The sequence below is a fragment of the Caretta caretta genome, chromosome 8 (assembly GCF_965140235.1).
Source record: "Caretta caretta isolate rCarCar2 chromosome 8, rCarCar1.hap1, whole genome shotgun sequence".
NCBI classification, from domain to species: Eukaryota; Metazoa; Chordata; order Testudines; family Cheloniidae; genus Caretta; species Caretta caretta.
In genome coordinates, this window is record NC_134213.1 from 76409870 (window position 1) to 76552500 (window position 142631).

At 41.5% G+C, this 142631-nt stretch overlaps 1 protein-coding gene and 1 long non-coding RNA gene across 12 annotated transcripts in view; both read left to right on the top strand.

The window, feature by feature from the left end:
* Positions 1-18590: 18590 nt before the first annotated feature.
* ZNF644 (zinc finger protein 644) lies at positions 18591-97513 on the top strand. 11 transcript variants are annotated; one of them, XM_075131650.1, is made up of 8 exons: positions 18591-18652; positions 48598-48647; positions 78425-80468; positions 80910-81465; positions 81671-82276; positions 84752-84874; positions 95102-95204; positions 95791-97513. In XM_075131650.1, the coding sequence occupies exons 3-8, from the start codon at positions 78456-78458 to the stop codon at positions 95981-95983; spliced, it is 3594 nt and encodes a 1197-aa protein (XP_074987751.1). In that variant the 5' UTR covers positions 18591-18652; positions 48598-48647; positions 78425-78455; the 3' UTR covers positions 95984-97513. The 11 variants fall into 11 exon arrangements, with proteins under 11 accessions (XP_074987751.1, XP_048716228.1, XP_074987749.1 ...); XM_075131646.1 differs by adding an exon at positions 59611-59835 and having other exon boundaries at positions 18598-18652; positions 78425-81465; XM_075131645.1 differs by lacking the exon at positions 18591-18652 and adding exons at positions 18762-18900; positions 59611-59835 and having other exon boundaries at positions 78425-81465.
* A 33203-nt stretch (positions 97514-130716) lies between these two features.
* The window catches only part of LOC125641310 (uncharacterized), a 15872-nt gene continuing 3957 nt past the window's right edge, over positions 130717-142631 (top strand). Inside the window, exons 1-3 of the long non-coding RNA XR_007358021.2 lie at positions 130717-131217; positions 136068-136118; positions 138704-138881. This is a non-coding gene — a long non-coding RNA (uncharacterized LOC125641310). The remainder of the gene's footprint in view (positions 131218-136067; positions 136119-138703; positions 138882-142631) is intronic.

Genomic DNA, 142631 nt, shown 5'->3' on the forward strand with positions numbered 1-142631 from the left:
TAAAGCAGCTACCTAATCATCACCCCATACTTTCACTAAACGCTATGCCCTACAACAGCAGTCAGCTGCAGATGCTCACTTTGGACTCTCGGTGCTCTCCACTGTACATAAATCAACTCCGAAGCCCCTCCCCTCCACTAAGGGGCACTGCTCTACAATCACCTAAAGTGGAGCACCCACAGGGACACTCCTCGAAGAAGAAGAGAAAATTACACACCTTGTGCAGTAACTGAGGTTCTTTGAGATGGTTGTCCCTGTGGGTGCTCCACTACCCCCCCCCCACTTCGGAGTTTCACATCAATCCTCTGGGCATAGGGAAGGAAGTGGGAAGGAGGGCGGTTGGCTGCGCGCACCGAGTAACCACTTGGAGTGGTGCAAGATGGCTGCCTCACATGCGTGGCCAACTGGGGCACTGCTACTACAAATCTCTGATTAGACGCGCAGAGGGCTAAGACACCTAAAGTGGAGCACCCACAGGGACAAGCGTCTCGAAGAACCTCAGTTACTGCACAAGGTGAGTAACCTTCTCTTTGCTATACTGGTTTTTTTTCTTCAAGATTATACAACTATGTCAATGGGACAACTCGCATGCTTGAAGTTAGGCAGGTGCTAAGAACCTTGCTGAATCAGACCTAAGATATTTAAAAGATCTTGGATGTGACCATGCATGTTACTTGTTTCAGGGTCAATAAGAGCCCTAAGAAACTGCCTTGAATTTAAGCAAGTAGTCCCATTTCTGTTAATCATTACTACTGCAAACTGTTTTTCTTTCATTCCCTTCTCACTCAAGCCTAAATGAGAAATGTTTCCATTTTTCCCATTGTTCAGTTATGCGACCCGATGAGTCGAAAGAATAGTAAATATGGCAGGCGACCAGCTTGGCTTAATGGTGAAATCCTAGCGGATCTTAAACATAAAAAAGAAGCTTACAAGAAGTGGAAGGTTGGACATATGACCAGGGAAGAGTATAAAAATATTGCTCGGGCATGTAGGAATGATATCAGGAGGGCCAAATCGCACCTGGAGCTGCAGCTAGCCAGAGATGTCAAGAGTAACAAGAAGGGTTTCTTCAGGTATGTTGGCAACAAGAAGAAAGCCAAGGAAAGTGTGGGCCCCTTACTGAATGAGGGAGGCAACCTAGTGACAGAGGATGTGGAAAAAGCTAATGTACTCAATGCTTTTTTTGCCTCTGTTTTCACTAACAAGGTCAGCTCCCAGACTGCTGCGCTGGGCATCGCAAAATGGGGAAGAGATGGTCAGCCCTCTGTGGAGATAGAGGTGGTTAGGGACTATTTAGAAAAGCTGGACGTGCACAAGTCCATGGGGCCGGACGACTTGCATCCGAGAGTGCTGAAGGAATTGGCGGCTGTGATTGCAGAGCCTTTGGCCATTATCTTTGAAAACTCGTGGCGAACCGGGGAAGTCCCGGATGACTGGAAAAAGGCTAATGTAGTGCCAATCTTTAAAAAAGGGAAGAAGGAGGATCCTGGGAACTACAGGCCAGTCAGCCTCACCTCAGTCCCTGGAAAAATCATGGAGCAGGTCCTCAAAGAATCAAACCTGAAGCACTTGCATGAGAGGAAAGTGATCAGGAACAGCCAGCATGGATTCACCAAGGGAAGGTCATGCCTGACTAATCTAATCGCCTTTTATGATGAGATTACTGGTTCCGTGGATGAAGGGAAAGCAGTGGATGTATTGTTTCTTGACTTTAGCAAAGCTTTTGACACGGTCTCCCACAGTATTCTTGTCAGCAAGTTAAGGAAGTATGGGCTGGATGAATGCACTATAAGGTGGGTAGAAAGCTGGCTAGATTGTCGGGCTCAACGGGTAGTGATCAATGGCTCCATGTCTAGTTGGCAGCCGGTATCAAGTGGAGTGCCCCAAAGGTCGGTCCTGGGGCCGGTTTTGTTCAATATCTTCATAAATGATCTGGAGGATGGTGTGGATTGCACTCTCAGCAAATTTGCGGATGATACTAAACTGGGAGGAGTGGTAGATACGCTGGAGGGGAGGGATAGGATACAGAAGGACCTAGACAAATTGGAGGATTGGGCCAAAAGAAATCTGATGAGGTTCAATAAGGATAAGTGCAGGGTCCTGCACTTAGGACGGAAGAACCCAATGCACAGCTACAGACTAGGGACCGAATGGCTAGGCAGCAGTTCTGCAGAAAAGGACCTAGGGGTGACAGTGGACGAGAAGCTGGATATGAGTCAGCAGTGTGCCCTTGTTGCCAAGAAGGCCAATGGCATTTTGGGATGTATAAGTAGGGGCATAGTGAGCAGATCGAGGGACGTGATCGTTCCCCTCTATTCGACATTGGTGAGGCCTCATCTGGAGTACTGTGTCCAGTTTTGGGCCCCACACTTCAAGAAGGATGTGGATAAATTGGAGAGAGTCCAGCGAAGGGCAACAAAAATGATTAGGGGTCTGGAACACATGAGTTATGAGGAGAGGCTGAGGGAGCTGGGATTGTTTAGCCTGCAGAAGAGAAGAATGAGGGGGGATTTGATAGCTGCTTTCAACTACCTGAAAGGGGGTTCCAAAGAGGATGGCTCTAGACTGTTCTCAATTGTAGCAGATGACAGAACGAGGAGTAATGGTCTCAAGTTGCAGTGGGGGAGGTTTAGATTGCATATTAGGAAAAACTTTTTCACTAAGAGGGTGGTGAAACACTGGAATGCGTTACCTAGGGAGGTGGTAGAATCTCCTTCCTTAGAGGTTTTTAAGGTCAGGCTTGACAAAGCCCTGGCTGGGATGATTTAACTGGGAATTGGTCCTGCTTCGAGCAGGGGGTTGGACTAGATGACCTTCTGGGGTCCCTTCCAACCCTGATATTCTATGATTCTATGATTCTATGACTACAAACATCAAAGATGTCTGCCGCACTATGAAAGAATGAATGAATGTTAATTTTTGTGAAATGCTTTAAACACAATAAATTAAAATATCCGTTTGCGATGCAAGTCATTAACAGACTATATTTGTAGACAAAAATTCCCAGTACTTCAGCCTTACAGGACTGCCAGGAAAATTTGGCAGCCCAAGCACAACACTTACTCACCTCTCCTTTACCATGATGATTGAAAATGTCGTTGTCAAGGCTGCATCCCCACTCTGTCACTCTGAGTGCAGAAGGTGGGGGCCCGCAATGATTCTAAAAATTAATACTAGCCACTCCAGGCTTGTATTAAACTCCCAAGTTTACAGCTTTTCTCTGACCTTGGCTTGGTAAGTGCTGCCACGACCAAATGCAAAAAACCCCCTTGGACCTTCCAAGGAAGGAGCACTTGGAAATTCCGCCCTATGGGGTACCCACAAGCCCTTTCAGCCCCCACAGGGAACAGCTGAGAAAGAAAACAAAGGAAATTAGCTGTTGCCACCAGCTAGTCAAACAGCATATGCACAAATCTCTTAGGACACCAAAAATCCAATCTTGTTCTTAAAAAAGGTAAATTTTATTAAAAACAAAAAGAAAGAAAATACATCTGGAATTTAGGCTTTTGCTAGATTTTAAAAGAGCAATTCCAAAAATCAAGCACGCAAAATAGCTTTCTTGGGGGTTCAGTTTAAAGATTACAAGCAAACAAAAGCATCTGGGGTTAGCACAGAGGAGTCCACAAGCCAATAAGAAATAAAAGAAATACCCCTAATCACGTCTTTTTAGACATTCCCTAATTTTATTTACATATCTGAGGCTTCAGATAAGTAGGTTTGAGGTATGAATTGATAGTCTATAATCATACCTGGCTTAAGCTGCTTATAGCATTGCTGCTCCATCCCTGCAGCCCAGAGAACAACAGACAAAAGGAAAGTTTCTTTCTCAATTTTAAAAAGTTCTACCTTCCCATTGGCTCTTGTGGTCAGGTGCCCACTCCTGTTCTTTTACCTGTGGGCTTGTTAACCCTTTTACAGGTAAAGCAAGCAGAGAACAGACCAAGAGAGATTTTACAGATAACTGGCTGGCTGGGTGTCCCTCCCTCCATGTATCACAGGGGTGTATATGTTGGAAATCTTGCCTTTGGCCAATGAGTGATTTAGAATTTTTCAAGGGTGCAATATACAATACGGTGCAATGACAAGTAGTGTGCTAATGACGGATCTGATCCTGAGACACACTGAACTCACTAGGTTCCCATTAACCTCAAGGAAGAATGAGGTAACACAAGATCTTTCAGAAAGGACTACGCACCATGCAGGATAGTCCATATAGTTTCCTGTATCTGTTTTATTTCATTAAAGTTGATCTGAAATACTTTTTAATAAACTGTTTAAGATTTGTGACTAATTCCCAGAGCACATTTCTAGATGAAAGAATTACAACTAAATACATTTTAAAAGATGAGCTGAAAGGTTTTTTACTTGCTATGACCCAAATGTAGACCTAGTGACCTCCTTTTGTAAAGAGCTTTGAGAGTTACTGAAGAAAAGAGCTGTGTAGTATTTTATTATGTATTTATTAATACTGAAAGCACTCAGCTGAAATCTGTTGGAAATATAGGACCTTTCAGTCAGGTTTTGGCAGATAGATATGAACTTGATCCAAGAAGGTGCTCAGGCTACCCTGACAGTTGAAACTGATCAGCACCTTGCAAGAACAGGCCCCTCAGCTGGAAACAATAGTCATACAATTTTTTTAAAAAATTGATGCTTAAAAAAATCTGCTAAAGCCCAGTCCTGCAAGGTGCTCAGCATCCTGAAATCCCCTTGAAGCCCCTGGGAGTTAACTGCTCAGCACCATTCTGGAGGCACTCAGCACCTCGTAAGAGCATGAACATAATGGTTCAGGATCTTAACTAGCCTTGTATATTTATTTTAAAAAGCATTTCAGCTCACCTTTAATGTAGTTTGGGAACGATTATATATTACTCCACTGAATCAGTTCACCTGTTTCCTTCCTCTCTCCTCACCTTGAGCTTTTCAGATTTTAAAGATCCCCTTGCATACACTAGCACTTTCATGATTTGGAATATTTCCTGTAACAAACTAAACCAGAAAAGAGAATATGGCCACTCAACAGCTAGATGGGAAAGATGCCTTGTGTAACATTCATTTAAATATTATGAATGTTGAGACATAACCAAAAGCAGAGTACAATCCTTAATCTTTAGCATCAGTGCTTCTGCTTGCTCTCTCCCTCATCAACATCTAATAGCCATTGACTCCCTCCACTCGTGTGTCCATTGTTTTCAAGAAAATGCCTGTGGCAGAATGTACAAACAGCCTGGCAAGTGTCCTTAGGGGCAGTTTTTTTTAAAAAATCCTCATGATTCTCCTGAGCATTTCCCCACTACTATGCCTGTGGTATCATTAGGTGTTTAATGAGAGTGACGCTGTCTGAATTTTTTTATTATTATTGCTTGTTCTGTTTTGACAAGTCTTGGATTCATGGTAATATGTAGAGTTTGCAGACTTTTCCAGCCTATTTCTGATTTTAGAACTTGTAGAAATATTTATCACAAGAATATTGTCATAAAAACTGAAATAATAAATAACTTTAACTACAGTATATGTTAAACAGCAGCAGTTTACTGGCACCAATTTATTTATTTTTTTATTTATTGCAATAATCCCCATAATTTCCAGGTGTCATTCTCAGTATGGATTATTTTATTCTTTTATCTTCTGATCAACAGCTCAGTGAAATCAGCTGGAAGACACCCATTGCCTTCAATAGACTTTAAATCACTCTTGACACTTAGGCCTTCTCTACACACAAATTATAACATTGACTAAATCAGTGTAGAAATTGATGTAATTAAATCAAGTACACTCTTAAATTGGTATGAGTGTCTTGTATCAATTCAGCTTGATTTATAGTAGATTGAGCTAAAGTATTCTTGCACTGATTTTGAGTGTCCACACATTGGGTTGCACTGATTTACCCACATGGGTCTCTGTTCTGATTTAGTTAAAAACATTGTTGGAAACCCTGCACAGTACTTTTGATTTTACTGCTTCTTCTCCAGGGCCAAATCATCATCATCTACATGGGCTATTCCCAACCAGGTAACAGGAAACTCACAAGATTTCTTATGGTTTCAGAGTAGCATCCGTATTAGTCTATATCCGCAAAAAGAAAAGGGGGACTTGTGGCACCTTAGAGACTAACAAATTTATTTGAGCATAAGCTTTTGTGAGCTACAGCTCACTTCATCGGATGCATTCAGTGGAAAATACAGTGGGGAGATTTATATACACAGAGAACATGAAACAATGGGTGTTATCATACACACTGTAACGAGAGTGATCAGGTAAGGTGAGCTATTACCAGCAGGAGAGCGGGGCATTGCTGGCACATGATGGCATATATCACATTGGTAGATGTGCAGGTGAATGAGCCTCTGATAGTGTGCCCCTCTGCCATGTACATTGGCCAAACTGGACAGTCTCTACGTAAAAGAATAAATGAACACAAATCAGACATCAAGAATTATAACATTCAAAAACCAGTCGGAGAACACTTCAATCTCTTTGGTCACTCGATTACAGACCTAAAAGTAGCAATTCTTCAACAAAAAAACTTCAGAAACAGACTCCAACGAGAGAGTGCTAAATTGGGATTAATTTGCAAACTGGATACAATTAATTTAGGCTTGAATAAAGACTGGGAGTGGATAGGTCATTACACAAAGTAAAACTATTTCCCCATGTTTATTTCTCCGCCCCACCCCCGGTCTCCTCTTGGTAATAGCTCACCTTACCTGATCAGTCTCGTTACAGTGTGTATGGTAACACCCATTGTTTCATGTTCTCTGTGTATATAAATCTCCCCACTGTATTTTCCACTGAATGCATCCGATGAAGTGAGCTGTGGCTCACGAAAGCTTATGCTCAAATAAATTTGTTAGTCTCTAACGTGTCACAAGATTTCTTATGGAGATTCATTCCCATGCTTCCACTGAAGTGAGGCTTGTTCCTTGGGCCCAATGGAAGCAGCAGGCCATTCAGCCACCCAATCTGAGGATTGCTTGAGAGCTGGAAAGGCCAGGGCTATCTGCTTGGAGGCTCGGTGCGTCGGCATTGGCTCCCAGCTACCCTCAGCTCAAGGGTTCTATCACTGGCTGCTGCCCCCAGAACTTTGCTTCAGGGGAGTCCCACAGCTTGTAGATGCGTCAGCAGTAACTTACCTGCTAAAATCCCATGGAGTTAGAGACAGAGGTCTAATCATGGCATTGAAGGGTCACCATCTCTCCCAGCCCTGCCCCATCTACAACAGCAGATCCCAGTCTCACAGACCACCACGGAGAGGCTTCTGTGGGCTCAATAAAGGAGATAATTGTGCAGCAATGACAATGTGTCTTCTCAGCTGGAGCCGCAGGGCTTTTATCTCCTCTGTTCATAGTGGAGGCGGGCATGATATAGCCTTGACTGATCAATACACACTTTATTAATAGTATTTTCTATAATTTATCACCTTGAAACTTCTGCAAAGTAATTACAGTTGTTTTGTCGGCTACTGGCACGTCTAACATAGAAGTTAATACGGATGATTTTCCTTATGTAGGCTTTCTCATGCTATAAAGTGGACTAAATCTAGTTCATTGTCTAATTTAATATTAACAATAAGTGAATGTTATATAGATTTCATATTGGTTGTAACAACACTTTTCTCCTTTGATTTTGTTCACGCATCAGACAGGTACTGATAAATCTTGAGTGAACCACACTGGCTCATCTCTTAGCCACACCCTGTCTTTGCCCAGAACTGCTCATTTTGCTGCACTGGCTGGCTCTGGAACTCTCTATGGCACAAGAGTTGCTAATGCTGTGTGCTGCTTCAACATATTTCCAGACTGGCTTTCTACCACCAAGAACCTGTAGCCTTTGTTCCAGCATCTCCTGGAACTGGATCAACTGAACCCTAAGTATGTACTGACTTTGGTGCTTGGTATGAGACCTACTCTAGATCAGAAGTTAATTATGAAAGTGAGTAAATAAACTTTATATTCAGTAAGTCATTGTTTTAAAGAAGCAACCAGAACTCCAGTAATAGAATAATTAATAGATGTTATTATGTAAAGCCTTGGTTAAGAGTTGGAAATTTATTTCTTCAGGAATTCATCATCACCAAACTGTGCTATTTTCTTCAACCCATAGTATTGTAACAATCTTGGTCAGAGGTAGTGTGACCTGATCATGATGGACAGGGTACGGGCCTGAGTTTTGAGGGACCTGGGTTCTAGTCTCTGACACTGGATTTCTGGGTGACCTTTGGGGCAGAAGGCAGTGAAATAACTTGCCAGTTTCACCATCTATCTTTATCCCAACTTGCCTCTTTTATAAAGATATATAGATATGTACTATATAAGACGCAATTTGTATTTGATTGAGTTATAAATACAATAATATAACAAAATGCATGAAACAGGACATATTCAAGGTACCCCCAATCTTACATCGATTGGGTTTAATGTCTCGCTACTTAAGTGAAATATTAGACAATTAACTCATTGACTTCCATATTGTTTCAAAAGCAGGAGCCCTTTCTGAATGTGATAAATAAAAAATAGTTGTTTTTAAAGAAGAAATACAGACGTGACTCAGAGCCCAGAGTATTTTTGAATGACAAGCCAAACACAAGTTCTTATAAAGGAATTTTAATGTGTTTTTTGGGGTGGAGTTACAGATTTTGCATCGTAATAGCCTTGAGAACTGGCTGAAGTTCAAACATAGCTATTATTTTTTTTTGCTAGAGTTATGAAAGTGGAGCTAGCTTTGCTCTTTATCCATCTATATGAACTATCTATATTTTGTAAATAAAAATAGACTTTGAAAGATTATCCTGTGTCCATGTCTTCTCACTTCTCTCCCACCAATTATATGGTGTACTTGTGGAAACCAGTCCCTTCCTGACTGCTCAGATGGGACAAAATTAAGAAGAAAGTAAAGTAACATAAGAGCTCTGTCAGATCTTTCAGACTTTATTTTGTCTAATGGAAGTTCAATAGACATATATCACATGCATTTCAGTATATTGACAACATTATTTTAAAGCTATTTTAAGTATGTAGATTTCAATTACCAGAAAAAAAAAAAGAAAAAGAAAAAATGTCCTCTTTGAGCTTGATCAAAAGCTCATTAAAGTCAATGGGAGTCTTTACAATGATTTCAATAAGCTTTTAATCAAGCCTTTTATGCTCCCATACATGATATGCTGAAAAGTGTAGCAATGTAGCACAAAACTTGCCTTTACATCCTAAACACAAGACACACTTTCTGTGTGGGATGATAGCAACCCATTGATAACACCAAAACCCTACAATCCTCAGAAAGCATAGTTAGGCTGTTCGCCTGGGATCTGGGATGAGCCAGAGTGAAGCCAAGTATGATACCATTATAACTTACTGAAAAAAGAACTTCTCATTTTGGAATGGCATAATATGAATATAGAGGATTTCTCATCATAGATGGGGAGGGGTCATCAACAAATGTTCGAGTGGGGAGGGGGAAAGGTGGGTTTCATCTTCAGCAGGAAAGGGCTCAGAAAAACATGCTGCATATTTATGAATGTTGTGGCCACTTGTTAGTGATGTTATTGTTGGTATCTCACTTTTTTTTTTCTTTTCTTCAGTGGGTGTTTCACCCCTGCTGCTGGTTACTGAAAAGGTTTATTCTGGATACTGATACCTGCTTCTATGGACTATTTAGACTACACGTCCCTCTGTAGTTCAGTCTTAACCCTAGGGCTCTGGGACTTGACCCCAAGCTCCTGCGACTCTCCTACCAGAACTGGTGGTGCAGACAGCATTCCTATCTTTACTTCACAGCTTTTAAATGTCAAATTATGTGGTAAAATGAGTTACCTTTTTCCTCCATGGCCCCACCATGCTTTCCAACTTTCTCTACTCCTGTGGGAATTTTCTGATGGATTGTGTTCCCTGATCAGTACCATTTACAGAACTCCTATGAGGCTTCTACGTGGTATTTCATCCATATCTTTATCAAATATCACAGACTCAACCTGCAGCCCTTTGCTGAAAATTCCTTCAGCATGAACGTGCTCAAGCATGTGTCCCTAAAATTATATATTGCTTACAATCTCTACAGAAAGGGAAACATTTCTTCTCTTGTACCTGTCTTATTTCTCCATCTCTACTGCTCTTTCTTGCTGTTGCTGCTGCTTGCTACCTTCCAAATAGATAGAACTTTAGATAGCTCTACTGATAAAGGAAATGTTTTAATTCAGCTTTGGTTACAGCATTGGAGAGACTCTTCCAGCAGGTGGGTGTAGGTATGGCCAAGCCCAGGAGTCCTGTATTTGCGTAGAAAGGAACAAACCAAATATTGTGGGCTGGAACAGAGGAAGAAAATCCTTAGGTAATACCATTTCCATTTAATGACTATGTGTTTTGATTTCTCAATCTCTTTTTGATGTTTTTGAGGATCTCTGCTCTGTCAGTGCTTTCATTCCACAAAACGAGACATTACATTCCCAATGTCTTTGAGCTGTTTCTTTTAATAGATTTTTATAATAATTTCAATACATTGAAATCATGTATACTAACGCACTATATTTTATGCTGATTATTGCACATGCATATGATATATGCTATACTCAAATCTTTTTAAAATTGTGATTTTTCTTTTAGGTAACTTTTTTTTTCAAGTTTCCATTACAAAGGTGTCACTTTTCATACATTGTAGATATATACACAATACTGTATATTCTAAAAGCTTTTGTAGCTTTTCTAAGCTTTATCTGTTAAAATTCAGCTGTATTCATAATTAATTGTCTTGATCAAAAACAAACTCCTTACAATTAAGAAACAAAACAGAAGATAGTGGCATATCAAACAGATTTTCTGTTGCTGTGATCTTACCTGAAGACAAAACAAGCACCTCAGTACTTTACTATTAATACTAATAAAATATATCTTGTTTTCATTACTTGGTATTTAGATATAATTGTAGTTTGCATGCTGCAAAGAATAAACATCAGAATAATAGAACACATGTCCGGCTGATTTAATAACAGCTATCTCAAAATACAAGTATATGAATGAGAGGGCAGAACAGCAGGAGCTTTAGTGGGGAGAAAAGGGAAGTTTGAATTATTTCTTGCTTATGTACTACATGGAAACTAATAAACTGGAAATAAAGATGCCATCTAAGAGGTTCAGTTCATTTTGAAAGATGCTGGTAAAACACATGGTACATCCCTTTGAAGATAAGTCTACGAAGGAAATGTCATTAAGAAGACTTTAAGCCAACTATCTGGTCTGCTACAGCTACTTTGAAAAAGCCAGTTGAGATTTCTCCCTGTAAAGGAACATTTTTACTTGTGTATATAACTTACAGAAGTGGCTCTTCGCTTCCCATGTCAGCTGCCACCACCCCAGGCATAAAAAAAGGAGGGAGATGTTGGGGCCAATATGGCAGTGGGATGTGGCAGAGCTGAGCTTCTCTATGCCCTGCCCTCTACTGCTGTGCAGGCCTAACTGGGCAGCCCTGAATCAAGGAGGTGCAACTTCTTTCTTACAGCAACTAACTAGTGAAGGCCGATCAGAAGTGGCCTGCGTCCAGCATCATAACCACTCAGTAGTTCTGGTGAGCACCAACTTCTTTCCTATAGTAGCCACTCTTCATGTTTGAGTGCAGTAATATACGATGCATCAGTTCTTCAACTTGATTTCACTGGAGCTAACCAATTTATGTCTGCTGAGGATCTGACCCAAAGTTGTCTTTCTTTTCAGTGTTTTGTTCTCAATCATTTGTACCTGGAACAGAAATATTTGATTCCTTTCTCTCATCTACTGTGGTCCTTTTTCTTTTCACTTTATTACCACCGCTTTTCTCCTTTTCCACTAAATTATCATTCATCAACAGACTAGTTTTGTTGCTCATAGCATATTTTCCCATTAATACTTCCTGTTTGATGCAAGTATGGCATTTATCCAAGGCAACATATTGTTTTAAAGAAAGTCAATTAAGTAAGCATCTCTTTTTTCCTATGCTCCTTGAACGCTTATAGGAAAAGAGATAAGTATAACAGCCTGCTGTTGAGGGTCAGTAAGTTGTTGAGTCACCAATTCGTCTCTATATCTTAACCTCCTTGCTCCTTCTGAAAGATCAGCCATCCCTTCCCCATGCTTGAGCTTAAGTGTCTCAGGGCTTGTCTAGTTGGGGATACTCACGAAAGCAAATTAAGCTAAACTGAATTAAGGCCACTTTAATTCTGAAAAAGTGTTTACACAGAAGTTTAATACAGTTTAACTAATCCACACCTTTAATTATTTAGGATTAATTTTCCTAAATATCTGCCTGTAGCTCAAGGTATGGCTGACCTTTCGTAAGGAGGTGAAGAGATAAAGAGATGATGGCTTAACCTGTGGAGGATCAGCAAATGTCTAAAGTTGTTCCTAGCCTTAGAAACTAATAGTTGTGAAGAAAATAATAAATGTTGTGGTAAAATAAATATATTACTTGACTGACTTAAACTAGTAAGATACCACTGTGGTGTGTGAAGTAGAAAAAAAAGGGCTAGAAGAAAGTGATCTTCCAGGAAGTCCAGAAGCCATTCCTCTGCACTCAGTTGCAGATAATGATAGTCCCCACTGAAGAGGTCAAAAACATCACAGAATTATAGGAGCTCCAGTTGCACATTTAATGTTTGCTACAAAATAGTGTTTTGTCAACGTGCTAGTGTAGTGTCATGGTGGGAAAGGATTCAGCATGGAGGAGATATATTGTCAGCCTGTCCTAGCACTCAAGGACAAAATCTTAGAAGCAGCAAATTAAAATGGCAATTATCTTTATTGTGTAATATGAGGGATCTTTTATTTTTCAACATACCTTTGTCAGACTATCCATTTTAAAGGCAACTTGCAATGGCAAGCAAATAATATTTAGAAATCTTGCTACTGGGAAATGCTTTATTTTACAACTAACCTGAGAATCCCTGGGATTCAAAGTATTGGAAGTCATAGATTTGAATTTGATCTGATCTTCTCTATAATTTTCTACTGTACCTTATACCTGCACCATTACATCTCTGAGTGCAAAAGTGTAATTGATACAGACAAAAGATGCCTATCACAGGCAACTAAATGTAAGTGACCAATTGTGAAAATGGAGACTAAACTAAAGTTAAAATAGAACTTTTGTTTGCTTCACAAAAAAGAGAATAGAATTGTCTTTGCTTGAAATGTTTGACACTTTTCTTAAAAAGGTACTTATCAGGGAGGCAGGGCAATAGCAGAGGGACCTATGGCTCAAAAAAATTCTCAGAAAAGGACACTTTTTTTTCCTTTAAATTTTAAGTTTCTTAAGTGAAATAGAAATCTCCCAGTTAACTAAAATTACAGTTCTTCCATAATGTCTGTCTGTAGAAACCTCTTATTTGCTACTGGGGGGGAATGGCCATTGCATTAAGTTGTTGAATACATTGGAACTGATAAAATGAGTAATTTATCTACATAGAAACAGATAAGAACATGGAAATGCATCTGACCCTCCTGCATTGAAATTTGCAAATAAAATTTCTATTGCAAACCCCAACCAATGACACTAGCATCTTTCACACTACAGTTGCGGTGCCTCTTAGCTGCCTTGGATGAATGTCCTCTTATGCTTTAGAGAGACAAGGTGGATGAGGCAATATCTTTTATTGGGCCAACTGCTCTTGGTGAGAGACAAGTTTTCAAGCTTACACAGAGCTCAAAAGCTTGTCTCTCTCACCAGCAGAAGTTGGCCCAATAAAAGATCTTACCTTACCCCTCCCCACTTGTGTCTCTACTATCCTGGGAGCATCACGCTACAACACCACTACATATATTTTTATGCTTTTGTCATCAAGGTATTAATCCAAAATGGGGTACGATCAGTTTTGAAAATTGCATGGCAGGAGAAGTTAGTTAATGTACCAAGTTTGTGATAAGGATAACCTGTAAGGAAGGAATGGGGAGGGGAAGTAGAAGAGATTTGTACAAGTTCTCCATTTTATAAGAATGCATCACTATTTTGAAAGTCACATTCACCTGAATTGTTTTAATCTGCCTTTTTCTCTATGTGCATGGATACAGAAGCAGTGGAATATTTTGTTATTGAAAGAAATGTATTAACTACAAACTAGACTTTCAAAGAATGATGCAGTGAGCGGCTGCATTACAGTGGGGAAGCTGTTCGCATTTAGTTAATGAAGTGTTTCAGATCCTATGGGAATGAAAGGTGCTATATAAATGTAAAAAAAAATCATTATAAAGTTTCTCTCTCTAGTCACAGGGGATTTTGCTGTGTGTGTGTGTGTGTGTTAGAGCGATACAGTTGCAATCTTCTTTCATTCAAAATGTTTCAGCTTAAACCTGTTCCAACTTTCCCTCAGTGGCTTCATCTACAAAAATGAATCTATTAAAAATTAAAATTAATTTGTTAATCACACATTTCTGCCACTATGAATGAGTCTAATATGTTTTAGACTCATAGACTTTAAGATTAGAAGGGACCATCACGATCATCTACTCTGACTAGGGTGACCAGATGTCCTGATTTTATAGGGACAGTCCTGATATTTGGGGCTTTGTCTTACATAGGTACCTATTACCCCCCACCCCCGTCCCGATTTTTCACACTTGCTGTCTGGTCACCCTAACTGACCCGCCTGCACATTGCAGGCCACAGTATCTCACCCACACACTCCTGTAATAGACCCTTAATCTCTGACTAAGTTACTGAAGTCCTCAAATCATGGTTTAAAGACTTCAAGTTACAGAGAATCCACCATTTACGCTAGTTTAAAGCTGCAAGTGACCCATACCCCATATTGCAGAGGAAGGTGAAAAACCCCCAGAGTCTCTGCCGATCCGATCCGGGGGGAAATTCCTTCCTAACAACGAATATGGCAATCAGTTAGACCTTGAGCATGTGGGCAAGACCCACCAGACAAACACTTGGGAAAAAATGTTCTGTAGTAACTGGGAGCCCTCCTCATCTAGTGTCCCATCACCAGTTATTGGTGATATTTTCTGCTAGCAGACGCAGATAGCCTACATGCTGTTGTAGGCAGTCTCATCATACCATCCCCTCCATAAACTTACAAGCTCAGTCTTGAAGCCAGTTAGGTTCCCCCGCCCCTTCTCTTGGAAGGCTGTTATAGAACTTCGCTCCTCTGATAGTTAGAAACCTTCATCTAATTTCAAGCCTAAATTTATTGCTGGCTAGTTTATATCCATTTGTCCTTGTGTCCACATTGGCACTTAATTAAATAACTCTTCTCCCTCCCTGGTATTAATCTCTCTGATGTATCTCCTCTTAGACTTCTTTTGGTTAGGCTAAACAAGCCAAACTCTTTGAGTCTCCTCTCATAAGGTAGGTTTTCCATTCCTCAGCTCATCCTAATAGCCTTTCTCTACACCTGTTTTAAGATTTTGGAAAACCATTCTGCATGGCTTAAAACTTTTTTCCAGGAGTCATGCTTTATGATCCTTTACTTCCAAACACACTTTTCTTATCTGACATAACTGTGTGGTAGAGCCTTTTGGGATAGAATTTGATGCCAAAGAAGAGAGTAGCCTGATGTGTGTGTGGAAAGGGTCATCCTAAACTGCTAATTGAATCTGTTTGGAAAAACAGTTTCCTCATGGACTGTTTTGTTTTAGAAAAGGCCATTAACCTGAGGATAAGAGAGGAACTCTCCAGCCACAGTGCTAAGTGTCTCCCTCATTGTTTGTGCGGGCAGCAATCCCCAAACCTGCCCATAGCTCTCCACCAGTGAAGGCCAAAAATGTTGGATGAAATCTGCAACAACTACCAGACCTCTCCAAGTGTCACATATTGCATGCATTTTTGATGAGAAACTCCCTCATACAACACCTTGTAGCCTACAGGAAGGTGTATTGACCTACATGAGAAGAATCCATGCACTACTACTTGCTCTTTTATTAACAGTTCTTAATATTTCTGTGTATTTATCAACCCTTCTTAAACAAGGCCTACCTCCACCCCCAACCTTCATGAAGACTATCATTTGCTCATTCTGCTGCGATACAGGACTGTCACTGTAAGCACCTCTAGGCATGAGAACCCAGATTTTTAACATGACAAGCCTACATCTCAATCATTTACTACATTGCCTTTTGATGAACTAGCTCTGACTTTATGCTTGTCTAACTCATGCTAACACAGTGGATCTTTCTAGCGGGTAGGCCACAGAGAGAGCTTTCTGGGTCTGCTATTGTACTGAGCTTGGTCCTTTAGCTCAAGTGGTTGTAGCTTATTCTTTGATATTCCAAGTTCAGTCTCTGCACATGACTTAAAAATAGGCATTTCTATTGATATAATCCTTTCTCTCTTCCCGGAGCGAGGAGTACAGTATTGCCAAACTGAAACATTTAAAAATTCTGACTCAGGGCTTGTTAAAATTAAGAGATCTAAAATCATGAGATTTACCAAATCAACCAAACAAAAAAAAAAACCAAACAAGGTTCTGCATTCTTTTTATTTGCTTCCTTTTTTTTCCCTGGTGGTCTGGAAGGTATACTCAGACTACATTTTCAAGGTTTTTCTTTTACAAACATGAAGGCTAGTAACTTATTTAAAAAAGAATGAGATTCTCATGTAATAACTAGTGGCCATGAGCTGAGGCTTTAAGAAAAACACCAAATATCATTATACTTGTGATAAATTTGTGAGAGTTTGCAATACTGAGAACCCAGAAATATTAATACCAAACATTCTAGTTTACAAATAACTGTGTAGCAGTGACAAAGTGTGTTGTGTTTTCCCTCAATAGGCTGATTTTCCTGAAGTATAACTATCTTTTCCCCAGGTGTTGCTTCTGTATCTAGAGCTATAGGGGTTTGTGCTATACAGCTGAAAGTTATGGGATCATACCTGGCAACTGATCCTGGGGGTAATATGTGTGAACAAATGTGATGACCTTCAAATAGTTGTTGACATGATTTTATATTGCAAAATAATATATTTAGAGATGAATGTGGCTGTTGTGTTAATATTTGTGTTGTATTTTTAGTGGCTATATTTTGGTTAGTTGGAGCTGTCCCTCTAAGAATAGGATGGAACACACATTATAGGAAATATTTGAAGAAGATGGAGGGTAGTGTGTGTGAGATGTTTGTTACTTGTGTGTGCAGCTGGTGGAAGAGCTGTTTTGTGTAAGTACACAAAACTGCCAGAATTTAGCAGAGGGCTGGGTGCCTCAGGCAACTGCAGGCCTCCAGTTTGAATTCAGCCTAGCTCAGTAGAGATTAAAAGTTGTCCCCATATGAAATGAGTTTGTGTCTTAGTTCCTATTTCACAAATCCCCTTTCCCTAGCAGGTCAGGAGCTTGGTGGGCTATGGAGACTGAACTGTCTGTCCCCCTTTAAGAGGAAGTTCTGTGCAGAGCTGGGCTGAGGCAGACTGGCAGAGCTATGCTTCCCTGCTGCCACCCTGTAAATGAACACAGAGCTTAATCCACTGGGGCTACGCAAGCATGAAGTAAACACAGTATTTGTTGAAGCTGGAGTTTACTTATATGCAATTTAGTTCATTCACTAATTTGCTTAAATTGTCATCCATGGACAGGCATGCTGGGGGTGCAGCAATACCCCCTGGCTTAAGTGGTTATCATCATATACAGGGTTTACAGTTTTGCTCAATGGCTTTCAGCAACCCTACTATACAAATTGTTCCAATGCCACTGCCCAGGGAGCTGTACAAAACTTGGCAGCTCTCACAAAGAGCTAGGGTGACCATACTTTCCAAAGGGAAAATGGGACACAGTGTGGGGCTTTGTGCCCTCTTTTTCTCCTGCCTCCCTCCCCCCTCCCCCAAGGGATTGGCCTCAGGCACTTGCTGGACCCCTCCCATGAGCCTGTTGCTAGTCTTGGACCCTGTCGGCCCCCTGCGTGCTGAAACTCTCCCCCCTATGTATGGTTGGCATCTCTGCTTGCTCCCCACACTGTCTTCTGCACCCCACTTTTTTGACAAAAGTTTGTTCTTGCCAACTGAAGTTGGCAAGAGCAAATAGGACAAATACCCACTTTTGCCAATAAAAGTCAGGATGGCCGGGACAGGACTTACTAAACAGCCTACCTTGGCCAAAATGGGACATATGATCATCCAAGAAAGAGCCAAAATGAAGGACACAAAAAAATCACTCAAGCAGGAAACAAACTGCTGAGGGCCTGAGCCCTGTGGGTAACTCTTGTTCCAACCTTGCTGTCTCAACTTATATGGCTGAAGGAACTCTTTCACCTCTATAAGTGAGAGAACGCCATGGGATGATGAAGTGCAGGTAACTCCAGCTCCCAAGGGACGCTAGCCCTGTATAAGAAGTACTCTTGAAAGGGCTAGTCAGCCTGTGGGGGAGGGTTGCCAACCCTCCAGGATTAATTAAAGATAATGTCATGTGATGAAACTTCCAGGAATTTGTCCAACCAAAATTGGTAACCCCCACCCCAACCGCAAGCCTGGGGAGTGTGGAATTGTGTGCGTCCCACTGACACCTCAGCCAAACAAGGGTGCCTTTCGCCCGATGCCTCTGGGACGCTGGGGCTCTACGACGTGCTGAAGCGGGAAAGTTAAACGCATGCGTGTTTCTTCACCAGAGGGCCGTGTGTGTTACTGGGGGGGGCGGGGAGTTGCGCGATGACGTCACGACGCTGAGCGTGGGACGTAACCGCGGTGTGACGCACACCCTGGCGAGCCCGTGAGTTTCTCGATATGGAATTTTTTTCCCGGCGCTGACAGTGGGGGAGGGTGGTTCTCTGCAGGAGGGGGCGCGCGGGGAAAGGGTGGACCGCGCGTGCGGGGGGGGGACGACGACCCGAGTGGGGGCGAACCGACTGCCCTAGCGGCTCGGGGGCGTCCCCTCCATCCTGCCGCATCAGGGAACATGGCCGCCGCCGTCGCCGAGCTGGTGCGGCAAAGGGACTCGGCCCCGGCTGCCCTCGCAGGGTAGGTGGGCAGGCGGGGAGGCGAAGCGGGGGAGGCGGCGCTGCGGCCGGGCTGAGCGGGCTCCCCCGGAGCCCCGCGCGGGCAGGCGGGTGGCTTCCGCGCTGACCCGGCCCGGCCGGACACAAAGGGCTGCGCTGAGGAGGGTTTTGTTCGGTCACATGAAGCAGCGCAGCCAGTGAGCGAGGAGCTGGGAGGGGGAGCGGGGCCGCCGCCATTGCCAGGCGCTGAGGAGCTGGGGGAGCCCGGCGTCGCCTCAGGGGCGCGGGATTGCCGGCCGGCAGAGCTGGAGGCTGGGGCGCGGGGAGGAGAGGTAAAGCCCCGATACAGCGGTGCCCGGGCCCCCGCCGGCTGGCGGCTTGCTGCTGCTGCCCGCTGGGGCGTCCACACGGAGACTGGGATAGGAGGATGCAGAAGTTGCAGGGCAGCCGGGGTCACTCTGGGGATGACTGGCAGGCCCGATGTCCCTGGGTGTGGAAATCAGCGTGGTGGGCTCTGCCGGGTACGGTGCCCACCTCTCGGCACAGTAGTGGAGTGGGGCTTGCCACACACGGTGCCCAGCTGGGTGCGTGGTCATGGTGGCAGACAATGGCGTCCCCACTTGGGTGTGGTGTTACTCTGTTCCGACATTTGTCCCGTTCGCATGAAGCTGGGAGGTCAGCAAAACGTATGTCATTGTTACTGAAGCTGGCAAGTCTGTGGCCCATTGTGGAGTCTGAGAAGTCTGTGCTATGAATATGGTGGTGTCATCACTGTCTTCTGGGCACATGCTTCACAATATGCAGATGACTTACCAAAAGTTAGTAGTTCAGGTGTTAAAATTGTATCTGTGGGCTCAGATTCCATTTGAAGTTGAAGCCCTTTTGTCATTGTGCCCCTTGTTCAAAATCCCAAAATAAGCTTTCTTTCTTTGAATGCCTTATAGGTATTTTACCTCTTTTGAAAAGGCATGCATTGTGGCTCTGGACTGACAAGACATGCCATTAATAAAATCGTGCCCAAATAGGTTCCCATTGGCATTGCACAAAAATAACACTTTAAGCAAAATCTCACTTGCAATATTGAAAAGTGATACTCTGATTTTCTAGCAGTTAATTTAATTATGAAGGCTGCATCATGGAATTTAGTAGTTAGAAGCATATTAGAAACCGTATGCACCCAACCAAGGCAACCATTTTATCTTGGGTAGCTTAATGAGGACCTGAGCTACGAGAGCAACACTTGAATAGTTGTGTTTCTCAAACTCCATGATGGGATTATAACTGTATGTAGCTTTATATCAGGAATTCTACATAATATTTTTTCCATTAAAAGTAGGTTCTAAATTACTTGTTTGGTTCAAGATGTGAAATAATTTTAAACAGAAGAATCTTACTACACTAAGATGAGTAAGATGCTTCAAGACTTCCACAATTTAATTTAACCCTTCTGCATAAAATTCTTCACTACCAGGATTACATGATGCAGCTGATTTTGAAGACTGCAGGAGTGGAGTGATTAGACAGAGAAAATAAATCTTGAAAAGCTGCTAACGGATCACTTAGATGCAGAGAGAATGCAGCAATTCCCTTACTGGAGAAGAGTTTAAGCAGAGTGCATGGAAGAGCAGTGCAGTGTGACAATCCTATTACACTGATTTATAATCAGAGCTGTTGTTGCAGACCTGTCAATAAGATAGCCAAGTGATGTGGTGTAGAAATATTCATGAATTATAACCAGAATTTGCAATCGGCTTCAGAATATTAATTTATGTATTATTTCCACAGCCATCCAAGTAAAGCTTTTAAAACTGGATGTTTGTCTTGTGTCAAAAAGTGACATTCTGTTTTTCAAATAAACATGTATGAGAGAAGGGATGGAAAAATAAATTGGTCACTAATTTCACAAATTTTTTTTCTTGTAATGGCAATAACTAAAGGAAAGCCAGAATACTGTGTCTGTATACTCCTTTCATACATTTTAATATAAAAACTCTGCGTTTCAGTGCTTTTCCTCTGATTTCAGTGCAACATCTTCCCCTCTCCTCCTCCTTTCCAAATTCTCCCCAGAGTATGCAAGATCTATAAATCGTTAGATTCTGTAGTGCTAAATGCTATCTACAAAACAATACAAAGTACTTGTACGGTTTTTGAGTTAGCAATGTTTTCTTGCAGTGTTATCTTGAAACCTGTCTCTGCTGTTTCCATTTAGCTGACCTGGGTAGTCAGAAGAGAAGATGATGATAACTTTGAGCATCCTACATGTCTTCTCCAGCGACGTAACAGTTGACTGGAACTTGTGTTAGAGTGGTAGCGTCAGCAGTTGAATAAACAGGATATTGAACAATGGTAGTAATATTTTCCATTTTGAAATAACTGCATTCTGAATTTATTTATGGATATTTCGAGAATTTAAGGGATGACTGCATTTTATCATCAAGAAGATTTGTGTATATGGCTGTATGTATAAACTGAATGTACTAATGCACATGCATTTTTGCTTCAAGTTCCTCAAAATCGCCTCTGGAAAACACACACTCTGAAAAAATACTAAAGTGATGGACAGTATTAATTATACAGTTATTGACCTGTAGGTTTTTAATTTTGAGCACTGATAGGCTTACTTATAGACTTGCAAAAGCTGTTTAAGTTTAAAATTGGGGGGGGGGGGGAAGGAAGAGTATGGGGTGGTTACATAATTCCCATTGCAGTTTCATGAAGAAATCATTTTCACAATTTGTTGGACTCGGTGAAACTACTTGGACCTCTGATTCAATAGCCAGATGGGAGTTGCTGTTGATTATGGCACAACTAGAGTATATGGATTCTGTGGAACTCAAACCTTTCCCCCTCCCCATTGTTAGTTTTTAAAGAAGAAAACTGGTCTTCAACAATAAGCACAATGAGTAGTGCTCTTAGGAGAGGGCATCTTTCTAAGATTTTTGCTGCCTGGTATCTCAAGGTAGTGTATCCATTATTAACTTTGTGTTTTTAAAGAGCTAAATGAAATAGAATATAAGGCAGTTTGCTTTGTAGTCTACGGTAAAAATACAGTACTATTGGTTCTTTTTCAAAGGCATGAAACTTTGAAAAAGTGTAGGCTTTGTCTAAATAAGGAAGTTTTGACTGGTTTAGCTTAAATTGATTTTTTTTAAAAACTGATTTAAATTGACTCAAACCTCTGTGTGGTCATTTACTTCAGTTTAAGAGCTGCTTATTTTGATTTAGCATAAATAGATTTATCAATTTAAAATCATAATAAGCTAGTTTTATACCAGAATAAGTGTTCCCATCATTTTCCACCACTTTAACTATAAATTGGTTTTAAATCACATTTTTCATTAAGCCCGTACAGTTTTCTCTTGTAGGCATGTCCTAGTTATAGAAAAGTACTTCAGGTTATTGGCCAAGTATGCAAAACTTTGGGTGGATAATTAAAATTGTACAGAAATATGATGTTTTGCATATAAGCTGTTTCTCAGATGGATGCTACTAAACTAGGTAGTCCCAAAAATAAACTTGAAAGGATGTCAAATCACATGAAGTATCCTTGGAGGAATGCCTTTTCCCCATTTTAAAAAAAAAAAAAAAAAAAGCAGGGTGGGGAGAGAGAAAGCATCCTTTTTCATGCGCTTTTTTGCTTGAACAGGCTGTTCCCCTTAAAATTCAAAACTTCTGAATGTTTTCTGTTCCATTTGTGTGTGTACTACTTGTATTATTCATAGGTCATAGAAATATGCCTCCTGTCTTTGCTGTGCAAGGGCAATGACATAGTTAATATAGTTTCCTTCACCTCTTTAAAATTCCATGAATTAGACCATAGCTACAGTAATACTTTCTGTGCAAGATTTGATTAGTTTCTGAGATGACAGCTGCCTGCCAGTGGTGGACTTGGAGTTAGTGAGGCCCTATGCACAGTTTCATTTTCAGAGGGCCCCCCCTTGTGACCCAGCCAAGAAAACATTCTCTCATCTCCCCTGCCCCATTTTTCATTCTTTTTCTCTTCATCCTCCTCCTATATTATAAGTAATGGGAAGTAAATGAAAATAAAGTGAGGTACCTTGATTGGGACGGGGTTGGGGTGCAGGAGGGGCTGCAGGGGATGTGCTCTGGGAAGAAGTTTGGGTGCTGGGTGTGGGCTCTGGGCTGGGGCAGGGGAGGTTGGAGTGTAGGGGGAGGGGTGCAACTCTGGGAGGAAGTTTGGGTGTGGGGTGCAGGCTCTGGGCTGGGGGTTAGGTTGCAGGAGGGGGGCAGCGCTTACCTCAGGTGGCCTGGCTCCCAAAGTGACTGGCACACACACCCCTCTGGCAGCGGCTCCTAGGTGGGGGAGGCAACGGGATCTCTGCGTGCTGCTGCCTGCAGGCACCGCCCCCACAGTTCCCATTGGCCGCAGTTCCCAGACAAAGGGAGCTGTGGAGTCGGCACTCGGGGCAGGGGCAGCACACAGACACCTACACCCCCAAGGGGCCGCAGGGATATGCCAGCCGCTTCCGGGAGCAAAGCAGTGTGGAGGGAGGGAGGCAGGGAGCCGCCTTAGCCCTGCTGCTGGCATGTCTCTGTGCCCCTTGTGGGGAGGGGGTAGCGGTACAGTGCAGAGCCGCCTCCCTCCTCCCTGCCAGGGGCATGCAGAGATGTGCCAACCGCCAGCTGCTTCCAGGAGGGCCATGGGGCCACCGGCCACAGCATGCAAGCAGCCTGCCTGCCTGAGCCCTGCTGCACCACCGGCCGTGACTCAGGGGCAGGTTGTTAGATATTTGTCCTGCATTTTGGGGGCCCTCCTGTCGTTGAGGGCCCCGTGCCTCTGCATGGTTTGTTTCATGGTAAATCCGCTCCTGCTGCATGCCAAGAAAAGGCACTGATCAGTGACTTTGGATAGACTTTAATATAAGATTTCCAGATTGTTGACAGGAGTGTGTATTCTTTAGGAAGAGTAATGTTACTTGTTCAGTTTATAGTAGTCATCCTAGATCTTGGTATTAGTAGTGTTTTTCTCAGAATTGGACAATACTCAAATGTAAATAGTCGTTCTTTGAATATTTTGATTTATATTATTATTGATTATATTTTGATTCCTTGATTTGTATTATTTGAAGTGTAAGACAAATGATTAGTTGTGTGCACTTTGGCTGGTTAACAGTATACAGCAGCTGTTGTGATGAATAAGCACAGTTTATTATTGCCACTTAGGCTCTAGGGGGAAGAAACTGGCTTAACAGTGAGTATGCATTTTTGTTTTCTTCTACACCCAATGTTAACTAGCTTATTTAATGTTTCTTAGTGAACTTGATAATATTTAAAACTCCCTTTTAAACGAACATAAGCATGATGCTAATATTTATGGAATGGGGGTTAGTACTTCAGAAATGACTAAATTCACCAGCTCCATCTGAAAATTTTAGCTCTAAGGATTATTTATACTTTTTGATTTTGAGCAGTTTTAGCAGTTACTCATATGTAATTGACCAAATGAATGATGATAGGATGTTTAGTCTTTCAGCGTTTCTTGAAATTCGTACACAGTCAAGGCAATGTTAATATTAGGTTTAAATCAGTATGAGGTTCAGATTGGTTGGAAAACTGTTCCCAGAGAAAGAAAAGGAGTACTTGTGGCACCTTAGAGACTAACAAATTTATTTGAGCGTAAGCTTTTGTGAGCTACAGCTCACTTCATCGGATGCATGCAGTGGAAAATACAGTGGAAAAAATTACCCAATGGTTTCATGTTCTCTGTCTATATAAATCTCCCCACTGTATTTTCCACTGCATGCATCCGATGAAGTGAGCTGTAGCTCACGAAAGCTTATGCTCAAATACATTTGTTAGTCTCTAAGGTGCCACAAGTACTCCTTTTCTTTTTGCGGATACAGACTAACATGGCTGCTGCTCTGAAACCTGTTCCCAGAGAGTAGTTATTAGTGGTTCACAGTCATGCTGGAAGGGAATAACGAGTGGGGTCCCGCAGGGATCAGTTCTGGGTCCAGTTCTGTTCAATATCTTCATCAGTGATTTAGATAATGGCATAGAGAGTACACTTAAAAGTTTGTGGATGATACCAAGCTGGGAGGGGTTGTCAGTGCTTTGAAGGACAGGATTATAATTCAAAATGATCTGGGCAAACTGGAGAAATGGTCTGCAGTAAATAGGATGAATTCAATAAGGACAAATGCAAAGTATCCTACTTAGGAAGGAACAAGCAGTCGCATGCATACAAAATGGGAAATGACTCCCTTGGAAGGAGTACTGTGGAAAGGGATCTGGGGGTCGTAGTGAAACACAAGCTAAATGTGAGTCAACAGTGTAACACTGTTGCAAAAAAAGAAAGCATTATTCTGGGATGTATTAGAGGAGTGTTATAAGCAAGACATGAGAAGTAATTCTTCCGCTCTACTCCGCGCTGATTAGGTTCAACTGGAGTATTGTGTCCGGTTCTGGGCTCCACATTTCAGGAAAGATGTGGACAAATTGGAGAAAGTCCAAAGAAGAGCAACAAAAATTATTAAAGGTTGAGAAAATATGACCCATGAAGGAAGATTGAAAAAATTGGGTTTGTTTAGTCTGGAAAAGAGAAGACTAAGAAGGGCCATAACAGTTTTCAAGTATATAAAAGGTTGTCACAAGGAGGAGGAAGAAAAATTGTTCTTTATAACCTCTGAGGAGAGCACAAGAAGCAATGGGCTTAAAATGCAGCAAGGGAGGTTTAGATTGGACATTAGGAAAAACTTCCTAACTGTCAGGGTGGTTAAGCACTGAATTGCTTGCGGAGGTTCTGGAATCTCCATCATTGGAAATTTTTAAGAGCAGCTTAGGCAAACACCTGTCAGGTATGGTCTGATAATACTTAGTTCAGTCCCCTGCACTCATGGCAGGACTATATCCTTTCCAGTCCTATGATTGCTAGAACTTCTAGTATAGTGTCAGTGTATGGATGACTACTTCCAAGGTGCCTAAAATAACTAACTAGCGACATGTCTACGACTTTGTAAAAGTTTAAATTTTCTAAAAGTGGAATTGCAATTCTTTAAATGTAGTCTTGCCGTTCAAATTTGCATCCTTACTCTGTTTTAATAAGGAAAGTAAAATGATGTAAACTGACTTTATAAACTAATACTGCTGTCAAATTATTTTGAGGAACACTTATTTTTATAACTCATTTCAACTACCACTATTTAGTTCATTTATATGAAGCCACTACTGGATAATGTTACAGGACTTCCAAATGCAAAAGAAATCAAGCAAATAGGATATTAATCAGAAAGCCTTGTGGGAGGACGAGTTAGAATTGCTGCTTTTCAGCTGTCGTACAGTCACTGATGACAGAAGTCAGGATTATCCCAGCTTTTCTGTAGGAGCACCCATTTTGTGGATCAGTAATTGGCAGTTCTACATGGTAATACCTCACTTTACAGTTCTATGGTTCTCTGAACACAAAGGGCAAAACGAGGTGTAAATTCTGTAGCTTTCATTGGCTATGTAGGTGTTTCTTAAGTAATGTCCTCTGCTGTACATTTGGATTATTAAACTTTTGTACGTTAAAAATGGAAGAAAAATTAGGTATTCCTTAACAAAGCCAATCTGTATAAAATTAAAATAATTAATTTTTTGTGCTAAACTGAAGAGACCATCCTTATGTTGTCTGGTGAAAAGTTTAGCTACTTTGTGTTGTCCAGCTCCTGGGAAGGGAGGATGCTGGAATTTCTACCTAGGAACTGTCCAAAGCACACTGCGCTCCTACCCAACAACTTGAGGTGCCAGGAAGGCTGGGCTGACCCTTTTGGGGGCTCCATCTTTTGTGTTAGCTTCTGAATAGAGAGTGTCTGTTAAAATTTAAGTTCTGTCTGCTGTAGCTGTTGGAAGGGAATGGTAACAGACCAATCTTGTTAATTGTACTTTGTGGCATTTCAGAATGTATAGACACAGTTGTATAGACCCTTGTGTAGACACAGTTCCTACAGCTGGACCTCTTTATACCACCATATCAATGAAACTTTGTCCTAATGTTACTAAGACCAGTTCTGGGCATAGTGGGAAATTTTTAGAAAATTTTCCTAATGTAGATCAGGTTTGTGTCCTCACACGAAAATGCTTCAGGTATTGTATAAACATTGCCAGTACTGGTCTGAGTGCAAAAGCACAACAACAACAACAAAAGAGATATCATCTCCCCCTCTGTGCTTATGCCCTGCACCTTGGTGCATTGAATCTGTGGATGGCAGTAATGGTTACTGCAGTTTATTTCTTCCCGGTTCTATCCCACATTTGTGTGTGTACTTTGTCCTCCTGATCTTTTCTGTACTTGATTAGAGCTCTGAAAAATTGCGGAACCCAATAAGACAGATTTAGTATACTTTATAAGAACATTGCACTGAAGCTGACAAATTCTAAACTTGTTTTGAAAACTTTGTCCTGTCTTTTGTGCAATGAAAAACAAGTCACCAGATAGATGGCATTTTTAGAAAGAGCAGTTGGCAAGAGATTGATATTGTACTCTCACCACTTTCCTGAAGTAGAAGAAGGAAAGAAGGCATTGGTGAATTAGCCCAGGTTAGTTATAAAGAATGGGTGGGTTGGAGATGGAGAATCATAGAAATATAGGACCTGAAGGGACCTGATGAGGTCATCGCTAGTCAATCCTGCCTCAGTGTAGGGGAGTGAAGTATACTTAGACAATCCCTGAAAGGTGTTCATCTAACCTGTTCTTAGAAACCTCAAATGACAGGGATTCCACAACCTCCCTAGGTAACCTGTTGTAGTGCTTAACTATCCTTATAGTTAGGAAAAACTTTTTGATATCTAATTTGAATCTTCTTGCTGCAAACTAAGCCAATTACTTCTTGTCCTACCCTTGGTGGACCTAGAGAACAGTTTATAGCAATTATTTATCTATTTGAAAGACTGTTATCGTGTCCTCTCTTGAGTGTTCTCTAAAAATGCCCAGTTTTTTCAGCCTTTCCTCATGTCATATTTTCTAAACCTCTTACCATTTTTGTTGCTTTCCTCTGGATCTCCAAGTTGTTCACATCCTTCCTAAAGTGTGGTGCCCAAAAATAGGACACAGTACTGCAGCTGAGGCATCACCAGTGCTGAACAGAGCAGAACAGTCATTTCCCATGTCTTACATCTGATATTCCTGTTAATACATTAGCCTTCTTTGTCACAGCATCTCAGTGTTGACTCTTTCAAACTGTGATCCGCTATAACCTGGATCCTTTTCTGCAGTGCTGCTTCCCAGCTAGTTTACTTCTTGTCTTAATTACTATAATTTCAGAGCAGTTCTCCAATTTATCAAGATGATCCTGAATTCTAATCCCATCCTCTAGAGTGCTTGCAACCCCTCCCAGCTAGGTGCCATCTGAAAATTTTATGATCATACTCTCCATTCCATCATCCAAATCATTAATGAAAATATTGAATTGGTACCGGACCTAAGACAGACTCCTTAAGAAACCCCACTTGATATGTGCTCCTAGTTTGACTGAACTATTGAAAACTAGTCAGTACGGTCTTTCAGTGAGTTATTCACCCACTTTACTGAGCTTCATCTAGACCATATTCCATAGGAATGGATATAACAGTAGTTGGGGATATCTTGTGTATTTAAAAATTAAATCAAACTTAAGAACTAACTGTGTCAAAGCAGCAAGACAGTTGGTGATCGTTCCATGTTTTTCTGTGTATAATCAAATAAGACAGTGCCAGTCATCATCCTGACAGTTTTGACTGTGTAGTATCCTTTCCACAACTTTCGTCTGTCTGTTGGCTTTTTAAAATTTATTAGATAGTAAATGCTTTGGGACAGGATTGTCTTCCTGTATGTCTGTACAAAGCCTAGGATGTATTGGACACTATAGCACTGTAAATACTGTGGGGTGGGATTGGCAGACTTCTCAGGGAGCTGCCTTAGCAGTAGTTCCAATGAGCCAGATCCCAGCGGGAGAAAAGAAGGAACATGATTTACATCCTAAGCAGAGTTAGCCATCCCTTCCTCCATAAAGGCCTTACATTTAAACTTTCCAGGAGGTAATATTTACCCATTGGTTTTCCTTTGATTGCCTGGTCAATTCACTGTGGGTTCCACTGCTACAGAGATAGCACAGGCAACTCGGGGAAACTTGATGGGCTAGAGAGAACCTTCCGGACTGTGTCCTGGACAAGCGCCAACATGTGAATCCTAGGAAGAAAATGCAGTTAAAGAAATAGCGTTCACCTACAAAATAAAAATTTGTCTTTCTTAGCGCAGCCACTCAGCTATAGTTTTCTGGAAGGTTATCGCTGCTTTCCCCCATTGCACTAGCAGCAGTGTGCATCAACATGCACACAGAGATCTGCACAAGGGGCAGAATCAATAATGGAAACAACTTGGAAACACCATCTGAGCTCTAGTAGAACTGAAGTGTCACAATATTTACAAAAATGCCATACAGATACTTAAGTACATTCATAGATTTTTAAGGCCAGAAGAGACCATTACAATCATATAATCTGTCCACCTGTATAACATAGGCCACCAAATTTCACCCAGTAATTCCTGCTTAAAGCCCGAATCTTTGGTTTGTTTATTGTTAGATCTGTCACCTGGGCATAGTACCAAGAAGAGGTTTGCAGTCCAAATCCTGCATGGTTAGTCTCTGGAGCTTGAGTAATGGGCCTGGAGGGAGCCTTACTCAGCCCTCTGCAGCCAGAAAGAGGGGCCCTGCAGCTTGCTTTCTTTGTTGGCAGTGATCAAATTTAATTGGCCCCTAATGGACTAATAACCTACAAGTCAAAAGGGGTTGTTATCTCAGTCTGATCCTCCAAGAAGGAAAGTGGTTGCAACCTTCCATAATTGGCGTACTGTTGATTCTTTTTAGATCTGACTGATGTGGGGGAGATTGAGAAGGCTGATTCCACTTGTGTGTCACCTTAGCTCTGCCCTAGAATTAGGAGGTTTTAAAAGTTTGAGGGTCCTGGGGGAAGCAGCATTGAAGTTACCAATGAATCTTCCTAAAGAGATTAAGCCACAGTGAACTAGTATGCTTTAATTTATGCATATTAACTTCACACTGTTAATTTGTCTTAACTCTTGAATATAAATAAAACTGAAATGATTATTCTAGGTATAGTCTAATATGTTCATTTCTGAGCACTTCATATTAGAAAGAAACTAGAGAGAATTTGGACAAGTGCAACAAAGTTGACCAAGAGATTAGAAGGATTGATGTGTGAAGAAGTATTAAGACACTGTATAGCTCAACTGAAGAATTGATAAACTGTTTAAACATTGTTTCAGCTAAATTGGTTTTGGCATGGTTTAGTTGGTAAGTTCAGCTGTTAAAACCTTGTTTTAAAAATAGTTCTGGGCTCTAAAATTGTCTTTAACATTGGATGGCCAAACTGATGAAAAGTTGGCCAAGTAGAACATTATTTATACATTGTATGTTAACTTGGTTTTAAGCCCAGTGCAGATAGACCTGGAAGAACTTTAAAAGTAGTCTGCCAGTGTTGTGGGCACCTCAAGTTGAGCTTTTTCAAAATGACAGTGATGGAACAAGGTTCTAAGCTAATCTAGGAGAAAATTGAAATAGCTTTGAGAGGAGCTGTTTCAAAAATGTTTCCTTGTTGCCTTAGACGAGGCTGTGTTTGAAAATTTGAGCAAACTTTTCTTTATGGTGAGGGTCTTTCCTTCCCGTTTGTTTTTTGGTATTGTTCCAGGTCAGATTTTCAGAGTTTCTTCTTGCAACAAATTCAAGGAACCAGCAAATTAAATTGAAACAACATATGCTCATATCTTCATGTTTTTCAATTCATACAGCTTCATTAGCCTTAATTCTTTTTCTTAAAGTAGATTGTGTCATCCAAGGAATCTAGTAAAGAAAAATGCTTGATGTTAAGGAACAGCTTAATTGGGAGGGTACTGAGAAATCAAAGTGGTGCTATGAAGCACAAGCACTTGTCAGTGACATTCTTTGCTCAAATTTAGCTTCCCTTGAATGTCATCTGGGGACAGCACTACTCATTCAAAGATACTTACCTCTCTTCTTTTTCTCTCTAGAGTCTTGTCCTTTATCCTCTGACACAGACACAAAGCCTGGTGGTAAACTTAAGGATGCACACCTGGGAGCAATACTAACTAATAGAGTTGAGAAAGACACTTTGATGTCAGCTTCTTTTCTAAATATTGTCAGTCTTCAAGAAATTTTCAGGTGGCATACTAGTACCCTGGCTGTACCTTTGTTTATAATATTCTTAAATCAGAAAAAGATTTAAAGAAGCTGGCCTGTCCTCCTAATGTCACTTCTTTGACTTATTCAAGGAGATTTGGTTTCAGCTGGTTTTATGAATTTGGTGAAGAAGCCAGACTTATCAAATCCCTAAACATTCCTTAAGCTTTTCTGTATTCTTACTTCACCAGACTTATAGATAACAACTGTAGGATTTCATTGGCTCTGCAGAAGGTGTTTGAGCTTAAATAAATGGGAAATGTAAAAGTATTCAGAACTATTTATGGTTTCAGATTGACAAAGTAACCCACTCTAAAATACATTCCAGATACTGTTGGAATGTGTTTTGGAGTCTTTACATCCCTAAAATGTTTAAACAGGAAGGATTAATTTGCTGCATTCTCTGAGTATTCTGTATCAGATATGGTACTTCTGGACCCTACCCAGAAACTAATACAGAAAATTCTTTCCTGGGTATCTGGCTGTGAATCTTGTCCCTGTGCTCAGGGTTTAGCTGATCGCCATATTTGGGGTCAGGAAGGAATTTTCCTCCAGGGCAGATTGGAAGAGGCCCTGGAGGTTTTTCGTCTTCCTCTGTAGCATGGGGTACGGGTCACTTGCTGGAGGATTCTCTGCTCCTTGAATCTTTAAACCGCGATTTGAGGACTTGAATAGCTCAGACATAGGTGAGAGGTTTTTCGCAGGAGTGGGTGGGTGAGGTTCTGTGGCCTGCATTGTGCAGGAGATCGGACTAGATGATCTTAATGGTCCCTTCTGACCTTGGTATCTATGAATCTATAATATGGAGCGCTACGTTTACCCTTGAAAATCCTAACTTGTAGTGCTATTACACTAACAAACTAACAGACAAACTTAGGGCTACAAAAGTCCCAGGTGAAAATACTGAGGTGGCAACTTCAGGGCCAGCAGATGATCTAAACACATTCATAGCCATCATGTTCAGCCGTTCTGAGGCTGTTTTCATTATCTTTGCCCTTCAGAACTTTTCTTCTTTTGCCTTCTAATCCATCATTGGGTAGTTTGCCTCTGACCCGTCCCCACCCTGTACTCCATTCCTCATCTGGATTCTGTCTGGACAAGGAGCGGTGTTTCCTCTTTTGTTGGAAAGGAGCTGTCTGCTGTTCCTATCCCGAAAGGGAAGCCATTCAGATTTTTTACTAAAAAGATGGGTGCTTTCCCTTCTTTCTGCCAGTCAGTGTGTTTGCTATATTAGTGCTCCCATGAACTCCCCTGTTTTATGGGTCCTGGTGTGTCCTGCAAGGATTGGGTTCACTTTAGGGGTACAGACTGTGGAGATTTCATATAATGTCTCTGCATAAATTACTTGGAACTGTCATCTGATTGGCCTTTTTAGTCAATTTTTAAAGCTTAGGTGGTCAAAAGCCTCACTGACAAGGTGAGTGTTGCCCTTTCTCTTAATCTGAGTGCTCATTTTGGTTTGTTTCAAAAGGATTCTTGGTTCTGGTCCATTTGGCACAGGTTACATAAGCTATATACTGATAGGACAAGGTACTCTCACCAGACAGTGGAATATTTTCTACCTAAATAATTCTTCATCTGGAATCAGTTTCCCTCCAGTTAAAAATCTGGCATTGCGGTCTGTATTCTGAAGTTAATTGGGTTATTCTGGGAACAGCTAAAATGAAGTGCAAAATATATGATTTTCCCCATCTGTTCTGGATTTTCGTCAATCTTAGCTAAAGCAGATTTGAAACATTCTTCTAGCAGAGTTCTTTTGGTGTCTGTTGCTATCTCCCCTTAATCCAATAGGTGACAAGCTTCTCTTCGCTTAGCCACTAATCCCCCCCCACCCCACCCCCCATTGCCTTCTGGTAATATACCTTAGCCAGAAATATGTGGAAGTTTGTCTCTTGTCTGTCCTATCTCAATGATGTTTTTCTTTGAAACATCCTGTGTAAATTTCACATAATGGGATATTATCATGCATAAATTGGAAGAGGGATATCAATTTCCTCACCAAAACCTAGCTAATATATAAATATCTGTAACTTGGAAAAATGCAGCTGTATATACAGGGAAGGAAAAAATATTAGAAACAAATACTTGATAGTGGGAAGAAACCTGGGAAGCAGTAATTCTGAAAGAGACCTATAGGTAGTGGAAAGCAAGCTGGACAGCATGAGCTTGCAGTGTAAGCTGGCAGCTCGCACAATCATACCTGGAATATTATGTTAATTTGACATCCAGAACTAAACATAATGATACTGGCAAGGTTGAGAGAGTTAATTTGTTGTTCCACATTATCATGTGGCTGGAGGGATTAATTTGAATAAAAATTAAAAGAGCTAAATATTTATAGCTTGTCTAAGTGATGACTTAGCAAAAGGGGATTTGAAGGGAACAGTGCCTACAAATACTTGAAAGGTGTAAACAGTAAAGAGGGAGAAGAATTAATTAGTCTGCGATCTTCCAATGAACTCTCCCCAGAAAGACCTCTTCCCCACGTGGAGCACACTAACGTCAAAGAGACACTATGGGCAGAGGGATCTGCCTCTGTGAAGCTCACTGCAGGAGTGAGAAACTTTCACTATTATGTAGTAGTGTGCAATATAACTATGAATTAGGAGGAAATTAAGAGAATGAGAAAATCTACCTGATGGTCAAATGTATAGGCAGTAGAATAAATTTCCAAAGGAAGTGGTAAAAGCTCCTTTTTTCAGCACTTTTAAACTATTCTGGACAAAACACTAGAAAATGTACTATATAAAACAATCCTTTATTTACAAGAAGATGGACAAAATGATCTAGTGTAAGGGTTCCCAAATGTTTACAGAAGGTCCACATTTTAATAGAACAAATGTCTCATGGATCATCTATTTGCAGTCTCACATAGTGAGTACAGCAATGACTTATATAGGAAAGTAGTAGTAGGAACGTCTTAAATATGTCTTTAGTTTATCTTGATGCAAGTTAGTGGATCCAGGGTCTTGTGACCAGTCACTTCTCTGTGGCTTTCTATGGTCTCTTGCATGTCTAGTTCTATCATACTTCATCCTGTTTGTTATTCCTTGTTAATGACTAGGTCAGAAGCTTGAATCTGAGTTCTTGTCTTTATTTGACATTTCTTTTTAGACAATGAGACAATATAGTCACTTAGGTAGTCTTTACATGGGAAAGTTGCATTGGTTTAACATAAATTATTTTTTAAACCAATATAGTTAAACTAGTACAAATCTTGTTCAGATGATATTGTACTGGTTTATGTGCAGATTTTGTACAGGTATAATTATTTTGGTTAGGGATTTAATTTTATACCAGTAACAACCCCAAGTGTGGATGCAGTTATATTGATATAAAGATGCCTTATATTGGGAAAGCTTATTCCCCTTCCCATATGGAAATAAGCTATAACAGCATAAGCTTTTTTATTCCGCTGTAAATGCATCTATAATGGCATGGGATTGTACTGTTTAACTGTATCAGTATACTGAGTGGTATAACTTCTGTGTGCAGACAAGACTTTATTTTAATTTGAGTGGCTTATTTCAGTTTAAGTTAAACTGAAACAAGTGTCCATACAGGCTACGGCACTGGTTTAACTGTACCTTGGGATATACTGGTATAACTTTACTGTGTAGAGGAGGCTTTACAAGTAAATAACATAGTCTTCATTGAGTTGGATTGCTTGGCTGGCAGAATTATTTGTAAGTGAAACAGAGGACACAGTATTATATTGAAAAGTCAGAAAAGCACCTTGAGATGAGCAAGACTGACATGCATAGCACACACTGAAAAAGTGGTGAAGAGAGCTTGTCTTTGAAACTTCACTAGAAACCAAGTTGAACTTTGAAGGTAAGACTAGGGTAAAATATAGAACTTAAACCTGTGTAAAAGAAAGCTCCTAAGGATGTTGAATTAAATGTTTATTGCACTTGTTTTTAAGTGTGTGTTTTGCGTAACTTTGATCAAATAAGACCAACTGATCCTTTTGATTTACTGTTCTTCACCTTTTTTTTTTTTTTTTGCTGGGGGCTAACATCTTCATTTCAAAAATTACCTGCAAAAGGGGGAAAAATGGGCTTGTAACTTTTTTACCTCTTTGTGATATATAAAAAAGATATGAATGTATTTTTATTCAATATTAACCTCAGGATTAGAAACTGAGACACCTGGGGGACTTGTGAAATAATATTGCAAGAACCAATGGTGAAAGTTGAGCAGCTGAGAGGAGAGAAAGGGATTTTGACTTGCTTAATAACTTAACACCTGTTTCACCTCAGTGACTAACCTTTTGGATAAAAGATGTCTGTTTAAACATTTAACACTTGCACTTTTTCAGTTAAGATGATGAAGCTCTCAACATATTCTGACCATCTTCTCCTGTAAAAACTAGGGAAGACTAGATATAAGTTATAAAGGAGCAGAATTTGTACAAGTCCATTTTAAAAAAAAATTTTTTGCAGGCTATCTTTAAAACTGTTGATAGACAGTGATTGAATCCTATACAGAGATCTTTGCTCTCTGTATTTGGACAAAATAAGTTGTAATAATACTTTCCTCAGTGAAGAATGATCTGATAGTTGATTCTTGAAATTATGCATTATCTGTTGGAATTCTGGAACGTTCCTTACAGTAACAAGCTATGTAACTACTTTGTAGAGGTAGTAAAACTGAATTTGTACTAGTTCTTGCAGGAGGTAGTTTCTGTAAAGGAAATGAGTGAAACTTGAAGTCTTGTCTAGAAGGGGACACTCAGGAAAGTTAATCCAAATTGACTGATGGTGTGAATTATATTAATCTTTCTTGTATTCAAGTTTGTTAGGTCACATTTTTGTATTCAATTTGTAAAATCTGTAGAATTTTAAAATAACATTGAAACCAACATTTTCACATGCACAGCAAATACACTTTAAAAATCCTTAAAGGATAAGGTGGTGAAAAACTGACAATAGACTTCATCTTTCTAAATCACCATATTGAGAAGTCAAGTCTGCATGAGTTAGATATGGAGTCTTAGGCTACAGTACAGCCTATTTTGGCAAAACTTAATGTTGCTCAGGGGTGTGAATATTCCACCTCCATGAGCGACATACATTAGATCAGCATAAGCGCTTGAGTGAGCTTCTTTCATCGACAGAGTTTATACTGCTAGTGGAGGTGGGGTTTTTTATGCTGATGGAGAGCTCTCTCCCGTCGGCATAGAGCGTCTTCACCAGATGAGCTGTACCAGTACAGCTGTACCGCTGCAGTGCTGTACGTATAGACATGGCCATAGTTGCAGATTTTAATTTCCTGCCCCTTATTCAGAAATTTTCTATAAAATGTAAAATGAGAGACAAAGATTACATGTATTTTTGTAATTAAAACACATTTATCTTGCTGAAGATGCCATTATGTTCTCTTAAGTGAATGGTTACTTAAGCCTTCCTATTTCTTCTTCTCCAGTCTCTGTCAATTGTCTCCTTTGTAGTCGTGTACAGTGATTACTAAACTGCAATAGCTTCAATCTTAGTCATTTGCAATCTACTATGCCCAGTTCTGTGGACACTACTTTGGATTAGTGTGGATGTATTTTATCTAATAATCACTTCTTACTATAGTGGTGCTGTGATGCACATATATAAATTGGTGGCTAAAAATCTTTCCTAATAAAAACAAGTGCAATAAACATTTAGTTAAACATCCTTAGTAGCTTTCTTTTCCCTGACTTTGCTGTCCTTCCAATACTCTGATATTCGGGAAACAGTGGTGCAGTTATATAAGAACCTAAACAGGTGGAAAGATAACACACAGTTTACATTATAGTAGTACTCAATTTTGTTTATGTTGTAGCAATGCCTTTGACTTGAAATTTCAGCTCTATCTAGTTCACATTTTCAATAGGCTTCTTTTTTTTTCCTAATGACAGGTTTCAGAGGAACAGCCGTGTTAGTCACGAAAGCTCATGCTCAAATAAATTGGTTAGTCTCTAAGGTGCCACAAGTACTCCTTTTTTTTTTTTTTTTTTTTCCTGTATTTTTGTAGGCCATAGATTTAAAATATCCATCATATTGCTCTAATTGTCTACCAGTTGTGACTGGTATGATGCAAACTAGTCCACAAAATGTAGTAATTTTAGACTTTTATTGACCCAAATAATTTTTACATGTGAAATACGGATATGCAATATGTGATTAGGAAATACTATTAAGAATGTACATTAGGTTTAAGAAGGTAATGTAGAAGAAGGAATCTGAGTATACATAGCTGAAGAGACCATGCATTAAAGCAATTGGTCTCAAGTAATGGTCTCAAGCTGCAGTGGGGGAGGTTTAGATTGGATATTAGGAAAAACTTTTTCACTAAGAGGGTGGTGAAACACTGGAATGCGTTACCTAGGGAGGTGGTAGAATCTCCTTCCTTAGAGGTTTTTAAGGTCAGGCTTGACAAAGCCCTGGCTGGGATGATTTAACTGGGAATTGGTCCTGCTTCGAGCAGGGGGTTGGACTAGATGACCTTCTGGGGTCCCTTCCAACCCTTATATTCTATGATTCTATGAATTGCCACCTTTGGGTTTAAACAGAGATTGCAGCAAGAAGTGTTGGAATTGGCACATATTAGAACTGAAAAGAAAATGGCCACTAGAAATCGTTGCTGCTACAGCAACAACATGACTTAACTCCTAATGTACTGTTTTCATATATGATTTGAAATGTTTTGTAAGGCCTGCCTTTCAGGAAATTAGATGCTTAATGGGAATGTATGTTCCCATATAGTTATTTATAAGCTTTGATCTTTGTTAGTAGAATTTTATTTTATAATCACATTTCTGTAAGTGGATTGCTCTTTCAGAGTTTGAATTCTTAGAATCTTTTAATAATATATGACTGTTCTAAATATCATTTTAGTAAATCAGTCATTCATTCTTTGTAGAAAAGCAGTTATTTCTAGTTCCACATTGTAAAATGACAAATGAAAACAACATCCCAAAAGAAAAGTCTTCTCTCTCCAGTAATAATGAAAAAAATTCAGTATCCTTCCAGAATGTATTTGGTATCTAGAATATAATTCTACTTTTCAAAGAATGAGCCTTCAGAGGGTTTTAGTCCAACAAAGCCTTCATTGTTGATATTAAAATAATCTAAAAATGTCTAGTGGATTTTTTTTTTAAAGCCAGATCCTGCAAGTGAAACATGAAAGGTTCTACCTGAATGTATCTTATTGCATAGTTGGGATAGAATGGATTGAAATGTATAGGGTAAGCACCTGGTGAAAGTGTAGTTCCTGATGAAGAAATAACTGTTTTAAGATCTCAAACTATTATAAGTAAAATGCATTTTCCCTTTTGGGGTGGGGGGTGGAGTTTATATTTTTAAAGTTGAACTGTGAAGCCTGCAAGTCAGGAAATGGAAAAGTCAAGCTTGAATATATAAGCTTGACTTATGCACTTTTGTTTTTAAAAAACAAAGCATGAAGTGCAGTTTTTCAAATAAAAATTTTTTCACTGGAACACTGGGAAAGAGTGCATGAGAAAAGGCTAATATCCCGTTAAGTGACTGTCTGTAGCCTGTCACCTGCATCCTGGGGATAATCAACAAGACTCTGCCCGGCCCTAGCAGCTCAGTTATATAAACCAGAGCAGGAAGCAGAACAAGAGTGAGGGGAGTGGAAGCTAGGTGGGCAGCAGTTTGTAGGTACCAGCCTGTCCCTTGGATAGTACTCTTTTCTCATGCAGTGTTTCAGAAACATTCAAGCACTTCTTAATTAAGAAAGTTTTGTTTTCAGATTTTAAATATCTAAGAGAAGTGCTTTCAATGTTATTTTTTTGTAATGGGGAAAATGTGTGTTCCTCAAAAATGGCTGAACTATTCTTGCTAAAAGCTTCAGAAATATTCACCTTGGGGCAGAGGTCAAGTCTAAAACTTCTCAGCCTATAAGCAGCTGAAAATGGGGGTTTGGAATGGAAACACGGTACCCTAATAATAGCTGTTGCTATGGAATGAAGTCCATGAAATAAAATAGGATCTCTATAGCCCAAGTCTTTTTCTGTGTTGAGTTTGTATGTTCATGCAGCTTTGTAAATGTGAGATGATGGACAGCTGTAGTTTGTGCATACTGGAGATTACAGAGCTTTGACTTGGTGATACTATAGAAAAAGGAATTTTCTGTAATTCAAACAGGAGAGAAAATGTCAGCAGGTGACATGTCATGCCAGTATCACGTACTGCTAATGTGTTGGAGAGATTTTGCTGACACCTAGACCTAAAAGAAGGTTAGGGCAAAAAGGATGTTGCCAAGCTTATATATAGTGGAAGCAACTTGTGGATCGGAGTGAAATGGAGAGAGAGACTTGCATTATGTTTGAGTTAGCTTTCCTTGTTCAAGAGAAGCTGTTAGTTTTGAGATATATAGATGAAGGAAATTGAGACAGCTAGTTTACTTGGTCAAGATAACTAAGGTAAAAGGTGGTGCTGAAAGACATACAACCGAGTATCAGTGTGATATCTCTAATTTGTAACTTAAGATGGCAGGGGTGAAGGTAAAGGTAAAGAATTGAATTGCATTGTTTCTTGTATCTTTGATGTAATCCTACTACATGGCAGTTCTTATTGTAAGAGACCCCAGACGCTGACATAGCAAGAGGTGGCAAACACATTTTTATTTAATAAATACTGTGTTAACTCTATGTAGTATTACCACTAATCATTTGTTTTTCTTTTGCAGAGTAAGTAAACTTTCAAGTAATAAATACGCATATGTAATCTGTTAAGGGTTTGAGGCAATAAAATGTTTTCAAAACTTTGCCATTTTCATTTGTACACTTACAGTTCAGTCATTTACTTGTTCATTGCTTTGACTGTATACTGCCCAAACAGTTTTTTAAAAAAATAGTATTTGAATTCTGTTCTCTTTCCTCCCCTACCCTCTCTAACAGAAACTTCTTAAAATTAAATATTTTTGTTTGTTTAGGAATGCGGAGGGAAGAAAATAACCATTTCTATTTTTAATAGTAAATTCTGTTTGTCCATCCAAGAGTCTACAGTCTACTGGGGATTTCTTTCTTTCTGACATGAGGGAGGGCTCTTTTAGTCATTTAGTAGCATTGTATAAGTTTGGAATAAATATCCATATCTGTAAATATCTTAATTGATGAAGTGCATGTCCTTGTTCCGTATCTTTTCATTCATTCCTCATTTTAGCTCCTTTAATTACTTTTTTCCCTCTCACTGAGAGACACAATTCTTCACTGCTTTGTTTTTCTTTTTTGGCATGTAGGGACTTGTAATCTATTTGTCTGGACTGTATAGGCTATGAAGTTGGGTGGTGGTATGTTTTGTTTTATTTCATTTTTTGTTACCATCAGTTCTATTTGTTTTGTGTGCTCATCAGGCATCTCTTTGAACTGTTTCACCATCTATGATTAGGACTGTCAGCAAATAAAAACTTTCTCTAAGACCAGAAAATTGAGAGATCGCAGAGCTCCCCAAAACCGTGGTGAGGCTTGCATGTGTACTATCAGTTCTTCAATTAGGGTGATTGGACAAAGGAATAAATGCAACTTCTCTGAGCAGCCGATGAAGTGAGCTGTAGCTCACGAAAGCTTATGCTCAAATAAATTTGTTAGTCTCTAAGGTGCCACAAGTACTTCTTTTCTTTTTGCGGATACAGACTAACACAGCTGCTACTCTGAAACTTCTCTGAGATTAGTTTTCTTCTAGACCCAAAAGCTCATTTGACTGGCCAAATCTAGCAGCAGATTCAGGAAGCTAAGGGCAGATGTACACCTATCTGACGGGAGGACTTCTCCCATTGACGTAGCTGCCATTGTGCTCTCTACACAGGGGAATAGGTCTGGATAACTGTGTCGCTTAGGGGTGTGAATTTTTCACATTCTGAGTGACATTGTTATACCGGTGTAAGATTATAGTGTAGACCTGGTCTAAGTCTGGTTTTCTTCTCCTTAGTATAAGGGAAGGTTTCTTGAGCAAATGTAGAAGCCTTTGGCCTCTAGGAGAAATGTTAAATAAAAATACAGTTTCAGCTTCTGATACTGCAAACACTTTTGTGCACATGCTTAACTTTAAGCTCAAGTAGTCAAATTGAAGTCAATGGGTTAATTCATAAAGTTACTTACCCCTTTTAGTGCTTGCAGGATCAGTGTTTTAATTTTCAATATTTTGTTTTGCCTCTAGCAGTTTTGTAAAATTTAAATAAGATAGCTTACTACTGGCATTAAAAGAAAAAAGCTAGGGCTGTCAATTAATCACAGTTAACTCACGTGATTAACTCAAAACAATTAAACACAATTAAAAAAATTAATTATGATCGCAGTTTTAATCGCACTGTTAAACAATAGAATACCAATTGAAATTTATTACATATTTTGGATGTTTTTCTACATTTTCATATATATTGTATTCTGTGTTGTAATTGAAATCACACCCCTGATCAATATATTCTTTTATTACAGATATTTGCTGTAAAAATAAAAGAAATAGTATTTGTCAATTCACCTCATACAAGTACAGTAGTGCAATCTCTTTGTCGGGAAAGTGCAACTTACAAATGTAGATTTATTTTTTTTTGTTATATAACTACACTCAAAAACAAACCAATGGAAAACTTTAGAGCCTATTCTGTGTTGTAATTGAAATCATTATATTTGAAAATGTAGAAAACATCCAAAAATGTTTAAATAAATGGTATTCTATTATTGTTTAACAGTGCAATTAAATTTTTTAATCGCTTGACAGCCCTAAAAAAAGCATTTATAATTTAGCTCTTTATAACTTTTACATTTCAGTAGCACAGGTTATCACATTAGTTTTAAAAAGCCTCAAATCTGATTTAAATCAATTTTTAAAAAATCATGTGTTCAAATCATGATGTAAACCAATGATCTAAATTGCTCCACCCTGGGTGCTACTTTTACTCTTAGGAATCGGATGTGGATAAAGTAATTTCAGACTCCTGAATGAACCATAAAGATCATCCAGGGTCCCTCCCTATGTAAGCATTTAAAAGGAACAGGAAGCTGTGTACCTCATATAGAGCTAGTTAGCCTTGCTGATTGCCTATGTGAGTGATTGCAATCTGATGAGTTCACATACTCAGTCCAACTGCTGAGTCAGCTATAGTAACTGACTCAGAAATGACTGGCCTCAGATAAGTGCTACTTTTTTTCAGTCCATTTCAGAGGCAATTACATAAGTGGGAAGAGGAGTACCTCATGAGGTGGTTATATAGTTCATACTTCCCTAGATGGGGAAGCTGGGATTTAGCTAGTACTCTCCTAGTGTGTATACACTCTGTTCTTTCTCCCAATCCTTCTCACCTTAGTTCTTAAGGTCTTCAGATCTCTTTAAGATCATGGTAAGACTCTAATACTTCAGGCCTGCAACAAGTGAAAGCCAGAAAGTGAACATGGTGAAATCTTTTCCTTCTGATAAGTAAGTTTTTTTTAACTTGCATTTCTCCGATTATAATTTTGGAGCGGGAACATCCTACTGAGTGTAAATTTCATACCTAACGGATAATGAAGTCTTGTAAACTCCAGAAAGTGTCTGAGATCAGGACTACACTTGGAAGGCTTTGCTGGTATAGCAACACTGGTATGCTATGCTGGCAGAGCTCTCCTAGCGTGGATGTAGTTTATATTGATAAAACTGTGCTTTTCCTATTATTGCTTATTCTGGGCCACCCCCTCCTTCCAAGTGAAATAAGTTATACTGGCAAAAGTGCAGTTTTGCTGGTATAGCTGTGTCTATGCTCAGGGGTTTTGCCAGGTCAGCTGTCAGTCAAAATCACACCTCGTCACACCCCTGATCAATATAATTCAGAAAAAGTTTGTAGTGTATGTCTAGGATCAGCAGTTGCAAATATCAAAGGTGGATGCAGCAGTAGATTCCTTAGCAAATGACAAGAATTCATTTGGGAAAGGGCTCCGTCCTGATGGAATAAACAGATATGAAGATAGATGATTCCCTCAGAAAAAATATAAAGTGTTGACAGGAGCGCTGCAGGCTTCTATTTAATCAATGTAGATTCATCGTAGCCTTTACACAGGCCACAATAGCATAGTCCAGTGCTTCTCAAAAATTCATAGCATGAAACAGATTTTATTAGAGAGATTTATGAATTACCATCCCTCCCATTCATGGTTGCAGGGATGACTTCTCTTTCCACTCACAACTGCCAGCTTTTCAAAGAGAAGGTTAAGAGGTGACTTGATCACAGCCTGTAAGTAAGTAGACAGGGAGATATCTGATAATAGCAGACAAAGGCATAATAAGAGTCAGTGACTGGAAACTGAAAGAAGATAAATTCAGATTAGAAACAAAATGCAGATTTTTTTTTAAGTTAGGGAAATTAACTTTTGGAACAATTTACCAAGATCTGTGGTGAATTCTCCATCATTTGAAGTCTTTACATCAGGATTAGATATCTTTCTATAAAATATACTGAAGCTGAACCATAGGATGTGAGCTTGATCCAGGAATTACTGGATAAAATTCTTTGACCTTTTATATAGAAGGTCTGGCTAGAAGATGATTGCAATGGCCTTAAATCTCTGAACATCCTTGTGAGAATCCCAGCAATTCCTCATTTGGGAATATTATATTGGGAAAGGGTTTTTTGGTAACTGCTGTGTGACCAGTCACTACTTTGTGGACTGCAGTTTGTGAACAAATAGCATAATGAATGATCTTTTAGCTTTTCTGGTGAGCTACTGATTCTGTTTTTGTCTTAAAACATTTGTCTTTGTTGGGAATCCTGCGTTTTTTTGTTTTCTCTATCTTGTAGGTGTGTGTTTGCTGTTTTTATTACCATTATTTCTCCGCAGACCCCTTGTTTCCTGGTTGAATATTCCTATTGTAGTAGTATACCAATACATTACAGATTATAGTACTTCAATTTTGTTCCTGAAAGACTTCTAATGTGCTTTTGATTTGGGGACTGCAAAAGATCTTCTATCTTTTAAGGAAAATCAAAATCCTCAAGAGAAATGTATACATTTTAATTTTACGTACCTTTTTTTGCTATTTTATACAGGCTAATTTGAGAACTAAACTATATTCTCTTTCTTCAGAGGACTATGTTCTGTCCACATTTAGATCAGAAACCTGCTACTTACAGATACATTTTAAGTACAGTTATTGCTAATGTTTCCCTAAGTAGTGTGGTCAAAAGATTTGAAGATTCTATTGTATGGTTCTTAGCAATAAAAATTCCTGTTTTCACTGGTCAGAGAAACATGGTTGGAGCTACTGTGGCTCTTTGAGGACATGGCCAAAGTGCAAAGTTTTACTTTAGTGTCTACTTATTTTGATGCCAGCTTTTGGGCTTCTGAATGTGTAAGACACATTCACGTTATGAAAGCAAGTGACTTGGACTAAAGCATTTTAAAAATCTGATTATAACCTAGTTGCACTGTCTACACAAGTGGATCATACTTGCTAATAACATGTTTGGGCCACAGTTGAGCATAAGAGTTATTATAAATAACCTGCAAGGCTGGTGCCCTTTCTTGCTGCTTTACGATGGATAATCAAGGCCTGAAAAGTTTTTAATTTAATAATAACAACAACAAAAACATCTCCCCCACTCCTCTCCTTTTTTATCATTAGGAATTAAATTCTGTCCAGTCTTGAGGGAAGTATGATGGGGAAAGGGACTTTTAGTTAAGTTGTCTAAGAGTATGTCTACACTGCAAAGAGCCAACTCAGGCTCGCGGGGCTTGGGTACTGGGGCTGCTTCATTGTTGTGTAGACATACGAGTTTGGTCTGGAGCCCGGGCTCTAAAACCCTGAGCGGTAAGGAGGGTGTTGGAGTACAGGAGCCTACACAGCAATGAAACAATCCTGTAGCCCAAGCCCCGTGATCCCAAGTCAGTGGGCACAGGCCAGCCGTGAGTGTCTAGTTGCTGTGTAGACATATCCTAAAGGGATGTCTTCACTGCAGAGGTAGCTGAAGTGATCAGCACTTGTGTATGAGGACCCAGGTAAGCATAGCCTGGTTTGAGGAGCCACACTGCAAAGCCATACCCAAGTTAACGTGTCCTCAGTGGTGTGTGTTGCTAGGACTTCTGGGGGCACATCCCATTTTTTTTTTTTTTTGGTGGTACAGTAAATTGAATCAGTCTTTTTGATTCTTTTCCCAGTGAATTGTGGGAGAACTTTTCTGTCCTTCTGGGCATACAAGGGGAACTGGGGGAAGATATTAGATGACTCTCAGCAATTGAGTGATTTAGCTTGTGTTCTCGCTACAAAGTGACTGGGTTACCAGCCTGAGTGAAAGCAGCACCTGAGCTGTAGCTTATATCCTCACCAGTCAGGCCAGCTAGCCTGGGTTTAAAGCATCACTAAACTCAGGTGAGAGAGTTGTGTGGCTGGGAGGGAGGTTAGGGGCAACACCCAAGTAAGAGCCAAAGTTAACTGTGCAGTAAAGATATAGCCTTAAAACTCTGGTTTTGTGTTTTTATTTAATTTCAGTGACTTACTTTATAATTTTGGGTAAGTCTTTGCTAAATATTCCACTCCTTTGCTTTCCAGTCACGATGTGAGAGTTCACACATATGTCCTTGAGTCTTCTGAAAGGCCCACTAGCGAAACCAGAGTATATTATCTAACAAGACATCAGCATTTCAAACAATATAAAGCAGGAAAAAAGGGAGAGAACAGCCTTCTGGATTTTCTCCATACAGCATAAAAGAAGAAAAAGTTATAAGCTCAATTTTTAAAAATATTGTTCATCACCTTTAAACTCTGTCGTCTTCATAGTGAAGAGAGGCTGTAACAGTGTCAAGCCATAGGATTTGAAGGGAGGGAATGTTTCGTATTCATTACTGTCTTGATTTACTCTACGTCTAGGGTTACCATCTTTCAGGTTCCCAAAAAGAGGACGCTGTCGGGGGGTGGGGGAGTGGGAAGGGGGAGCTGGAGGAGAAGGTACAGTTGGAGGGGTGTCTACTGGGAGTGGGTATTTGGGCGGTATGGGAAGGGTGTGTGTCCTGGGAGGGGCATTTGGTGGGTGCTGGAGGGGTGTGTGTACGGGAGGGGGTATTTGGAGGTGCAGGGCGTATTTGGGGGGTGCTGGAGGGGTCGGTGTATTGGAAGGGGGTTTGGAGGGTACAGGAGGGGGTATTTGGGGTGTGGGTACTGGGAGGGGTACCTGGGGGTGTTGGAGCGGGTACTTGCAGCCTCAGTCTCGAGTTGGGGGGCAGTGGTGCTTCCTGTCACACACAGGCAGGGCGACTGGTGCAGGCCTTGGAAACAGCTCCAGCTGTCCATCAGTGCCTCTTTGCCTCTTCCCCTTTCCAGGGCTGGGAGCCAGGGCTTGAGTGGGTGGGAGCGGGTGGCTGCAGTGCAGGGATTAATCCGGATCTGGAGCCAGCTCTTTCTGAGCTGCAGCGTCTGCTTCGCAAAAATCCTGGACATTTCCTCTTACTCGAAAAATCTGCCCAGACAGAAGGCGGAGGAGGATCAAACAAGAGGAAATGTTCAGGAAAACCCAGATGTATGGTAACCCTACATAGAGCTCTTTTGGTAGAATTGTTTAATCTGTGCAGTCCAAAATGGGATTATAGGGGATATGACCCTGTTTCAAATCACAGGGGTTCATAAAATTATACTTGGGTAGTTTGGGGCTGGAGTCTGGTTGGAGGGGATGAGCAGGGAAGAGAAGTGACTTATCTGAATCACTTTAACTAAATCAGCCAAGCCAAAGCCCTTTGAAGCCACATCTACACTGAGGGGAAGGTGTATTTTTAATGTGTTAGGTAAAACATGTTAACCACGTGTTAAGACTACAGTTTGCCTGGTCTATACTAGGATTTTAACAGGTTAGCTGGTCAAGAATAAAACTCTAAGGGGTGTTAGCCAACACCTTAAAAACACAATTTTCCTAGTGAAGACAAGGCCTTAGTGTGGCCCAGCTCTGATGTCCTTCAGCAGTTGGTCTCAAAAAGGTTAGTGATTCTTCTAAATGGTTTAGAAAAATTGTTCTCACTTTCCCCACTTGCTTCCTTGTCTTCTTTAATAGAGTCAGATTCATAGAGTCCCAGAAGGGACCACCAGATAGATCATCTAGTCTGACCTCCTGTATATTACTAAACCCCACCCGGTTATGCCTATATTGAGCACAATAACCTGGATTAGAATAAAGTATTATAGAATAAAATATTGTGTGCCACAGGCAGAGAACAGGAGGGACTGAGGTGCACTAAAGCCCCTGCAATGACAGGGAGTTGATTTGTTGAGGTATGCCGAGGTGATCCTAGCAAGTACCCAGCTCACCATGTTGCAGAGGAAAGTGAAAAATCCTCCAAGATCCCTGCCAATATGACCTTATGAAGAATTTCTTTCTGATCCCGAATATAGCAATCAGTTTGACTGAGCATCTGAAAGAGAATTCTCTTTTCTGTCTAAGAGCAGAGGCTCATCCTGTCTGGTGCCCCATCTCCAGATGTGACGATCTCTGATGTTTTAAAGTAAGGGGGGGGGAACAACCCCCCTAAAATGCATTTGTGTGGGAGTGGGGGGGGACAGATTCTTTCCTGACCCTTGCAAGTAACTGGCTAAAGCCCTAAACATGAGATTTAGGAATATAAGACCCAGGACTGGAACTCCCTTGGCCACTGAGTCCAGTCCCCCACCAGCACAGGCAACTCAGTTATACAATCGCACTGATACTCTAGGCCATCCAAATTCTTCTTGTACAATATTGTGATCCTCCTGTATTGACAATGCCTTCCAACTTTGTGTCATCAGCAAGTTTCATTAACAGGCTCCCACTTTTTGTAATAACCTCATTAATAAAACTGTTAAATAAGATCAGTCCCAAAACTAGACCTTGAGGAACTCCACTAGTAACCGCCCTCCAGCCCAATAGTTCTCCCTTAGGCACAACTTGTCTTTTACAATTCTTGTACTAATCCTCATCTGCTCCAGTTTAACTAATTATATCCCGTGTCCCATGTGGGACTGTATCAAAAGCTTTAATGAAGTCCAGATAGATTAGATCTCCTGCATTTCTGTCTAAAAAAATCAGGTCTTTTCAAAGAAAGATATCAAGTTAGTTTGGCATGATCTACCTTTGGTAAACCCGTGTTGCATTTCATCCCATTTTCCATTTACATCCAGGTATTGAATTTATTCTTTTAGTTAGTTGCTTGCTGCAGTCAAGGGAAATAGCTTAGCAGATGTTGAAGATGTTGGCAAGGGGTTTTCCCTGACTTTTTTACATGATTTTCCTGCTCTGCTCACACAGTTTATCCAAGAAATATCTTGTGTACATTTTTGTTACTGTATCAAGTGTGTCAGGTCTGTAGATACTCAGGGTCTCTCCCCACCTTTTTAATTATAATAACAGTTATCCAGTCATCTTGATATCTGTGCGTGTGAGAGGGAAAGTGACTTTGGATTTTGATCCTTACAACTTGGGGCAAGATAAAATACTTCCATGTGTATAAACTCCTCACTTGGTGCTTTGCTGGTATGTCGTCAGATAGTTACAGGGTCCTAAGCAGGATGATGGCTCTAAGATTCTTATTTGTTATTTTGCAGGTTTGTTTTAAATCAGACCTCGCAGCTTGATACAAATAAAACAGACAAAGGTAAGTAGAAAACCAGCTTATAAAAATGGTATGTAGCAAATCTTTTATCTGTTAACACCTATTTTTAAATAACCAGAAACGCTGGTTTACAGAAATTGGAATAAATTAATCAGTTAATGTTTACTTGTTTGTAATAGCTTATTTTTCCTCTTCTGAGATCTAAAAAAATGAAATTCTTGTGCTGTTTTGTGTTGACTGTGTATTTAACATTATGATGACAAATCTGTCAAATGATCCTCAGCCGAGAAAGTAACCTGCACTTGTGCTAGCTGTGGAGAACCAAAAACAGTGAAGGCTTCATTCATGTGAATTTCTATCCACAAATTGTCCATGTGATTATTAAAGGTTGACAGTGTAGTTTGCTGTGCTGCAGAAGTATTGTTTAGATTTATATTTCAGATTCAATTCAGTTCATAGCTCGCTTAACTGGTACAAAGAAAATTTGAGTGGCCCCCAGAACATTTAACGTTTTACAAAATGAAATACCAGAGGACATCAGGTTTACTTATATTCTTTGGTTTTCCTGTCCTCAGGAACTGTATCAGATGGCATGAGACTGACTGACAAGCTAGTAAAGACATTAGTATAAAGCATTGATATTCTTCAGAGTATTACATGGGCATTCTCAGGTAACTGCAAAATATATGTTCTCGAGGAGAATTGTTTTTTTCACTGCAGCATTGCCAAAAAGGAACAATTCACAATAAATATTTTCAGATCAAGGAAATTCTAACTAAAGCTGGATTCTAGGCCTCTCTTTATTGCTTGATATTCTGTTTCTGGAGGATTTCAGACTATTTCTGTAGTCAGAAAACCTCTCTTTCTCTTCTATTTCCCATTAAAGTTTGTTAAGCAAATCTAACTTCGAAGAACAAATAATTCACGTAGATCTTTTTAAAACCTCTTTTGATTATCGGTGGGCATTCCTTTATACATTTTTAGGTGTGTAGGAGTTTGCAATCGAAGGTGTCCTCACCAGCATTAAGTTCTTGCTAGGGTGTTGTCCTGGCTTCTGAAACTGACCGATGGCCTCATATGAAATCTTGCAGGGTGCAGGAGGGAATTAAGGGACCAAACAGGTGAGTCTCTAAGGCAGCGGGGTTGAGTACTAGGAGTTTGGCCAAGACTCATGTAAGAGAAGCTTTTTTTTTTTCCTAAGGCATGACCAGGGCCATTTGTATTCTGAAACGTGCTGGAATGAAATGCTGCTTCAAAGTGAACCCTTTCTGACTATGCAGCAAGTGGGAAATCCCATGGTAAAATAAAGCATGCAAACAGGTTGATTTTTTTTTTTTTAAACTAAAGATAACTCCTGGGCCAAACGAGTCAAGTGTGCTGCATGATTTTGAACAAATTGACATGGCTTGGGAGGAATTGGGGAGACAGGTGGAGATAACACTGCAGAAGATAGAGTACAAAAAGGTTTGGGGGGTCTGTCAAGAATAATGTTTGTAGATATCTATGCTGTTCAAAAGATATCTACGTATATTGGTGACTTAAGAAACATGGGTCACTAGTCAATAATAGGTTCCATTACCAAAAATTAGCCATGCATTCAACTGTCCCACATTATTAGGGACATCACTCCATTTTAGACCTAAATATGCCTACAGTCTATAGAGATCCATTTGTTATAAACACAGATTTATAAAGTCAAGATTATAGAAAATGTTCTCTGTGGTAATGAAATTAAATTTGAGCCTCTATAATTTTAAGCTCTCTGTATTACTACTTGGCCTACTAAAGCATGGCAGCTTTAGTTAAGGACCCCTTTCTCAAGGAACTTTCTGTGCTTGAAACCTGGTCATGATGGCATTGTATGTACAGAAACTTCCTCACTTATCTGATTATTTAGGCTCTACATCCCATTTTCTGCTTGCTGTTCAACTAACATGTAATCTTTGAACCAAATAATGGGTAGCTTGCTATTTTGGATGGGATTGGTTTACACATATTGAACTTGCTTTGTTTCTCTGATCTGTGATTAATATGTAGACCTAAAATGAGTTAAAATTGCTTTAAAAATAAATTGAAATGTACATTTTAAAATAGAATTGAGCTGCTTTGTCTCTTCACCTCTTTTGTCCTAATATTCTGAAAGAGCCACAGGTATGGACCTAACAGCACTGTTTGTAGGAGAATGCTTCCTGGGAATTTGAAATGTCAATTTGTCTACTGGGTTAGGTTTGTGTACTGGAGTAGGTAACTCTGGGCTGAATAGTGTGATCTTCTGTTGTTTGGAGGAAACAGTATAAACAGACGGGTTATTGTATCATGTTGATATTTAGCTAGAGAAGAATGTTTCCAATATCTTAGTGGCATGTATATGTTTAACACTGAAACTGATGACAGTTTCAAGCTGGACTTTGAAAAGTAGAGCAGTCGGAACTCTGCAAAACTATGCCCACAAAGTTTTTTTCATCTTTACCCCCCCAGATTGAGTTTATAATAGAAGAACCATGGATGGGGAGACGATTTTTGTTGGGCCATGGATAGTGTCTATTTAAGTCTTTTAGGCCCCTTGTTACCTGTAACATTCGTGCCTGATAATGATTATCCTAATTGCTTTTTTCCTGATTTACAGGGTAGATACAGTGTATTAATAGCTTAAATGTGGGGGGAGATTTTTCTTTTCTTTTTAGATAGACTGGTTCAGCGATATTTTCAGTACGGAGAGCACAATCAATCAAAGCATTCAGAATCCTCTCTGGCTCCTAGCAAATTTGTTGAAAAGTCTGAAGTAGTGAGCTCTGACCTTCACCTGCACTGTACAGAGTTGTGCTTTCTGGATGAAAGCTTCCTGCAGGCCTGTAATCTTAGAGAAGGAAGGCATCTAGATTCCAGTGCCTTTTTTTTTTCTCTCTCAGGGTGATCTGAGTGATGATGTCATTTGGCTTCAGAAAGCTCTATGGTTGAATAATATCAGAATTTTATTTGAACACACTTAACTGCATTAATCAGCTGGGATTATGGGACACCTCACATGGTCCCGGGAGAAGGGATGACATACATTAGGAAATTACATGCGAAATTTTAGCAGCTGGCAAAAAACATCTGGTCCGGATGCTTGTCTGCTTTGTTTGGCTTATTTTAATTTCACTCTACTTTTTTCACACTACTTCTCAAATCCCCCTCTTTTCCAGAAACACATTTAAATTTATTAGAATCACTTATGTACTTAATATTTCCGTGTGTGTGTGTGTGTTTTAATCTGAAATGGGGATGTTGGAGCCTTCTTTTCCTAGTATCCAAACTATTATAGATTGTCTCCAAGCCTTTGATCTCTATACCATTGTGAAGAATGTTCCCTCTCAACTTTACTACTCAGTTTCATGTATTTGAAAACCTACTGGATCACCTCCAAATTTTTTCTTTCTATTGAAAGTAAGTCCAAACACTTTAATTTTTCTTCAGACTTATATTCTTGACACCTGATATCAGCTTCGTTTTCTCTATTGTGCTCCCTCTCCAAGGCAACAATACCTTTCCCTTTAGTATGGTGACCTACGTTGCACATAGTACCTACGCTTCCCAACATCATCAAAACACTCTATAAAGTATTTTCACAACACTCTGTGAGGTAAATACGTCTGTTATTTCATATATAGGAAAGCTGTGCCCAAGGCTACATAGCTAGTCAAAAGCAGAATGAAGCAGTAGTTCTTTGAGTGATTGTCCACATTAATTCTACTTCTGATGCATGTACATCCCATGTGTAGGAGGCTATATTTTTTTTGGACAGCAGAGTCTGTTGGGTCTCTGCCTGCACCCTGGATGTCCTTGTGTCCACCCACCTGATGGCATAAAAGGCAGAGCAGGTGCAGCCATCCCTTGGTTCTGTCTTACTGCCCGTGGCACCAAGAGAAACCCCTGCAGTGTCCTCTTACTATATATACTGTGTAATTATTTGTTAGGCTAGTTAATTATAATTGATAGGTGTTTCATAAAGACGAATTGACTCTTAGGCATTATCTAAATCAGTTGTTTCAGTTCCTGGTTTTCTTCCTGAAGCTCCACTCAAAGTAGGGGAAAGCCAACCACATACCCTGAGACTCTGAAATACTCCCTGGACAGGAAAAAACCATTCAAGAGCTCTCCCAGATTTGTTTTTAGCCTCTGCAGACAAGGTTACGTGTCAAGCCATATCCAATCAAAGGTTGTCTATATGAGCATCCAACTGAATTAAATCCTGTTACGAGGTAGCTAAATTAAATCCATCCAGGCAGATTAGGACCCTTTCCATCTGGGCTCACGCAGATTCTGTGACTTCTCCAAGCAGCATCCCTATTTCAGAAATGTGTAAGGTGGCTGTGTGGGGATCAGTCTACACTTTTACTAGCACTACTCCTTAGCTGAGGCTTCAGGATCAGATGCCCACATTGGTAGAGCTGTGCTACAGTCCTTTTTGAAGTAGGATGTATAGTTACCCAACTGTAACTATGAGATCACTGCTTTAACAACCAGAAATGGAATCCATGTGGACAGTCACCTGAAGATGAAAGAATGGTTGCTTGCCTTCAGTAACTGCGGTTCTGTGAGATTATTTATTAATTTGTATTACCATGGTATTTAGGAACACCAGTCATGGACCAGGACTCCATCCTTCTAGGAGCTGTACAAACACAGAACAAATAGTCTCTGCCCCAAAGAGGTTACTATTCAAGCATGAGACAAAAGACAGATATAGACAGATGGGAGTACAAGGAAACAATGAGACAGTATTGGTCAGTGTGATAGCCAGTGATTTCAGCATACTGGTGGCCTAACCATTGTCAAGTATTTTGTAGGCCTTGTGGCAAAAGGAGGGATTTGAAGGAAGATAATGAGGTAGTTTTCTGGATGTTTACGGAGAGCTCTTTCAAAGTGTGACTGGGCAGCATGGGAGAAAACGCAAAGGTGCTTGTTTGAAAATGCAATAAGTGGGCTGTGGAGGGTAGCATCAGAGACGGGGGTTCATGTTGTGATAATGAATAAGATAATAGGCAGTGTAAGGGTGGGCGGTAAAGGGCCTAGAAGGTGAAGATAAGCAGCCTATGTTTGATGCGATATAAAAGGGGGAACTAGTGAAGAGATTCAAAGAGGGAGTGACATGGTCAAAGTGATGGGTTTAGAGAATGATCTTTGCAGTAGCATTCTGAATGGATCTGAGCAGGGCAAGGCTGTATTTTTCAAGGCCTCAGAAAACATGTAGTAAGATTACAAGAGACTGAACAAGAGTTCTAGCTGTTTGGATGGAGAGAAAAGGCTGTATCATTGTGTTGGGAGCCTCGGAGAGGCCAGCAGTCTTGGTATCCCCTCTGATCCTGGAGACTTTGGGGGGCAGGACCCCGCAGGCCCAGGAGGAACCAGGGAACAAGCTCCTGGACCACCAGTGGACATGGAGGTTCCCGCAGCACCAGCATCGTCCTCATCGTCGCCAGATGAGGCTTTCACGGGCCCCCTCATCCAGTTCCTCAGGATGACGCCAAGATGCACCAGGAAATCTTGAAGAGGGTCACTTCTAACCTCAGGCTTTAGGCAGAGGAATTGGAAGAGCCCGCAGATTCCCTGTTTGATGTCCTCTGTTCCTTCGCTCCTGCCAGGGTGGCTCTACCCCTTGATGAAGGGGTTTCTAAGATCACTAATGCCCTGTGGCAGAGCCCCTCTTCCCTGGCCCCTATCTCTAAAAGGGCCGAACGCAAGTACTGCATGCCAACCAAAGGGCATGAGTATTTATACTCCCACCCAGCCCCTAATTCCCTTGTGGTAGAGGTGGTTAACCACAAGGAGAGGCAGACACAACCCGGGGCCACCCCCAAAAATAAAGGCTCGAGGAGGCTCGATCTTTTCAGGCGAAAGGTTTGTTAGTCTTCCAGCCTTCAGCTGAGAGTGGCCAACCACCAAGCCCTCCTTGGCCGATATGACTTCAATATGTGTCAAGCCATGGCCAAGTTTGAAAGGTTGCTCCCTGAGGCTTCCAAAAAGGAATTCAGAGCGATCCTTGATGAGGGCACGACTGCAGCCAGGGCAGCCTTCCAGGCAGTGGCAGACGCTGCTGCCCGCACCAGGGCTTCTGCTATCTCCATGCAGCAAGCCTCTTGGTTGCTCCCCTCTGGGTTGTCCACTGAGGCTCAGCAGTCTATGTAGGATCTGCCCGTCGACGGCCAGCCCCTATTTGCGGAGCAAACAGACGGCAAGTTGCATGGCCTTAAGGACTCTCACATCAACCCAAAAACCCTGGGTCTCTCTGTCCTAGCCCCGGTGTGTAAGTGGTTCAAACCACAGCAGCCACAGGGCCAGGGGAGTCAGCCTCGGCAGGACCAGCCCTATAAATGAGCCAAGGGCTACAAGTGCTGCCTGAGCCTCCACCCTCTGCCCAGCCAAACAGTCATTTTGAGAGTGCTCCCAAGAGACTATTCCCCGGATCCATCTTTCCCCGTGTTCTCCAACTGCCTTTCCCTCTTCCTCCCTGCCTGGACAGCTATAACCTTGGACCGATGGGTTCTCAGCACAGTGCAGCAGGGTTATACCCTCCAGTTCCTTCCTACGCCCCCTCTTCCCATCCGCCTTCCCCATCCCTGTTCAGGGACCCCTCTCATGAGTCTCCTTGCGCAGGAGGTAAAGGGGTTATTACAGCTGGGTGTGGTGGAAGAAGTTCCTCTCAAGTGCAGGAACAAGGGGTTCTATTCCTGGTACTTTTAATCCCAAAGGCCAAGGGTGGTCTACGGCCCATCCTGGACCTGCAAGACCTCAGCAAGTACCTAAAGAAGCTAAAGTTCGACATGGTCTTTCTGGCTTCTATGATCTCCTCCCTGGATCCGGGAGACTGGTATGCTGCCCTCGACTTGAAGGACACATACTTCCACATAGCAATCTTTCAAGGACACAGATGCTTCCTCTGGTTTACGGTGAGGCCCCACCACTACCAGTTTGCGGTCCTCCCTTTCGGCCTGGCGACAGCACCGAGAGTGTTTACCAAGTGCATGTTGGTGGTAGCAGCTTACCTTGGGTGCCAGGGTATTCAGATTCACATGTACCTTGACGACTGGCTTGTCAAGGGCAGCTCCAGGTCTCACATCCAAAGGGACATTGCGATGCTTCGGGACACATGCTGCTCTCTGGGTCTATTGGTAAATGACAAAAATTCAAAGTTAGTGCCAGTGCAGAGGATAGAGGTCATCGGAGCGGTCCTCAACTCGACCTGCCCCGCCCCAGGGCGTTCCTGCCACTGGACACATTCCACACATTGACAAACCTTATTGTGAAAATCTCTGCGTTCCCTCTGACTACAGCCAGGGTCTCTCTGCGCCTCCTGGGTCACATGGCAACATGCATTTACGTGGTGCGCCATGCCAGGCTCTGAATGTGGCCTGTGCAACAATGGCTGGGGACGGTCTATTCCCAGTCCAGAGACCCCCTGGAAAATATTGTTACCACTCCCCAGGTGTTACTTACCTCGCTGCGATGGTGGTCTAACTGCAGAACAGTCTTGGAAGGGGCTCCGTTTGACAACCTCCCTCACTCCATCGAGTTGTTGTCGGACGCCTTGGACCTCGGCTGGGGTGTGCATCTCGGTGGCCTCCAGACATAGGGGATATGGTCCCCAGAGGAGGTGAAGTTGCACATAAACATCAAAGAGCTCCGAGCAGTCTGGCTGGCCTGCAGACTCTTCCTGCTCCACCTGTCGGGCAAGGTGGTATGAGTCCTGATGGACAACACAGCTTTGATGTTCTACATCAGCAGGCAAGGGGGAGCGTGCTCGTCAGGCCTCTGTCAGGAGGCACTCCGTCTATGGGACTTCTGCATCAGCCACGAGATCCACCTGGAAGCTTGTCACCTTCCCAGTGTCAAGAATGTGCTGGCGGACCAGCTCAGCAGGGACGTCTCCTCTCACCACGCTCCATCCAGAGGCAGCCTCCATCCAGAGGCAGCCTGCATAACCTTCCAAAGGTGGGGAACTCCCCAAGTGCACCTGTTTGCTACCAGACAGAACAGGAAATGCCACAGGTTTTGCTTTTGGGAAGGTCTGAGCAAGGGCTCCCTCTCTGATGCCTTCCTTCTGTCATGGTCAGGGAGCCTGATGTATGCGTTCCGTCTGATTCCGCTCATCAGCAGGGCCCTGGCAAAGATTGAGAGAGACAAAGTGCAGGTTGTCGTGATTGCCCTGGCATGGCCTCCCCAACATTGGTTCAGCACGCTTGTGAGCTTGTCAGCGGCCCATCCCTGGCCCCTGCCCAACCACCCGGACGTGCTGTCACAGGACCACGGCTGGCTCCTACACCCCAACCTTGAGTCCCTCCACCTCTCTGCGTGGATGCTACGTGGCTGAACCTGGAAGAACAGACCTGTTCGGAAGGAGTCCAATAGGTCCTCCTGGGGAGTAGGAAGTCCTCAACCAAACTGACTTACCTGGCCAAGTGGACGAGCTTTTCTCCCTGGGCATCTGAGCACAGCATCTCTCTCTCGCGTTCTTCCATGCAGGCGGTCCTGGAGTACCTGCTCCATTTGAGGAACCAGGGCCTGGCACACTCTTCCATTAGAGTGCATCTAGCGACCATCTCCCCTTTTCACCCGCCAATCCAAGGACAGATGGTGTTTTCCCATGACGTGATGGTCAGATTCCTGAGGGGGCTTGAGAGACTCTTCCCGCAGGTATGGGCCCCTGTCCCGTAGTGGGATCTTAATGTGGTCCTCTCTAGGCTCACTGGCCTGCCCTTTGAGCCACTGGGTTCCTGGTCCCTTTCCCATCTGTCGTGGAAGGTCACGTTCCTGGTGGCAGTGACATCGGCAAGATGGGTCTCTGATATTAAAGCCTTGACCTCAAAACCTCTGTACACTATGTTTTACAAAGATAAGGTTCAGTTGCGGCTGCACCTGGCCTTCCTGCCAATCGTGGTCACCACCTTCCATGTGAACCAGGACATCTTCCTCCTGGTGTTCTGTCCCAAACCGCACAAGACCAGTGAGGAGAGGCGTCTTCACGCCCTGGACTTCCGGAGGCCTTCTACTTAGATCGTACCAAGCCTTTCTGAAAATTGACTCAACTCTTCATCACTACAGCGGATAGGATGAAGGGTCACCCAGTGTCCTCACAGAGGATTTGCAATTGGATTACCTTGTGCGTAAGGACCTGTTACAATGTGGCAGGGGTTCCGCCGCCACCAGTTGTCCAAGCCCACTTGACGAGAGCACAGGAGTCTTCGGCCTTTCTTGCTCACATCCCTATCCAGGACACCAGCAGAGCCGCAACATGGTCCTCTGTTCACACGTTTACTGCTCATTATGCCATCACTCAGCCAGAGACAATGCTGGGTTCAGCAGAGCTGTGTTGCAGTCTTACACGTCTGCAAACGTCTACCTACCTCCAGGGGTACTGCTCTGGAGTCATCTAATATGGAATGGACATGAGCAAGCACTCGAAGAGCACCACCAGTTACGGAAAAGGTAACTGGTCTTTTCTTTTCCACTTTACGGGGCTGAAATCAATCCAATTTCACACCTATATTTCACCTACATATTATTGGGCTGACTATTTAAAAAGTCCAGTGAGGGAGAAAGGAGGTGGGAGAGGAGGGTTTTGGGGGAAAGATTAAGAGTGCTGTTGAGCTTGAGTTGAAAGCTAGACCGCCATGAAGAGATGCTAAAAGAGATGGGCAAATATTTTAGATGGACAGAAGGAGACAGGTCTGGAGAGGTAGATCTGTGAGACCTCCTCATAGAGAGTTGAATATTGTTTGTGCATGCAGTTATTCAGAAGAGCGTGGTGGGAGGAGAGAAGTCATTGAAAAGCAGGGTGATAGGGCATGGGGGCTGTTGGATGTGCTGAAAGAGAGCAGGTGATGGTCAGGGAGGGAGAATTCAACAACAGAGAGGCCACTGCCTGGAGACATGTCAAGTGAATGGCCCTTTTGGTGCATGGGAGAGCTGAATCAGGGCTGCAGGTCAAATGAAGAGGTGAGGGTAAGGAAATGAGGTGCTATGGGGTCGGATATGTTATCAACACAAAAGTTGAAGTTGCTGCGGATGAGTGTGGGAGACTGCGAGGAGAAGAAGTGAGAGAGCCAGGAGTTGAAATCAGAGGAGAAGGCTGATGAGGAGGAGTTGAATGGATGGCAGCTGCCAGCAACATGGAGGGGGAGAGGAGAGGAATCGGATACAGTTTTATTCAAAAGAGGGAAGAGATTGGTAAGGGAGGAGGAGGGTTGTTGAAAATGGCAGCCGGATCAGGAGAGGAGAATCTCAACACCCTCACAATGATTTGAGAGAATGTGAGAGAAGGAGGGGCCTCCATAAGAGGGTGACTGCAGAGGCAGGGTCAGACAGAGGGATCCAGATCTTTGTGAGAGCCAAGAGCTGGAGTGAGTGAGCTAGGAAGAGGTCCTGAATGACTGATGTTTTTAGAAATGACAGGAAGAGAATGGGAGGAAGGGGATGGGTGTGAGGTTAGGAATGATAGTACAAGAAGACTGGAGGTGATGGTGGGGGTGGAGGAAAGGTCAGGGTTGGGGCAAATGTCCCCAAGGATGAGGAGGGCAAATTGGATGTGAGACCTGGATTTGCGCTGGCAGGAGGAGGGGGCAGGTTGGGGTGAAGAGGAAGAGAGTAAGTAAGGTGGTAGGAAGAATTGTAGAGGGGTGAAGTTTACCAGGAAAGGAAGATGGACCCAGTGGGAGGGAAAGGGAAGAGTCAACAGGATGAGGATGGGTGGTAGCGTGCAGAAGAGGGGTGTGGTGAGGGCCATGGTTGAATGGCAGATGAACAATACTGCAAAAATCCCCAAACCAAACACACAAGATCTGAAGATATGTTCCTGGGCTGGCATGGGTCTCTACTGTCTGGGAAGGATCCCTTTCTATAGACAGAGCTCCCCAATCGCAGTCCCTGTTGGTTGTGAGGGGTCCAGGCCAGGCTGTGTCTCACTGTTGTTGAGTCCCTGAGTCTGCATAGAGTTCCACCATCAGCCCTTCTTCCCTGTTTCTTTCAGGGGTCAGAGCTACAGAATTCTGTAGCCTCAAAGGAAATGAGAAATAGCTGGGCCAGCTCTGTCCTTTATGCCCTTGAGGGGAGAGTGCGAGGACATCCATAATACAGGTGTGACTCCAGTAGACACTGCTAGCCAAAAGGAATTGGCTCTTGTGCGCATGGTGCATGCGCACCAGAGGTGGAATCAGTGTGGACAACACATGTTGAAGAACCACTGCTACTGAAGGTCAGTAACCATTCTTTCTTAGATCTCTCTCTCAGAGTTGGCTTACCGAATACAGTGTACAGTAATGACCTCAAAATACTTAGCTTGGTATATTTGTCAAATAGCAAGATATATTTACTATAAAGCAGAGGATGGACTTGGTGAACAGTTAGTGTTCTGTGCATTCATGTATCCTAAAGTTTTGATCGTTGTAGTCTGAAGTTGTAGAATTCTAAATTTCCAACTTTTCTTTTACTTGAGCAATAAAAAAAACTTTAAAGTAATACATCTGTTTTTATTTCCTCTGGAAGATTCCAGCTAGATTGTGTGTGTGTGAGAACTGAAGTATCTGGTCTAGTAAGCTTAAAATAGTTTGACAAGCAAACTGATTTATGCAATTATTTTACCTTAAACTAAATATAGTCCAAATGCCTATTGGGCAATGAAGAGACACATTGGGTGCTCTTATGTATCACGATTCCCTTTGTCTTTTATCCTATTCCTCTTTTACAACCTGATATTCCTCTTTTACTGTAATTTGCACATTGGACATCTGATAGTGTTCAATTTTTTATCCAAAATAAATTTGGTTCCTTTCCTAATCATTCAGTATGTTGGATCATACTGTAAGGGAACCCCAACCCCCACCCCTCCAACTGCCAAATTTTTAGCTTCCAATCTTTACTTTCTTGGCCTTGCCTAGAATTGGCATTTATTTATAAATTAAAAATACATATGATCATTGAAGAGCACAGCTATTGAACTAGGAGCATAAGGAGCAGGCCCCAGGACAGGTGCAAAGGACTTCCCTAAATGTCAGTCACTGTCCAGTATTGTACAGTGGGATATAGGAGGGAGGGTTTGCCCTTAAAAGGTTCCCTATTGAAAGGCACATCATGAGATTGAACAGGACAGCATGCTGGTAGAGTGCTAGGGGCCAGAGAAGAAAATAAAAGTGCTGATTGGTGCCACCTCCCATTGAGGAGTAAAAAGTCTTCCTAATTTAGGGAAGATGGATCTTGGTGAGGGGGAGGGTGGGTGGCTTCATCAGATCATCAATTTTACTTCATTGTATTTTTAAGTTTATCAGTTGTACCAATACAGTATCCAGTTACCTATAAAATATGACTAGGGCTGTATTTTTTTCAGTTTGAAAAAACCTGCTTTCAAAGAGCAAAATGGCAAAATTTTGTCATGAATTTTCGTGATTACAACAATCACTATCAACCAAAGAAAGTGTCACAAGTAGTTAGGTATGTTTCAGAACACATTGAAGAAAGATTTTTCAGTTTTTAACTTGATGGAACTTCACTTCGAAAAATTCCAAAAATCAGAAGATGTGTAACTTGTTACAAAACCATGACAAACTTCAGTAAAATTGAATTAAAAATTTCTTAAGTTGGCTGTAGGGAAGTTCATTCTGTGACAGCATGCTGTTGACATGCAAATTCTCTGTCTTTGTGCTCCTGATTTTATCATCTTTCTGTGCATTATATGAAAATCTTTCAGAACTTGTACTTTTGGACTTACGCACAAGCTGACTGCAAATTTTGACAAATCTGGGAAATGTTCTTGTCAAGAATCCAATTGAGCTGATTTCTTACATTTCCTTACCAACCTCGTTGTGACCTTTAGGCACTATAACAATATAAATATTAAATAACTTAGATTCTATTCAATCAACTTTGCAGTAAACAAAAAGCTGTTAGGATTTTTGAATATGAATGTTTTCCACTGTGAGAACTCAGTTTCACACTACCTATAAAAACTAACTACTGTGAAAATAAGTCTTATATATGACTTGCCTGTTGGTTGCAGCAGCATGATCAGACAGCTTGAAGAGAAGTCATGAAATAATATCTACTGAAAAGAGCCATAAAACTCTTCTTTGATGTATAGGTTGCTGAAGAAGATATATACAAATACAAGACTATATATTTTAAAAGTTTCAGTAATGGTTGGGTGAGTGCTAGCCTTAAATGTAAGCAAGCCCTCCCTGGATTGTCCTTTGAAAAGTGTGTTCTTGAAAGTGTGTAACGGAATGTAAGAAATAATAATAAAAATCAATTTTCCCCCTCTCAGAGTTATTTGACTTTCATTAATTCCAGTGAAAGATATAGATTTACTAGAGCATCTTAATCCTTATTACTGTTTAAATTTTGACAATATACTTGTTGCTCTGTGCATATCAGAGGAAGACAGTGTCTGTCCCATGGAGATTAACATCTAAATTCTTACAGAAATCAAAATTTAACAAACTACTAAAATTAAATTTACTATAAACTCTGAAGGACATAACTGCTCTATCATACATTAGTAACTTTCAGTATGAATATAAGATTTTAAATTATTTTTGTTCATAGCTATGGAAGTACTGGTTAAAGGCTACAGTAAACAACACTATATGTAAAAGATTACTTTAGTATTAGAAAAAAGCTTTAGTTATTCAGAGTGAAAGGAAAGTTCAGTTTTGGAACATGAAACAAATGTTTAAATCCATTTTGTCCTGAGCTACTTGCATGGTTTTAATAATTTTTTGTGCTCATTTTGAAAAAATAAGTGTTTTCAGTTCTCTGTTTTTTTGTGTACTCTGTCAAATTGTTGGTTAAAGAATGTGATCACCACTTGGTGGCAGTACTTGGCTTCAAAAGGAAAGCGGCCTTAATTCTCTTTAAAATTACAGATTAGAGGATACAGGAATTGCATTAATTTTATTTTAAAATAGGAAAGAATGGCAATGTATTCAGAAATGCAAGAGACTTCTATTTAACGTAAATAAAAGCTTTTAATTGTTATGTTCCAAAGACCGTTTTATGGAGAAGTTAGTTAGAATGTTTAAAATGTATAATTAAAGGGACGTGATTTTTTTTTAAGTGTTAACTTTGGGCAATGTTTAACTGTAAAGCTAAAGAACTGGTGTGCCCTTCATTGTGTAATAACCTATTAATTTACTTTGTTTTGGGGATGGTGTACTTAAAGGAATTCTACCCTACTGTAATTTTGCTACTAACATGATGACATTTCCCTAAATGTACAATGTTTTCCTCTGTTTATCAGCTAATCACCTAAGGAATCTTTAATCTTGTGATCACTTGTTCATTTACAGTATTTCTTTTAGTTTTCATTCAGTCACTTCAATTGAAATAGCATAACTTATTTAATATTTTGGAGATGATGGCTCCAGACAGTGGGACAAGGAAGGAAGAAAGAAAAGGCTGAGAATTTTACTGGAAGAGAAGAATAGACAGCAAAAAAAAAAAGTCAATACCAAACATTTTTGTTTGAAATGCAAATACTTAATAAAATGGAATTTTAATGATAAAAAGTCACTTGTAGCCAAAATACTGATCTGTCTGTCAGTTACTCTAGACATAAGTGAAATAAAAAATATTTGAAGGCTGAATGAAAGGAGCCAGGTGATAATGAGGAAAGGAAAACCTAGATGATATGATATCAAGGTTTTAGATTTTTAAAGAAAGAGGATGCTTCAGCGTCTGAAATTAGCGTGAAGGAAAGGAATTGATCTAGGTAGAGGGGAGCATAAGAGAAAGGTTTGGAGGAGAAATGAAGTGTACAAGTAAGAGTTATGAAGGGTGGAAGTTAAAATTGACCAGAATGATTCATGGTCTGGAAAACCTTACCGTGGGAGACTTAAGGAGCTTGGTCTATGTAGGGTATTGAAGAGATATTTGAGACAACTTGATCATGCTAAGTACTTCAAAAGAGGGAAGATGTCTGATACGAGAGAGCTCTAGCAGTCAGACATAACAAGATCCAGTGGCACAAAGTTGAAGTCGGACAAATTCCAACTGGAAAGAAGATATAAATTTTAAATAAGGATTATTAACCAACAGTTTAAGGATTGTGATAAATTCTCCATTCCTTGGAATATTTAAATAAAGACTGAATAAGACATTCTAGGAGATGCTCTAGTTCAACCACAAGTTATTCGGCTCAGTACAGGAATAATTGGGTGAAATTCTACTGTCTGTGTTTAGATGTGGGGTGGGATCAGACTAAATTGTGATTGTCCCTTTTGGCCTGAAAAGTCTATATGTCTATGAAATAATAGTGAAGAGAACAAGAGTTTATCTTGAGAAAGTGTTACAGTTGATGAAGGTGAGAACTAAACATAAACACAAACAAGCCCCAAACCATTTGAGAATTATCAGCTTTTGGTTGGGTGTGGGTTGAGGTGGAAAATAAATTTTTGAATAGACTAAACATTTTTGCTACATAGAAGATAATTCTCCTTTATTCTCTGTGTGCCATTGATATAGAACATTTGAAGCTGCTTCATAATTAAATAATAATTACAATATTTTTTAAAAATCCACCTGCTGTATAAAAAAGTCTGGATTTTCAAAAGCACTCCACCTCCCCAGTTTGAACCAGTATTTCAGGAGAAGGGTTAGGCCAGATTTTTCAGAAGTGTTCAATTCCTATTTTTTTTTTTCAGTGGGCACTGCTGGGTGCTGAAAATGCTTGGAAATCTGGCCCTTATTGTAAATACTGAAGACATAATGTTTCTGTTCTGCCAGTCGGATGTCATTTTTGTTAAAAGTAGTGCTACTTAACATTCGAATGCACGTGAAAGCAGGAGGCGACTTTCACAATTCTCTAACATTCTTAGTGTCAGCAGTACTTAGATGTATTTTGTTCACATCTTTGTGTTTTAATATTAGACTATAACTCTCGAAACCTTCAGCCTATCTGTTAACCATTTGGTAACTTCATTTGTTTGTGGGACACATCATCCTCTACACAAGAAAGTTCATGAGTTTCCATGTAATTTCAGCAGGGATCATTGAGAAACTAGACATTTTGGCAGCTGGATAGAGAAGATTTGGGGCTTTTAGCACTCAGTCGTTTGAGTTGCTGGGATAAACATATTAACTGGATGTTTCTACTGAAATGATCAGCAGTGACAGTTAAAAATGTTGACCTTTGATTCTGAAATAGAATGAGGAGGTTGAATCATTGGAGGTTTTTAAGAACAGGTTAGAGAAGCATTTCAAGGATGTCTAGGTTTACTTGGCCCTGCCTCAACACAGGAGGATGAACTTGATGGCTCCTTGAGGTCCCTTCCAGCCCTACGCTTCTGTGATTATAATACAATACCCCATAATGCTGAATGGGGGCAGTTCTTATCTATCTTAAAGACATTGCTTCAGACTGCCTGAAAACTGAGGAAGGCAACACTACATAATTTATATTCATTTCATTTTTGGAAGGTTTCCTTTGCTATCATGAAGGCTAGGAACAAAACTCCTTTTAGATGAAAACTTAAATTTTGAAGCATAGTTTGTCAAGGAGTGAGTTCTGCAGCATATTCAGTGGCAATGAAATACACAGGAAAATGCTCTAAAAAGCTTGTTTTCACCTTAATTAGTGTTGCTCCATAATAATGGGGCCCTTTTTTTCTAACTTTTAAAAAAATATCCTGGGCTGTGCAGCTGTCAACCCAAATATGTTATTTTTAGATTAAGGAATTTAAAAAAAAAAGCCCAAACAAACAAAACTGAATGGGAGGACTGAAGTAGGAGATACATAAATCAGCCACCCTGATGCTTCGATATCCATATTGTTTGGTTCTGCACTGCAGCATGCTCTCATTTTTTAAGTGTAAGGCCTGGAAGAATCAGAAGTATGAGATGGTAGAAGAATGCAGTGGGTAGGATTCCAGTGTAGTGTCAACTGAGGTAGTAAGTCAATGATATAATAGAAGATGCAGAGTAAGAAAGATTAGGATAGGTACTTAACTTTTCTTGGTGACTGAGATTTCCACTGAGGCTTTCTGTCGTGCTTGGCCTGACATCTGACAAGAGCGCATGGACCAGAACAGAGTACCAGGCTGGCCAACAGGTTTACACGAGCAAGCTTACAAAGATCACTCATGTAGCTACTCTATGCCAACAGGGGAGAACTCTCTCATTGACATAATAAAACCACCTCCAAGAGCAGCTGTAGCTACAGTCCGCGGGAGAAACTCTCCCGCCAGCATAGCACTGTGCACACTACCACTTGTGCTGGTGAAATTTATGTAACTCAGGAGAGTGGGTTTTTTTCACACCCCTGAGCAACATAAGTTTTGCCAACATAAGTGGTAGTGTAGACATGGCATAAGTGAAGGGACTTTAGGGAGAGAGCACTGAAACACAGCAGCTGGAAGAATGGCTGGGATATACTGTGTCCTGGAAAATAGCACTTTATTTTAGGACCAAAAAAATCAAACTAAAATGTGTATCCCCTCTCCACCAGTTCTCCCCCAAATGCATATAACCTCTCTGACCTTAGAGAGTCTGTATGGTCTTGAACACTGTATTATACGTGTTCGGAGTATACTGTTTTCTTGAGAGAACTTGAGTTCTTAATTTCTTTTGCTGGTGTGTGGTGGTGATCAGTTGCTGACAAATACCACATAAAAATCCATCTCTCATTGGTAATTTAAAAAAATAATAATCTGAGGAATGGAAGCTTTGTATAACATATGGACTTTGTGTTCTGTAATCTATTAATGTGGCTTTTAAATCATTGAAATTTATACTAAACTGATGTCTCTGCAATAGTAAATGAAACTCTAAAACTGAGTATGTAATAAGCAAAAACTTAACAGCTTTAATGAGTGTTGAATCACAGCTAGAGGAAACTGCTGGTTATTTGCCACTGCAAAAATATATTCATTTTAAAGATAGTCATGTGACAAAGGTGCATACTAAACAAGTTTCAGTGCAGACAAGCAAATTTCCTGTTTCTGGAGTTTCACTATTCTAAACTGAATCCATAGTGTTGATTAGCTTGAGGCTCTCTTACCTTTTACAAATAATTTGATTTTCTTCATGGGGCATACATAATACATGCTTAAGTTGAAAAGAATTCATTCTTTTTAGAGTAAAACTTTAAAGGCTCTGACTTCGTTGAGAGTTTGCTGGAGAAAATTTAAAGCAATTGTACTTATTGTGAAAAAGCTGCTTTAGCTGTACTTAACAGCTAGATTTTCAGGCTTTTAGAAGTAGTTTTCTATGTTACAGCTAATTTGGTTACCAATTTAAGGTCCCAACAGGATGGGGATATGTTCTTAAGTATTACCAATCCTAAGCATTCAAATATCAAGATTTTCATGCAGTCCAACTACTGGGGTTTTAAGAAAATCACCAAATACTGAGACTTGTGGTATAACCATGAGTTTACAACACTGTCTCTTACTACTTATTTATGAATAAGGACCAAAAGTCAATTTTTTCTTTGTAAGACAAAATACTCCAAGGTTTCTAAAGAAACAGCTTCTCATATGCTTTAATTAAAAATGCTTTCAAAAATGGTATTTCCAGACCTCTATCTTGCCGTTTATAGATGCACTCATTCCTCTTGCATTGATTGCTGTATGCATGGGCTGCTTAGAAAATTCAATGATTCAAATATGGTCTTCCAGTCCTTAGTGAGAATTAGGCTATGTCTACACTGTAGTTTGTCAGCATAACGTATGTCGCTCAGGGGTGTGAATAAATCACCCCCGTGAGTGACGTAAGTTACACCGACATAAGCAGCATGTGGACAACGCTAATTTGGCTGGAGAGCTTCTCCTGCCGACATAGCTACCGCTGCTCACAGGAGCTGGAATAGTGAAGCTTCCAGGAGCTCTCTTCTGTCGGCTTAAAGTGGTTACATTAGAGAGCTTACAGCAGCACAGCTGTATCGGTATAGCTAAGCAGCTGTAAACTCTCTAGTGCAGTATCTAACTCTAGTGCAGTAGCTTTAGTGAAGTTCCACTGCCATTGATACACTCGTTGGCAATCTCAGTAGAGTCATCAAGCACTGAATACATGCGGACACCTGATGGTCCCTCATAGAACAGAATTGAGCACTCTGGGGGCTTGGGTCAGCTTGCGCTGTTGCCATCCAAGCTGTAGTAAAATAGGAATTCAGATTACAGTGTTGTCAATCAGGCATCTTTCATAGGTACTAAACTCACTATAAAAGTCTTACCGTTCATAATGAAATCATATGATCTTTTTAATATCCCAATGGGTTCCTGATCCGTGACTACTGCTCCTACGTGCTGGGGTAATACAAATAATGATGCATGAAATAGTATTTTAACAGTACATTTTTGCCATATGCATAATGTGCTACTTTTGAAATTGAGATTTCACTTTCATTACTAGTTTATCTTATTTAAATACTTTAATTTTAAAATGATGCGCAGAGAAAAATTCATGGGGCTTTTTATTTATCTAATCAATCGTTGCTTCCAAAATTTAAAAGAAGGGTATTATCAGGGATCTTGAATTCATATGCTTTGGCTTCTATAAGTGTAAGATAAGCATGCTTCAGCTCTGACCTACGATGAATCTGCGTTCCTTCAGGGTAATAGATGGTAAAAAAATCTCACAATCCCATCTTCAGTCAGAAATGAACTTTCAGAAATTTATTTTTGATAAATGGTTCAATTCTTTCACTTTCAGAAGAAAATATGTGCTAGTATTCTGATAAGTGCGTTTGAGGAAGCAATTTCATTATAGGCACCTATTTTCCGGTACTTAAAACTTTCTGAACAAATAATTATGCTTTGGGCATGAAATTTCTCATGTATATTCTCACTGAAAGGTGAATTTCTTTTGTTGTTTGATTGGTTAGTAAAAAGCCATTTTGTCATTCCTGAAAGATCTGAGCCTGAGGATATGGTGTATTTTACCAGTTCAGAAACTTGGAGGCGGGGGTTGGCACTCTATCGCTTTTTCTATGTTTCTTAAACTGTCTGACTTTTAATGCTTTCTGTCTTGTTCAAAGGATTTTGGTTACCAAATCACAGTTAGTTGCAGTCTCCTCTCCTTCCCCAACCCCCTTCTTTGGCCAAGGCAGAATCTGTTCCTTTTCCGTAAAGTGGGGATGATATTTGTATCTCACAAGAGTGTTGTCTTAATGCATTGTCTATCTGAAAAGTGCTTTGAGATTATCATTTTCTATTAACTTAATACATTAAGATGTGATGCTTTTGTTGCAGAATTAGATACGAAGATGACATACTTCAGAAATAGTTTCGGTAGAAATTTGGATCATCATGCAGTCAAATATGGTATAAATTAATTTGCCTGATTGGTCATCTTTAACCTTAATTACTTAGAAGACTCTGTTGTACTTAAATGTAATGTGATAGTTTGTATATCACCAGATATGAAGGAGTGCATATTCAAGTAAATGCATTTGGTATGCTTATCTGAATCTGAGATCACACATCCAGAAGTGGGCTGGATATATTCTGATTGTTGGATGGAGGTGTAAATTGCACTTCTCCACGCTAGCAAGGCCCACTGCACTTCAGTTAGAATTAACACCTATTGAGGATAAACATTATTTCTACCTTGGACCTTGGGAGGAGTCCAGAGGTCAGGAGCAGTTTGAATTTTGGTCATGGTTTGACCAGGGCCAGCTTTATTTTGTGCTTGGTGTCTAATCTCACAAGCTCTGCTAATTGAGGCAGTCATGGTAGTGTACGGAATTGACACATTTCCTGGCTGCCATGCCAAAACCCCTGCACTGACTGTACTACCCACTTTGTGGGCTGTGATCACCCCCAGTATATCTCCAATAGAAGGAATAGTATGAACACTTTGCGTCTCTATAGCCTCCTCTCTGGCAGACATTTTGCCTCCAGAAAGCCAGAATATGTCTTAAGGACTCAAGTTACAACCACTATACTACAAGATTTCAGAGTCACTCGGTGTTAACAGATCAGTTGTCCCAGTTGAATGACTTGAACAATTATCCATTTTCCTTCTTTCTGCGGCTGTGTTGCTTCTAGAGCACTTTCAACCCTTGCTGACTCAAGAAGCCAGATACAAGGACTTGGATTCTGCTCTCTGACTTGAGTAGTGCCACACCAGACCATCCGGAAAACTTAATTTTAGCACTTCATTATAGTGGTAGTTAAGTTGGAATTGTTTCCAAACCAGTAATCATAATTGGTTCAAAACTCTACCCATGTGAATTTATAAAAACAAATGAAAAACACTTAGAGAAGGTCTGAATGATCTTTAGGAACACTCCTTTGTGTCAGATGATGCATTTTAGTAAGTATACTCAAAACACTCGATCCATGTAAATATCAGGAAGAACCATTGGCACGCCGTTTTTTTTCTTTCCTTTTAAAAAGAGAGCTTTGTTATGGGCTTAAAGGTGTCTTCCTCCATTACTCTTTTATTAAATGTTGTAGAATGCTCTGTGTGTGTTTAATTAAATTCAACATGAGTAGCCAAGGGAGAAGAGGGCCAGACCATGTGCTAAACAAAGTCACATCTGCATTTACTGGAATTCTGTAAATTGTGGGTTTCTGAACAAAGCAAGCCCATAAACAGTGGAGATGGTATGATCCATCGTGCTATGCCATGAGTATGGGAGCACACTCTCAACAATCTGCTTTGTAAGTACAAGCAGAAAAGGGGGAAAAGCACTGTGAAGCCTTACGTAAGGAGCAGTAAATTAGAGAAATCTGGTTCTCTGCCTTTAGAGCAGTCAGAATTGCTCTAAAAGGCAGAGAACCAGAACTGCTAAACTGTTCCTTCAAAAGCACCAGTTAAAACTTATAATCAGTTATATATCCAACAGTTACATATATTGTTATATATCCAACAATATGAATACCCAGAATTGCTAGCATCCAAAAAATCCACTTAAAGTCAAGTGATTTTGTTCTTGCTTTACACCATTTGAATGTTTTGCTGGGTGACTGGCTGGCTTCTGCTAACATTGTTGGTGACTGGTGGAGCAGGCTGTCTCCCTCCAGGCTGACTGTTGGCAAGTTAATACCAATTTCTCATCATCTCTGTTTCTTTCTATGCCCTTTCATTTTTTAAAAGGTCTTAAACTTTCAGTCTTGTTCCAAACCAGTGCTTGAACATGGTATGGCAATTAGCTTCATTGAAACAACCCCCCTCAAACAATATGAGTTCTTACGTGCTCAGCTATAATAACATGAAGTAATGACTCTTGTTTGCATAAGTTTAACATTCTTTTTCCCTGTTGTCTCAAATTTTACTTTGATTGAGATGGTACGTTGGCCAGAGAGAGAAAATATAAAACCCAAAAAATCAACCCCAAAATTGTGCATCTTTTCTTCCTCTCTTCTCTCCTGTATTTTTTCGTTTTTCCTATCTTATCTTTTTAATTTCATTCTCTGAGTAATGAGTTCTTGCCTGCTGTGATTCTTCCTTCTTCCCCAGTTCTCCTGTATGCTTTTTTCTTTAGGAAAAAATAGCTTCCAGCCTAGAACAGCGTCTCTTGGTCATTCTTTCTCTTCTCTCACCCATCATCTTTACTTTTCTGTCTTCATCGATGGTCTTCAGGCTTATGCTTTCTGGCTGCATATGGCCCCTCTTCTGCATGGCCACTGGACCAGTCCACTAGCCTGACTGCGGTCCTGTCTAATCCCAGAACCAAAGAGCCAGCAGACTAAATTTTCTGTTTCTGCCCTTCCTTTCTTGAAAAGCTGTTCTTTGGCTCTACCATCTTGTCTCCCAGTCATATAGGGGTTCTGTGTGTGAGAGAGACCGTTTCTGTATGTAAAATTATGCATTTTAGTAAGTACATTCAAAATAAACAGTTGATATAAATATTAGGTAGTAGTCTTTTTTCTTCAAGGCTTCACTCTTGGGTGACAACAGAGGCACAAGCGAAAACTTGGTGCAGAATTTTAAGTGCCTTTCCTGTTGCTAAATGGTGGATCCATATTTCCTGTGAAAAGATTGTGCATGTGTCTGTTTAAAAAAAAAAAAAACAGTGTGCTGGGTTTATATAGGATTAAAACTGTGCTGACAGGCTTGTTTTCTCTCTTTGATATTGTATAAACAGGATGAATAAAATTAGCTCACCTTTAAATTGGCTCAGTTTTGGGGGCCACCTACTTTCCAGTGTCCCTTTTAATCAGGGTTTCAGAAAATAACAAACAAACCCTATGGCCTTATTAAAAATGTCTAATGTTAATGTCACTTTAAGATGCATGGTTTTATCTCATTTAAGTTTGTACTTGTAGCTTTTGCATGAAAATTTATATTAGCTGTGGGAAAGCATTTTATGCTCTTTATGAATTTGGTTAAATCCTGTTGTTCTGACTTTCTGCTCCAGTGTTTTTTTGAGTATGTTGCAAATGCCTGTAAAATAGAGGGGTTATAACAGAAATTGACAAGCCTCTAACTATAACGGTGCTAGCAGGCAACAGTACAATATATTTAGCTCTGTAGTGAGCTAGCCAGGAAGGAGAGCAATATTATAATTCGGTGTGTGACAGTATTACATGGCAAAGGTTGTCATTATGAAATAAGTACTCAAGAAATATTAACCTACTTGTAATAAATACAATTAATAATGTACATAAAAGAATGGAATTAAGTTCATTTTCTATCAAAAAGAATTATTAATGAACAGAAAGTGGACAGCATAGATTTGATGACAGGAAGGTTGCATCTAATCTGAATTACTGAGTGACCTAGGAAGCTTGCTCAGAGGGATTACAGAATAATTATGTTAATATGCAATTATCACCTCATTTCTTCTGTACTAACCTCAAGATGTAGTGTAGTAAGGGTGTTATAGCAAGTGCTGATAGTTTGCAAAAATACTGATGTTTGAGATTTCTGAGACAATAAGATTAGCTTGAGGCATTTAAGTGATGATCTGTCATCTTGAAGACAGATCTGACCTTTGCACTTTTTTTTTTAAAGGCTTATAGTATCTAGCTACAGGCAGTTATAGCTGCAGAACTCATTAGGATTTTTCAGAAAATGAGATGTTTTATGTTAAATATTGCAAACAAGATATTTAAGAAGAGTTAGTGGTTTTATTATTTTTTTAAATGTCCATTTATAAATAAAGTGGGGGGGACAAATTGTTTTGGTTAGCTAAGCAATGGGACATATTCTACTCTTGGCTACACTGGTGTAAATCTTGAGTAACTCAATACAATAAATAGTTGTGGTGGTGTAAATCTGGAGTAACATTGCTACTAGCAGCGGAGTTATTCCAGACTTCTACTGATGTAACTGAATTTGGCCCAGTACTTATATACAGTTGGATGATAGCACTACTGTAGTAATTTATCAATATTTATTAGCCAGATATTGTAGGTATATATTGTGTAAGCTCTTTGAGGCAGGGACTGTGTCATTCTGTGTCTGTAAAATACTACCATATTTTAGGCATTGCTGCAATCTAAATGACTTGTTATACAAGATTTTAGCCAGAAGTTGTACCTTTTTAAAAAAAAAAATTGAAATTAGCTCAGCTCTCTATCTTAGAAAAAGAGAGACAATGCTTAACATGAGGGCGAGGGGGCGAAATACTGTATACATTCAGCATTTGCAAAGGAATAGGTGACTTAAATCCTGACACATTAAAGTGGCTAGTACTGTGCAAGTACAGTAAGTATATTTACAGGTTACTACTGTGCCTTTGGATCAGTTTGTATTGTTTATATGCTTTCATGGTACAGCGTACAGCATGAAGTTTTTAAAGGTGTGTGCTATGAATGCATGTTAAGAATAATACACAATCTTGGCTAAATCGTAATTGCTCTATTGATGCATCTAATTTTGAAAGTGCCTTGGATCAGATTACACTTCAGTAAGTCACTGTTCTTCTTGAGGTTCAAACATAAACATCCTCTTAAAAATAAGGACATTCAAAGCCCGGTATAAAACACTCTTAAAACCATCTAGCCCTGCGTATTGTTTTATTGCATCCGTTTCAGGATATCAGAGTGGGTGATTGTATGTTGTAGTATTCAAGTACAGTCCAATAGGTTTAAGTATTGAATTTCAGCCTCAAATCTCTGCCTGCCAATACACTCACAAAAAGACATTTAAAATCATTGCAAACATAGTTACTTCATCCTTTGGTGCCAGCTAATTGGCACCAACACTTTGTTCATAGGTGGGAGAATGCTACAACTAGCTTAAAATGATCTGATACATCTTAGTGTTGGAGTAGAATGCATTGGGGGCCTGATCCAAAGCCTGCTGAAGTCTGTGGAAAGACTCTTATCAATTTTGGTAGTCTTGATCGAGCCCTCTCTGACTCATTATCAATCTTCATAAACCTATAACACCTGAAGTAATTTATGAAAAATAAAAATATCTGATATAATTAAACTGTTGTTCATCATGGCATTAAAGTAAATTTCTAGCTGGAGGTGGTTGGATTGTAATATTTCCATGTTCCATAATTTTAATAAAATTAAGTACTCCCTATAGATTACTAAAGTCTTTATGCATTTACAGTTTCACGTGTGCAACGGTATGGTTTTGTGTCTTCATCTGAACTTGTGGAAAGTTTTCATGAAGCCATTTTTGATAATGAGGATTGCAATCTCCAAGCAGACATGATATTCTCAGTTTGCCACCCTGCTGTTCTGGGGGTACCAATGAAGTTGCTTTAAATGGGAAGCGTCTGTTCTTTCTCTGAGCCCCTAACACCAGAACAGATGGGTGGAACATGGAACATGGAAGGTTTTACTTCAAGAGGTGGTAACAGTGAAGCCACTCATTAACACTGAATTTACCACTTCGTTAGCAACGTTGCTTCCTGTTGAGAAAAACTAATATAGGCTCTCAAATTGACTGAGCATACGTTTGTCTACCTCTGTGAATATAATAAGATGAGAAAAATACAAATCTTTTCAGCATAAATAACTTTAAAAGATGAAATCTCTAAACTCTATTTCAGAATGGTTGAATAACCTGATATGATTGAGAGTTCAATATTTTACACTTACTCCATGAGAAAATGGACAGGGAAACTGTGGTGCATCCTTAGAGTTTGCTTCTCTTTTAACTGACATTTGCACTACTGCTTTGTAGTACATGTTTGTGCTACCCATTTTTAACTTGTGTATGTGATGTAAAGACTCCTGCTGGGTGCTGCATTATCGCCATTTTAGGGTGATAACATTGAATATGATCTTATTATAAGTCTTTTAATTACTGTGGAAATTTGCTAATCTCAACATATAATAGAATTTTGAAAATTGGAGAAATGGAAGGATTAAAAATTGATGTTTTGTCTCGTTAAGTTTACTTAAGGATATGGCATAAATCCATTTAAACTAGATTTGTCTTATCTGTTTAAATGATGTGTCATTAAAGTATACTTTATGTATTTGTGACTGCACACTGCTATGAGTAATGCTATATTACTTATTGAATTGTTCTGAATATTGATACAGTGAAGAAAAGCTTTTGCTATATATTGCTTGTAATGGAAAGCATTATACAACCGTACTTGTATTATCTTTTCTTCTTCACGCTCTTCAGCCCAGTTTAGTTTTTATAAGGTGGTACAGAATAACTACGCGAGGAAAATAAGATCGTAAAAAAGCGTTGTTGAGGGGAGAGGGAGAAAATTAAGAGTAGCTTGGTAAATCTGTGCTTTTCCTTCTCGGTAAATTGGCTCCAATATAAGTAGCATAGCAGCTGCTTTTCCATGAGGTCTGGCATTTGCTGGCTTTGTGTCAGAAGGAGGAGATTGTCTTTAGAGTGAACTATAAAGGATTAAAAAAAAAAAAAAAGACAGCATGGGTCCATTTTACTACTTTTTGATTTGTTAATAAGAGGAAAGTGCGCTTTCTTTAACTTACTGCTTGATTTTTATTTTTAATTTTAATTTTAGGAAAAAGGGATGTCAAGTGTGGTCTTCCCTGGTTTTGTTGAAGGACCATTGGGAGGAACCAGGGATGTTTGTTGTGACGCTTTAATTGAAGGAGACTAGGTGATGACTTTAACAGAGGCTTTCTTTATTCAAAATGTTAATTAGTAATTGAAGTTAAATATGTGTTAACAACAAACAGATAACAAAGATCAAAATTTTCAAAAGTGCTTAGTGATTTGGGCTACCTCAAGTTTTGGGTGCCTAGTTTGATACACCTTTAAAATTCTCAAAAAGAAAAGGAGTACTTGTGGCACCTTAGAGACTAACCAATTTATTTGAGCATGAGCTTTCGTGAGCTACAGCTCACTTCATCAGATGCATACCGTGGAAACTGCAGCAGACTTTATATATACACAGAAAATATGAAACAATACCTCCTCCCACCCCACTGTCCTGCTGGTAATAGCTTATCTAAAGTGATCAACAGGTGGGCCATTTCCAGCACAAATCCAGGTTTTCTCACCCTCCACCCCTCCACACAAATTCACTCTCCTGCTGGTGCTAGCCCATCCAAAGTGACAACTCTTTACATAATCAAGTCGGGCTATTTCCTGCATAAATCCAGGTTTTCTCACATCCCCCCCACCCCCATACACACACACACTCACTCTCCTGCTGGTAATAGCTCATCTAAACTGACCACTCTCCAAGTTTAAATCCAAGTTAAACCAGAACATCTGGGGGGGGGGGGGGGGGTAGGAAAAAACAAGAGGAAACAGGCTACCTTGCATAATGACTTAGCCACTCCCAGTCTCTTTTTAAGCCTAAATTAATAGTATCCAATTTGCAAATGAATTCCAATTCAGCAGTTTCTCGCTGGAGTCTGGATTTGAAGTTTTTTTGTTTTAAGATAGCGACCTTCATGTCTGTGATTGCGTGACCAGAGAGATTGAAGTGTTCTCCGACTGGTTTATGAATGTTATAATTCTTGACATCTGATTTGTGTCCATTTATTCTTTTACGTAGAGCAGGACAGTGGGGTGGGAGGAGGTATTGTTTCATATTTTCTGTGTATATATAAAGTCTGCTGCAGTTTCCACGGTATGCATCTGATGAAGTGAGCTGTAGCTCACGAAAGCTCATGCTCAAATAAATTGGTTAGTCTCTAAGGTGCCACAAGTACTCCTTTTCTTTTTGCGAATACAGACTAACACGGCTGTTCCTCTGAAACCTTTAAAATTCTCTCTCCCTTTCAGTTGCTTAACTTTCACTGTTTGTACCCTTGAGATGTCATATTACACTTGCTCTCCAGTTGGCAGAGTGTTCCATTCTAAATGGGGCTGGAAATTCTAATGTTAAACCAAGCAGAAGAAAAAATATTTTTGGAGTTGAGGAGGGAGGGTGCGGAGGAAGGAGGGAAAAAATTTTCAGGCCAACTTTACATAGCATAAGGAAGTAGTGAAAGACCGACACCCAACTTCTCCTCTCTCTTGCAAGACACATTTAAATTCATTAATTGATTCAAATAACCCAAGTCTGTCTATATACTCAGTGTGCTTTGCCATGTTTACATCAATGCTCATAGACTAGAAATTAGGTTTTTGTTTTCTTCTTTCTGGTACTGGGATGTTCCTTGACCACCAGAACAAAGGTTTTAATAAGTTGTTCCATAGTGTCGGGTCTGTTGTGGCAAATACCTTGAAGTGGGTGATGCTTTCAGATACAGAACAAGCTCTCTTGATTAACTCTGCAGATGCTAAAGGAAGTGTTTGACTTTTCTGATGATGCAAGTTCATTGAAATGATTCTAACATAGTGATCTTGGAAGTCTTTATTCTTTTCCAACTGTAGTTTTATGTCTGTAACCATTAATGTGTAGATTACAATGTTTATAATAAACAGCTAAAGATGAACTCTCCGTTGGCTTTGTAATCCACATTAATGTACTTATAAATTGTATTTTCAGTATTTTTTGTTAATAATTCTTTCCTGCCCTTTTTACCTGCATGTTCATTTTTTAATTGGGAGATTAAATGTTGTATAAATAGATGACTGGCGGACAATTTGGCAAAGAGGGAGATCCTTTTTTCTGTTTTTTAAAAATAAATACTAGCAAATATCCTCACTGAGCACTGTTGCTCTTACTTTGTTTTAAAGTTGGTGTTGATTTAATTAAGATCTAACCATTGAAAACTACACACTGAATATAATAGAAAATTTCTGTAAATTGACAAGTGCAAAGCCAATGAAATTTGTAAGGTGTGCAAACCCAAGAGATATGGAACAAGGTATTTAGGCCCTGATTCTGCAACCACTTTACTACTGTGAGTAGTTCTACTGGAAACAGTGGAACTACTCCCCATAGTAAAGTTAAGAATGTGTGTTTGCAGGATTGGGGGCCTTAAAAGTTCTGCTGGTGTTAAGCTGCACAAGCCAGTTAGTTCCAGTTTCTACCATATTTTCCCTTTTAAACAAATACAAACTGTAGGACATTAGAAGGGGGAAATGGTGTTAAGGATGCAAGATCAGGTTGTAAGCACTTTTGGAAATTCCACAAATTAAGGTTACTGTCTGCCCATTGCAAATACATAGGAAATACTGTTTCTTTTCCTTGGAAAATGTTAATGTATATCAAAAAGTATACAGGCTGTGTAATGTGGCTAAGTTAATATTGTTATCTCAAACTTAACTTTTTGAACTTTCAGTTTGTTTTTAATGCTTTATCTTGCAACCTTAACATTGCACAAATTAGGGGGAGAGGTGCATTGGATTCATTTTATTTTTCAAGTTAATTTAGAAAACAGTCTGCCCTGAATCTCCCAAATGAACTGTTTTTAACACAGTCAAACTGATTTTTCAGCTTTAAACAGCCAATCATAATACAGTACATTGCTGCAGAAATAATATCAATTTAAAGCTGCTTTTATCAGCTATTTCTCTGAATGTCTAACTACTGTGTTTCTTTTTATTTTTAGTATAAATGTGCTTAATAGACAGACCAGCAATATGGATGATTCAAAGATAAATACTGAGATTACTGGTGCTAGAGAAGGACTTCTAGATGACAGCAATTTCATCTCTGACGGGAAAAGTGGCATTCCTAAACCACAAGAGTGTGAAACATCTTTTCAGAAAAACAATATATTGACTCTGCCGGAAGAGCTGTCAAGGGACAGATCCGAAAAAGCCTTAAGTGGAGGCCAGAAGTCTCTATTTATACATACTGGTGCTCCTACTGTTTCTACTGAAAACTTTAGCTTGCCTAAAGGAACTGCTGTTAATGGACCAGTTTCACACTCCACCTTAACTAAAACTTCCATTATGAATAAAAGTAGTGTTTCATTAACCACTGGACAACCTGTGGGTCATACAGATTCCTGCTCAACTTTGCCAGTGGTGCATGATCTCCAGCTGCCTGCAAAGAGTACAACACAGAAATCAAGTCAACACCAAGTGTTATTTTTGTTACCTGACGTAGCACAGGCTAAGAACCTGACTCATTCCATTAAAAATCTACCTACCTCTGCTTCAGTTGGTTGTGATACACAGAAATCTATAGGAAATAGTGTGAAATCAGATAGCACTTTAATAAGCCAAGTAGAAGTATGTGAGGATAGCAGTTTACTAGTAGACGATGATTGTGTCAATACATTAACAGGAATTTCCTCAGGTACAGGTAGTTTCAGATCAGGAAATGATACAAACTGGGATCCACAAAAAGAGTTCATACAGTTTCTTATGACAAATGAAGAAACAATAGAGAAGTCTCCAGTTCACTGTAAAGTAGGTCTAGAGAAAAAGAGAAAAAGAAAAATGGATGTTAGCAAGATAACACGTTATACAGAGGATTGTTTTAATGATACAGATTATATTCCCAGTAAATCAAAATTACTAAATGTTGACTATTTAGAGCAGAGTGAGGATCTAGAAGTAGTAGAACCACAGAAATATGCATTAACAAAAGTGAAGCCTGAATCGACAGATGAGGAGTTAGAAGCTGTTGATGCTATCCAACAATTGATTTATAGTCCCACTAACAAATGTGCAGAAGATTCTTCTCCAGTTCACACTAGCACTTTTCTTTCTAGTACTTTAAAAAACAAATGTGAACAGAATGATTCAGAATCACCATCTACTTTTAGTACGGATGAGCCATCATTTTATCCTTGTACAAAGTGCAATGTGAATTTTAGGGAGAAGAAACACTTGCATAGGCATATGATGTATCATTTGGATGGGAATAGTCACTTCCGTCATCTCAATGTCCCAAGGCCCTATGCATGTAGGGAATGTGGACGGACATTTCGAGATCGTAATTCACTTCTTAAGCACATGATAATTCACCAGGAAAGAAGGCAGAAACTGATGGAAGAAATCCGGGAGTTGAAAGAACTTCAGGATGAGGGTAGAAGTGCACGATTACAGTGTCCACAATGTGTATTTGGTACCAATTGTCCCAAAACATTTGTGCAACATGCTAAAACCCATGAAAAGGATAAAAGATATTACTGTTGTGAGGAATGCAATTTCATGGCTGTGACAGAAAATGAACTGGAATGCCATAGAGGGATTGCTCATGGAGCAGTAGTGAAGTGTTCAATTATCAGTAGTGATATGTCCCAGAGAAAAACACAGAAAAAGACTTCAGTGAAAGATCCATATATAGGGTCATCAAAAAAATCAACCACATATATGTGCAAGATGTGTCCATTTACTACATCAGCCAGAAGCATTTTAAAAAAACACATGGAATACTTGCATCCAACATCGTGCATTGATCCGTTTGGTAGCCACCTCAGATTAGAAAAAAGAAAAAGCAGCATAATTGAAGAACCTTTAGATTTTGGAAGCAGAACTAAACAATTGATCAAACAATCATCTACATTTCCAAAGAATTCTGTTCTAAAGCAAGATGTAAAAAGATCGTTTGGCTCAGCTTCGCAATCCAGTAACTTTGCGAAACTTCACAAGAGACCCCACAGGATACAGAAGGCTCGGAAAAGCGTTTCACAGTCAGCTGTAAGTGTGTGCAATCAAAACTCTACAAACAAGACTATTTTGATTAAAAATAGCATTGACCAAAAACCTAAATATTTCCATCAAGCAGCAAAACAAAAAGCTAGTGTCAAAACAAGCAATAATTATTTATATAGGCACAAATATGAAAACTACAGGATGATTAAAAAATCTAGTGATCCTTATCCTTTACATTTTAAAAAGGAAGAGTCCAGCTCTGTTAGTTCTTTACATTTATTTTCATCATCAAATAGTCCCCATAATAATTGTTTTATCATGGATTCTCATAATCTTGATTCCAAAAGGCCAGAAGGCTATAAAGACCATAGGCGTGTAGCTGTAAAAAAAGTGGTTAAAGAGTCTAAGAGGGAAGGCTCTGTTACAGGAGATGATTTGGATTGCTATCCAGATTTTCTACATAAAATGACTGTTGTTGTTTTACAGAAACTTAACTCTGCTGAAAAAAAAGACAGCTATGAAACGGAGGATGAAAGTTCATGGGATAATGTTGAACTATGTGATTACACTGCACAGTCTATGGAGGATGAATCTTACAGTGATATTAATCAGGATCATGTAAACCTATTCCCTTTATTCAAAGGTAAAATGGAGGATCAAGAAGCTGGTGATAAATCCTCTCTTCATTATGAGCAGAATGATGGTTTTTATTTTGAGTATTATGAAGATGCAGAGAGTAGTAACTTTCTGCATGAATTACATGATCCTCAAAATTTAGAAAATGTAGGAACAGCATTGCCAAAGCATAACTCAGTTTTCCATTGGACTGATTTATCACTTGAGAAGAAGTCCTGTCCATACTGTCCAGCAACATTTGAAACAGGAGTTGGATTGTCTAATCATGTCCGTGGGCATCTTCACAGAGCTGGATTAAGCTATGAAGCCCGCCATGTTGTTTCACCGGAGCAGATAGCGACAAGTGACAAAATGCAGCATTTCAAAAGAACTGGAACAGGAACCCCTGTTAAGCGAGTTAGAAAAGGTACTATTTTTTCATTTGGGTGTGCAGTGGGGGGTAGAGGTCTGTTCATAATGGTCTGTTCATCATAAAAGAGGGTGAATCATGTTTTCTTGCCTTTAAAAAAGGTGGCTTCTTGTACTCATATTTAAAAGTTTATAGCGTTAAGTACAGTTAAAGTGTTCAAAAATGTTTGGAAAATTGATAAATCATTATTTTTTCTTTTTAGCTATTGAGAAATCTGAAACGTCTTCTGAACACACATGCCAACTCTGTGGAGGTTGGTTTGATACGAAAATTGGATTGTCTAATCATGTGCGAGGACACCTGAAAAGGCTTGGCAAAACCAAGTGGGATGCACATAAGTCTCCAATCTGCGTTCTAAATGAGATGATGCAAAATGAAGAAAAATATGAAAAAATCCTAAAAGCATTGAACAGTCGCCGTATTATTCCCAGACCATTTGTCGCTCAGAAACTTGCTTCAAATGATGACTTTTTATCTCAAAATGTTATACCTCTTGAAGCATACCATAATGGCCTAAAGACTGAAGATATTTCAGTGTCTGCATCGGAGGAAGAAGGTCTGAGTTTCCTAAATGAATGTGATGAAACAAAAACAGTACTACATGATGAAAAAAAAAATCAGTCACTTACACTGATAGAACTTCTGAAAAATAAAAGGTTAGGAGAAGAAAGGAATCCTGATATCTCTCCTCAAAAGATCCATAATCAAACTGCAAGAAAGAGGTTTGTTCAGAAATGTGTTCTTCCATTAAATGAAGACAGTCCATTGATGTATCAGCCACAAAGGATGGACTTGACTATGCAGTCAGGTAAGAGGCTGTTTATAGCTGTCTAACTATGCTTCCAAAGAATTTTCATTTATTAGAAAAGGTATTGCAGTGTAGAATATTTTTCCTAGAACATAGTTAATTTAACTCTTGTTTCCTTTGCAAAGTACTGAGGGGAAAGAGAGTGCAATAAACTTCTAGTGTAACTTGCCCAGCATTAATGTTCATCAGCAGTAAATTCTCTTGCACAAAATATCGTTCTTTTTTGACATGTGGTTGGGGTGTGATTTAAAAGGAGCCAGAAAATAAGCAACTTTTGATAGCAAAATATGCTGCTCCTCAACAAAAATAGTTGAAGTAGCTGGGTGCAACCCATAGACCGCCCAGAGAGTAATCTAACTTGTGCAGAAGTAGCATTTACCCAAGCTGACAGAACTATTCTCTGTGTTACAAAGGCATACTATTTCCAAACTATGAACTACTATTGAATAATTTCAACATTTTAGGCAAACATGCTTCTTCAGCATAAATGAATGCATGTTTGTTGTATAATTGTGGCTGATGTGGGAACCTGCTGTTCTCCTTTTAGCCCTGTCGATGCTGGGAGAAGAACTGTGCTAGTTACAGCTCTGTTTGAACACGGTGGTTGCCAGCAGGGTTCTAACGCACAATCCCTGACTGTTGCGGGCAAAGATTTTATTTTTTTTCTTTGAGAACTGTGCTAATAAAACAATTCTGTAATTTTTGACTACTTGCTAGATAGTCTCTAGCCCTGTTTTAGAATGATGTTCTTAACGCAACTCTTGCAAAAAAAAAAAAAAAAAAAAATCTGTTTCCATTGGTCAGGGAAACTACTAGTATTCTTTGATAACAGAATTATAGCTAGTATGTTTCTGCTCCTAGTTTGGACACCGCTTTCTGGTACTGCAATATCCTAGATACTGAAGTACAGGATCATATTTTATTCCCGGAACAGTTTTTGGTTTTGCTGGTTCTCTTGCCAATATTCCAGTGCATTACAGCATACCTGGCAGCGCTCTGTGCTTGGTCACCGGTATGTTTGCCTTGCTAAAAAATAACTTGCCTGTGCAGTAAAATCTGTCTTACGGGACCACACAATTGTCTGACAAAAATCAGTTTCTTAACAAAGGTGACTTTCTAATTTGGCGTAACAAAGGTGGAACAGAATTATATTAAATACATTTGGGTATTTTTGGTGGTCACTTCAAACAGGAAGTTGCCTAATAAGGGAAGTGTCTCTTTGACAGATTTCACTATATTTGGAAAAACATACTGAAGTATAGCTTGCCAAATTGAATACATTTACTTCTGAATGTTAGGTGGTATCTATTTGGCTGTACTGAAAAATCAAGTGAAAATGAACATATACTTGCATAATACTAATAGTTAGAAACAAAGCCCTTAAGCTAGCTGTGGCTAAGATAATAGAATTTGACAAGTTACTCGCTATGACTGTTGAGTTAAAAAGAAAATAAAATCTCTGTAACCATAAGTTATTCCAAATATCTTTAATACAATTTCAATTTAAAAAATTGTCTACCAATCAGGTATTCTTGTTCTGTAATTTTCCTGAAAAGCAGTCTTTCTTCTGTGGGCTGCTGGATAATAGGATTCTATCCTGCATACAGAAGTTGTCCAACATAATAGCTCTAGACATTTTTAAACTAACATATTTTAAGCTTTCTATAATATTAGTTGACATAATTGACCAAGATAATGTATTTTTGACAAAGGGAAGGGAAGCTCTTTGATGTGTATCACAGTAAATTTGAGAAGAAACCAATTATAATGGTTTCTTTGTCTGGTAAGTGAGGAGTTTAGTATTGTTTCACTATGTTTTCTTTCCTGTGATAAATAAGATGTTAGTTTGTTGATCATTTATTTAGCACAAAGATTTTAGCAAAAAACTTCAAATCATTAACTTTCATTATTGATTGCGCATCCAAAGTAATGAACATAAAATGCACTGAATAAAATGTTTTGTCTAACAGCTGTTCAGTGGTGTGTTTTACCACCTTTTCTCCCAGCCTTCATCAGCAGCCTAATTTAGTAGTGAGCCTTTTACAGTCTTGTGGGTAAAACACTTTAATTACCACTTCGTCAACTAGACTTTTTAATTCTCTTTATTGGGAATGTTGCAGGCTTTGAAACTTCTCAACAGAATTGTGCTATTCAAATCACAGGATTGTATTTTGGGGTTAGGAAATGATCTGCATACTGTGGAGATCTGCAGGAAAGTGATAATAGGTGTTAAATCCAGAGAAGCTTGGGGGTTCAAGGTTTACCCCCCTTTTCTTTTAAAATAACATGGTTTGGCTCTAAACGCTACATGCAAAACTAATAATGGTTAATTTGGATCCTTCTAATATACTGAACGATTGCATCAATGCAGTGAATATATTTTAAACATCTTTATTACAGAAAACTTTTTACAACGCTTTGAGAATTTCATTTTTTGAAGAGAGAACTGGATTATAGTTTTCTTTTGAATGATAGGTATGCCTGTGAAGCTTAGAACGTGTGTGCATTGCAATACGACGTTTACAAGTGCTGTTAGTCTGTCCAACCACTTACGCGCTTATGCACGAAAGAAGAGTGCTGGACTTTTGACTGGGACAGGTATGTTTTGTTACAGATGTAAAAGCAAGTTTGTGTATGATGCATTTTCCTCATCAGACTGCACAAACTTATATGTTAATCCAAATGAATTTTGACGCTTTCTCTGGTAAACAAGTTGAATTAAGAGATTGAACTTCAGCAACTTGTAAACATATAGGTGTTGCTGTTGTCCATTTTTCATGTTTGTTTTTCATTCTTACTCACTCATTTTGGTCCAGCATTTCAGGTATGTAAACAAAGCTGCAAGCTGAGCAACTTTCATTCTTCACCCCAAAATCAAAATAGCTATTTGTTTTTTATGAAAGGGATATGACAGCTTTAAAAAATCATGCCTGTCCAAACACTTTTTACCTACTTACTATTACAAATAACCCCTAAGAGTACTACAATTGAAATAGATGAGCGAAAAATAACTAATTTTTCAGTCTCTGCATCTGACAGCACTTTGTGTATAGTCAGTTTCACGGTTTTCTCTGTTCGTGTTGGTGGTTCACAAAGCGAAAATAATTTGGTAGTGGTACTATGGGGTGAGTGTTGTACTGTCCTGACACTACTTTTAACTCATTCATATTAAAATAAACTAGATTTCAGGTTGGTGTCCCTTACCATTTTATGTTGTGATCTGGAATAATATCCGAGAGCCTGATTCTGCAGCTGGCTCTCTGCAGGCAACCCCTTGTGGCCACATGAAGTATCACTGAAGTCAATGTGATCTGAATCTGTATGGTCTACAGTAGGAGGCAGAGTGAGGGTTGGGGAGCAGAAGGGGAAGATGATATGGCAATTGGGAGGTGGAGAGCCTGAAATAAACATACTAGGTAACTGGGGAGAGCAACTGTCTGTCACTACATAAAGAAGAAACAAGCACAGGAAAAAGTAAACTTTGGTAAAAGTAGTGTTCCATTTTCTTAGCCACAGATCTTGCTAGTTATATGAAGTACAAGTCATATGTAAAGCAGGAGTGTCAAACTTTCTGTGAAGAGGGCCAAGATAAGTTTTTAATTCTAGTCTGTTGGCAGAGTCTATGAAGGTTGGGTTGTGTGTTACCCTTGATTCACAGTGGATCTCCCACTGATAACAATGGGAGGTTTGAACAAAGACTGCATGATAGAATCTGGCCCTTACATAGTAATTAACTTTGTTGTTAAGGTTACTATTTGCAGTGTCACTCAGTGGGGAAAAGATGATGCACAGGGCTTTGTTACCATCACTGCTGTTTTTGAGGTTTTGGACTCTTTGCTAGTGCTTTTATTCAATTTATGCACACAGTTATGATAATTGTGCAAGATAGGTGCACAATTGCATATGTAAGTTATTGGAAATTATTACTTTTAAAATACTTTCATTAGACTTAAAAGTTAACAGAGGAAGCACTGTGACCTAGTGTGTAGAGCACTGGTCTGTGGCTCAGGAGACCTAAATTTGGTAACGCATTGAGCAGGTCATTCTGTAAAACGGAGTTTTCCAACTGTAAAATGGAGATGATGCTAACTTAATAAAGTCCTTTGAGATTACTTATGAAAAAAGCTAGGTGGTATTATTCTTATTATTTATAATATAACACACCTCTGAGATTGAGGGCAGATCATGTTTTTTAGAGCTGTTTCAGGCTGTCTGCAAATTTACATTGATAATTCTGTGAGTATTTCTTCATTTACATTTGCCCATTTGGAAGTTTTTCTTCTCATCTGGAAGAGCTAGAAACTTAATTTTTAACTTCAGAATTTGAATCTGGTCACAGAGAGCAGATAAATACATTAAACCAGCTAGAGGAAGTCCATGGGTTGGGTGTATCAAAAATAATGTATAGGAGGATTAAATTATGTTAGAATACATAATCAGTATTTAGTATTTCTTTCATCCCTAGTAACTGATACTAGAATGCTACTAGTTTTCACTAGTGACTGGGAGACCCTTTGCAAATTAGTGAGTTTTGTCAATTGGCAAGTGAATAAACAAAGCAAGGATAATGGATCACAAAATGTACTTTAAAAATTGTGGTTTTAATTATTTGATAATTCATAGTGTACCAGTAAATCTACTACGCTGTAATACATTGTGTAGCATGTGGGCTTAGTGATATAATACCACACTACAAGCACGGTGCTCTTACTATTTTTCTGAGAAGTGAGAAGATATGGCTCTGTGTGAGTGCAGGTCTTACTGAACATCTCCCATATTAGGAAGATCCAAGTTCTTCTTGTCTTGTTAGATGAAGATGACTATGTTTTAGAGAAATTATTATATAGGGTCTTCAGCCCTGAAATTTATTGATCTCAGCTTCTAAACTGTGTAGAGGCATTGAGTATCTAGTAATTTTTCCTATTTTAAAAAAGCCCTGAACTTACTCTTTTACTTCCTTACATCTTTGTAAGGAAATATTAGTCAGAGAAATTCTTTATTAGTTCAGTACTTGTCCCAGCTCCTTGCTCTAATTACATAATTGTATGCATACATGATTGCTGTAATTCTTATGTGATGTGGCAATTATTATGGGAACTGTTTATACTTTGCTATTCAATAAAATAAATAGAATCATCTATGCAAGTCAGTGAAGCAGAAATGAAAGCTTTCCCAGGGCTGCGTTAGCTTAAGTATCCTCCTTTTAGGCAATTAATGTTTTTCCCACTACTTTGACTATGTGTGTTTTCAGTATTAACTATTACAACATTACTTTTCTAGTAGATTCAATGCTGTTTCACAACCAGTAACTTATGGGGTATGTAACCAAATTTTGCATGCTGAGAAAATACAGGAGCCGCCATGTGTTATGATTTAACAAGAAAAAAAATGAAATGTAGCTGCCAATATTCGAAAAATAGTTCAAGGAACAAATCTTCAAGCAAGGCCAAGATTTGCTAGGCCATTGGCTATGATAAGTGTAGTGTGTAATTGCAACCTTAATTTATGCAATATGGGTCCGCTGTTCACTGTAATTATATGCATAAATGACCATTTGCGTGCACAGTTAACCAATTTGCTTGTGAAATTCCACATCTAATTTTGGAAGTCTGGTTCCAGAAGTTAGTGCAAGTTTTCAGGCTGTACAACACAGATTTGCATGATTGTTTTACTCCCCCATGCCCACCAGACACCATGCTTCTACCTATTTTGGTGAAAGGGTTAGTGGACTGCTGTACACTTCTGGTGTTTTGCAGAGCAGAGAGATTTTCTCTTTCACTGTGTCACTTTAAGGACAGACCTCTCCACCATCTTCAAAATACATCTTTCCCCACTTGGTTTTTCCCTATTAAGGTCTTGTATTCCAGAGTCCCTAATTTCTCTCTCCTTGACCTCCCCAACTTTCTCTTTGTCCCCTAAGATTCTTTGATCTCTCTTGCACCCTGGCATTTCCCCCCCTTTTTTTTTGTCTTTACCATCCTACCTTTCCTTTTGCGCCCCTGTAAATAACATGCTTTCTCTGCTACTGGCACCCTGCTGTGCTGCTGCAGTGAGACACATCACAAGGGAAGTGGCCTTGGAGCTAAGAGGAGGAGCAAGAAATACAGCCTGGAAGTCTTTATTCTGCAGTCTTACATCCCTAATTGATCAAGCAGTACTTAAGAAAATGTATTAATATCTTCAGGAATACACAATAAAGTGCCCTGACATAAAAATTACTGTAGATAAAAATATTCTGATGTATAGTTAAACCCTACAAATTTGCACAAATGACTGGAAGAGACATTGCAAATGATTGAATGTGGCCAATTAGCAAGTAAGCAAACAAATAAAATTAAAGGACAACATATATCACTTAATTGTACTATTGCCTGAGTTTAGTATACTAGTAAATGTTCTGTAGCAAAAATAATGAAGTCCTAGTAAGAACACGTGCTTCAGCACTTGAAGTAGAGACTTCTCCCATTTTGGGGACTGTGGATTAACAGAAAGCACAAATTTAAGTCATTGTGTAGTTGCACACTTATTTCACTGGATCTAAAGATGTGCAACAAAGAACCACTAGTTACAATTTCCAACATAATCCATGCTGCTGCCCACTCATATTGGGCATACATTTTAATCTGCCACCACCATGCTGACACTGTGCTGTGAAATTGTGTATATGCAGCCTGTTTACCTAATGTGTGTATGCTTTTTTAAATACTGCATTCTCAACAGAACTTGAGCTCCTCCAAGTGATCTTTCCAAAGATTTTTCAATTATCTTCTATTCTAAATTGGTTGTTCCTCTACTCTGCCATGCTGAATCAGAGATTTTGATGAGCAGTGAATCCAGTCAGTCACACACAGCTTTCAGAAGCAGCAACTAAGCAGACAGCGGGTAGTCAAGGTTGAAGGGAAAAGTCTTCTATCAGAGAGACTTTTGTACTGAATATAGTGCTCATGAAAGGTGGTAGTTGACAGCTGTGGAGACTGTACCCGCTATCCACAACATGGGCATAGGTAGTGGCAGTCTGAGCTTCCCTACACTTTGACAATGTGCCTCACCCTAATCTTAAGGAATTTCCATGAGGCTGGATGGGGTTCAATTTTCTTGATCTCTTTGCTGAGTGTTAGTGAGCCTGCTGTTTGTGGGAGTTTTACTTCGTCATTTGGAAACTGTCCACTAGGAACTGGATTGAAACCACCAGACAGATGTTGTTAAATAACCGGTTTTGGTTATAATATGGGCTGGGTTGGCACAAGTGACCTAGGGGTGAGACTGTGTTGTTCTTAAGATGGTGCTGCTTGTTTTAGTATCCTGTCAGTACAGTATGTGAGCATCAGAAGTGTTTGTGCACACATAGCTTTAATTTAAGTGAGCTTACTACTCCTGAGTTTTAGCAATTTGATGACAGTTTTGCAGTTACTCATATACCAATCTGTTTGGAGAATGAATCATCTGAATGTTGATCCGAAGCATCAGTCAAATTTTACCAAAAGTTTTGGTCTTACCTTCTCTCCTACAGTGACCCGAAAGCACATTCATGCTCGTTTGTGCCTTTAAAAGTAAATAAATGTACTCAGAAAGTCAAAAACCACAAGAAAAGGGGACAAACATGTTGTATGGAATGCTACTTCAACTCACAGCCAGTTTTAACATTTGAATCTCTTGAAAATTTGTTTTTTAAGTTTATTGTTACTATCGCTTCATGTGGACTGATCCTTGTGTTCCAGCCTTAGTCCTGTTACCCTATGTGAGAGGGGCTGCATTCACTGGAAGTCTTGCGCTGAGTTCTTCAGTCCTGTTTTTTACAGTTGTTCTATCTAGAGCCTGTGTACTAAACACATCAGAAAAATCCTTGCCCATTCTCTCCTTCCTTTCCTCTACACTCCATAAAATCCCTGTCTGACTATTGCAAAGTCACCTCTCTTGGTGCATTATGCCAGACTCCATTTTCCTGTGTTAGCTCCTAGTTGTGTGTGGGATGATCAGGGAGGTTTTTTTCTCAGAAGATTGCACATCAGTGTCCTAGAATTGCTAGCCTTCAGGAACCCTTTGTTAGAAAAGCTAGGATTAGGACACAAGTGGTGGTATAGCCTCCCTGAAACACAGGAGTATTTGCCTGAATGAGAAGAGTCCAATTTTTTAATGGGGATGAGGGGAATCTAGCCTTGAAGTCTGTCTGAATACAGAGAAAAACTGATCTAAGAGACTCTGAGCCACAAAGCATTTATTTCACAAGAATGACATCCTTCTGGTTTTTGGAGCCAGCTATACATACAGGGCTACCATTTTGTAGACCTTTTTCACATTCTTTAATGTCATGGATTTTGTAACTACTAACTGATCTCAGAAGGACCTCAGATGGATGCCTTGGCAATCTAATGGAGCTGTGGTCTCTGTTTCCTTCAATTTTCCTCAATGGGGTGTTCTGCAAAATCCACAGAAGCAAAGCCGTTGTTGTAGAATCATTTCCACCTGGCCAGATGGATCTCCTTTTATGCTAATAGTTCTCCACAGGCACACTGGTATCCAGGCTCAGGTACCCTGTCTCCTCTCTCAGAGAGAAGGATGGCCATAAATTTCAGTACCTTCCAGGCAAAATGCAAACCCCACTTTTTTGACCAAGATGTCCATCAATAATACGAGATTTAAAAGGGCAAAAAATACAAAATGAATTATGCCCAGTTCCTCCTGACTGGGAGGAGAGATTGTATCTCTTGTGGAAGGTGCTCAGATGCGGCATGTATGATGGTTACATAAAGATAGATGAGGCTGAAAAGGATAGATATATAGAGGATGAAAAGGATCTTTGGTACCTATGAGAAGACACACAGTGATGAAAATTCGTGCCTTGTACTGAGAGCACCTTTCACTTGAGGATCTCAGAGCTCCTTAGCGGAGCAGTGAGGATGAACATCCCAGCTAGTTTTTTAAATTTGTGAATGGGATTATATAATGGGGTTGCCTGCAATAGCCATGGGCTGTACTTAATGACCCAGGAGGTCCCTTACAGTTTCATGTCCTATGATCCTCCCTAAAGATAAGGTGCCAGTGGTGTGGGAAAGGCCAAGCCACCAATTTAATGGTTTCTACTCCTGTGTAATCCATACTTTCCTAAAGCTTGGAAAATATGGTCTTCTCCCCATTATAGAAAATGGAACATGCTCCTTGTATGTTGGCATAAAGCATTAGGGCCAATTCCTGTTCCCTTGATCACATCCTTCACTTTCTCAAAGAGGATCTTGACAAAATCCTTGCTGTCAGCGCCTGTTGTGTCAAGATCCCTTCACTCGCTGCTGTCAAAGAGAACATCATTGGGCCTCATCTGCTAATAGAAGGCTTCCTTCAACTTTGTGTAAATAAGCCTATCTGGATACCTGTTTTGTACCCATTTGGAGTCTGAATTTAGTTCTCTCCTACCTTCAAGACTCGGAAGTGTCAGTGAGTTTTCTATTGACTTTTTAGTCATTTTTCTAGATAATATTGTTTCCAGAAAAGGGATCAGCAAGTTGGCAGCTATCTCTTTATCTCCTCTCCCTTACTCTCTTTCCACAACAATAAGACGATGGAGGGAGAGGGAACATGTTGGTGCTCAGTCAGGAGATAGTTTCTGTGGCAGCCTCTGAACACTATGGCCTTGAGGTTCTATCTGGAAAGAATGAGAGGAACAGAAATCTTTAAATAGTTATCAGAGGAACAGCCGTGTTAGTCTGTATTCGCAAAAAGAAAAGGAGTACTTGTGGCACCTTAGAGACTAACCAATTTATTTGAGCATGAGCTTTCGTGAGCTACAGCTCACTTCATCTGATGAAGTGAGCTGTAGCTCACGAAAGCTCATGCTCAAATAAATTGGTTAGTCTCTAAGGTGCCACAAGTACTCCTTTTCTTTTTTTAAATAGTTAGTCTGTTGGACAGAATCGGGGATGGAGACAAGGCCTCTGAAAATAAATTTGGCCCACTGGATTAAAACCTATAGATCAGGTGTTAATCTAAAGGGATCCCCTGCTTCCCAGAATATTCACCCACAGTAGAAGAAAAATACAAAGGGGCAGTATGATGCTCTGTCCTTTCTCTTAATTGGTATAAATGCCTAAGCAGAGGAGGCTTTGAGTGCTGAGAGCAGTTGTCTTTGTGTCGTCATTGTGTTAGAGGAGACAGATCCTTGACTGGTATATCAGAGAAAGCAAACATTAGGATTTTACATCTTAATGTTTCTGCACCTCAGAAACACCAGTGTAGAACAGGGATTCTCAAACTTTGTCACAGTGAGCCTGCCTAAGCGCAGAGAGAGAAAAAATTGAACCTCCCCAGCCCCCCATCGTTTACAGTGACAATACAAACCTGAAAATCCTATACTTTGCAAGAACACGAATAATAATGTAGAAGTGTATGGTCAATATAGTTAAAATAAGTGTATGAGTATCAAAAGTACTAATTTTATTGCATAAATTATCTTTTGTGCTATCTCACAGTTGTGTTCCAAAAAAAATGCAAACTGTAGCAACTAAAATAAAACTTCCCAAACATTTTAGGAAATCATAACACCATTGACTATGTGACACGCCACAGCTGTCCTGGGCTTACAGGCAGGGAACAGGGCCCCCCATTTAGTGCAGGTGGCCCAATGGGTGCGGGTGGCAGGTCAGAGCATGGCAGTCAGAGGTTCACCAGCACTGAGAGTTCCGCATAGGTCTGGTGCAGTAGGAAGTCCATCAGGGTACTGGTAGAATCTCCTTCCTTAGAGGTTTTTAAGCTCAGGCTTGACAAAGCCCTGGCTGGGATGATTTAGTTGGGGATTGGTCCTGCTTTGAGCAGGGGGTTGGACTAGATGACCTCCTGAGGTCCCCTCCAACCCTGATATTCTATGATTCTGTGATTCTAAGCTGGTAGCTGGGACTGAGCTGGGCTGCTGCTGGCTAGGACCAGCTGGTTACTGTCTAGCTGCACTGGTGCAATAGGGGAGGTGGTGTGTCACGCTGAGCAGGAACCATGCAAGATCCTGGCTCCCCACTGCCACAGGGAACCCCATGGTGGCTTCTCCCTGTCACAAGCAGCCAAGCTCCAGCACCAGGGATGGAGAGGAAGGCAGTGCCAATAGCCTCTGCAGAGCTAAGAGCCCACTTTGCATAAGGGGTACTGCCATAATAGGGGCACCAGCTGGAAATGAACAGCTGCAGCAGCTGGGGAAAGAGAGCCCTTCTGCTAAGCCCAATTCATCCAGCCCTGCAGCTCAGGGATGAACAGTAGCTCAGTAGCAAATGGAGGGGATATTGTAGGGCAGGGCTGAGATGGGTGGAGGGGAGCCGTGGGTATGCTGCAGGGCTGGGGTAGGTGGAAGGGGATGGAAGGGAGCCCCTGGGATATTGTGAGGGTGCTTCAGCCGGGAGCTGGAGGAGCCCCAGCTGAGCTGGTGAGCCAAGCACAGGGGGAAGATGGCAGGGATGGGAGGCCTTGTATTACTGGAGAATCAGGAGAATCTGTGTGCTGCTGCAGGCAGAGATAAGTTGGGGGATGGAGCAGGGGAGCTCCTGCAAGCTGCTTCCCCCACAGATCCCTGGCTGGCCCCTGTCCCAGCACTGTCCTCTGGACAGAGCTCTGGCTCCTTCTGCCCTGCCCCCTGGCAGAACAGAGCTCTGGGTCTGCTCTGGGAGCACTTAACCGCTGGCCAAAAAACCACTGGCACCTGTGCCTCATAGTTTGAGAACCTCTGGTCTAGAGTGACCCTCCCTGGTGCTGCTGATGCCCTTTCCATTATTGTTACTTTGATAGTTTTATGTCATTAATATTTCGTGTTCATGTTTAGGAATAGGTAAAGTTTCCACCTGCCTCCAGACTCTCCCTCGGGTTTAGCTTCATGGTAAGCATAAATCATTACACAATGTAAAGTACAGTTTGAAGTTATTTCCCAACCATGGCTGATGTAGAGTTTTTCCCTGTGAGGCCTCTATTGCAAACTTCAATTTCCTCTGCCCCTACAGGGCTCAGCCCCTCTCAATCCTAAATCCACATGCTAGTATGCTTCAGCAGTAATTATGCTGTACCTTCATGCATAGTTCAAACACCTGATAAGACATTGATTTTGCAAGTGGCTCTGCATCTCTATGCATTGTCATAAAGTCTGTCAACCTATTACAAGAAGTTCATAATCACTGTTTTCTTATTACTCCTTTTAACCATCGAATAGACAAATGGTAAGAAAGCTTCAGCTAAGAGTCCCAGAGATAGGACAGGACCAAAACTTTTGTTTCTGTTTGGCACTTGTATGATGTGAGCAGATGATGGTGCATTCCTCATTGGTGTAGCAGATGTAAACAAGACTTCCTTGCAGATAGAAGTTCTCATTCATGTTTGGATTTAAATCAAATTAGCTTGAATGCGTCAACATTTTGAAGCTGTAACTGTATTTTTATGACATAATTTGAACTATAGTTATCAACAGATCTTCCAAGACTGAAAAAGTTTTAAGAATGAAAGGGAATTTCAAACTGTCATTGGGTAATTCCAGGTAATTCCACAATAACAGTTACTAGAGCTTGCTGGAACTAAAATGTGTCTAGCTTAATGATCGTCCTATGGTTTTTAGAGGAGAACAAACACTGTAATAACCAAAGATGGGAAAAGACTGTCTTTGCTTCTTTGTGAATCGTTTTTTAGAGTTTGATAGGTAATGGAAAGTTTTGGCATTTTGATTGCAATTTAACATGGCACAGTAAGAGAAAATAAATGGTTTTTCACCATGGATATAAATGAAGGTTTGTTGAATATTTCTGTTTGGTTTAGGACTAACTGTTAATTGTTCACTTTTATATATGGAAAATGTTCTTCCTTCCTTCTTAGCCTTAGATTGTAAGCAAAAAAAGTCAAGATCAAGATCTGGAAGCAAGAAAAAAATGCTGCCATTACCTCACGGAGCTGATGAAGTTTACATACTCCGGTGCAGGTACCTGCAGGGGGTTTATAATGGGTTAATTGGAATTACAGGGTCTGGGGTTTTTTTTTAAAAAGAGGTTATAAATTGTTGCCTTTATATAAGAATATTCAGAAGTATATATTGTAACTGCATTTGATTTTAAAAGCCAGTATTGAGCAAAACAAATAACTAAGTTTAATATTACAGTAAGCTAAACAAAAAAGAATCTGAAACAGTCTTACAATTTGGAATAGACTTTTTTTTTCCCCCTCCCCTCGCTGAAAATGTGTTTTCCATATTTCATATTTGGGCAATGTTCTTCCCCTGCACAAAACAAACAAAAGCCTATTACTGGAAATGGGCCATTAACTATAGCATTACAATTGTGAAGGTATAATGTATAGTATAAACTTTAATCTTGTGCTTGAAACAATTATCAAGTATTGTTGAATTAAATGAAAACCCTAATGGTTTCATGGTTAAAAAATATATTAAAATGAGCTTTTAGGAGAAAAGTTGACTTTCGGTATAATTCTTAACCCTTAGCAATGTCTGCTGACTTGTACTGTATTTAATGCTAATATATCTTGATGGAATGATTTTAAAATTTGCACAGGTTTTGTGGTCTGGTCTTTCGAGGACCATTGTCTGTTCAGGAAGACTGGATAAAGCACTTGCAGAGACACATCGTCAATGCAAATCTTCCACGGACTGGGGCTGGCATGGTTGAGGTCACATCGCTATTTAAAAAACCTGCTTCAATTACTGAAACTTCGTTTTCTTTACTGATGGCAGAAGCAGCATCATAGAACAAGGAAATGTTTTAAATTGAATTGGATGTAAATTTGAAATACTTTGTCATTTTTTAAAAAATATTGCTACACTAAATTATGTTTATAAATCCTAAAGCCAGAGAAGTAGGGAAAGTGAATTACAGTAACATCAAAACAAATTGAGTACTTAACAGTTACAGTAAGTAGTCTTTATATTTTATATAGGGTGGCAGATGTGTTTTTAAGGTTTACTATGTTTTTGTCAGTTACTGTGTTCACTATCAATACAAGATCATTACATGTAAGCAGCCATTTTTAAATTGTTGCACATGGGTACTTATAGACAGATTTTATTAAAAACAAACCATGCCCTCTGCAGTGTTACCAGAATCAAGGCTCTGTTTATTCAAAACAAAAACACACACACACACACACACAAAAAACACTTGCATAGTAAAATAAGATATTATATTTTGTTTGTATGTATGTAGTGTTTTGTATAATTCCAAGAACCGCTAATACAACTTACTCAACTTAGGGCATTAAATATCATGTACTTCATAGTTCAAGAAACTGTTTCATTCAAATAGGGCAATTAGTACTATTCTATCTAGGTGTGTAAGTGTTTTTTTAAATCATATGAGGCTTTTTTGTACTAAAAAGTGGAGGGAAACTTGTTTAAACAAATATTTCTAAGAGAAATATGTACATAGTACTGGAAATTATTTGTGGTAAGGAAGTATTCTTTACTTCAGTTGCATTTCTCACTGACAATAAAGTGGTGCATCCATGCTACCTCCTACTTTGTCAACAAAGATGTTATTTACCCTTTACATTTTTGTATCATAGTAGATTCAAATCTAACTTTCTTTATTGCAAAGCATTTTTTTTGTTAAAGTTTGTTTCCTTATGATGTTTTACTTAAAGTCTGACTTGCTTACAGAACAGTTTGCCTCTCTACTACTTTATTTAACACTGTAGAAATGTACTAAGAACTGCTCACTACACGGTTTAGGACTAGACTTTTCATTTATAATTCTGTTTAAATTTTTTTGATCATTTTAACAAATTTGAACACATTGAAATGTTTCTACATATGAAGAGAATGTTTACAATTTAAATTTTAGAACTTGTTTTGGATGTGATTCTATGTATGAAAACTGTGTAACACTATGCTCATGCTAAGGACCTACGTACGGAATTACTGAAATAAATGTGCTGTGAGGATGGACAATATGGTGCAGGTGTCTTGGTCATGATAAATTGTGTTTGTTCATTTAAATTGTCATCAAAACGTGATTTAATTTTTTAATCAGTAAATCAGATTCCTCTACAAATCGGTTTTGTATGCAAGTAACATTTCATTTTATTCATATAGGGTAACTAAAACTGTAGTTAAATCAAGAATATGCATTGGTATTTTCTTTATATGTAAATAAAGTTAAAAGCAGTTAAAACAAGGAGTATTTTGGTAGAGTATATACATACCTCACTGCCAGTGAAATTGCTTTCCTATGGTATATCTCCTTACCAGAAAAATCTCTAAATAAAAAGGTTTAAACAAAATCTAAATGTCTATAATGTGAAGCATTTCTTATTTGCGTTATGTATGAAATAACAGTTCATGAGAAGTTGATTTGTCTTGCTTGAGATTAGAATCTCCTCATTAGTGATCCAGAGTAGAATACATTTATTCACAACATAATATGATCTGTTCACAGATACATTACATTTGATTGGTGTAAATGTCAGGGTGATTTTTTTTTTATAAAGTTGAAATAATCTCCATACTAGCACTTACTAATATCTTGCAAAAGTAGCTCTCTAGATGTCTAGGCTAATGTCATTAGAGAGGTATTGTAATGTATTCTTAGTGTAACTCCCTGTGGATAACTTGAAGCTTTAACATGTCCATTATATTGTTACCTGTCTGAATCAAAAATACACCTCAAAATATTCAAAGGATTTTTGGCTGTGGGAAAAATTTGAAAAATAGGATATCTGAAATATGTTGATGGATAGTACAAAACCATCCTACTATAATGTTGTAGGGCTTCTCTTGTTATTTAAAAAGAGTGCTGTCTCCTGATATTTTTAGTATCAGAGGAAAATCTCACAGCAATACTCCTGAGCGTTTCCTTACGTGGTTTTGGTTTGATATACTAAAATTGCATTTAATCTTGATTTTTTTTATATCTGACCGAAAAACTGAGTGTCTGTTATCATTTAGGAACTGATCCTACACTGTGTAGCACACAGGTGGACTGCTGTGCCCATGCAAAGCTCCATCTACATCAGTTGGGCTTTGCTTGAGTGCAGCAGTACACCCACACATGAGACAATGTGGGATCAGGGCCTTATTCTCTGTCTGCATAGGAGCTGGTTTAGTTGTGGATACTGAAAAATAAGTAGATGTTTGCAAGCAACCTGTGGGATTTTGAGCTCTTGTGGAAAACTTGCTTTGTAAGTGAAAGTGGAGGATTAGAAACAACATTCATGAGAAATGGATGTAAATTAGATAAGAACAATGACATTGCCTTGGAAGTTCATAATGTTTTATTAGAATATTTGTTTATTCTTTTCACAAAAAGATGTTAAGCATATTCTGTGGCTGGTTAACTTATGAAAAATTTGGTGAAGCTACACTGATAATTAAACATTGCTAAATATGCCGATAGAGTAAAACCATACCATGCAGAATTTAGCAGTAGTAGAAAATCTAACTAGGTTTTCAACAAGATAAATAACTTGAATTTTATTTAGTTCATTCAAACCAGGCAGTGTGTAATATCACTGAGTGAATCACTTTATATAACATCTTCACTTGTAACGTTAAGTTTGAAGAGCATATGGGTCTAGTCCTATAATCCTTGAAGGAGGAGCTCTGCAACTTCCAGGATCAGGCCCTTACATTTTGAGAAAATGGACTGTTTGTAATGGCTAGAATTCTGCATAGTGTGAGCCAGAGCTGCACAATTCTTCAGATATACCCTCACTGCTAATCCCGATCTGTCTCAAAATGCGGCATCCTGCTGTGCTTGTCGTGGACTCCTACGGATATTTTTTTTTTTAAATATAGCCAAACCTTAGCACTCTTTGAAGAGTTAAATTCATTGCACTTGGGACCTACATAGGTTTTGAAATGAATTCTCTAAAAGCAACTTATTAAATTATCTATCTCTAGGTCTTTTTCATATAACCCTATTGACCCAAGATGTTAGGATTTCTCTACTCTCCTAGTGTAAGTGTTGCTGGGAGTCTTGATCCCCATCAGTATTTGCTGTCAGATTCCATAAATCCCTATTTCCAGTTCTATGGAGGTAATGAAAAATCTGATAGAACAGGCTTAGTTAAATGGCGTATCCTTTTTCATTTCACAGAGAAGTCTTCAATTTTCAGACTTGTGCACCTAATTCCATATTTAGGCATCTGAATAAGTGGCCTCACTTTCAGAAGTGCTTAGCATTCAGAGCCCGTTCAGCTCCCACTGACTTCAGTGCTTCCATTGATTCAGTAAGGTGCTCAGTACATCTCAGCCAATGTTATGTACGTTCCAAAATATGGATTTTCACACTTTGTGCTGGGCATCCAATTTGGTCTTGTGTTTGGCCTTTTCTTTTGTTTATAGCCATTACTGGTTACTATACTTTAATATATTTATTGGTAACCAGCTGGGTTCCCCATGCCTTGGCCTCTCCGATGAGATCGCCGGAAAGGGTGCCAATTGTGCTGGATTGTTTTTGTGTTGCACACACTTTTCCACTAGGAACTGAATGGAGATGACGACTGACTTAACATAAATCATTGACTAGTTCTTACATGTTGTTTTGTGGCCAATTCAAACGGCCCACGTTCAGCCTGAACTGATAAGGCTGATTTTTTTTTTCCAATTAGAAGAGTTTGTTGGATATTTTTAGGTAAAATATATAATTTGTAGAAGAGGGATTACAGCTTTCCAAAAAGTTTTAAAGAACTGGCAGGAAAAACAAAGGGATGGGTGTTTGGTGAAGTGCAAGACAGTTTTACAGTGGATCATTTATCATGGATGTCAAGCAATGAGACTGATTGGTCTGATTTTTCAGAGGTACCACCTTTTAGATTTCGTGGATTCCCATGGGAGTTACAGGTACTCAAAACCTCTGAAAATCAGGCCACACACTTTTTCCAAAGTGTTTGTCTTTTGTTAGCCACCCTTCCTGAGGCTGCAAATGACAAAATTTCTCAGTCCAGTCCTCTTTAAGCATAGGGATGTTGACTGTTGCTGTGCTTCGGAGGCTTTAGGCAGAGGCTTCACTAGGGAGTTGAACCATTCGAATTGCACTCATGTAAGTACCAGTGATACTGTGTGTCCATAGTAGCCATGTTTCAGGCTAAAGACTGTTGCAGTTCTGCTCTGTCTCATTATATTATGCTCTTCTACAGCAATGTAGTTGCACTGACCTCCCAATAACTATCTTAGTTTCTGGTACAGCAGTTGCTTCTGGAAGATTGCAGAAGGACTTCTAGAATGTCCTCGGAAGCACAGGAGAATTATGGAGAAAAAGTCAAATTTTTGACAAGCCGTTAGGAGGCATCTGAGTGAGCTGCTGCAGAGTGGCGAAATTGTTCAGACAATACCTGCAGAGAGCTAGAGAGACAAACACACATCAGGCACTTACTGCTGCTTGCCACATGCATAACTGTGTGTTTTAACTCTTGGATGAATTGCACCCAGTGAACCACAACTACAAGCTTGTGGGACAGAATTATTCTGGTGACTTGGGATGGCCAGCTACCTACAGAACCCTGGGATGAAAAAATAAACTGTTCTGGAACTCTTATACTGACTTGGCCCCAATACTGCAGTGCTAGACTTCTGTGGAAAAGAGTAGTCGTCATCCTGTGGAATCTGGCCACCCCAGATTCATTATCAGTCATCTGGAGAGAGTCAGTCCGGGATCAGGAAGTCCATGGTAGTTTCTGTTCTGGTGAAAGTGTGCAAGACAAAACCTAGTGTATTGCAGGAGTGTGTGATCAAGCTGCTAATGTGCCTAAGTTTATAAGGGTATTTAAACAGTTGGGTTTTGTGAGTTGTTGGTGGAAGAATCCATGTATCTATCCATTCTGTGTCCCACCACCTTCCCAAACAAGCTCAGGAATACACTTAACTGGAAGGGCTACTTCTCCATGGTGGTGCAGGCCTTCTTGGATTTTTATGAAAAGTTCATGAAGCCTTCAAACATGGATAATTCCAGGATTTTCAAAATTTAGAACTTCAGAAGAGTGAGCAGTGCGGAATCCACCAAACTATTTTGACATTAATGGTGTTCTCTTCCCAGGCTTGCTCATAGATTAGGCCTTTTCCTGAGCATGCAAACGTATATAGAAGAAAATTCAGGTGTACACTGAACAGAATGATGATTGCTCTTATGAATGGTTTTTGGAAATAGTAATTAGGGATTAGGATGAAATAAGGGCTATAGTTAACAGATCTCTCCACTAGACTCTAGTTTGTACCCCACTAATCAGTGGACTGTTACTTGCACATTGGTTACATTCCAGAATTGTGCTTTATACAGTTTTAAAGGTATTACCTAAACAGCGAGAGAGAATCTGCTTAGGATAGTGTTTCATAGAAAGTCAGACTAATTTCATGTGATTTCAGGTGTATAAGCTCAGCATGCAATGTAGATGCCATTGGCTGGCACGTGGGCTAGCAGAGTCAATGTAATGGAAACATTTTGGCCATAGTGCCCAATATGTAACTTCTTGCAATAAAATGTTCCTATGTTTTGCCTTTTAACACTGCCGTTGGTGTGACTTCTTGAAATTTTTTTCCAACTGCTCCTCCTTTCCAATTTCAGCCACCTGACTTGGTTCAGTGAGCTGCCATATATGCCATCCAGGCCCTTCTGCTTCCACCTGGAACAATGCCCTATGCAGCTAAAATCGGGGCCAAGAGAATTACAAGACCTAGGAAATTTGAGGGGCCTGAATTGGGGGAGCTAGGAAGGGTCCAGCCAGGTGTTACTTGTGCTTCAGTGGTGCAGGTGGAGAATGGAGACTGGTGGAGCAGGGAGTGAGTGTGGACACTTCTGCCCTGATATGAGGCTATATCCATCTTTTCACAAATAATAATGGCACTCTTCATAAGAATCTGGAGAACTTTTCCCCTAAGCCTGCCAGATCCACCCTCATTGGTACCTTTATCATAAGGAGCTACCTATCTCCCATAGAGGGTCCCAGATCCCCCAATTCCTCCATCACAGAACTAGCTTGCCCATTGGGTCACCAGTCACGTTTGGATACTGAGTCCACCTGAAAAAGATCCTATGATCCTAGCAGTATATCGTGCATCTCCTTAGCCTCTTGATCCTCCCTGCTGGCAGTCCTGAGCCCTCACAACCACACCACAAAGTGATTCATTGCGGACTTATAGCACTTAAGGCTCACTGGGGGAGCAAATGCCCAGGAGCCAATGAAGTTCATCATAAAATGAGCATGTTTTCCACTAACTGCTATTTTCTCTTGGCCTTGCTATATTGTAGTTTAAGGCCCTCCCCTGGCATTGGTTGCTAGTCTTGGTTATCCTAAACTCTGCCACCACCTGGCCATAAAACAGGGTATTTCTAATTGTGTTGCCTAGTTTACCTTGCATCTCCACCTCTCCCCAGACTGAGACCAGGCCTGAACATTGCCCTCAGGCCAGCTGGCAGCCCATTTATGAGAAGGCTTCGTCTGTGACATGCAGGTAATATTCAAGTGCTTGAAGCAGAAGATACTTGCAGTCTAAGTAGTTTGCATCTGCAGTACATGTGTGTGCAACTTTGTACAGGTAAGTGGTCTCTGACCATCTTGACTTCTAATCAGTGGAGCACAGAACCTAGACCAGACAAGCCACCAGAATGCTCTGGGATGGAAGACGACTATTTGCACCATTTGTGGTGTTACAGCAGCAGACTGTGTCCACAGTGGCAGTGGAGACTGACACAGTGGTTAACCTAGCTGGAAACATGTCCAATTCAAAAGATGTTTGGCATGGATGCACATCACTGGGAGCGCTAGAATGGAGGCAAGGTTACAGGTGTGCTAGGGAGATCTACACACAGGGTCATGGTAAATTTCCCTAATATATACAAGGTCACAGAAACAAGTATTCCTGGTAGTTGTGAGATTGACTCACCTTGGAATTGCCCCTATATGAACAGCTTTGTTGTGAGTGAGACTTGAAGGGATAGCAAAATGCTAGACCCCTCCCTTACACTTCCAAAAACATTTGAACCAATCCCATAGCATGTGTAGCATTGTGTATTTCAGCATTCTGTATCCCAGTAAAAAGCTAAGTTTTTAACCTCTCAAAACTGGGTCTTTTAACAAAAGTGAACTGACACTTAATTACAGGTTTCAGAGTAGCAGCCGTGTTAGGCAGTATTCACAAAAAGAAAAGGAGTACTTGTGGCACCTTAGAGACTAACCAAGTTATTTGAGCATGAGCTTTCGTGAGCTACAGCTCACTTCATCGGATGCATAAACCTTTGAATGAATGCAGCATTGCTCCCCCTCCCCCTGCACCCGCATGACTTTTTAGGGAAAGTGCTGTATACTGATCTTTGTACTTGTATATTATTGTAATGATCTGTGCTCTTTGGAATTTAATTGCCAGTGTGATTACCTGAACCCCACTTTGCTAGCAGCAAACAAAACCAGCAACCTGCAGTTTAACATAATTTCTTTGCAGTACATAACAGCTGGCACATAATTTAATAAGGTGGTGGGGGGCAATGGCTTGAAGTCTACGTTTGCTGTAACATGTGTTGGGCATTGGATTGGTTTATGAATAGTGAGATAAGATGTGAAGGAAATGCAGTGTGTGTTGCCTTAGAAATGTAAAGTAGTTAGATTATTGTAAAGGCAGGGCATTTATATCTCTAGATAGATGTATAGACTATCTACTGCCACAGCAGCTATGCCTACAACATACAGATTCTTTACTTGTTTCAATTTCTTATAGAATCATAGAATATCAGGGTTGGAAGGGACCCCAGAAGGTCATCTAGTCCAACCCCCTGCTCGAAGCAGGATCAATTCCCAGTTAAATCATCCCAGCCAGGGCTTTGTCAAGCCTGATCTTAAAAACCTCTAAGGAAGGAGATTCTACCACCTCCCTAGGTAACGCATTCCAGTGTTTCACCACCCTCTTAGTGAAAAAGTTTTTCCTAATATCCAATCTAAACCTCCCCCACTGCAACTTGAGACCATTACTCCTCGTTCTGTCATCTGCTACCATTGAGAACAGTCTAGAGCCATCCTCTTTGGAACCCCCTTTCAGCTAGTTGAAAGCAGCTATCAAATCCCCCCTCATTCTTCTCTTCTGCAGGCTAAACAATCCCAGCTCCCTCAGCCTCTCCTCATAAGTCATGTGTTCTAGACCCCTAATCATTTTTGTTGCCCTTCGCTGGACTCTCTCCAATTTATCCACATCCTTCTTGTAGTGTGGGGCCCAAAACTGGACACAGTACTCCAGATGAGGCCTCACCAATGTCGAATAGAATTTGAAGCAGTAAGTTTTCTTACACTGCTGTCTCAGATTTCACAAGTTTATCTAGAACTTATTTCACTTCTACAGGAGTTCTTGGACAAAAATTTTCAAACTTGGATGACTAATGTTAGCCACCTCAAAAGGGTCCTGATTTTTCAGAGACCCGTTCATGGCCTGTGAGGGCTCAGCATCTCTGAAAATCAGGCAACGTATTTAGGTCTCTCATTTCAGACTCCCAACATCTGAAAAATTTGGCCTAATTTTACAAACCTCCAGTGATGTTACTGTTATTACTATGCATAGATCAAATAGTTTGAGCTTCCCAGAATCAAAATGAAATTGTATACTTAGTGAACATTAAAGCAGTTATATTCAGAGCTTCAACTGTTCCATACGGCAACTGCCTGGGACCATTGGCATGTGCTGTCTGTATACAGTCAATGCTTTGTATTGATTACTATCCCACAAAGATCTCAATTTGCCACCACTATGAAACTGTCACCATGTAGCTAGGATTTTCTTCTTTAGCACCTTGCTCTCAAGAGAGGTATTAGTTGTGTGGATTGTAATGAAGATGGTTCTTTGAAAAGGTCTAGATATAACTGTGTAGCTGAGATCTTTACGCTTGTTCCTCTTTTTCTCTAAGTAGGTCTGAAATTTTCACTTTCTAGACTGAAATTACCCTATGCTGTGGTTCATTCTCATTGTCCACCTCAATTTTATTCTTAGGGGGAAAACCCGGGAAAATGTAAGTACACACTTGACCTTTCACCACACTGGAGTTTTGCTTTGGTTACCAGTCCAAATGAGTTTGTGTAGCTCATTCAAATAGGCAACTATGGAATGGTCGACAGATTATGGAACTGCCATACAGTTTAGTATGGTTGACATATTACTCAAGAGAGATCTGAGACTGGAATGGCAAGGATTGTTCCAGGCTACAATTGAAGAGCAATGGCAGAGATGTATGAAGGACTGGACTACTGATTCACATCCTTTGCCTTCATAATCATTACATTCTCCACTTTCCTTTTAAACTCCACTGAGCCCTTCCATATCCAGACTGTGCAGGAGAGTGGGTAATAGATGGAATAGCGCTATACTACTTTAATTTTTGCTGGACTTTTTTTCTTATAAAATCAGTCATCAGAAGTCAGTGAAACACACATCTTATTTTCAACAATTCTAGTTAAGACATATTTTCCATTGCTGAGGGGGAACAGATAATTTAAAACATAATAGAAACGTGCATATGTTTTTGAAAGCAATAGAAACTGACTTCCTTGACCTCTCTACAGAACCTCAGTTACTGATCGATGTTATCTGTCAATAAATTCGAAACCCAACAAAGTAATAAAATAGTACTTTGTGAAACCTGCCCCAACGTTAGCAGGTCTATCTACAGCACCTAAAAAATGAAGAGTAAATATCAAGGCAGCTCTCATACTAAAACTTGTGCTGTGGAATGGACAATGTAAAATAAGGAAAGAGTGAGTTACTTCATCACAGTATTTTCAGCAGGATTGTGAACAATCTATGCAGGAGATGGAGGTCATAGAATAAAAGGACACATCAGTGGACTGCAGTGAGGCTAGCAATTAGAATGTAGCCAGGCAAAATCACAAAGGGGTACATAAATAAAAGAAAGCTTTAATGTGATTTAAATACCGTGACGGAGCTGCATTCAGTGACAGCCTGACCACCGCGTGCAGTGCAACGTCATCCTCTGTAGAGATGTGTTCTTCTAAAAGACTTCTGCATCAGCCATCTGGCTCAGACTGTAAGTGCAGCTCAGCGAATGACACATAACCCAAGGGGATGTACCAAATTTGCTTAAACACAGGCACATCATCTTCTCATAACAAAAGCTTGAATATGGCCCTAATTTTATATTATGTGGGAGTACATCATGAAAAAAATAATAAAAACAAAAGACAAAGTATCTTGGATACATGCTTTTTAAAACTTCCGTTCACTGCACTCACTTGTTTACAGGTATAATTGAGAACATTACATTTACTAGATTATGTAGATTGCATAGAAGGGTTTCACCCTATGAAGAAGTGGATAAAGGTATGTTATGAATTCAGGCTTCATAGGGCTTAAACACAAAGAGAGTGCAGAGATCAAACATTCTATTTCTGCATAGATTTAATTTACAAAGGTAAATTCCAGTCTAGGTTTTTGAAAATAGCTTCATAAACTCAAGATTTCCCTGTACTCCACATCTTGAATAAAATCAAATTAAGGGTAATTCCTCAGGTTCTGATCATCCCCACTACCCAAGCTATTAATTCATGAATGGATTGCACCATCCATCTGAATGCCTTTCAAATGCGGAGTTTGGGTTTTTTTTGTGTGTGTGTGTGTACGTACAATGGGTTTGTTTACTTTCTGTACACTAGTGCTTGAACAGAGATGGTCTCAAACAGCGATCTCCTCTCTCAGAAATCTCACCCCAACTACCAATGCTTAATTCCAAAAAAGTGAGTGTGCCACAGTTGTCTGGATCATTCCTGTAGTTGACACATTCTTTTCTTGGTATCTTTCCAAGGTACTGATCTGGCCCCATTACTGTCTGAGTGCTTCACAATCTTTAATGTATTTATCCTCACATCACCCCTGTGAGGTAAAGAAACATCCCCATTTTACAGATGGGGAACTAAGGCATAGAGAGACTAAATGACTTATTCAAGATAACATAGGACAGTGACTCAACCTTTCCAGACTACTGTACCCCTTTCAGGAGTCTGATTTGTCTTGCATACCTCCAATTTTCACTTCACTTAAAAACTACTTGCTTACAAAATCAGATATAAAAATACAGAAGTGTCACAGCACACCAGTACTGAAAAATTGCTTACTTTCTCATTTTTACCATATAATTATATAATAAATCAATTGGAATATAAATATTGTACTTACAGTAATTTATATTTTTAATTTTAAAAATTAAAAATATTTCAGTGTATAGTATATAGAGCAGCCTAAGCAAGTCACTGTATGAAATTTTAGTTTGCACTGACTTTGCTAGTGCATTTTATGTAGCCTGTTGTAAAACTAGGCAAATATCTAAATGAGTTGATATACCCCTTGGAACACCTCCAGGGGTACGCGTACTGGTTGAGAATCATTGATGTAGGATGTCTGAGGCAAAGCCGGGACTTGAACTCCAATCTCCCAGAAGCGGGACTTCTTTTCATTACTCATTTTGTCATACTGTTTTTAGTAGATGCAAAATGCCTTTAACAAAGCCATTCTGTGAATAATTGGATGCTTTACCATACATATTTTTTGAAAATTATTAAATAGCTAGATTCTGGTGACCTTGTCTTCAATAAGTAAGATCGCACTGATTGACCATTGTTGCAGGAGTGAAGTGAAAGGAAAATTTAAGAAGAGTAAAACAAGTGAGTTATAGAAAATTAACATTTCAGAAATAATTAAGCAGAAAGGTAAATGCCAAAACACGACAATAGAGTAGACTTAAAGGATCCTTCCCCCTGTATACTAGCCAATATTCAGAGGCTTGTGCAAGCCAAGTATTTTTTAACATCTGAGTTTTCCTTCACTCACTCCTAGCACAAAGATGTTTCTGATCCCAGTTGGGCAAAGGATTTACCATATGAATTTCCTGACGACAGTGGTGAGCGTTGGTTACAAGTGATGGCCAGAGCAAGATACTCAGAGTAAATTAATCATTTAAATGAACAACAAAAAAATCTCTGGCAGAAAGGTTGAGACAGAGAAACAGAGTACTGGCTAGATCTTCTGCTGTGCAAATGAATTAGTGGGGGAAGAGAGCACTGGGGGATCCTCTTCTATCCTTACATGCTATAACAGGAAGGGTATTCCAACTTAGCACTCAAAGAGCGGCCTAGTCCTCAGAGGCTGGCAATGTTTGTCGAGTAGAAGGCATACGAGCTTATTCTTCCTTTTATTTGCCCAACTCCAGTTTATAAAATGTTTTGTTCAGGGTAGTTGTCTGCATTTATGGTGATAAGGGGATGGCTGGAAGTGCTAACTCCATTCTGAAACCTGAGTTAGCTCCCTGGACTTTAGGTTATACTTTCACTGTTCTCCCAGCGTGTTTCATTGTTTTTCATATCCCTTCCCCTGCATAATGAACACATAATGGGCAGGACCAAGAGAGACATTAGGTTGGCTAGCTAAGCTCTTAGCCCACATGATATGGGACAACAGCTGCACTTCTTGGAACTAGGGCTTAGCACTTTTCTTCCCCATGCTAAAATCACTTACTCCTTTACATGCCTAAAAAAACACATTCCAGGATTTGCAATGGTTGTGAGAAAACTGTACTTCTCAGATGCTGAAAGCACATGGCTTTCAGTCTTGCACTTCAGCACACACCTGAGATGTGTGCTTATCTCACAACAGTCATGCACTCTGTTGTCTGCTATTCCTGATAGCACTTAATCCAAATCATTGTTTAAGACTAACTTTCAAAAGTTGCTCACATGCCTTCAGAGGGTGTAGAAGAGAATATAAAAGGAACATCTTTCAATCATGAAAACAAAAGAAGGGCAGCTTCACTAAGTGATGAAAACTCTGGCTAAGAATGCAATGATCATGCTACATTGCTTGTGATTTTTAAATTTGCTATACTGTATTGCAGACCTCTGACTGGGGGAAAACTTCAGTTTCATATAATGTTATAGGAAAATAACATGTAAAGGCTTCATGGGTCCTTTCCCGGAAGCTGTTAATATTACTAAAATAAATGAATAATAAGAGATGATACAGATACAGTAATTCAGATGCCCCATCTAACCATTTAATTTAGATTTAAATGAAATCAAACAGGCTGATGCAGAAATGGGCTCTATCTGCAACATATTAAGTGACTGCAACAAAAATGGAAAGCAACAGCTGACCGAGTATAACTCATTTACCGGGTTCTACAAATAAGCCTTACAGAAAAATTTATGGAGCAGATGGGCAAGATATATTCATGGCCTTATGTGCCTGAGTCTTTTCAAAACAGATACAGGTGTGTGCATCCTAAGAATTCCTCACTAACACTCCTGGGTAGTGTTAAAACATCAAATAGGCCCGCTGAAGAGGATTCTTGAGCTGTGATATAAAAAATGTTGCTGATCTGATTAAAAAATATTTGTCAATGTTAAATTTAAAATGTTCCCATTTGTTGTCTAATAGTACTTTTAAAAGACAAGGATGATATAATTAGAGCATCTGGTGCTCCCAGTGAGACTAAATTAAGAGTGCTCCATATGGGGTCAGAAATAGGAGAGTTCTTAGCAGAGATGTGAACTAATCAATGAAAGCTTTTATATTTTATACTTCACTTCAAAGAAGGATGCCAGTCGGATCACACTAACTCATTGCAGCATGGTTTGAAGTTAGACTCCGAGACCCTGATCCTGAGCCATGCCAGAGCTGCATTCAGAACGTTTCTGGGTGGGGAAAATAAGTCAGCTTAACACCTTCTTTTCTTTCCTTCCCATCCAGACTCGTTCTCTGGTGCAACTTAAAGCAGCCTCAAGGCTATTTTAAATTATGTCCAGAGCCCAGCAGCACCAAAAGGCTGTGAAATTGGAAATTACCAAAGGGCAGGGGCACACCAGCCATGCTACCTATGCCAGGGACTGAGAAGGGTGTTGGTACAGAGCTGCTACAGTGATTGTTCATCATGTGGGTTTTCTTCTTGCTCAAGCAGAATCTTGAAGGGGCTGATTTTGCCAGCTTTATGGGGCTTTGCACAGCCTGAGTGGTGCAAAAAAAGACCTAGTGGGGGAAGGTTTGGGTCTCTCAGTTTGGTTCTTGCTGTTCTTCTTCGAGTGCTTGTTCACGTCCATTCCATGTTAGGTGTGCGCGCGCCGCATGCACGAGCATCGGAAACTTTTCCCCTTAGCGGCTCCCGTCAGACCAGCGGGACCCCCCAAGTGGCGCCACTGTGCAGTGCATATATACCCCTGCCGGCCCAACCCCCTCCAGTTCCTTCTTACCGTCTGTGGCGGCATTGGAACAACCTCTCTCTCTCTCATAGAAAAGGAGTCCCTTAGCCTTCAGAATAGCTGTTACGAGTTCGTGAACATACCTATTGTGGACACTTAAGTCATTAGGTGCTTGGAGGCTTCCAGCACCCGCCCCGGGCTGCAGGGCATGCCGCAGGCCCACGGCTTCAAGGCTTGCACCACGTGCCAGAAACCTAGGCCAGTTAGTGACCCCCATGACTTGTGTCTACGTTGCCTGGGGGACGGACATCAAACTGAACGGTGTAGGATTTGCAAGGCGTTTAAGCCAAGGACAAGGAAAGAAAGAGACTTTTGTCTGAAGCAGCTGTTGATGGAGGCCGCATTGCAGCCGCTGGGCCCAGAGTGCCCGACGCCAGCTCAGGCTTCCTCTGTGCAGAGAAACCCGGCACTGGCTAAGCACCGTAAACTGTCGGCCCCAGAGCACCAGGCTAGGCCCCAGCACCGCTCGTCCTCCCCGGTGCGGCCCCCGGCGCAGCTGAAAGGAAGGCGCGGTCATTCCCCACACAGGAGGCCGGCGCCTCCCAAGGCACTGAGCGCCGATAAGAGCGGGAGGGCCACGTTACCAGCGCTGACAACGGCGGTCCCAGCAGCACAAGCCCCACCGAGCCCAGACCTAAGTGAGCTCAGTCTGGACGATGGGCTTGAGAGCATAATGGATCAGCCCTCTACGCCTGGCACCTTTGAGGCTGCAAAGGACCTCATCGAGCTGTCGGAGGCGAGCCCCCTCCCGTATGGGGAGAACCCTCCAGCACCCATGCCTTGGGTGCCATCGAGTGGTAATGCCGCTCCCGGAGTTGGTCCCGGACGAGCTCCAACTCCGCGGACTCTCAGTTGCCAGCGGCCCAGAAGGAGGTTGTGGCACCGGCAGTGGGTCGGCGCGAGGAAGCACCGGAAAGGCACGCCGCTCTCCAGCACCACCCAGAGACCGGCACCGGGAGGAGTCGAAATGGCCCTTGCCAGAGAACTCCCACAGACAGTCCCGGTCCAGGGAACGCTGGCACCGGTCCTGGGAATACCGGTACCGCTCCCGCTCAGCCAGGAGCCACTCGTTCTCCCACCAGTGCAGATCATTGGCACTGCCGTGGCCTTCACAATCGGCATCACCGCAGTCCAGCGCTGACTCCAGCCGCTATAGCTACCTGCACCAGGCCCAGGACAGCAGGGACCCTCAGGTGGGCTGGCAACCTCAATGGGGGCCGCCAGGCCATTGGCCCTTCTGGACCCCCTGGGCCTATCAGGAGCACCTAGGGGCCCCGTCCAGGGCAAGTTACTCAGTGCAGTGGTCCCAGTCCCTGCACCAATGCCAGACAGTGCCAAAGGCTACAGTTTCCAGGCCTCCAGCATCCCCCCAGGATAAAAGGGAGAGACTGGCACCGAGTCTGGTGCCGTCCCATGGACTCCCGCCCCGGCCTGAGCCAGAGGCCCCTCCCACGGGAGAAGGGGAGCAGGAGGACCAACCGGAGGGGGTCGAGCAGCAGCTAACCTCCTCGTCTTCCCTGGATGAGGTGGTGGCGGGCACAGAGGTGTCCAGTTCTCCACTTATAGACCATAGAGCCCACCAGGAATTGGTGCAAAGGGTTGCCCAGAACTTGGGGTTGCAGGCCGAGGAGACGGTTGAGCAGGAGGACCCCATGGTGGACATTTTGAGCCCCAAAGGTCCATCCAGAATAGTGCTCCCGCTCATTAAGACCATTCAGTCCAACTGTAAGACCATATGGCAGACCCCGGCCTCCAGCACTCCAACGGCCAAGGGAGTCGAGCATAAATACTTTGCCCCTTCTAAGGGCTATGAGTTCCTGTTCTGCCACCCGAGTCCATGCTCCCTAGTGGTCTCAGTGGTAAACGAAAGGGAGCACCATGGACAGCAGGCCCCAGCCCCTAAGGCCAATGAGGCAAAACGCCTGGACCTTTTTGGCCGAAAGGTGCACTCATCTGGGGGCCTTCAGTTGAGGATTGCGAACCAGCAGGCCATCCTCAACAGGCACAATTTCAACTCCTGGGTGGTGGTGGGGAGGTTTAAGGACAACCTCCCGCAAGGTTCCCAATAGGAGTTCACGGCCCTGGTGGACAAGGGCAAGGCAGTAGCCAAGACCTGTCTCCAGGCCTCCCTAGATTTGGCAGATGCGGCGGCTAGAACAATCGCGTCGGGGTGGTCATGAGGTGTTCGGCGAGGTGTCAGGCCTGCCTCCCGAGGTCCAGAATACGCTCCAGGACCTCCCCTTCGAAGGGTCCGAGCTTTCTCAGACCAGACAGACACGAGGCTGCACAGCCTCAAGGACTCAGGAGCTATGCTTAAGTCGCTGGGTATGCACACCCTGGCAACCTAGAGGAAGCCCTTTAAGCCGCAGCCTCCCCCTCAATGGCGACCCAGAGGAAGCCCTTTAAGCTGCAGCCTCCCCCTCAATGCCAGTACCAGCTTTGCCATAGGCATGAGCCTTACCATAGGTGGGGCAGGGATAACAGGCGACGGCGCAACAGCAATAGTAACAATAATGCGCCGGGCCAGAACCAAGGCCAGCACAAACCCCAGCCGGGCACTAAGTCAGGCTTTTGAAGGTGCACTCAAGGACGGCGTACCAGACCAGTCACCGGATCCATCCCTTTGTTTCCTGAACCGCCTGTCCCGTTTCTCCCGTGCGTGGTCCACCATTATGTCAGACCGTTGGGTCCTACACACAGTACGAAATGGGTACTCGCTGCAGTTCGCCTCCCTCCCCACCTCCTTTCCCCATCCCTCTTCAGGGACTCCTCTCATGAGCATCTCCTAGAGGAGGAAGTCCGCTCGCTGCTAGAGGCGGGGGCAGTAGAGACGGTGCCGCACGGCCTAAAGGGGAAGGGGTTCTACTCCCGGTACTTCCTCATCCCCAAGGCCAAAGGGAGCCTTCGCCGCATCCTAGACCTACGCGGGCTCAACAAGTTCCTGGTCAAGGCCCGGTTCCGCATGGTCTCTCTGGGCACCATCATCCCTTCCCTGGATCTGGGGCACTGGTACGCTGCCCTCGACATGAAGGACGCGTACTTTCATATCGCCATCCACCCAGCACATCGGTGGTTCCTACGCTTCACCGTGGGCCAAGAGCATTACCAGTTTGCGGTTCTCCCGTTCGGTCTAGCCACGGCCCCAAGGGTGTTCATGAAGTGCATGGCGGTGGTGGCGGCCTTCTTATGGAGGCAGAGAATCCGGGTGTACCCGTACCTCGACAACTGGCTCCTGGCGGGCCGATCTGAGGCGGAAGTGCAGGGCAATGTGGAGGTGGCCCTGAGATTGTTCCGTGAGCTGAGGCTCCTGGTCAACGTCCCCAAGTCCACGTTCGTACCCACACAGAGAGTGGAATTCATAGGGGCGGTCCTGGACGTGGTGCAGGCCAGGGCAAGCCTTCCAGTATCCCGATTCCGGGCTATCGAGGAAGCGGTGACCTCCCTGCGCCAGTTTCCAACAACAGCCAGGTGCTGCCTGCGGCTGCTGGGCCACAAGGCAGCATGCACGCACGTGGTCAAGCATGCCAGACTGAGACTCAGGAGTCTGCAGGCGTGGCTCACTCAGGTGTACCGCCCAGGCAGGGACCCCCTAGACTTGGTAGTGACAGCCCCAAGGGACGTGCTGGACTCCCTGCTGTGGTGGCAGTCCCAGCCTGTGGTTTGCGAAGGCATCCCCTTTGATGCCCCACAACTGGACCTGACGCTGGTGACGGACGGACCACGGATGGGGGGCTCACCTGGGGGTCCTCATGATGCAGGGGTTGTGGTCTGGAGCAGAGCGGTCACTCCATATCAATGTGAAGGAGTTCAGGGTGGTTCGTCTCACCTGCCAGACCTTTCACACCACTCTGAGTGGTCAGAGCGTGACAGTTCTGACAGACAATACTACTGCCATGTTTTATATAAACAAACAGGCTGGGGCTCGTTCCTCACCACTCTGTCGCGAGGCTCTCCTCCTCTGGGACCTTTACATACCCTGTGCAATTCACCTCGAGACATCCTATCTCCCGGGGCTTTGAAACGAGCTGGCGGACTCCCTCAGCAGGTCATACCGCATGCACAAGTGAACGCTCAGGGCGGACGTCATGCTTTCGCTCTTCCGCAGGTGGGAGTGTCCCCGGGTAGAACTGTTTGCCACCAGGGCCAATGCCCATGGTTCTGCTCGTTCCAGGGCCGCAGCCCAGGCTCGCTCGCGGACGTGTTTGCGATCCTGTAGGGAGAGAGCTTGATGTATGCCTTCTCCCCAGCTTCCCTTGGTGCACAAGGTCCTGCTCAAGGTGTGCAGGGACAGGGCAGCGGTGATCCTCATCGCCCCAGCCTGGGCCCGCCAGCAGAGGTCCCGGACGACTGGAAAAAGGCTAATGTAGTGCCCATCTTTAAAAAAGGGAAGAAGGAGGATCCTGGGAACTACAGGCCAGTCAGCCTCACCTCAGTCCCTGGAAAAGTCATGGAGCAGGTCCTCAAGGAATCAATTCTGAAGCACTTAGAGGAGAGGAAAGTGATCAGGAACAGTCAGCATGGATTCACCAAGGGCAAGTCATGCCTGACTAATCTAATTGCCTTCTATGATGAGATAACTGGCTCTGTGGATGAGGGGAAAGCAGTGGACATGTTGTTCCTTGACTTTAGCAAAGCTTTTGACACGGTCTCCCACAGTATTCTTGCCAGCAAGTTAACTAAGTATGGGCTGGATGAATGGACTATAAGGTGGATAGAAAGCTGGCTAGATTGTCGGGCTCAATGGGTAGTGATCAATGACTCCATGTCTAGTTGGCAGCTGGTACCAAGTGGAGTGCCCCAAGGGTCGGTCCTGGGGCCGGTTTTGTTCAATATCTTCATCAATGATCTGGAGGATGGTGTGGATTGCACCCTCAGCAAGTTTGCAGATGACACTAAACTGGGAGAAGAGGTAAATACGCTGGAGGGTAGGGATAGGATACAGAGGGACCTAGACAAATTGGAGGATTGGGCCAAAAGAAATCTGATGAAGTTCAACAAGGACAAGTGCAGAGTCCTGCACTTAGGACGGAAGAATCCAATGCACCGCTACAGACTAGGGACCGAATGGCTTGGCAGCAGTTCTGCAGAAAAGGACCTAGGGGTTACAGTGGACGAGAAGCTGGATATGAGTCAACAGTGTGCCCTTGTTGCCAAGAAGGCCAATGGCATTTTGGGATGTATAAGTAGGGGCATTGCCAGCAGATCGAGGGACGTGATCGTTCCCCTCTATTCGACACTGGTGAGGCCTCATCTGGAGTACTGTGTCTAGTTTTGGGTCCCACACTACAAGAAGGATTTTGAAAAATTGGAAAGAGTCCAGCGGAGGGCAACAAAAATGATTAGGGGACTGGAACACATGAGTTATGAGGAGAGGCTAAAGGAACTGGGATTGTTTAGTCTACGGAAGAGAAGAATGAGGGGGGATTTGATAGCTGCTTTCAACTACCTGAAAGGGGATTCCAAAGAGGATGGCTCTAGACTGTTCTCAGTGGTAGCAGATGACAGAACAAGGAGTAATGGTCTCAAGTTGCAGTGGGGGAGATTTAGGTTGGATATTAGGAAAAACTTTTTCACTAGGAGGGTGGTGAAACACTGGACTGTGTTACCTAGGGAGGTGGTGGAATCTCCTTCCTTAGAAATTTTTAAGGTCAGGCTTGACAAAGCCCTGGCTGGGATGATTTAATTGAGGATCGGTCCTGCTTTGAGCAGGGGGTTGGACTAGATGACCTCCTGAGGTCCCTTCCAACCCTGATATTCTATGATTCTATGACATCGCTCCTAGAGCTGTCGGTGGAGGCCCCAGTAGTCCTTCCCCTACACTGGGACCTCATTACACAGGACGGCGGGTGGCTTCTACACCCCGACCTGCAGTCACTGCACCTGACGGCGTGGAGGCTCTGTGGCTAAATGCCCTGGAGAGCCAGTGCTCCCTTCCCATGCAGCAGATTCTGCTTGGCAGTAGAAAGCCAAGGGAGGCCTATATGGCCAAGTGGAAAAGGTTCTCGTGTTGGTGTGAACCCCGACAGGTATGGCCGTGCCACGCCCCGGTGCAGGCCATCCTGGAGTACCTCCTGCACCTCAAGAAGCAAGGGCTAGCCCCGTCCTCACTTAGAGTATACCTGGCAGACATCTTCGCCTTCCATCCGGGGTTCTCGGGGGGGCTTGGTGTTTTCCTACCCAATGGTGGGATGGTTCTTTAAAGGGTTGGAGAGAGTGTTCCCGTACTCCTGCCCCCCAGTAGAACCTTAACCTGGTCCTCTCTAAACTAATGGGATGCCCTTTCAAGCCCCTCACTACCTGTTCTCTCCTCCACCTTTCCTGGAAGGTGGCATTTCTGGTTGCCATTACCTCGGCCGGAAGGGTGTCCGAACTGAGGGCCCTCACCTCTGAGCCACCAATTACAGTATTTCAGAAGGACAAAGTGCAGCTCCGGCCGCACCCCAAGTTCCTACCTAAGGTGGTTTCCCAATTCCATCTGGGCCAGGACATTTGTTTGCCGGTGTTCTTCCCAAAACCCCATACGGACCTGAGTCACCACAGCTTGCACACCTTGGATGTGCATCGAGCGCTGGCGTTCTATTTGGAGCGCACCAAGCCCTTTCGCAAATCCGCGCAGCTGTTTGTGGCTGTGGCCCAGAGGATGAAAGGCCTCCCAGTGTCGGCACAGCGGATTTCATCTTGGATTACAAGCTGCATCCAGGCGTGCTATGAGCTCGCAGGTGTTCCAGCCCTGGCTGTCGCTGCCCACTCGACCAGGGAGCAGGCGACTTCCACGGCATTCCTGTCACAGGTCCTGATTCAGGAGATCTGCAGAGCAGCCACCTGGTCCTCGGTGCACACCTTCATGACCCACTACGTGGTCAACCAGCAGGCCAGAAAGGATGCGGCAGTTGGCAGAGCGGTCCTCTGAGCAGTTGTTCCGTGACTCCTACCCTCCTCCAGAGGTAAGCTTGTGATTCGCCTAATGTGGAATGGACGTGAACAAGCACTTGAAGAAGAAAAAACGGTTACTTACTTTCTCGTAACTAGAAAAGGAGTACTTGTGGCACTTTAGAGACTAACCAATTTATTTGAGCATCAGCTTTCGTGAGCTACAGCTCACTTCATCGGAGCTGTAGCTCACAAAAGTTTATGCTCAAATAAATTGGTTAGTCTCTAAAGTGCCACAAGTACTCCCCTTTCTTTTTGCGAATACAGACTAACACGGCTGTTACTCTGAAACCTTTCTCGTAACTGTTGTTCTTCGAGATGTGTTGTTCACATCCATTCCACCATCCACCCTCCTACCCCTCTGTCGGAGTCGCCATCAAGAAGGAACTGGAGGGGGTCGAGCCGGCAGGGGTATATATGCACGGCACAGTGGCGCCACTTGGGGGGGCCCTGCCGGCCCAATGGGAGCTGCTAAGGGAAAAAGTTTCCGACGCTCGTGCACACAGTGCGTGCACACTTAATGTGGAATGGTTGTGAACAACACATCTCGAAGAACAACAGTTACGAGAAAGTAAGTAACCATTTTTTCCACTGAGTTGCGATGACTGTGTATAAATCACGTAACCTCTCTGAGCCACTGTGTGTTTGTGTAAACTAAACCTGTGCATTTGGATTCACAGGAACCTGAATAAACCTGATTTTGTTAAATTTGTGTTTACACTTATGAGCTTTCATAGGCATAGAGAGCCATTTTTGAAGTCAAAATAAGGTGAGCTGGCATTCCTGTGGATCTTCTACTATTCAGGAATGAAAACCATGTTTACCTTCCACTGAAAAAGAAACTATAGAATTGGCAGTTTGATCATATAAGTTTAATATTTAAAACTCTATGATTTAAGATTAAGAAACTATTCCCAAATCTAACATAAATTGGTCATGAAATAAATTAGTCTTTTGGAGTATATCATAGTTAAAAGTTATAGAAAAGATAAAGTAATTATTAAGCATTAGGAAATTCTACTAAAAGTCCTAGGAAGTTTAGATAGACCACAACTGGCCAGAGGAGTAAATGAGATTAACAGCAAAATGTGCTTATAAAGATAGGGTGGGATTTGGGTTTGTAGTATTCGTAGCCACTTGCAAGAAAAATTCTAGGCTTTGTAAGGTTCCCTACAAAAATCACAGCCCAAATTAGGCCTCAGTCCTGCAACTGCATCCAATGGAAGGATCCCCATTGACTTCAGTAGGGCTCTCCATGGGCACAGGAGTCTTCCTGTGTGGGAGAAGTTGCAGGATGGGGACCTACGTCTATTACATTTGTGGGTCATGTTTGATTTGGCAAGCCACTGCCCAAGACATTGGATTCTGTATGGTATTTATTTAAACTCATTTAAAACCAAATGAATGGCTGTATTCTATTAATTTCTTTCCTATGGAAAAGATGGAGGTGACTGATTTCATACTGAGAACTTTTGCAGAGAGGGATTTAGTTGCAAGTCAGATTTGCTTTTAGAAGTTCTGGTGAATTGAAGCAAACCTGTTAATGGTTAATTTTAGCAGGTGTTTGCAGAGGGACTGCTACAGCCAGTTTCTGAACTGAGCCATTTTAAATTCCCTCTCTCTATCTCCGTAGTGTGTGCGGTGACTAGAAAAGAGATTACTGTTTGAGTTAAGTTTTGCTTCATCATGGAAAAGTCAAATGCTACAAGAACATACAAGGGACACAAGATACACAATGTTTTCCTTCTTATAATTACTGTGCTTAGTTGCTTTCATTGTTGCTGGATTTGTCACATGGCAAAAATTAAACTTAATTGTTTGAATGAGGAAAAGGTGTGTTGAGGGGGGAGCTGATCAAAAGCCAGGGGACAAAGAACTACTGAAGACCATAATGAATGCACCATTTAAGTGAAGGTGAATCATGGACTGGACTCCTTTTAGTTTGCTGTATTTTAAAAAGTTCAGAAATGTAGTTCATTTCTTTTTCAGATCTGGGGGTTGGCAACATGTCCTCAGAGCCATCATAGTTTTAGATAACAAACCTAGATGGTTGCACCACTTCTATTTTTCTCTTCTGCTACCATGTGTGTTCCAACATGTCTTTATTATATTTTTATGAGGTGCCATAACTGTACATTAAACATTACAGCAGGGAAAATATGACAACAGTAATCATGAGCAATATCCATGGCCCACAAGCTTACTATCTAAAGGCCTGTGTGGGTACACTGCAGTCAAACAGAGAGCAGTGAATAGATGTGATCTCTGGTTGGCTTAATAGAAGTGAAGAGAAGGAAGAGGCATTGAGTATTTAATTGGGAGGTTGTTGCAAGATTAGGGGGCCAGTATTACAGAATGCATAGTAAAAGACTATGACAAATGGTGTGGTCCTGAGCACCTTTATGTGAGGGGCTGGATGCTCTCTACTCTCGATGACTTTATTGGGAGTTGATGGCACTCGGTAGTTCTCAGGTGCTGCATACCTAACCTCACAGTATCAGGCCCAAAAGAGAACAATAAGGAGAGAGGGTTGAGAGGAATGTAGGGAGAGGATGGAGATTAAGGGCTCAGGGGTTGGCAGAACCAGTGTTATGGAGTTGTCTGCAGGTGAGAAGAAGTTTTAATAATATAAAGAAGATAAGAAAGAATTCAAAAAGTGGGGCAAGACAGTCATGATCTTGTGAGGGGTTGAGTGCTTCCTGTAAGGTGCTGAATTACTCTCCTTGACTGATGGTCCTTAGCAGATTCCTGGGTTAGGCCCATTGTCACAAAGAGGGGAGATAAAGGTGATATTGGGAGCAGCCTTTGCATGGATGGAAAAAAGGCAGGAGAGTGAGAGGCCAGCAAGGAGAAATTACAGTAAATGAGTGAGAAATTATTGCAGAATGGATTTGTGTTTTGGTGATAGGGGCTGTTCAATGGTTAAGGTGTAAAATAAACTTCCTTCCTGCAAAGATACTTTAACTTTTTACCAGGATTACAAAGCTATTCAAGTCTCAACTGTTATTGGGTGTTGAATTAAGTTTATCATGTCATCTGCAAGATAAATATTTGTTTCCTTCTCTCTCTCTTTAAAGAAAGCTTCATTTAGCAGAAACAAGTGAAGTTCTGGCAGTCTCCATGGCCCTTTCAAAGGCCTTTTATGCACTTTCTGCAAAAATGTACTTAGTAGCCCCCAGCCAGAACCTGCCCGATTCTGATCTCCCATATGTATTACACTACTATAACTCCACTAACTTACTCCTGATTTATGCAAGATCTGCCAATTGCCTACAAGAAACTAAAGGTGATTCATTACAGTCTATGTTCCTTCGTAAAAGGAATGATTTATTCAACGTTTATAAAGGAATAGATTATGATTTGTGATTTTAAAATAAGGTAATCTTAAACCAGATAATTGTTAAACTATCAGTTTTTCCCAAAGTAATGATTTCTTAGGAAAGATGCTAGATGGAAAATACTGATGAATGAAATTCTTTGTTATTTATAGCTATATATGACACTATTCCCTTCAGCAAACACTTAATGTACTCAATAGGGCTACTCACATGAGTAAAGTTACACCTGTTCTTAAGTGCTTGCAGGAGTGGGACATAGTCCCTGCCTTGGAGGGAGGAGCACTCACATGAGTAAGGGTTTGCAGGATCGGATCCTAATGGCTTAATTCTGCAAGCTGCTGAGTGCCCTTAACTGTCACTTAGTCAATGCCTTACAGGATGGAACCTCGCAGTCAAAGCAAAGCTCCAGTTCCACAGCAGTGTGAGCTTCCCTACTGGTGTCTCTCCTGTCACCTGGAAGAGGGATGGACCCCTGAACAGGTGAGCGAATAGCTCAGTTGCCATGCCCAGTCAAACCTTGACTTCTCTGCTTAGACTGACTACAAGCAGGGATGCCATTTGTTATGGGATGGGGGTGCAGTTGCCTTCCCCCACCCCGACTTTTCATAAATCTATGTCTTCCCCCTCCCCACCTCTGCAGGATATAATGTAATCACATGTAACGTTCTATGTGCTGGCACAATTTTGCCATATTCCTCCCCTCTCCCCATTTGTTCCTGACAGCTCACTTCTGTCAGCTCTGCTCCTGGGTTTTGTATTGTCTGTATTTGTCCAGTATGGAGTAAGAGCAACAATTCATTAAAGAGCAGTTGGACAGTGAGGGCCTGATTGTCAGAAGCCACCCCCAAGGCAAGCCCCAGCCAGCGGCTGTGCTAGGGTCTTTTATCCCAGTGTAGACATATTCTATTGACTTCAGGTGGATTTGTGGGTGCTCATCTCTTTTGAAAACCAAGCCTTACCTGGCTGGGAGCTACTGAGGTGGGTCACATTTGAACCAATTCCCTAATTAGTAAAAGTTTAACATTGCCTTACCAGACTCCTTAGCTAGATGTGGTCTGCACAGCTGGGTCTGGTTATTCTAGCTTTCTGCTTGATTACAACTATAAGTTAATAGTATTGGCTACAGAGGTGATACTGTGCTGTCTTTGTTCATTCCCCTGGCATTGCTTGGTCTCTGTTCTAGAGTGCATTGGTGCATTTTTATTATCATTCCTTTGCAAGTGTTAACAGCAGAAGAGACAGTCACAGATCTCTTCAGTTAAAATGTAGCTGGAATCCCCACCACAGCTGGCCTACAGGCGCATGTACTAGTGCAGCCTTAGGGTTTAAAGAGGGATTGATTGATCATTGTTTACTTGGGAAACAAACTGATAAAGGTCCACTTCATTGTTGTATTCACTGATTTTTACAAGCGAATTGCCAGGATGCGCAGCAGATCTTTGGAACTCTGTCTCTTTACCAGGCTCCAAGGCAATTGATGACTTTACAGGGCTCGTTCGTTTTAGATTCCCGGAGCCCCCACAAATCAATAGTTTTCCATTATCGGGTGCGGCTGGGTCACTGGTCTGTCAATGAGCTGTGACAATTGCTGTGCAAGGGTGAACCTGGCCAGTCAATTGCTGCTGACAAGAGGCAAACATGCTGACAGCTTTGCACTTCGGCTTGCCGCCCAGAGAGGCTGAGAGGAAGGCCTGTTCCCAGATATAGGGCACACGCCGTGGCGGAGCGGGGCTGGGCCCTGCCCCAGCTCCCTCAGCAGGGCGGTCAGGGCCCCGTGCGCACAGACACAGCCTGGAGACGAAGGCGACCTTCCTGGATCAGAGCGTGCCTCGCTAGGGCAGGGCCTTCCCCCGCCACCGCCTCCCTTGGCGCGCAGCCGCGCTCCCAACCTCTCTGCGGATTCCCTGCCGGAGCGCGGCCGCGGTGTGACGCCAGCCGCGCCAGCGGAGTGAGGCCCTGGCCTGCCTCTGGGCTCAGCCCCGCTCTTGCCGGTCTCGGGCTTCCGGCGGAATTCCGGTCAGACACCGAACTGGGAAGCGGAACGAAAACCAATAGCTAGCAATTAACCCAATAGAAGGGGTTTTAATTTCCATTAACTACTTTCAAGTCTTAAACGCTGGCCTCTTTCTTTGTGCCTCCAGCCCTCCGTTTGATTCGCGCGTTCCCCTCATCAAACAGAAAAACTGGCGATCAACTTTATCACTGGGAGCCAACTCGCTGGGTTCAAAAAAATACACTACGCACCAGACCGATCATTTTCTTTAAACGAGAGCAGAAGGGAGGGGCTTGGAAGGAAGCGGAATAAACCCTCCGTTACTGGCAATTAGAAGCACCGGTCTTATGACTTGCAGCACTTGGTAGCTCGAAACGCGTCCGTTCTCTTGTAGCATTAATTAAAAAGAATGTGTGTGTTTTTAATAAAATGCTTCATGTTTCAGCCTCCTTTCTTCCTCTTACCAAATGTGATTATGGGGGCTGAAGGGAATTCAGGTTAATATGTTGACACACTTGACAATGCGGGGTCATGTTGCACAATACGCTTGACTGGTCTGGTTCAGTACAGCCTCTGACAGGTCCTAATCAGCCACTGCCCTAAAGGCAGAGGCAAAGAGCGGCTTTTAATTACTGCTCCACACACGAGTTTGCCAGCATTAAATTGAGACATAATTAGGCCTCCGAATTTTAATAATTGTCCTAGCTAATTGGGCAGACAAGTGCGTTCTGCCGCGTGGCGTGATTAGATAATTAGTATTTCCGAACGACAAAATTGGGCTCTTGATTACGAATTCCAGAGGCAAGGGGAAAAGGTAGCGCGCGGATCTTTACGAGTCTATTAGGGGAGAGTTTAGCGATGCTGGTAATTTGAAGTCCATTAAGAAGCTAAATTCCACCTCCGGTGAGCAACTCTGGGCTGAGACGGCCTCTGCCTCCGTGTCTGCGCCGCCGCCGCCTGGCTTAGACTTGGGAGCCCTCTGCCCCAAGGCGTGCGGCTGGGGTCCAACTGAACATGGGAAGCTGCTTTCTCGGTGCCCGCCATTGCTGAGGGCGGCCGCCTCCTTTGCCTCCCAGCCCCTCCCGTGTGCACTGCCTCTGCCCTCCAGTGGTCCCAGCCCCCGGGGGCCGGCGCTGGTGTGGCTGCAGCCCAGGCCCCTGGCTGAAGTGCTCTTTGGAAGTATACATATGCTAATGAGGTGCAGCTCCCCAGTCGGAGAGCCCTGGGTGAGGCTGCTCGCGGCTCCTCTGGCTAGGCCGTTATTCCCCACTGATTACTCGCTTAAGAACGTCTTCAGAAAAAAGCTCTAGGTGTGACAGAGAGCTGGTCACCAAGCAGCTGCCCCTCAGTCCTCCAGGCGCAACCTGACCTCCTTTCTCAGGCCCCCTGCACCGCAGGGCTGCCAGCCGCGCCATGAAAGGTGCATTATGGGGAAGTGGAGGAGAGAAAGAACCCGGCCAGTAGCTCTCAGGCGAGAAGGAGACGCTGGAGCCAGGCTCTAGCCCAGATTCGAATGACTGACTCCCGCTGCGCTGAACGCGTCACACCGGTGTATGGACTTCGCAACGCAACGCCCAGCCCAGCCCAGCGAGCCCCCTGCGGAGCGGCCTGCATTCCATCTCCTGGGAGGGTCGCTCCAAAGGCCACCCCGCGCCTGGTTCAGAGCGGTCCCTTTGGTTTCTGTGAGGCTTATTTCAAATTTTAAAAACTGTCCCTAAAAGGCAGTGGTAGCTCATTCACTCCTGCCCCTGGCTTTCACAGTGTGGGATGCCAGCTCCAATTAAAAGCGTATTTATTTTCAAATGAAACTATCTGGGAAACAAACAATAGGAGCAAAATCTGTGGCCTAATTCATTAAAAGCACAAATTACCAAGGAGTTGCTTGGAAAGGGGAGCCAGTGGAGAGGGCGAGCACAGAACATGTCATGGGAGAGAGAGAGAGCTGTCACACCCGGTTTGGGCGAGCTAGAAGCACGGCAGCAGATTAAACTCTCCATTTCGGTGTTCCTTTGCATGAACCGAGAGAAGACAGCAGATCTTCCTGACAAGCGGCCAGAGCAGACTGCCCTTTAAATACATATATAGAAATCTCTCCCTATTTAGCAATAGCACGGTTCCCATTTTTTAGTGCATTGTTCCATTCCCAGATAAAATCTAACACCCCTGGAGGAAAGGTGTAATATCTGTCACAAAGATTTCTCTTTTCAGTACACAATACTTGGGCTTTTCTTTTTTTGAAGAATTACGTTCATGACTGATCACTCAACACCTTGTTGTCTCTGATTGCAGAAAACCCACCTTATAAATATATGATAACCACCCTGTAATAGGGAGTGTGACAATTTACTTCACAGTGCATTTCAGGCTGCTAATTGATCGTTTCAGTCCAGGGACTATGCGGAATAAATTATAGCCATCAAAAGGATATCACAGTTCATTTTGGTAGAATGGTTTCCATGTCACTTCTTGTTCGTCTTTTGCCCAATAGCTGCATTAGCCCCATGTGTTGTTGTTTTGTTATTACGAGCTGTTTCCATGTCAGAGATGCAAATCTGAGAATGAACACTAGAGGCCGCTCTATTTGCATACTTCTGCCAAGATTAGCCGCTGGGTCTGCCTACACCAGCCAAAGAGTAAGAAGGTTTGACTCAGAAACCTCACAACTAAAAGGCTTTGAATCATTTGGAGAAGGCCAGTTGGATTTACAAGAGAGTAAGTACTGAATATCCTTTACTACCATCCAGGTTAGCGAGAGTTACAAGGGACGCATAAATTTGCCATAGACTTTTGAGAACGATCATGATTTCCCCCTCCCATTATGAATTACAGCTTTATTGTCTGATCAAAAGAGTGGGTGTGTGGATCTTATCATTGGGCTACCGTAAACTATTGGATAAAAACTGTTTTTATTTCTTCCCTTCCAGTCTTTTCTCTACCTCCCCGCTGTAAGTTAATAAAAGATATACTAATCAGTTTATGACCTACGATCAAAGATTCAAGTTACCACAAATGCAGGGAAAGGAATAAGGGGGGAAAAAAAGGAACTAAAGTGTTGAAACTCACGATCACATAGCCACAGGAAATGCTTACATATACTATTTGTATGATTACATGTATATGTATCCTTTATTCTCTATAGTTTTTACCCTTTTATAAATGATGGGTTGCAGAAAACATGTTATAAACTAACTCGTAATATACAAAAAACTTCACTAAAATCCATGAATAATCTGAGTTAAATCCATAGTGGCCCAGAAATTCAAGATCTCTTAATTCTCTTCGCAAATCACTATCTGCATGTTGCAGTATTTGTGGTACCGGAATTCATGGTACTCTTTTCAATCCTCTCTAGTGCCCCTACATCTATCGGTGAGGTAGACTATAGCAGGTCAGGGCTGATCAAGAGCGAAATTGAGCGGTTCTGGCAGGCTCCTGAGTGAAGTAGGGACTCTTGTCAGTAAGAGAGGCTGAAGTCGGTCCATTTGTATTTTGTACATCATTTCTTTATTACCTTACATTCGTTGTTCCGTGCTCGACCACGTCTTAGAACGAGACTGTTTCATACACAGTGAGGAGGCAGGGGAATTTCTCTCCCCGGTTTGCTCTGGCCTAATGAAATGGTTTGATTAAAAAAAAAAAAATAAGAAAAAGGGCCCGCTGAAAGACTCTTCTCTCCTCCGTCTTCCCTCAAAATTGCTTCTAAGTAAAGCTCTTTCAAAGATCAAAGGGCCTGATCCTGCCGTCTTTGCACCAATGGGAGTTTGCCTCCCATCGTGAGAATTTTGCCTGAGTGAGATCTGCAGGATTGAGTTCACAGTGTGCTCAGAATCTCCCTTCATCCTCAGCACATAAATGGAAGCACAGATAGGAGGATCTCTGACATGGCACACAGAAGCAATCCATAGTATGGTCCAGTCTTGAATTTCTTAGTCAGACAAAACCTGCACTGACTTCATTATTTGTATTAACACCTGGTTCAAAAGGGCTTTTACCATCTGGCAGGTAAATAAGTGACAACAATTGCCCAGGTACATAAATACCTCTCCAATTTTACAAGTCAGGCTGAACAGAGATGATCCTTACCTAGATTATAAGATCTTCAGGGAAGTGACTTCATTTTTTATTTGCCTGTAACACAGCGATCTGTTTTATGTCCCTATATACAAAAAATAATATCAGCAATAACAGAAACTCAAATTATAAATCCTCAGGCTGTAGGCATTTTTACATTGTTTTTATAAAATCATTTACTCTTTATTTACAGAAGTAGTAAAAAGTACTTTGATCAGTTTTGTGCACTTATTTGCACTTTCACTCCAACTGCAATTGTGCAGGCCAATATTTGTCACTGTGGTGTAGGCCATTTCTGGTAGCAATAATAATTATATTTTTATAAGTTAACAATATTTGAAAATGTGGATATTTGTGAAATAAAATCTTAAAATGTAGTTTACCAGTTGTATTTAGATTAAGATTAGGACTCCATGTATAGACATCCTACCTTTTAATGCTTTATTGAGATCAGCTAAAGACTGATTTATGAACTGATGTAGTCCTACCATGCAGCATATGATTTATCTGATGTATCCTAAAAAATACTATTTATTAAAATCTTACAGATGATATAGCATATCTCAGGATTAAAATATATTGGTTCTGACTATGTCGGGCTTGATCCTGCAATATTACTAAAGAAAAACTCCCACTGCCTTCAAAGATGGTGTTTGGCAGAGATAAAAGGAGAAGAAGCCTGAAGGTGCATCCTCACTGACACCTCTCCTGCAATTCTCTGAGAAGCCTTCCTCAGTGACAAGCCCCTCACATATATCCCCCATAAAACTCCCAGAGCCCAATCACTTTTCAGTATGCAGAATCCTACCAAATCCCATACACCATTGTCAAACACCTTGCCTGGCTGCCAGAACTCTTCCCTCTTTCAGTGGCAAATGCTCCCAGTTAAACCCACCAGATGCAAACATTATTTTCTCATGAGGTGTTGCTGACATGGCTAGTGGGGACAGGTGAAGTTTGCGTTTGAGTTTTCTATTCTGAATGACCTCAGCTACTCCTGTGCCCCCAAGGATTCTCTCATGAGTTTCCATGAGGTTCTATTTTGTCACTTCTCCTCTTCAATGTATATACGAGACTACTAGGGGAGATAGTTGATGCACAGATTATAAGGCCAGAAGGGACACCTGTGATCATCTAGTCTGACAAACGTGACCAGATAGCAAGTCTGAAGAATAGGTACCCTTTTGGGGGGAGAGGTATAGTTGCCCCTATATTGGGATGGTCCCAATAATATCAGGATGTTAATGATGATGATATCCTAAATCTGACCTCAGTTAGTGAGGATTTTGATGCTGATGTGCTTCCAGTAAGTAGGTTACACCCAGCTCTGTGTCTCCAGTTAATAAGCCTGCGTGCTGGAGTTGAACAATCCAGCCAGTGCAGTGTTTGGCAATCCTTTGGATGAGGGTTGTCTGGCTAAAATTAAATCCTTGTCAGATTTAGGTAATGCTTACAGGCTGTGGAAAAAACAGAAGAAATGGTTTATCCCGGTGAACCTACAATAGGCTCTATGCAGGCACAAGGAGCAGCCCATGCACAGTCCACTGCAGGATTGGGGCCTATGTCTGACCCCCTCATTTGTGGGCACTTGCCTGCCATTTGTCCGCCAAGCATGTAACTTCGCCTCCAGCAGCTTCTAGCTATCCAGGTAGCTGCACTGGCGAGACTCGCCATGTTTTTCATCTCTGCTTGGAAAAAATATTGGGACTTTCTCTTTTGGATGAGGGCCTTGTTAGTTACCCAACCCTGTCACCTAACGACTGGGTTACTGATATGTGAGACAGTATCCGAAGGCCATTCAGACATTTCAGCTGGTGCAGAATGTAGCCATCTGTATGTTTCATGGTACTTCTCATGTAAAGCAAACTATACCCATGCTCTGTGATCTGCACTGGCTTCCATTTAGTCTCCCGGTCCAGTGTAAGGTGTTTTTCTACTTCCAGCACCCATAGTGTCTTGTTCTCTGGATATTTTAGAAACTACCTCTATCCTCATATGATAATGCAGGTTATGATCAGCTAAAGCACTGGAGTTTACAGCTCCTGATTTAAATCAGAGATTGTCAGTGGCTTCAATAGATGAGTCTTCAGCTATGGTACCCACCTTTCCCCCAGGGTCCAGTAGAGTCTGCATTTGTTGCTATTCAGCTCACCTGGCAAGGCCTATTGGTTTACCCAGGCTTTCCCTGGGGCGGGACTGTTGATCAGGCAGACTGGGGATTAGAGAGGGGCTGAAGGAAAGGAATTTGCTTGTGGATGGTAGGATTTTTTTTCTGGATAGTGACCCGCCCCAAAAAAGTGTTCTTCTAATGACTGTAATGGTGCCCTAGAGCTGCTTTTTTATAAATTAAAAAATAAGGCCTTTCTACACAAGAAGGTTGTACCACTTACACTATACCAGTATAGTTAATGCAGTACTGTCACCCTACTGTAGACAGTTATATGGGTATAAAGGTTGGGCACAGCTGTTCCTGTACGGGAAAATTTACTTCTCTCTGCATGACACATATTTTGCTTTTCTTGTTGGCCCTTAATACTATTTTGAAACAGTTGCTTCCTGTACCACCAGTGTGGTTCATCTTCACTCTTATGAAGGACATACTGGGTAGTACAAATATCTAAGCAGTGCCCCAGTGATAGATGATTCTAAATAAATGCAAACAGCAGAGATGCTGGATTGTCAGAAGCCCCAGAATTGTTCCTTTCCCCAGCAATGACACTGCAGAGCCTGCAGGACGCTATATGTCCTCTCAGGGAAAAGGCCTGAGCGGGGTTTGAGCTGGCTGGTAGCACATCCTTAGGAAGTATAATTTAACCAGTGCAGAACACCAGCACCGGGCCAGTGCATCACTCAGTCCCACCTAAGCCTTGTTTATAGAAGTGCATTGGCTTCCTAGGGGCCCTCTACACAGGACTCTGGTTCTCCTGTTCTCATCATTTCCCAAGTGGCATTTCTTTTGAAATAATAGTTTGCATACGCTCACAACAGCATCTTTAATTTGGTTAAACTCCGGGTGTGTTCACAGCTCATCTTGAAAATATCCAGAGGCTTTTCTGCTGCATAGCAGAGTCCTCCGGTGCCTGGTTACAACCTAGCGAAGGGGTGGTCGAAGTGTAAAGAATAGCCCACGTGGCAGGAGCTCCCCCCTGGCACCCTAGTTTTTGACATGGAGTTGAGGGGAGACCACAGGTCCCACCATGCAGGGGGCCCATCGTGCGGCCTAGGGGCCCACCTGCTAAGTTCAGCGCGGCTCCTGAAAGGCTGGGGCCGGTAGCTCCACCTGGTCTCCCCATTGCAGATGAAGGTGGCTTCGCTCTGCTCCCTTTTACACCTAGGTGAGGGGCCACTCCCGGCCCGCTGGCGCCCACGGCCGGGGAAGGGGGAGGCGAACAGCCAGACACCCACCCACGCCTGCGGGGAGCCCGTGAAGCGCCTCCCGTCCACCGTGGGGGTGTGGGGGGAGCCCCCTGGGAGGCGTCGTTTTCTGAGCGTTTCCAGCGGAACAGAGATGCGGGGGGAGAGAGAGAGGCTGGGAGGAGCTAATCGCTTTAATTGGCCGCCACGCCATTAAAATTTCTTTTTGTAAGTGCGGCGCTTATTGTGAGAACACCAGTCCCCGCCCCCCGCGAAAGGACGCTCGGGAGGCGCGCGGGCCCCGCCACATCAATTATTCAGTCCTCGCTCCCGCTCTCCCGTGTAAACAAATCCCTCAGCCAGCCCGGCGCGCGGCCCGCTCCTCCCTCGCTCCCTCCCAGCGCCCGCAGCCGGCCGAGAGCGGCCTCCCTCAGGGCTGGCTGGGGGCGGGGGCTTTCCCTCTCTCCTAGGGCTGGCGGGGGAGCTGTAGGCTCGAGCTCCGTCTGACCGGGCGGCTCGCCAGCTTCGGGGAGGAGCGGAGCTGCTGCAGGACGCAGCCCGGCCGCCGCGGCTCTCTCTCTCTCTGCTCGCCGGCTTCCCGCCATGGCAACTGCCCCGCGCTGGGGGGGCGGTCTGTATTTCCCCCTCCCTTGCAAGGCTGCGCCCCTCCCACCCCGCAGCTATGGGCCCCGGGCCCCACAGTTGTGCTAGCTCGGCAGCGGGGGCTGACGTTTTCCAAGGGCCGGGGCAAGGAGACGTGACGGGCCAGTCGGAGCGATTGAGTCGAGTTTCCCTGTGCAGAGGCTCCCCCCACCCTGGTCCCGCGGGGGGTGGTGGCAGGAGTGGGGTAAGATCAGGCTAGCGCGGGTTGCTCTCAGACACGGTGCTATGAATGTTTCCCAGGCACAACAGAAGCACGTCGGCTGATCCCCTCCACCGCGTGTAAAGACAAGCGATAATACAATCCGGGGGAGAGTATCCAGAGAACTGAGCATCAAACCCGTCTGACTCCACTATTTCGTCTCGAAATAGTGATTGTGATGAGGAGAAAATGGTGAAGAAGCGAATGGGTAAGATCAGCTGGTAGACAATCTCTTTGGGGACACACACTCTCTCTCTCTTTTTTTTTTTTTTTTTACATTTACGAGTTTAAAAACCAAAAAGCAGCAGTTTAAGTCAATACTTCAAAGATTTTCGGGAGCGAAAGGGACGCTAACAAAAGAAAGTGTCTGAATAACAAACACATCGCTCTGCCGGCGAGTTTTAAGACATTTTAAGTATAAAGAATAAGTGACGTGGCAATCATTTTCCCTCCCCCCCCCCCCCAACTTTGGTGCTTTCTGACTCGGATGTGAGGGTGAAATCTTGCTAACAGCTCGTGTATCTGTATATTTAATTGCGACCTGGCTGCATGTTCCTGTTGAGGAAGGATGCAGATGACAAGTGAATATATAAAAAACAGTTGACAAAAACAGGAAAGAAATAACTGACAGATGAAAAGACAGTCAATGCGGAGCTAACAGGCAAAAGCATCAGTACAAAGTCACATACCTTCTGAGAGGAGCAGTAGTTTGTTTTATTCCAGATCTCCAGAGTTTTATCTACTGTCGGTGTGATGGGGGAGAGAGGAGCTAATGTGCCCTGTTTAGGATACAAACATGCAGATTAGATCAGACTTCTGACACCATGTTTCACTCAAGACTTCAAACAGAGGAATAAAACAGACTTACCCCACTGAGGAAAAGGAAAATAAAACATAAAAAAAAATCCAAGACTTTATAAGGGTTTTTTTTTTACTTGTTTAAACATAACCGTTTTACATATCCCTATACTTAAATACCTAGAGTTCATCTGGATCAGTGGCTCTCTGTTATATTCGCACGAGCTTAATGTGTTGCTCTCGAATTGAGATGAAGTTCAAATGGAGGCCTTAAACTTTCCGTTTCTATTGTTTAAAGGTTGGGACATTGGGAGAATATCAGCCCAGCTCCCATTTTTCATCACTTTTGTATTACTTTAGATTTTCAATGAGACAAGTGTAATTACTAGGCATTTAACTTTTTGCCAGGCTCTTTCATTATGGCTTTTCATTTGCACCTCGCTTTTAGAGAAGTAATAACATTCACGGTCAGGGGCAAATCCTGTTAATGAACAAATTAAAGTTCAAACAGTTATTCAAGTTCACAGCCCTGCTCGCTGCTCCTTGAATAAGAGTTATACATGTTACTTTCTCTCGGAATCTATCCCCCCTTTTATTACTTTTTAAGCTTTTAATAAACACAGCCGGGCTATATCTGCCGTTCCCAGCCTCTAAAGCTCCCTCCAGTGCTGGAGGGAACCCTAATCCGACCTTAATTTGGTAACTTTTGTAAAACACATAAAAGCTGGGGTACAACCTTTATGCGCTCAAATGATTATATAATAGTGAAACAAGCCCAAGAGGAGTTCCCCCTCTTTTCCTGGACTCCCCATGCCCTTCTGCTGGTTGCTTTATCCCCTCCCCCCGTTTGCAGTGAAATTCTAATTACTCCCTCAAATTCCTAGGGAGAAACTGGGATTTCAGAAACTGGACTTGGAGTTTTCTGGGCAGATGGGGAGCAGGTGCCCCTGGGCAAGGGCGGGTCTTTCTCTCCAGGCATCTGCCTGTCCGTGTGGTGCAGTCTGGGCGGTCTGTCTGTGCAGTCTGGTCGATTTGGGTTGCCTGGCTCCTGTCTGGTCGGTCGGCCTGCCTGCCTAGCCAATCTTATGCAGCCTATCTGTCCAGTGTCTCACCTATGTGGCCAGTGGCTGCTCTGGGCCGGCGGGTCAGGACTCCTCCCCGAGGGGGGTCTGTATCAGGCCTACAAGTCGCAGGAGTTGCAAAGGCGTAGCTTGCCCGTCTGTCACGGCCGGGGCCCTTCCCCGAGCCCCTGCCCGGCGATCGGAGGGAAGAGGCGAGCTCGCTGTTTGCCAACAAACTACGCAGAGCTTCCTGTGGCTGTCCTGAGCAGCCTGTCTACAAATGGGAACCAAGCGCCGTTCACCGAGCTCCCTTTCCTGCTCTCACCGTTTCCTCCTCCCCCTGCCTTCTAATCTTTCTCAATTAAAGTGTCTGCCGGCCCCTAGGTATTAGCATATATGAATCCTAATTCCCCTTGTCAATGGCTGCCCGGCCTAGGGAGCCCGGAGCCTGCGTCCCTCCAGGTGGTGCGCAGGGAGCTGCTCCATGCGAAGGACAGACCCTGCAGCCCCGCTGGTCCGGGCGCTCAGCGCTTTCCCCCGCTTTCAACCGCAATTGTCAAATTCCACACCTTTGTTTTACTCTCCCTCCCAAAAGTTCAAGGCAGAGCCGATGCAAAGCGCTAGCTATGTACAAATCGAGGAGATCACACTCCCCATTATCTACCTCCTGGCGAGTGTTTGATTTGTGACATCAAAAGCTTATCAAGACAAGCCTACAAAAAGCACCTCGCGTAGGCTGGGCTGAGCGTAGAGGAGAGCGATCTCGCTGGTTTGGATGGTCTCCCTTCTCCAGGGGTGGGGTAGCAGGGGTGCTTAAAACGGTATTGACTGCCACAGCAAATTAAATTGCTGCACTGAAGAGAGCTAGTGGCCAGGGCCTGGCTGACTGCTAGCTCTCCGGCTGGTAGCATAAAGATTTTCCTGACCTGCACCCGCAGGGCAATATTGGGGGTCTGGCCGGCCGGACAGAAGGGGCTTAATTGCCATGCCTTGTTTTTGTGTGTGTGGTTGAGGGTTATATGCAGGCCCTGAGTCCTCGCAGTCATCTGCTCCGAGTGGTTTGATATAATCACCATGACAACTGCAATCTATGAGCATACAAATAATAGAGATGAAATAGACAAAAGATTAGCATGCCATGAAAAGTACAATAAGTTTCTTATTTAGCATTTAGATAACTGTCTTTCCTTCGGAGCAGGCTTCAAAGTTGAACCCAGTTTAGACCAAGAGGATTAATTCTTTCTCCGGCATGCTTCATTGAATCTCTCATTACCAAACTTTGTCTGTATTGATGTTAGATTTGATTGAAGATTAGAGCATTTAGCAAATCTTGCTTTTCTGCATGTATCAGGCCTTTTCAAGCACAGCCCGCCCTGCCCAGTGGTCAATACCCTTACTTTTATCCAGTGTCTGCTTCATTTAAACTTAATCAACTCCATCAATGAACTGGAACAGGGAAACGTCCCTGCGGTGAGAATGTTGTGCTTTTCTTAGATAATTCTTTGCTCCCTTTCCCAATCCGTTGGCGTTAAACCTAAAATTGCACTCTGATGAACTTAATCAATATGATAATGACAATTGGGGCTGAATGGCTCTGCTAGGGCTCAAAGTGGAAAAGGTAGATGGCTGGGCCCATTACCCAAAACAACTTCTCTTGTCTCGCCTTTTCTTTTGTGTGAGCTACTCCTATCGTTCTTTCTTTCTTTCCTTCCTTTTCCCTCCCCCTCCCTGACGCTGAATACTGCTCATGCTGGAAAATGATGCATCTTGGTGAGGAAAAGTGAAGTAGACCGATTGGCTCTGTGAATTATCTGGCTTGTTGCAGTGAATTATTTGCACTGTTTCCTTTACCAGTCAACAAGTTTCTGAGGTATAGTACAGATCAATCAAAGCTGACAGAGCGCATGTGAAGCTTTTACTGTGTAAATCTGGGCCTCTTGTCCTGGCTTCGTTGGCACTGGCATCTGTATATCATTTTTATACTGCTACCAGTAGAGCAATTTCAAAAGTATTTGCAAGGAAAATGTATGTCCCCATCTGTTCCTGGAATCATAAATGTGCCACTTTCGGAGGGTTTTCACTGGTAATCATATCTTTAATGATGAACAAACTTGTGATATATACCTTTCCATAAAATGGGGTTTTCTTCACTTTATTGTGATTGGCTAGGATAAATAGCTTTTCCATATGTTAGGGAGATAAAATATAAGATTAGCAGGGCTCGTTTGTTTGATCATAAACAACAGAAAAAAATCATTCCAAATACTCTTTAAACAGAAACAACTACAGAATTAAGTTGCATTAATTGGCAATCTATGGCCCACCACTAAGAGGTAAACAATTGCCTCCCTGGAAATGACATATTTTAAAATAAGATTATAGTGTTTTGTTCATTATTCTGAATTACAATGCATTTGCTGATTTTAAATATTTGATTATTTTAATTTTTGTTGCATTTTTGTGTTTTCAGATTTTTTATTTTGCAGGTTCACTTTTGATAGCAATCACAATAGCACAAAGGGTGCTATTTAGTAAGTTGCCACGTGTATATTTAGAAAGCAGATGGGGGGGGCAGTCTTTGCATGCTATTGTTGTAAAGGTTCCTCAATAAGAGTGCTTGAAATGTAAATATTCAATTTTTAAACCAGCCAACCTTTTGCACTTGTTGGGAGTGTTGAATAAAGAATAGTAAATAAAGTCTTTTTAATTTTGTTGCACTTCATGCTTAAGGTAATATTATACATGTCATATGAAATGTACAGGTTCAATTGGGAAACTTACCCAGAGTCCATGATGGTGTCTCTGTTTAATGAACTACCCTGGCTCTTGTGTGAGAACCATTTTGATTTTATTACTAGTAGTGATACTGCTTTTCAACCTTGGTATGTATGTGTATTTTAATATATGCATTTCTGTGTATAAAGAGCAGTATTCTCTTCAGTATTACATAGAATGTTAACTATTTGAAGACCTAAATAGAAACACTATCATAAATTCCAAACAGCAGTGAAAAGGACCATGAGATATGTGTTTATCTCTCTAACTGTGTCTTTTTGTTTATATCTATACATGATCACAGACATGCACAGAGCACATGAATACATTTTCTGCTGTGATGTGTACTGATTGATACATAAGCATAAGCACAGACCGTAGGGAAACATTCATTGTTTACAATGTTGCTTGGAATTTCTTACAGGAAGCTGTCCTCTGTCTCGGAAGATTCAGCAGAAAGACTGGTAGCTATAAAGTATGTGTGATGGTAGACAGTGTAATATACTGGGAATCATCATATAGTTCTTAAATTATGCTAAACCAGAAATGGTGTGTCATCACTACTATACATAATGTTAAAAGTGTACTGCATTTCCCACCATTGAATAGTATCTTTACACTGCGAGATACCCATTGAGCAACTATGGGATCTACTGATCTCCTAATAGGTAGAGATTTGCGCTCCTAACTACCATCAATACGGAAAGAAGTTAAACACTTAAATCCATCATATAGTGAACACCCAAGGCTAGATAAACATCTTTACACCTTTTTGTAGACAAGCTTTAAACACTCGATTTTCTTTATTTCTGTAAGCATTGCAGAACCATAGAACACAGTGCATTTATTTAACACCTTTGATCATCTCACCTGCATTCTGCCCTCTGATCTACCTTAGCCAAGACCACTTCTAATGCTCTATAGCTCTGAGCAGCTTTGAGATAACAGCCATTTTTGCCAAAAGAACCTGACATAAACATTCATTTATCCTTCCTCTCTCTCTCCACCCCCCAAAAACCAGTGGGATTTAGAATCGTACTGATGCAAAGTCCAGGACTGGCATTATTCAGTTCTGAATCAGGATCAGATTTGATGAATTAAACCATCAGGGGAAAAAAAAACACTTGCTAAATCTCATTGGAGGGCTAGGATTCTGGGCCTTCTAGTGATATAGATGCTGCAACTTGTCTTGTCTTGGCAGGTAACGTGATATTGGACCCCAGAACTGTGACTATCCCTATTTATGGAGAAGTTCCTTTAAATCACTTTTAGAGCCTTTAAAGCAGTTTTAAAACTAATTAAAATGTTTATTTCCCACCAGTAATTGTAACTGTCTAGCACAACCTGCCCTCCGAGATAGGAGGATAGGGATATTTGTATCAACATAGATTTTAAATGTTAAGAGATTTCCTAAAAGAGTTTTAATCTAGTATTTGGCATGAAGGAAGCACCTGTGCTATGAGAGGGTATCAACACACTTGGGATAGTCCCCTTACCTCAGTGGTGAAGCCAGAAAGGCCAATTCTGCACCCACTGAAGTCAAGGGGAGCAGGAGCTATGTGGTGTGATTGCCATTTTCAGTACACATTATTCAGGCAAAACCATTTAGTGAAAATGTGGAAGGGAGAAGTGAAGAAGAAAAACCCCATAGAAATAAGTGAAATGTGGGCCTAATCTCCCTTCCAGCGAACTCAATGAGAGGAGGAAGATTGGAGGAATTACGTTGGACCCCTCAGTTATTTTTGTTGTTCAGTCATACAATGTAAGATTAAAATGAACCAATTTAGGGCCAAATTCTGTCCTGAAGTGTATGTGCATTGGCTTTCATTTGGTGTGTCTCTGGGGCCAGAATTGGGCCTTACATTTGTTTGTTTAGCTGCTGTTTGAATTTGCAACTTAATGCATTTATTAGACTGTTTTCACAGTGGACTACACTGTTGCAGTACCTGTCATGCTTGTCATGTGTCTATCTAAAGCTTTCCAACGTGATGTGTTTTTAAACATTTAGGGCCAGCTCCTTCATTCTCTTTAAGTTGACTTCAATGGAATTTTAACAGGAAATGCAGGACAATCACGTGCTAATTCTCTATTCGTTATATGCACACACTTGTAACTTGGCTATTTCTAAACCAAATTTTATTGGACCAGCCAAAGGCTTATTACTTAGGCACAACTCAGCTGGACATTTACTTGAATAAAGAGTGCAGGATCAGGCCAAAGTCACTGGCAAATCTGACATGTTAAAAATAAACCTGTTATTTGAATTGCCAAATAATAATAATAATCAGAAAGTGTTAAAATGTGAAAACACCTTTTTTCACATTCCCAGGGCCCAACCCTACAAGTACTTTACATCCAGAGCTCCCATTCATTTCAAGCCAAGAGCTCTCATTCAAACCATGTCACTAAGTCCATTTTTAAAGAGCAAAATAGAATTTGTATTGATGTCTACACACACACAGCATCTTTGGGCTGGGAATAAGCATGTCATTTTTTCCAGAAATGTCTGTAAATGCATTTTCATTATGAAAATCTTTAACCTACTTAGTAGCTCCCAGCCCTCAATACTTTGTGCAGCCAGCACCATAATTGACTTAAAGAGGAGGTTGGATTGCACAGTGAATGCAGAATCGGGCCCCACAACTAATGCATAGCTTCGGTACATATATCAAGATTTTACCTCACCTCCCAGGTGTTCCGGGTATGTAGATTTGATTTTTTTTCTTTCAGCAGTACGCTGGCAAATAGCTTATATTTGACACTATATAGTGCTTAGTGGCTTATTGAACTGAATGTTTACTGGCACAACAGTGGCTCCAATTAACTCAATTGGCATTAAAATTGAAGTTATGAACATTTCTATTGTTTCCTTTGTAATTCAATCCAAATTAATTAATGTACCCTGAATTATTGTTGTATAAAAAACTAATTGCACTTTGACATTGTGCAAAAAGCATTTCTGTTCTCTAAGTAAACAACATTGATTTAGAGGCAGTGAATCTATTTTGGCATATTTAATATCCTAATGGTCTCGTTTTATTCTTGACTTTAATTTTACAGGGGATATCCCTCCTATATTGTGGAAAGAATATAAGATGAGCTTCACAATTTCATTGTGGTTGCTTTCATATGCAGGAAGCTTTTCAGTTTAAGAGAAAATCTGAATCTGACTTTCATATAACACAAATATTGTAAAAGCAGTATCTGTGTGTCAGCATTTCTGTGCATATTTTAAAGGGTAAGTAAAAACCTCTTAAGAAATAAATTTATATTTTTGTTTTAAGATTATTGTCGAACCCCTCTTTTTTGTATGCTAAGAAAACCAAATTGGGATTAATAAAATTCAGGGGCTGTAGTTAATGCTGTTAAAAGCAGAGGGCAGACATTTACACTGCAATGCATTACTTATTAGATAAATCTTAAACAGTTTTAAAAGAAATCTTGTACAAAAGTGATCTTAAGGAATTCAAGAAACACTGCTGCAAGCTTTGATCCTGCACTTCCTAGGCAGCCAAACCTCCCTCTGAAATCAACTGAAGCCCAGTGAAGTCAATGGGAATTTTGAAGCCCAGTGAAGTCAATGGGAATTTTGGCTGTGTAAAGACAGCAGGATCTCCAGCCCAGAGCCTCTACAGTTAAGAGATCACTTTGAACTAGATGATTTTGTACAATTGATATGTGAATAGAATTATTTGGTATTTTTATGGGGGTTGGGGGAATATTACAAAGAAGGGGGGGGGGAAATGTTACATTTCCCATTCATCATTTAAAAAGTCATAGCAAAACTGTGACTTCACTTTTTCTTCAAAAGACATTGTGCAAAAAACTAGTTGGCCAAAGGCCCATCTCTGATGAAGCAATGTAAGGAGTTATATTGTCCTTAGATTTGATTCCATGGCGAAGGACTGATACACTGCTGATATAGAATTCCATTAGAAAATTTCTCTTTTTGGCTGTCAATTACTGCTCCATCCCCAAAACTAAGGGAGCCTGCTGTTCACTGGATTTAGCATAATCACCTGCCACAATCTGAACTGTTTAGGAGATTTTAGGGATCATTTCCTCAGAGTTAATTCGGAAACAAAGCATAAAGATAAAAAGTCCTTGTAGCATCTGAGAATACCTGTGTGGTGGGGAAGAAAAAGAGAGGGAAATGGACGGACCTTCTTTATGGTCAAATAGAAGACATAGGGTGAAATACTTACCCTGTTGAATGAGAACTTTGCCATTGACTTATCTGAGCCAGGATTTCACCTATGTTGTTTATAAAACTGGTACTATTAAATCTAGAGGCCCTGATCCTACTCCCAATTAAACTAGTGGGAAAACTCTCATTGGGAGTAGGGTCTGTCTTCAATTTTCAAACTCCATGTGATTCTGCTTTGAGTCAGTTTGTATGCTTGGCAAAGATCTGCAGCTCAGGGTTTCTTCCTCCTTCAAGAAGAGAACATGAATGTTTAAAAAATCATTTATTTAGAAACCATGGTCAACTCTCAAAAGAGTGTTTGAAGGGCATTTACCCAGAGGAGGCGCCAGTCTCAGCTTAGACACCTGGCTCATCTTTAGGCCCACTACTTAAAACCCAAATTGTTAGGGGAGTAGTTTGCTACATTTTTGTCCTGCAGGGGGGTGGCCTGGCGGACACTCAGCCAAAAGGTCAGAGAGAATACTTCAGCAGGATTATCAGCATTTTCCTTAAGACCAGCATTCAAAACGTTACAAAAGGGTGATACTAATAAAAACACCCCAGAGATGTCATTGGTGTTTCTAGCTTGTTAATATTCTTGCTTTGGTCCATGCCTTTAAACAAATCTTGCTTCTTCACGGTGTGTGTGTGTGTGTGAGGAACTTCAATCTTGGTTTAGTCTCTGAGGTTTCATGTCTTCAATTTAACAGTAGAGAGTGTTGTCCTCTCCTAGGGCTGGGAATTGCAGCGCTAATGCCTCTGAAGGTCATATAATTAGTGTGAAAGGAACATGCAGACTGACAGCTAAGGGAAGGAATGCAAAATAGCTTCCTTTCAGAAATATTCTCCTCTCAAACCACTGCTGGCTTCTTAGAGGCCATGGGGCTCTGGAAGGCTTGCCCAGATCCCCTAGAGTTTGTATTTCTCTCCCTGGAAATGCTTTAGAACCCTTTGGTTCCTTTTGTTGCAGACTTTGATGAAACTGTGATAATGGGACAAGAGGCCGGGTGTGGACCCTATCCCTTGTGAGGTCTGCCAGAACTTTATCTATACAGCTGTCAAGGAAAGACTCTAGGGAGCAGTTTCCAACTACAGATATGCCACCAGTGCTGCTGCTCTGGGTTGCCATCACAGCCAATGGTGGGCCTTTGTTCTGGGCCTCAGTGCCCCATCACCTGTATGCCTCCTATTCAGTGATGCCATCTAGCTACCCAACCTTCAGTGGAGCTTGGTTTCTGTGGTGATGCAGGGAGGAGGCTAAATTTAGAGTTGGGATAGGGAGAGGTTGGGTGGAAGGGAAGCACTGTCATCTTCAGATTAGGGACTGGAACCTTGACTGTCCCTTTGTCTGCTCCTCCAATAACTGTAGCATGATTTCTTTCATGCCTCTCTGAGTATGGAACACCCTTTCTGAATGGGTCCATAAGGTCATGGTCCTCTCCTCCTTCAAATACCTCCTCAGGTGCCACATCTTCTGACTGCAAGCAATCGGCCACTTGGTGATCAGTAGGGCTAGAAACAAACCCAACACAGAGAGAGACAGAAAGGGATTTCATAGATTTTAAAGCCAGAAGGGGCCATTAGATCATCTAGCTTGAAAGCTCCTGTATATCATAGAATTTCTTCCACTTTCTCTTATAGTGAGCCCAGTAGGTTATGTCTGACTAAAACATATTTTCCAGAAAGGCATTCTGTCAAGAAATGGAAAATCCACCACTTGCCTTGGTAGTTTGTTCCAATGGTTAATCATCCTCACTGTTAAAAGTTTGTATTTACTTCATGACATTTTAACCTTATTTAAATGATTCAGAACCATCAAACTGTACATACTTTCTGAGTCTATGTAATTTAAAATCATATTGTTAACCTACTTTCCCCACCTCCTTTTCTCCTATTGTCTGTCATACCAATTTGTTTTGCCTCGTCTGTAATTAGACTGTAAATTATTTTGGAGTAAGGACCTGGCACAATCAGGCTCTGATACTGGCTGGGGCCTTTAGGTGCTAATACAGTATAAATGTAGACTAATAATTCCCAGAGTTAGTGAAAGTCTTCAACACCTCTGGGTTTCAATGGGAGCTGAGGGCACTGGTGACCTCTCAAGGATAAGGCTAGTAGGCCCAAATTTTCTAAAGTGGCTTCTAAGCTGTGATGCCTTTGAGACACCAAAGACCTCATGTTCAGAGGTGCTAAACATCTGCAGCCCCCCACCAACTCCAGCATCTCTGAAAAATCAGGCCCCAGCTGCCTCAAACTGGGCACCCAACATTTAGAGAGAAAACTGTGGTCTGCTAGCAAAAGGCCTAATCCTGCTGCCCCTTGAGCCCAATGGGAGCAGGCTATGGCCGCACAGCTGAAAGGGCCTGGTTTATGGCACTCTAAAGGGAAGACACAAAGAGACTCCCCAGGGTGAGTGGGTTCTGATGAGCGGTAGAAAGCAGGCTCTATTCTGTAACAGCCCTTCCCAAGGGTTTGAATTTTTCTAAGTAAATGGTTTCCCTTGGCCACTATGTGTTACAGGTGACTCCTGATCTTTGGGCCCCTGCTGTTTCAAGTAGCCAGGGTATCACCAGCTACATAGGATGAAATGCAGCCTCCACAAAGGAGCCATTCTTTACCTGCCATTCCAGCTGCCCTGCACCCAGTCTTGGGGACCTAGGGTAAATGAACCCATGCTAGCTCCTGAGGCACCTTTTGTATGACCTATATGATTTGGGGTGGGGGGTTCCAGTGAGCATGTGTTCAGCTGGAGAACCCATCCTCTCTGACCAGTGCTTCTCCCTAGCCTGCTGCAGGGTCTAT

Excerpts from the sequence above, each read along its gene's own strand:
- ZNF644 (XM_075131651.1), top strand. The coding sequence starts at position 75,481 with ATGTCAAGTGTGGTCTTCCCTGGTTTTGTTGAAGGACCATTGGGAGGA. Across the intron at positions 75,564-78,421 it reads TGTGACGCTTTAATTGAAGG|TAGTATAAATGTGCTTAATA; the intron begins AGACTAGGTGAT and ends TCTTTTTATTTT. Across the intron at positions 84,875-95,101 it reads TGGACTTTTGACTGGGACAG|CCTTAGATTGTAAGCAAAAA; the intron begins GTATGTTTTGTT and ends CTTCCTTCTTAG.